Genomic DNA, 144,179 nt, shown 5'->3' with positions numbered 1-144,179 from the left:
GCAAAGGACATTTGATCAAGAACAGAATGATGAGCTACTTAACGCTTCTTCTCGATATGATTGAAGAAAAACGAGAGGAATCACAGTTACAGCTCGCCCATTATCAACAAAAGATCACTCGCTATTTCAATTCTAAAGTTAAGGGGTGAAGACTTGGATTAGGCAACCTAGTGCTCCAAAGGGTCTTTTTGGAAAATAAAGACCCAAGGGATGGTGTATTGGGACCGAATTGGGAAGGACCATATCAGATCATAGAAGTCTTGCATGAGGGAACTTTTAAGATAGCTCGACTGAATGGGAAAGTAGTCCCACGGACCTGGAATGCCCTTCACTTGAAAAAGTATTATCAATAGTACTACTGTCAATGTAAGGCTTATTTATAAAAGCCATTTCAATTAAACAATAGATGGATTATTAAAAAACCATTTCTTAGTTTTATTATTGCGAGTTCGTGTTCTCATATGTGTAAAAGCAACCAGGAAAGTTTATACATTCTGGTTACTTAGGGGGCACATAACCGAGGTCGGCAAGATTTTTAGTGAAAAATTCTTTTAAAACTAATAGACTAAGCCTACTCGGATAAGGTCCAAAACTTATAAGCTTGGAAAAATTTATTATTCAATGGATTTTTTAAAGCTCAAGTTTCAATAAACCTAGCACGAACTAAGTTTAAATCATCTAAAACCCTAGATATAACTAGGTCCGAAACTTAGAAGCTTGGAAAAATTGATTATTCAACGACTTTTTAAAGCTCGAGTTTTCAATAAACCTAGCATGAATTAATTTTAAATCATCTAAAACCCTGGATATAACCAGGTCCAAAACTTAGAAGTTTGGAAAAATTTATTATTCAACGGCTTTTTAAAGCTCGAACTTTCAATAAACCAAGTACGAACTAAGTTTAAATCATTAAAAACCCTGGATATAACCAAGTTCGAGGCTTGATTCTTAACATGTACGACGCAAATAAGCGGACAAAAACTTGGACATAACCAAGTTTGGTAAAATCTATCTAGATCCAAAAGTCGATTCCTAAAATTTCGAATGTACAAGAGTCTAAGGATTCATATAACATGAGAAAAAAAATAAAGGAAAGACAAATAGACCACAAGTTAGATATATATTGAAATAAAACAAACAAATATATTATCACATCAAGGAGAAATAACCTTGAGCTAAGCCCGAAGGCAATTGTTTAATACCAAAAGATTGTTAGACAAGTACAAATAAAATCATAAATGAGATCATTGGGCTCCGTCAGCTCGCCCCACCGAAGTAACTTCCTCACCATCTCCCTCCGCCGCTCCAGAAGCCTCACTAGTCTCCGAGGGTTCTTGTAAAAACTGAACCTTGAATTTAGCAAGGTATGGATCCCACAACCTGGGCTCCAAGAAGGAGAAGTTCCCGTCTTGGTTGAAAGCCCAGCAATGGTAAAGCATCTCCTCCATGGTTGATGATGACACTATCACTTCCTCCTTGGCTTTAACTTCGGCCTCGAGTAGTTTTGCTTTGAGCTCACCATTCTCGGCCTGAAGTTGTTTAGCACGGTGGTTCACCTCTACAGCCTGAGCTTGGGAGGCAGATAATGCGGTCTTTACAACCTGCTCGCTTTCTTGGGAAGAGATAAAAATGGCCTTAGCAGCATGCTCATTTTCCTGAGCAACATTCAGGGCGGCCTTGGCAGTGGCTAGCTCGGCTCGGATCTCTTCGTTTCTGGCCTTAGCATGAGCTATGCTTCGGTATTGGGCCAGGACGGACTGCAGAATAACAAAACAAGTTCAAATAAAAAAAAAATGAGGAAGAACACAGTAAACAAAAAATAATCAGGTGTGGGAGAAGGACTCACTGTGAGGTTCATCCCCATGGCAGATTCGAGGACATCCTCCAAGCTGTGCTCCTCTATGGCTCTCAGATCCCTCGCACTGGCTTTATATGTGTGGCCCACCATATGAGTCGTTGTTTCATACACTATACCCCGAAATTCCTCGGGGATCTTTTCCAGGTCCTGTGGCTCAACTGGTATTCAAACGATGGGGGCCTCAGCTTTAATTACTTAGGGAGGTTGAGGCATGTGTCAAGGGGGAGGAGGAGGAACTTGCCCAATGATGACAGTAGTCACCGGAGCTGGCTCCCGAGCAGAGCTCATGTCTTTACCCTTAGAGGGGGATTTTGTAGTATCCCCCGTCTTAGGGATGGCCTTCTTCGTCACCCTGGGCCTCTTCATGATGGGGCCCATTCCAGACTTTTTATCCTGAAAGGTAGTCTTTAGGTCAAGGGCTCCTATCGATTCCATCTCTTCACTTGAAAAGAACAAAGGGAGTTAATTCACAACAGTAGTGTTTCAAAGATATATAAAGAAAAAAGGGAAGATAGAGATCCTACCCTCCAGGCTAGGGGAGGAATCTATTATCACCATATTGAGTGTATGAACCGGGCTAAGCATGACCTCTGGCTAGGGGAGGGGGAATATAAGGATACAATCTCTAAGATCCTAGGGGGTTCAGGTCCCTCCTCGGGGCTGGATTCGTCTGCATACTGCCTAAACCCAGGAGAAAATGCTCCCTGGATTAGAGAAGGCCAAGTCCTAAGGTTGGTTCCATACTCTTCAAAGATAAAAGATCTAAAGTTCAGCGTGTTGTCAACTACAATGGTACCTTTGAGATAGCTGTGGTCGTAGCGTACCACCAAGCAATCCACTCATTGGAGGAGAGTTACATTTAGGTCCGGATCAATGGGGTGGCGACTAACTAGCTGATTGGGGTCAAAACGTATTAACCTAAAGCTAGCAGCAACCCGATCTAACTCCCTAAAAAGGTATGGGTTACGTTGGCCGGAGGGGCCGACTGCTGCTCCAGAAGCAGCTCAATCAGGATCAGGTCTTTGATCAGCTTCAGGAGCCCGTCTTTTCCGCACGAGAGGCACCTCGGCCTCTTCCTCATTGGTGTCCTCAGCGGTTGGCAAAGCCTCTTAAGAGGAGGGAAACTCGAGGATCACCAGAAGAGGAGCTCGAGTCCTCAGAGCCAGTGTTTGACCCTCGCTGATCAGTTTACAGGCCAACATCGTGATATCATTCATGACTTTGCGATAATCCTTTTCCTCGGGGGGAAGGCAGGACAATTTCTCATACTGACCCCCGAGAGTCACAGATTTTTCTGTCCTGGCAAATATGGCTACATGAGAAACAAACTCAATCAAGACATGTGAAAAAAAAAATGTATTTTTTTTAAGTAAAAGGAATACAAATTCAAGAGCTGAATTTACAAAGGTAGAAGACTTACGAGGTCGGTTGAAGTATCGATGTTCACAATTCTTGAAGTCATTCGACGTAAATAATAAATCTTTATAGTCGTTTGGATGGCTAGGAAGCTCAATGGCGGAGGTGGAGTTTGGAAAACGCGTGAGGTAATAAAACCCATCACCTCGTCCTCTCTGGTCAGGGCTTGCTTTGAGACAGAAAAAGTACAAAATATCCACTGGAGAGGGGACCTCCCACTCATGCCTCAAGAACAGATATTTCAGCCCAGCCAAAAGTTTGTATGAATTTGGGGGGAGCTGGAAGGGAGCCAGTTTCACATAGTTTAAGAAGTCCACGAAATACTAGTCCAGGGGAAGGAAGGCACCAGCCTTTAGATGCTCATTGCTCCAGGCCGCAAAGTCATCTTGGAAAGGAGCACAGCTCATTTCCCCTTCAAGCGCAGGTCGGGCGAGGAGACCACCAGCTCCCATCTCAATGTTGTGACTCAACATAATTTTATTCACTTTCCCTTGAGTCGTGATTTTTTATATTATGTGCTCGGCCTCGAAGAATGCGTTGGGGCAGGAACTTCTTTCTCCACTACTGGATTGAAATGCGGAATAGGAGAGTCAGGGGCAACCTGCTTCCCTTTATCTTTTGCATTGAGTGGATGATCTCGCAGATTTATTCTTAGGGGGTGCCATCAGATCGCCTAACGACAAAGCGACCTAGTTAGTAGGCGACCTAGGATGGTCTATAACTATGTCGTAAAGGTACGAGGGATGAAATGGATTATTTTTGTTACACGAGCTAAAGTTAGCCTTAGTCTCATCGCGTGATGCCGCGTGATATCCTAGGCCACGCGCCTCAGTTTCTTAACAATCCTCAGATACTTCGGGATCCGCGTGTCAGAAATGTCTGACCCACTACTTTCCTTTGGAAAATAGTTTAGTGTGAAACCACTCAAGGAAGCGTAACCCCTAAGCTACCTGGTATTAAACCTAAAAACCCTTCAGTTTCTTTACCCCGAATGGGTATTCTTTAAACTAATTTGCAATTAGGGATACCCCAAATTAACCTAGAAATTTGCCAAATTTTATGAATGTCTTATTTCTAAAACATGTTTGGGTTCACCCATTGAACCTAAATTGAAACCTATTTCCTATGAACATTTAGAAATAGCCTAACAGTAACAAACAATGAATGTTGCGGATGAACATTGTTGAGAACAGAAATCTCATTGGATAATGAAGAACAAAAAAAAGGGGGGGAACTTTTCAAACCAAGGGATGAGATACTTACAGGAATATGTTCAGTGATTAGAGGATGTAGATTCGACAATGGGAAGCTCCTGGAAAGCTTCTGAATGTCTGGGCATGATGAACGTTTTTTGGGGTTCTGGGGAAGAAGAAGGGAAGCTTGAGAGTTTAGAAACGGGAAATTTTCAAATGCAAAGGTGGTGAGGTTTGAAGTCTGATCACCCTATTTATACGTAAACTACATAAATTAATATGGGCTATCCAAATGGGTTAACTCGAGATCCAGGAGCCAAGATTAAATAGACCAAATGGCGACAAAAAGTTGACAAGACCATTATTTCAGTCCTCGAAACCCGAACAGACGCCAATTGTAGTAGACCACGTGTCCAGTACTCGAGTAGTAGGCAGGCATGGTTTTATGTGATAGAAGTCTAAAAGCCCCTACTATGTATGTCAGAAAATGATGACATCAAACACGAGCAGGAGCTTGGGGGGCAAATGTTGTATCCTAATTTTAGCACGAGTTCATTCACTCAACTCGAGTATAGCTGACAGGTAAATACGTGGAAAAATAACCAAGTAGAATATCTGCTTATTATCCATGTGGACAGATCGAGATTCATAATGGTCAAACCTAGTGTTATGCATCCTGACTTTACCACGAACTAAGAATAAGATAGATGTCAAAGCGCTAGCTCGGGGTTAGATAGCTGTCAAAGCACAAGCTTGTGAGAGATATACAGCTCGTGGTGATTCAGATATAACACATACTAAAAGATCCCCAGAGACTCGGGATTTGTTTACACGCTTATTCACGACCAGGTTGTCATATTTATTATTCGAGATAGCAGGAACATATTTATTTTGTTATCAAATCATATCCCAACATAAATGGGATATGATTTGTATTAAATATAGACATTATGTAATTACATGATTGACTCACGCAGCAAAATCTTGTCCATGGAATTCCCCTATAAATACTGGGAATGTTGGACAGAAAAAAACTGGATTATTCTGTAATACCCAAGCTCAATCAAAATAGAGAGAGAAACAATAATAATATTGACTCGTGGACTAGGTGGAGATTTAACCTGTAACGACCCAAATTTACTAATGAGGCTTAAGGGCCTAGATTAGTGTGTCGGGAGGGAATAATTGGAATATATGTGATTTAATGATTTAAAGCATGTTATATGACTATTTGAATATTTGAGATGCATGACTATGTGTATTAGTATGCATGTAGGCCCTGATTAGGTTAGAAGGGCATAATCGTAATTTTGGCCCGTTGCGGGCATAACTGTATATATATGTGTGATAATTGTTGATACCACATTATTATGTGGATATATCTGTGATCTGTGATTCGAGACGATCCTAGTGAGCAGATTAGCGAAAAAGTCACGGCGGGGATTTATACCCGGCTCAGGGCGAGCGTGGGGGTATAAATGGGAATTTAGAGAATATATTGAGGTTAATTTTGATAATGAGGAATATAATTGGTGATTAATTAGGTATCGCGAGGTAAGCGGAAAATATTAGAGACACTCGAGGAATTAGCGGGAATTGGGGTGAAATGACCAAAACGCCCTAGATGCACTTAAAGGTTTAAAATTAAAAGGGAGGGCATTATGGTCATTTGGCTTGCAAGGGATAGGTATGCTGAGGCTTTATACTTAGTGGCAATTTTAGAAAAAGGTAGAAGGCTGAGGAAAGAAAGAAAAGAAAGAAAAAGAAAAGGAAGGAAAACAGAGTAGTTTTCTTAGGGTCAGTTTGTTGTTCTCTCACCATTTCTCTTCATTCTTCTTGGAGAAAAACTCAGAAGGGAGCTAGGTTAAGTTGAGTAACAAGAATACTAAGCTAAGCTTGAAGGGTTGGCAAGGGGTTAGCAGGAACACACCAATACTTGAGGTAAGCCTTTTGAGTTTTCAGTTTCTGGTTTGGCTAGTTTGAATTATGGTATCTAAGCTAAGTTGATGGGAATTTCAGGGGAACTCAAGCCAAGGAATTGAGGAAGAACAAGCTAAGGAGGTCTAGAGGCTAACTTGAAATCGAATTTCCATCAAAGGTATAAATTATGAGCTTTAAACTTTGATGTTTTGACTGGTTTCTGCTGAGTTTCTGAGTTTAGGGTCAATTATGGTGAATTTTGAGATTAGGGATGCATGTGCTTGGGTTTTGAGTATTTGGGATGCTTGGGATGAGTGGAGTGTGTTAATAAGCTTGTTTTTGAGTTTGGTGAAGATTTGGAGAAGTTTTGGTTAAGTTTGGCTCGAGGAAATCGCAGGAAGGGAAAATGAGGTGTTGCATGTCTGTGGCTAGCGCTACAGCGCTAGCCTTTGGGCGTTGTAGCGCTAGGCCATGCTTTTTGGGGGATTTTGGTTCTTCTTGTAGCACTGTAGCGCCCTCCTTAGAGCGTTGTAGCGCTGCCCTGTTTCTAGAAAGGGGTTTTAGGGTTATTTTCAAGGGTTTTTGACCAAGGGTTCGGGGTTTGATTCCACCACCTTTTTTGGTAGAACTAGGACTTCCCGGGGGCTCGGGATTGGTCCCGAGGCTAGGTTTTGGATTTGAGGTTTGGTGATGACTTTGATCTATGGTTGTGATTAGGTGAGCGCTAAGGCTCGAGAGGGATCGTGCTCAAGGAATCAAGTGAACAAAGCTAGCGAATCTAAAGGTAAGAAAACTGCACCCGGTTATATGTTTGTGATGGGACTAAGTGCTCCTGATATCTGTATAATGTCAATGATGGTATTATGCCATGGGACATGTGATAGCGGCCTAAGGGTGCCGTACACAATATTTGCGCACAGGGCGCGGCTTGGCCACTGGTAGCCGAGGACAACTTAATATTCACTGAGCTCGGTTTAAGCGGGCTGGAGTCAGTGGGATAACGGAGGGTGTGGCCTGAGGGCGCTAACCCTAGTTATCATTTGTGAATTGGTTTATGATATGAGTTGATGTGTTTAGTATGCTGAATACTTGATTATTCTTAATGTTTATATGGTTGAGAATATGTTATACAATATGAGATATTGGATTGTCTTTTGATTGCTTATGCTCTGTTGTTATGTTTTCTTGCTGGGCCTTGGCTCACGGGTGCTACGTGGTGCTGGTAAAGGCAAAGGCAAGTTGGACCAATCCTGAGAAGGAGAGCTGCGGGGTTGAATGTACATAGCCAGCTGTTCGATCGCCATGGCCGAGGAGTGGATCAGGACTGAGATTGCCTAATTGTCTATTTTGCCTTAATATGGCTAATACTGTATTTAGTTCTTGAATCTCTTGTAAACAGTTTTAATCTTAACATTTTTGGGATCCCGTGTAAACAGGAAATGTTTCTTTATAAGAAATGTGACTTTTGAGACCAAAACATTTTAACCCTAGCTCCTTTATAGTTTCAGTAACACGTTCTTAATTAAATGACTTGATTAGCAAGTCTAGCCCTTTCATAAACACACAGTGTAACGGTCTTGGCTATCCAGGGTGTTACAACTTGGTATCAGAGCGTCCTAGGTTTATGGGTTCCTGAAGACTGGCTGGACATGTACATTCGCCGCGAGAGACAAGCTCGACTCAGGGTTTCGTAATTGTGTATGCATGATTATGTGTTTAAATGGTTTGAATGAGATATGACTGTTGATATCTGTTTGATGAATAGGGAGCATGAGGAACTAATAGGGCCTGGCCCTTGATTATTGCATGATGTTGTTGAGGCGTGCTTATTAGCATTGTTATGCATGTAAGTGAATATATGGATGAACATTTGGATAAATTGTTATATTTTGATTGCTTGTGAATGATTGGAGTTCCAGTGATGGATCATGAAAGGATTATTACCCTGTCATTATAGCCTGATTGGCGAGTTGTTGATTGCAGATTGACTTGGATAGGTATGCGTCCAAGAAAATCTACGCAACTAGCCAGCAGGTCTGGGGCTAGAGATGATGATCAGGGCCAGACCCCTTCATCAGTCCCTAAGAACTGGTAGCAGTTAATGGCAAACATGCAGGCTCGGCTACAGAGCCAAGATGAACAGATCTGAATTCTGCGGCAGCAGGCTCCATCTGGGAGTGTTGCCCCTATTGCGCCACCTGTAGTGGTACCTGTAGTGCAGCCAGTTGAGGTTGGGAACAAATGGGAACCATTGTATGAGCGGTTCAAGAAGCAACAGCCCCCGATCTTTGAGGGAGGACCTGATCCACTGAAGGCTGAACAATGGATGACTATGATTACAACCATTCTTGATTTCATGAGGGTAGAAGGACATGACAGAGTGGCCTGTGCCACTTATATGCTGAGGGAGGATGCCCGAATCTGGTGGGAGGTGGCATCACAGACCAGAGATGTTACTGCATTGACTTGGGAAGGGTTTAAGGACTTGTTCAGTCAGAAGTATTATAATGTTTCCATCAGGGCAGCGAAAGTAAATGAGTTCGTGGGGCTGGGTCAGGGCAGTATGACAGTTACAGAATATGCCTTGAAGTTTGACAGACTTGTGAAATTTGCACCAGATCTTGTGACTACTGATGCAGCTAGGCAGGACAGATTCATTAGACGGATGAATGCTATGATAGCCCGAGATGTGAGAATTACCACAGTTCCTGGAGGGACAACTTATGCCCAGGCTGTGGAGAAGGCTCTGGCCGCTGAGGAAGCGGAGAACAAGATATGGAGAGAGAGTGCAGTAAGGAGGGAGGACCGCAGGGCGGTGCCTCCATATTTTGGTTCAGGTAGGGGCGGAGGCCCCAGTGATTTGAAGAGGAAGACCCCTGAGGTTTCGATCGCTCCTGGTCCTGATAGGAGAGGTCGGGGTACCCAGGGTGGCCGTCAAGGAGGCGGTGATTCATGGAGGACCTATCCGGAGTGCACAAGGTGCAAGAGACGCCATCCGGGTGAGTGTCGGGCCAAGGCTTATTATGTGTGCGGGGTGGTGGGACACCTCAAGAAAGATTACCCGACAGTGAAGAAGGGAGATGCAAGAAAGGTGGACAGCTGGACTCCAGCTCGAGTGTTCACCCTGATGCAGGCGAAGGTCGAGGCTAGTCCCTCGGTAGTGACAGGTCAGATTTCTAGTGCTGGCACTCCTTTTACTGTATTGATTGACTCTAGTGCTACACACTCATTTGTTTCTAGTAAGGTGATTGATAGACCGTGTAGACCTAGTGAGTATAGTACTTCAGGGTTTGGGACTATATTGCCTACAGGAGAACTGGTAGTATCAAGGAGGTGGATTAGAGCACTGCCAGTGATAGTTGATGGTAAGGAGTTGTCAGTAGATTTGATTGAGTTGAGTATGGAGGATTTCGATATAATCCTAGGTATGGATTGGTTGGTTCGATATGGAGCTACCATTGACTGCAGGAAGAAGATGGTAACTTTTGAGCCAGAGGGTGAGGATCCCTTTGTTTTTGTCGGAGCGGTGCATGGACCCCGCGTGCCCAAGATATTGGTATTGAGAGCCAGAGACTTACTACAGGGTGGATGTATAAGCTTTCTGGCTAGTGTGGTGGATACCACCAGAGTTTCACCAGTAGGACCGGCGGAGACCAGATTGGTTTGCGAGTTCCTGGATATGTTTCCTGATGAATTGTCTGGGTTGCCGCCACGTAGAGAGATTCAATTTGTCATTGAGTTGGCACCAAGGACAGAGCCTATGTTGAGGGCACCATATAGGATGGCACCAGCGAAACTGAAAGAATTGAAGATACAGCTGCAAGAGCTTTTGGATTTGGGGTTCATCAGGCTTAGTTACTAGCCATGGGGTGCTCCAGTTTTGTTTGTGAAGAAGAAGGACGGGACTTTGAGGATGTGCATAGATTACCGGGAATTGAACAAGTTGACTATTAAGAATAAGTATCCCCTACCAAGGATTGTTGACTTGTTCGACCAGCTGCAAGGTAAGTCGGTGTTCTCAAAGATTGATCTTCGATCTGGTTATCACTAGCTGAGGATCAAGGATGAGGACATACCTAAGACGGCCTTCCGAACGCGGTATGGGCACTATGAGTTTCCGGTCATGTCATTTGGTTTGACCAATGCCCTAGTAGCCTCTATGGACCTAATGAATAGGGTGTTCAAGGACTTTCTGGATCAGTTTGTTATTGTCTTTATCGACGACATCTTGGTGTATTCCAGTTCAGAGACAGAGCACGAGCTTCATCTTCGACGGGTTCTTCAGAGGTTGAGGGAGCATCAGTTGTACGCCAAGTTTAAGAAATGTGAATTTTGGTTACCAGAAGTGACATTCCTTGGACATATCGTGGGTGCAGATGGGATTAAGGTGAATCCATCTAAGGTGGAGGCAGCCAGGGATTGGCCGAGGCCAAAGAACGCCTCGGAGGTGCGGAGTTTTCTTGGTTTGGCAGGTTACTACAGACGGTTTGTAGAGGGTTTCTCGAAGATAGTAGCACTGATGACAGAATTGACACGGAAGAATCTGAAGTTTATCTGGTCAGACAAGTGTGAAGACAGTTTTCAAGAGTTGAAGCGACGGCTTATTACAGCGCCAGTGTTGAGTCTTCCTTCGGGGGAAGGGAAGTTTGTTGTGTACTACGATGCATCGAGGTTAGGCCTAGGTTGTGTGTTGATGCAGAATGAAAAGGTTATAGCTTATGCATCATGATAGCTAAAGGAGTATTAGCAGCATCCTGCCCATGATTTGGAGCTAGCAACGGTGGTATTCGCACTGAAGATTTGGCGACATTATTTGTATGGGGAGACGTACAAGGTATACACTGACCATAAGAGTCTGAAGTATTTCTTTACACAGAAGGATCTTAACATGAGGCAGAGGCATTGGCTTGAGTTGGTAAAGGACTATGATTGTGATATTCTTTACCATCCGGGGAAAGCCAATATGGTGGCAGATGCATTGAGCCGGAGAGGTCCAGGTCAGTTATATAGTTCTATTCAGATCTCAAGGGAGTTAGTTGATGAGATGGTCAGAGCAGGGATAGAGTTGGTGGTAGGCCAGTTGGCCAATATTACTCTACAGTCGACCCTGCTAGAGCGGATCAGAGAAGGACAGTTGGCAGATGCTCAGTTACAGAGGGTTAGAGAGGATGTCTTAGTGGGAGTAGCTAAGGACTATTCTATATCTGAGGTTGGTTTGCTTTGGTATCAGGGATGGATATGTTTTCCAGCTGATGAAGGGATCAGACGAGAGATACTGGATGAGTCTCATACTACGCCGTACTCACTTCATCCGAGTACCACGAAGATGTACCAAGATTAACGGACGTTGTATTGGTGGCCCGGGATGAAGAAGGATGTGGTGGAGTACGTTGCCAGATGCTTAACCTGTCAGCAGGTGAAAGCTGAGCATCAGGGACCAGCAGGGTTGCTTCAGCCTTTGGGTATTCCTGAGTGGAAATGGGAGGACATTACTATGGATTTTATGGGAGGTTTACCCAGGACAGTGGGGCTTCATGACTCGCTGTGGGTGATAGTGGATAGATACACTAAGTCATCCCATTTTCTTCCAGTGAGATCGACATATACTGTGGATCAGTATGCGGAGTTGTATGTGAGGGAGATCGTACGTCTCCATGGGGTTCCTAAGTCTATAGTGTCAGACCAGGATCCTATCTTCACTTCCAAGTTTTGGGGTGGTCTACAGAAGGCTTTGGGGACTCAGTTGAAGTTCAGTATAGCCTTTCATCCTCAGACTGATTGACAGTCTGAGAGGACGATTCAGGTGTTGAAGGATATGCTCAGAGCATGTGTGATTGATTTTGAGGGTTCATGGAGTAAGTATCTTCCGTTGATTGAATTTTCGTATAACAACAGTAACCAGGCAACAATTGGAGTGGCTCCCTATGAGATGTTGTATGGGAGAAAGTGTAGGACACTCATCCATTGGGACGAGATGGGTGAGAGGAGATATTTGGGGCCGGACATGGTTCAGAGAACAAATGAAGCTATAGAGAAGATTCGGGCTAGAATGCTCGCTTCTCAGAGCAGACAGAGAAGCTACGCTGATCCTAAGCGTAGGGACGTGGAGTTCCAGGTTGGGGACCACGTGTTTCTTCGAGTTTCACCATTGTGAGGGGTGAGGAGGTTTGGAAAGAAGGGCAAGCTAAGCCCTAGATTCATTGGACCATTTGAAATCCTGGAAAGGATAGGTCAGGTGGCTTACAGATTAGCTTTACCACCATCGTTGTCTGGAGTTCATGACGTATTCCATGTTTCTATGCTCCGGAAGTACGTCTCAGATGTGATTCATGTGTTGAGATATGAAGACTTGGAGTTACAGACAAATTTGGCTTATGAAGAGCAACCGGTTCAGATCTTGGATCGGAAAGATAAAGTATTGCGGAATAAGACGATTCCTCTTGTTAAAGTGCTGTGGAGGAATTGTAAGGTCGAGGAGGCGACCTGGGAGCTTGAGACAGCAATGCGGGATCAGTATCCCGAGTTATTCAGGTATATTTTGAGGACGAAATTCTCATTAGGAGGGGATAGTTGTAACAACCCAAATTTACTAATGAGGCTTAAGGGCCTAGATTAGTGTGCCGGGAGGGCATAATTGGAATATATGTGATTTAATGATTTAAAGCATGTTATATGACTATTTGAATATTTGAGATGCATGACTATGTGTATTAGTATGCATGTAGGCTCTGATTAGGTTAGAAGGGCATAATCGTAATTTTGGCCCGTTGCGGGCATAACTGTATATATATGTGATAATTGTTGAGACCACATTATTATGTGGATATATCTGTGATCTGTGATTCGAGACGATCCTAGTGAGCAGATTAGCGAAAAAGTCACGGCGGGGATTTATACCCGGCTCGGGACGAGCTTGGGGGTATAAATGGGAATTTAGAGAATATATTGAGGTTAATTTCGATAATGAGGAATATAATTGGTGATTAATTAGGTATCGAGAGGTAAGCGGAAAATATTAGAGACACTCGAGGAATTAGCGGGAATTGGGGTGAAATGACCAAAACACCCTAGATGCACTTAAAGGTTTAAAATTAAAAGGGAGGGCATTATGGTCATTTGGCTTGCAAGGGATAGGTATGCTGAGGCTTTATACTTAGTGGGAATTGTAGAAAAAGGTAGAAGGCTGAGGAAAGAAAGAAAAGAAGGAAAAGAAAGAAAAAGAAAAGGAAGGAAAACAGAGTAGTTTAGGGTCGGTTTGTGGTTCTCTCACCATTTCTCTTCATTCTTCTTGGAGTAAAACTCAGAAGGGAGCTAGGTTAAGCTGAGTAACAAGAATACTAAGCTAAGCTTGAAGGGTTGGCAAGGGGTTAGCAGGAACACACCAATACTTGAGGTAAGCCTTTGGAGTTTTCAGTTTCTGGTTTGGCTAGTTTGAATTATGGTATCTAAGCTAAGTTGATGGGAATTTTAGGGGAACTCAAGCCAAGGAATTGAGGAAGAACGAGCTAAGGAGGTCTAGAGGCTAACTTGAAATCGAATTTGTTGGTTTTTATTGATCAAATCAGATATTATACGCAGCGGAACAACAATCAAATTGTTAGATTTAATCCCATAAGATTTCTAGATTTACTTCTTCACATGCATATATATATATATTAAATCAAGGACATGAACAGAAAAATTACCTCAGGTCCTTCCTTGCTGCTATCTTTGCGTATGGCTAAATTCTTGAGATCTTACACCAAGATCTTCCAAAATGTTCTCAGGCACACAAAGAACGAGTGTGGGCTCGCTATACAAATAATAGGCAATAAACTATTTATCAGATGTTCTCAACACATGAGATCTGATAAAGTTTTGGACCTAGGTTTTGTGAAGAACAATGACTTTTGTTTATGTCACTGTTCTCTTTCTCTAAGAGAGATTCCTAGATATTTTTATATCCCTGAAAAATTACGTTCTGTGAAAAATTGATATCCTATATTTAATATATCCTATATATTAAAATATTTGTTATTTTAAATAAATTCAAAATAACTGATCAGTTATCAGATTATTGTTTAAATAATAATATTTTAATCATATTAAAATATCTCATTATTTATTTAATATTTCAATAACTAAAATTGTGGAATCAAGAGACTGAGTACACTCTCTTATGCGTGTAGCACAGTGCCTGTGCACTGTGCCACACGTGTACCACATGCCTGTGATGGCATGTGATTTTTCCCAAATTTTATTATTATTTAAATACCAAAAATCCCAAAAATAAATTAATTCAAAATTAATTATATTTTTGTTAAATCAAATAATTAATTAATTACACATAATTAAGCAATAATTATGTTTGATACATAGAAAAATATTTTACTTATCACATAAGTCATTTTTGCCCATTTTTTGTATTTACCTTTGTCAGTGTTTGTTTGAGCCATTTCGGGGACCATGGACCTATAACATTAAGCTCCAATAAATTGAAACTAAATAATTAAACTCTTTAATTATAATTGTTAATTTATTAATTCTGATATTACTCCACTATAAATTCAGAATTGCACTCTTTATGTTATAGATATACTTTTACATAAATCTTTTTCTTAAGTCGTCCATTGATATAACCATCTTAAGTTCAACCCTCTAATTAATTAGTTCATAAATTAGAATGGAAGAATTACCATTTAACCTTTCTAATTTACTTCTTATTCCTTAAGTACCATTAATTCACTAGTGAATAATTAATCTATAATCTAACTATAGATTTGAGCTCAAAATCATTCAGTTCCAGAATTAACCCTTAAGGGAACTAATATACGATCCGTTAGGAAAGATTAGATTCCGTTTTGTTGATACATGTTCCCAGCCATCCATGATATTAAATCTCCAAAACAAAAGTCATTAGCCTCATTCTTTGAAGAGACCTTAACGAATGAATCAAAAGATTTAATAAACATGACCAGGAGTTCATGAACACTCAGGATTTAGGTTGATCTATAAATGATCATCAGTTATGATATGAATTACAAGTCTTTATTGTTAAATGGTTTTTGTATAAAGACTTCAATTCGTATCGGTCCATGTCATATATAATCATATTATATAAAGCACCTTTACCGAGATGTCTTTCCACATCAATAATCTGAATCTAGATTATTTGTATCATTATGATACTCAGTAAACCGTACTTACAACTCCAATTAAAGAATTCCTTAACTTTAATTTGTTGTTGTTGACTATTTTTATTCATTCATGTGATCTTAATTCTCTCGTACTAATACAAGATCACATCCTCAATAATGAATATGGAATTTTTCTGATATTTACAAAATTATTCAAACAATAATTTAACAATCTAAATATAACAATAATAATAAACCATTGTATTTATTTATTCACAGAAAAACAAATGTCTTTACATGCATTTAGGACACACTCCTAACAATCTCCCACTTGTACTTAAAGCAAGTGAGGCATTTCTCTCAATCCCATATTACATACATGACCCTCGAATTGCTTTGCTGGAAGCGTCTTCGTGAACGGGTCCGCCAGGTTGTGTTCTGATGCGATTTTCAGAATGGTCACATCTCCTCTATGTACGATTTCTCTGACTAAGTGGTATTTGCGCTCTATATGCTTTCCCCTCTTGTGGCTTCTTGGTTCTTTAGAATTGGCCACTGCTCCACTGTTGTCATAGTAAAGAACAAGTGGTTTCTCCACTTCTGGAACTATTTCCAAATCTGTGTATAACTTTTTCAGCCAAACTGCTTCCTTACCTGCTTCACAAGCTGCTATGTATTCAGCTTCCATGGTTGAATCAGCTATACTGGATTGCTTAATGCTTCTCCAGACAACTGCTCCACCACCAAGAGTATACTGACCCAGAAGTAGACTTTCTACTATCCTTGTCAGATTGAAAATCTGAGTCAGTGTATCCAGTAGGTTCGAGGTCACTACCCGAATATACTAGCATATAGTCTCTCATTCTCCTGAGATACTTGAGAATATGTTTCACTGCAATCCAGTGTTCCAAACCTGGATTTGATTGATAACGACTGACAATCCCTACTGCATAACATATGTCAGGTCTAGTACATAACATTGCATGCATTAGGCTCCCTACAGCTGATGCATAAAGATACTTTCTCATATCCTCTTGCTCTTGTGGTGTCTTTGGACACTGATCTTTGCAAAGAGTAATTCCATGTCTGGTCGGCAATTGACCCTTTTTGGAATTCTCCATAGAGAATCTTTCAAGCACTTTATCAATATAATTTGCTTGTGAAAGTGCTAGGAGCTTGTTCTTTCTATCTCTTAGAATTTTAATGCCTAGAACATAGCTCGCTTCTCCCAAATCTTTCATTTGGAATTTGTCAGCCAACCATTTCTTTACATTTGATAATGTCTCTACATCATTCCCAATGAGTAGGATATCATCAACATAAAGAACTAAGAAAACCACAATTTTTCCTTTGATGTATTTATAAACACATGCTTCGTCAACATTTTGTTCGAAACCATATGTTTTAATAGTTTCATCAAATGTTAATGTAAGGCTCTGGACAGCGAAGACCGTTACACTGTGTGTTTATAAAGTGCCAGACCTGCTAATCAAGTCATTTTATTGAAAACGTGTCATCGAAACAATAAAGGAATTAGGGTTAAAAATGTTTTGGTCTCAAAAGCCACATTTTCATTAAGACGTGTTTCTTGTTTACACGGGGTCCCCAAAATTATCAAGTTTAAAGACTGTATACAAAAAAGTCATAAAGTTTAGATACAATAACAAGCCATATTAAGGCAAAACAAATAGTTAGGCAATCCCTGTCCTGATCCACTCCCCGACCATGGTGATCGAGCAGCTGGCTATGTACATTCCACCCCGAAGCTCTCCATCTTAGGCTTGGTCCAATCTGCCTTTGCCTTTACCTGCACCACGTAGCACCCGTGAGCCAATGCCCAGCAAGAAAACACAACAACAGAGCATAAGCAATCAACAGACAAATCAATATCTCACATTGCATCACAAGTTCTCAATCATATAATCATTCAGTATAATCAAGTATTCAACATACTAAACATATCAACTCATATCATATATCACTGCACGAATGATAACTAGGGCTAGCGCTCTAAGGCTGCTCCCTCTGTTATCCCACTGACTCCGGCCTGCTTAAACCGAGCTCAATGAATATTAAGCTGTCCTCGGCTACCAGTGGCCAAGTCGCGCCCTGTGCGCAAATATTATGTACGGCACTCTTAGGCCGCTTTTACATGTCCCATGGCATAATACCATCATTGACACGATACAAATATCGGGAGCACTTAGTCCCATCACAAACATATAACCGGGTGCAGTTTTCTTACCTTTCAATTCTCTAGCTTTGATCCCTCGACTCCTTGAGCACGATCCCCCTCGAGCCCTAGCGCTCACCTAAACACAACCATAGGCCAAAGTCATCATCAATCCTCAAGTCCAAAACCTAGCCTCAGGGCCAATCTCGAACCCCCGGGAAGTCCTAGTTCCACCCAACAAGGTGGTGGAATCAAACCCCAAACCCTTGGTCAAAAACCCTTGCAAACAACCCTAAAATCCCCTTCAGAAGACAGGGTAGCGCTACAGCACTCATGGGAGGGCGCTACAGCGCTACAAACAGAAGCAAAATCCCCTCAGCAAGCTTTGCCTAGCGCTACAGCGCCCAAAGGCTAGCACTGTAGCGCTAGTCACAGACAGATACCACCCAGTTCTCCTTCCTGCGATTTCCTCGAATCAACCACCACCAAAACTTCTCCAAACCTTCACCAAACTCAAAAACAACCTTAGGAACACACTCTACTCATCCCAAGCATCCTAAATACCCAAAACTCAGGCACATGCAATCCTAATCCCAAAATTCACCATAGCTGGTCCTATACTCAGAACTCAACATAAACCAGTCAAAACACCAAAGTCTAGAGCTCAGAACTTCATACCTTTTAATGGAATTCGATTTCAAGATAACCTCTAGAGCTCCTTAGCTTGCTCTTCCTCAGCCTTTGGCCTGAATTCCCTAAAGTTTCCATCAAACTCAACTTATGCACCAAAGTTCAAACACCAAAACCAGAAACTGAAGAAATTATAGAACCTTACCTCAAGTGTTAGGGTGTTCCTGCTAAACCTCTGCCAATTCTCCAGTCCTAGATTAGGATTCTTGATGCTTAGCCTAACCCAGCTCTCCTCTGAGCTTTGCTCCAAGAAAATCCCAGAAAAGTGGCGAGAGAACCACAAACCGACCCAAGAGAGTGCAACTCTGTTTTTCCCTTCCTTTTCTCTTTTCTTTCTTTTTCCTTCTTTTCTCTCTTTCAAACTTCTATAACTTTCTACAATTCCCACTAACTTAAAGTCTCAGCATATCTATCCCTTACAAGCCAAATGACCTCAATGCCCTCCCTTTTATTTCTAACCCTTTAATCCACTTAAGGGCATTCTAGTCATCTTACCCAATACCCGCTAACTCCTCGAGTGTCTCTAATATTTCCCGCTTAACTCCCGATACCTAATTAATCACCAATAATATTCCTCAATGTCAAGATAGACTCCAGTATATTCACTAAATTCCCATTTATACCCCTGAGCTCACCCCAAGCCGGGTATAAATCCCCGCCATGACTTTTTCGCTACTTTGCTCACTAAGATCGTCTCGAGTCACAACACAGATACATCCACATAATAATGTGGTCTCAACAATTATCACATATATCAAAGCAGTTATGCCCATAATGGCCAAAATTACGATTATGCCCTTCTAACCTAATTAGGGCCTACATGCATACTAATACACATAGTCATGCATCTCAAATATTCAAATAGTCATATAACATGCTTTAAATCATAATCATGCATCTTAATCATTAAAGTCACACATAATTCCCATTATGCCCTCCAGGCACTCTAATCAAGGCCCTTAAGCCTTATTAGAAAATTTGGGTCGTTACAGTTAAGTTCCAAGATCTTGATGCTTGTTTCAATCCATATATGGATTTCAACAATTTGCATACCTTTTGATCTTGATCCTTCTTTATGAACCCTTCTGGTTGTTCCATATAAATGGTTTCATTAAGGTGGCCATTCAAAAAAGTTGTCTTGACGTCCATTTGCCATATCTCATAATTATAGATGGCAGCTATAGATAAGAGTATGCGAATGGACTTAAGCATGGCCACAGGAGAAAATGTTTCTTCATAGTCCACACCCTCTCTCTGTGTGTAGCCTTTGGCCACAAGCCTTGCTTTATAGGTCTCTACCTTTCCATCTGCACCCCTTTTCTTTTTGTAGATCCATTTGCATCCAATGGCATTAACATTGTCAGGGAGATCTACAAGTTCCCAGACTGAATTGGAATATATTGATTCCATTTCTTGATTCATGGCATCTTGCCACTTATCAACATCAGGGTCTTCCATTGCTTCTTTAAAAGTCAATGGATCATCCTTTTCAGTATCTGATACAAGAACGTGTGCCTCATGTTCGTAGCGAATAGGTTGTCTCACAATCCTCCCACTACGACGTTGCATTGGTTTTTCCTTTTCAGGAAATGTGGTTTCTTTGGTTGTTTTGTCATTATTTGCTGCTGGTGACTTTGCGACTTTATTTGAGACCATCTCCTCCGGTACAACCTTACTACGAGGTTTGTGGTTATTAACATAGTCATATTCAAGAAAAGTTGCATTTGTCAATAAAAATGTTTTATTTTCTTTTGGACTATAGAAAACTCCACCTCTAGTCTCTTTGGAATATCCCACAAACATACACACTTCAGAGCACGTTTCCAACTTCCCGGTCTTCCTTTTGAGCACGTATGCACGACACCCCCAAATTCTAAAATGGTGTAAACTAAGTTTACAACCATTCTATAATTCTATGGATGTCTTTTGGATAGACTTAGGTGGAACATCATTCAATGTGTATAGAACACATTGAATCGGATAGCCCCTGAATGACAGTGGTAATGATGAGAAACTCATCATTCATCTAACCATATCTAATAACGTTCTATTCCGTCTTTCTGAAACATCATTTTACTGCGTTGTTTCAGGTGTAGTGAGTTGGAATTGAATGCCATGCTCACGTTGATGGTTCTTGAATTCATAGTCCAAGTACTCTCTTCCTCGATCAGATCGAAGTACTTTTTAGTGATTTACCTAATTGCTTTTTAGCCTCTGCTTGAAATTCTTTAAACTTTCCAAAAGTTTCAGATTTTCTTTGCATTAAGTATAGGTAACCATATCTTGAATAATCGTCAATAAAAGTGACGAAATATTCACAACTTCCTCCTGCTTGTACATCAAGTGGATTTCAACATCCATATGTACTAGATGAAGTGGTTATGTGGCTCTTGAACCTTTATCAGAGAAAGGTCTCTTAGTCATTTTGTTTTCTAGACAGGATTTACAAACAGGGAGAGATCCAATAGATAGTTCTCTTAAAGGACTATCATTTACAAGCCTATTTATTCTGTCTAGACCAATATGGTCCAATCTCAAGTGCCACAGATATGTCTCACTATTGGAATCAGTTAAATAGATCTAGGATTAGTTGTGTTAAATAATTCAAAATTATAAAAAAAATTGTCATTCATTATAAGTATGTAAACTTTGTTTATCCCAAAGCATTTGCATAACAAGTAAATAGATAATTTCTTTAAATAATAACTACTTTATTAATAAAAGAAGTAAATGTTATGCAAAAATAGGAATAAGTTTCCAAACATTAATAATCAAGATTACTAACAATAAACTAAATTTCTAGACTGTAGTTTTCTTTGTTCAAAGAAATCTAAAATTTCTAAAACAAACTAAAGAAATTTAAATTGTTCAACTAACAATAAAATTACTAAATAAAAACTACTACTCTCCAACTTCTCCAGCTCCTTACTTGCTACCAAAATCCTCATCAGTCTCTTCCTCCTTTTCAGGGTTCTGATTCTGCAAAAGGAAAGACAAAAGAAAAAAAAATCAGTGGCATGTATTTTTTAATCTACTATCCAAAAATTTGAATCTTATATTCATAGTGTTTGAATCTACTATTCAAAGTTGAAAAATATATGTAAATCTCATTTACCTTTTTCGTTTGATATAAACGATGACACTCAACATAGACTTCCTCTGTCATTGCTCGCCACATCTCATGTGCTGAGTCATAGTGTGTATATTTTTCCTTTGTTTCGTCAGGCATGGTTGAAAGCATGCAATAACGTGCCAACCGATCGGATTTCATCCAATTTGCATATTTTTCTTCTGCTTCATAGCTAGTAGCCAAAGGTGGTTCTGTTGGAGGTTTTTCATAGATAGTTGACATCATCTTCTTATAAGAAAAAATAGTCAACATGCCTCGAAACCAGTGATGCTTATTTTCAGGTTCAAAAAACCAAGGATTTGAGAAAGGCATCGATGTGTGAATCACTAATAGACATTTTTGCTCGGAATAAATAAATAATATTATTATTATATTTAGAAAAATAAATATTAAAGTTTTCGGAAATTAAACGTGATGCATGAGCACAATTAAAACACATAAAATAAAGAATAATTTCCACGATAAAATTTTCTAACAATTAAAGTGCCGCCTTAGGGTCGGTCAAATTAATTTTAGAGAATTTATAAGACATTCTTATCTTTATTGTTTAATACTTAAAATAACTCTTTATTTTCTCTTTTAAACATTAAAGTACTGCTTAGTTTGGTCAAGTTATGATTATCCACTGCAAAAGCTTAATCATAACTTTGTGAGTGTAACCCATTATTTCGGAGTTCATGACTTAACTTAGGACATGCCGCCTTAGGGTCGGTCAAGCCTAAAATACATCATTAGTTCCTATCTATGTAAGAAATACAACTTTGCTATTGATATGTCCAGACACCTTCCTTAGGGGGACGAAAACAAAGTCGTCGCGAGGCGCTATTCATATCTCACGGTGTTATATTAATAATGGAGACCATGGGTTATGTTTGAGATATCAACCCTCTCCCACTCACTATTTTGAAATAAGTGTTTTTAACCTAATTAATTCCAAATTAATTATAACATCTTTAAACTTTATGAACATAATTAAAATTGGAAAGAAAGCGAGTTTCTAGGTCCATGTCCAATTTTAAATTACCAATCATGTTCATCTAATCTTTACTAAAAAACACTTTTTAAAATAAAGTTGGTCTAAAGAAATTAAGTCATAAAGACTTAAAATTTGGTGTGATATTTTACCAAGTTTTCAAAATAAAACCAAGTAATTTACATGCAACTGATTTCTCAAAACAATTCATACAAACATATAGGACAATCCTAATAATCATGTTTCTACTAATGAGATGCATGATTATGACTGTGTGGGTTTTCATGTATGGCATACAATGCATGAACATGTTATCAATCACATTAATCACATGAAAATAATTATTTAAATAAATAAATAAACAATAAATGTTGAACCGGGTGCTTTTGGGTATTTCTAATTTTACAACCATTTTATAAAATTAAAATAAAATAAAACTACATTGATCTCCATCGGGCTTCTTTACTTTACTGTCGGTAGGAAATATGACATTGTTGGTCCAGAATAATAATAAGAAAACAATTTTCAAATTATTTTGATTAATTAAAACAAACTTTTAAATAATCATTATTTTTATTTTTCTTTTTAATTAAAACAACTTTTAATTAAAACTAAAATGAATTTAAATTAAAATCTGTTATTTTGAAAAAATAAATTTTAAATAAGATATTAAAAAAATTGTTAAGATAACAAAAATATCTTATTATTTAAATAACAAATTTCAAAAATAGGATAATTGAACATTTTCAAATTAAAAAAAAATAACAGATTAATTTCAGAACAAATAAAAAAATAAAAATAAAAATTCTGGACCAGTCAGGCGGGGACACGTGGCGTCAAAACGGGGCCACGCGGGGCTGGACTGTACTGATCCGTACGGACCCGTCCGTACGGTGTCCGTACAACATCCCGGCATCGACTCGGAGGTCGGCCTCGGAGGATTTGTGGCTGAATTCTGAATCCCGAGCTCCGTTCTGACTTTGGTGTGATCAGAATTACAATTTTATGGTGTCAAAAACCAAATAAAATTACATAAATCCTATGCCCTTTAATGGCTTACACAATGATCTAATCATAAACAAATCCTAACCCAAAAACACCATACAATTAACGATTCAACATTCTCACGCATTCAATTACATTAAGCCATCCATTCATTCATCAAAATAAATAAATGCATAAAATTAATCCCACACAGATTCAATACATATATATATGAAGATGGCTCGGTACCATTTGTTGGTTTTTATTAGGGGTGAGCACGGTGTGGTTTGGGCGGTTTGAACACTTTTTAATACACCACGCCACAAGTGCGGTTTAGTAACTAGAACACACCATGCGGTGTGATTTGGTTGCACCAAACCGACCAAACCAAACCATTTTTTGCGGTGTGGTTTGGGCGGTTTTCCACGGTTTGTGTAAAAAAATATGTCATAACAAAATTTAAAATTTTTTAAAAATACTAAATCCTTAGTTCATAACAAATCCTTAATAAGTTCTAAACAATATCACAAGTTATCAATTAAGTTCAGTGAAACACAAAAAAAAATATACAAGTCTCTCATATTGGGTAACTATAAAAAATGGTATATATGTAAAGTTTATTTATTTTTAATATATTTGTAAGTATGCGGTGCGGTGCGGTGCAAACCAAAATTTCACACCGCCAAACCGCACACCGCACCGCACCACGCGGTTTAGCTAAAATACAAACCATACCGAACCATTACACTTTTGACACCGCGGTTTGCGGTGTAGTATGGTGCGGTGCGGTCGGTCACCGCGGTTTGTCGGTTTAGATGCTCACCCCTAGTTTTTATTGATCAAATCAGAGATTATACGTAGCGGAACAACAATCAAATTGTTAGATTTAATCCCATAAGATTTCTAGATCTACTTCTTCACATGCATATATATATATTGAATCAAGGACATGAACAGAAAAATTACCTCAGGTCCTTCCTTGCTGCTATCTTTGCGTATGGCTAAATTCTTGAGATCTCACACCAAGATCTTCCAAAATGTTCTTAGGCACACAAAGAACGAGTGTGGGCTTGCTATACAAATAATAGGCAATAAACTATTTATCAGATGTTCTCAACACATGAGATCTTATAAAGTTTTGGACCTAGGTTTTGTGAAGAACAATGACTTTTGTTTATGTCACTGTTCTCTTTCTCTGAGAGAGATTCCTAGATATTTTTCTATCCCTGAAAAATTACGTTCTGTGAAAAATTGATATCCTATATTTAATATATCCTATATATTAAAATATTTGTTATTTTAAATAAATTCAAAATAACTGATCAGTTATCAGATTATTGTTTAAATAATAATATTTTAATCATATTAAAATATCTCATTATTTATTTAATATTTCAATAACTAAAATTGTGGAATCAAGAGACTGAGTACACTCTCTTATGCGTGTAGCACAGTGCATGTGCACTGTACCACACGTGTACCACATGCCTATGATGGCATGTGATTTTTCCCAAATTTTATTATTATTTAAATACCAAAAATCCCAAAAATAAATTAATTCAAAATTAATTATATTTTTGTTAAATAAAATAATTAATTAATTCTTAATTAATTAATTACACATAATTAAGCAATAATTATGTTTGATACATAGAAAAATATTTTACTTATCACATAAGTCATTTTTGCCCATTTTTTGTATTTACCTTTGTCAGTGTTTGTTTGAGCCATTTCGGGGACCATGGACCTATAACATTAAGCTCCAATAAATTGAAACTAAATAATTAAACTCTTTAATTATAATTGTTAATTTATTAATTCTGATATTACTCCACTATAAATTCAGAAGTGCACTCTTTATGTTATAGATATACTTTTACATAAATCTTTTTCTTAAGTCGTCCATTGATATAACCATCTTACAATAGTTCAACCCTCTAATTAATTAGTTCATAAATTAGAATGGAAGAATTACCATTTAACCTTTCTAATTTACTTCTTATTCCTTAAGTACCATTAATTCACTAGTGAATAATTAATCTATAATCTAACTATAGATTTGAGCTCAAAATCATTCAGTTCCAGAATTAACCCTTAAGGGAACTAATATACGATCCGTTAGGAAAGATTAGATTCCGTTTTGTTGATACATGTTCCCAGCCATCCATGATATTAAATCTCCAAAACAAAAGTCATTAGCCTCATTCTTTGAAGAGACCTTAACGAATGAATCAAAAGATTTAATAAACATGACCAGGAGTTCATGAACACTCAGGATTTAGGTTGATCTTTAAATGATCATCAGTATGATATGAATTACAAGTATTTATTGTTAAATGGTTTTTGGATAAAGACTTTAACTCATATCGGTCCATGTCATATATAATCATATTATATAAAGCACATTTACCGAGATGTCTTTCCACATCAATAATCTGAATCTAGATTATTTGTATCATTATGATACTCAGTAAACCGTACTTACAACTCCAATTAAAGAATTCCTTAACTTTAATTTGTTGTTGTTGACTATTTTTATTCATTCATGTGATCTTAATTCTCTCGTACTAATATAAGATCACATCCTCAATAATGAATATGGAATTTTTCTGATATTTACAAAATTATTCAAACAATAATTTAACAATCTAAATATAACAATAATAATAAACCATTGTATTTATTTATTCACAGAAAAACAAATGTCTTTACATGCATTTAGGACACACTCCTAATAGAATTTCCATCAAAGGTATAAATTCTTAGCTTTAAACTTTGATGTTTTGACTGGTTTCTGTTGAGTTTCTGATTTAGGGTCAGTTATGGTGAATTTTGAGATTAGGGATGCATGTGCTTGGGTTTTGAGTATTTGGGATGCTTGGGGTGAGTGGAGTGTGTTAATAAGCTTGTTTTTTAGTTTGGTGAAGATTTGGAGAACTTTTGGTTAAGTTTGGCTCGAGGAAATCGCAGGAAGGGAAAATGAGGTGTTGCCTGTCTGTGACTAGCGCTACAGCGCTAGCCTTTGGGCCCTATAGCGCTAGGCCATGCTTTCTGGGGGATTTTGGTTCTGCTTGTAGCGTTGTAGCGCCCTCCTTAGAGCACTGTAGCGCTGCCCTGTTTTCAGAAAGGGGTTTTAGGGTTATTTTCAAGGGTTTTTGACCAAGGGTTCGGGGTTCGATTCCACCACCTTGTTTGGTAGAACTAGGACTTCTCGGGGGCTCGGGATTGGTCCCGAGGCTAGGTTTTGGATTTGAGGTTTGGTGATGACTTTGATCTATGGTTGCGATTAGGTGAGCGCTAAGGCTCGAGAGGGATCGTGCTCAAAGAATCAAGTGAACAAAGCTAGTGAATCTAAAGGTAAGAAAATTGCACCCGGTTATATGTTTGTGATGGGACTAAGTGCTCCTGATATCTGTATAATGTCAATGATGGTATTATGCCATGGGACATGTGATAGCGGCCTAAGGGTGCCGTACACAATATTTGCGCACAGGGCGCGGCTTGGCCACTGGTAGCCGAGGACAGCTTAATATTCACTGAGCTCGGTTTAAGCAGGCCGGAGTCAGTGGGATAACGGAGGGTGCGGCCTGAGGGCGCTAACCCTAGTTATCATTTGTGAATTAATGTATGATATAAGTTGATGTGTTTAGTATGCTGAATACTTGATTATTCTGAATGTTTATATGGTTGAGAATATGTTATGCACTATGAGATATTGGATTGTCTTTTGATTGCTTATGCTCTGTTGTTATGTTTTCTTGCTGGGCCTTGGCTCACGGGTGCTACGTGGTGCAGGTAAAGGCAAAGGCAAGTTGGACCAATCCTGAGAAGGAGAGCTGCGGGGTTGAATGTACATAGCCAGCTGTTCAGTCACCATGGCCGAGGAGTGGATCAGGACTGAGATTGCCTAATTGTCTGTTTTGCCTTAATATGGCTAATACTGTATTTAGTTCTTGAATCTTTTGTAAACGGTTTTAATCTTAACATTTTTTGGATCCCGTGTAAACAAGAAATGTTTCTTTATAAGAAATGTGACTTTTGAGACCAAAACATTTTAACCCTAGCTCCTTTATAGTTTCAGTAACACGTTCTTAATTAAATGACTTGATTAGCAAGTCTAGCCCTTTTATAAACATACAGTGTAACAGTCTTGGCTATCCAGGGCGTTACATAACCACTGAACCACGTAAAAGATCTAGGTTATTGAGTGGGTTTTTATTATTTCTTCATTACAGTTTATCATTAAGCATTATTCTGCCCTTATTATTTCTTAATACACTATTGGCGAAAAACCGCATCAACAAACTCAAATTTCCCTTATATATTATGTATTATAATAATAATATTTTATAAATTTTGAATTTATATTAATATAATTATTAAATATATATTATATTTTATTATAATAATATTTAATAACATTTGAATTTATATTAATACACAAAGGGCTTTGTTATAATAAAGATTAGCCCACGCGGATTCTACGGGGCCCAGTGCAGAAAGTCACACACCAACTTTATGGGGAACATATTTGACTGTCAGGGTGTGGCACACTTTGCCCGAGTGAAGCGGTGTTGTGGGAAATGGCGATTGTCGAGTGTACGAACTCGACACCACTAATCGGGGATCACTAAAAGTTGTCAGATGATCCTTTCGAGCCCCACACCTACAGTGATTAACACCTGGCATTACTCCTAGGTCCCGATGACCAAAGTTCTAAACTTGGAGAATGGCCAAGTTAGAAGGATCTCTCAGGGTACGACATCACTTGGAGACATCCTCTCCCTAAAGAAAGACCTTAGGTCGTGACCTCACTGGTGTCTATTCATGCTTCGAAGACCAACTTGAAATGTGATCTCAAGGGAAGACACCCTCGCTTAAGGGAAGACCTCGGGAGATGACCTCACCTAGAGACATCCTTGACTCGGCCGATTTGGACTATGCCGCGGTCCTCGCCTCCCGAGGACTCCCTTGGCCTGTTGCTAATTACTCCCAATTGCCACGTGTAGGATGGTCAAAACACGAACAACATTTGCCCCTCAAGTCTTCACTCATCCTCGGATAGTGGAGACTTAGATCGAGGAGTAATCCAAAAAGGTCTTCGGGAGGTGATGTTTGGGCTTCCTCTGACTTCTCTGAAAAGTTCGTGCCACATGTTGACTCCCTATTATTGATCCCATCAATCCCTGCAATTAATGAGAAGTCCAATCCACTACTCAGAACGTCCACTCCGTACTCTAGGTGTCTTTTCGCTCCATTCTCAAGACGTCATTTCCCAAGGCCAATGATCACGATCCGTGCCTTTCTAGAATCTAACTGTTGGATCGTTCTCGAGTGCTTATGTCATAGGTAATCCAACGATCGGGGTGTAGCTACTTCCTCTCCAAGTCTTGAGTATAAAACTCAATAACTGTTGGGGTTTTATGCCCTAATTAAAACCCAAATTCTTTGTAATCTCATTTTATTATCAATAAAATAATAGAAATCATTTTTTGACTTGATCAATCACTTTGCTCACATGTTTTATTTTCATGAATATTTGTTTAATATAAACTTCTATTAAATCCCGAGCATATAGCTAATCTTATTTATAGTGACGTAATCATAGTGGAATATAAATATGATTATATGTTCGAAATAAGTTAGTCCTAAGATTAGTCAGTGCACCGGATTTACACTGACTTGCCAATCTACGATATGATCTACTTACACATTGTAGTGTTATGTTCTTTCCAGAACATTAGCAAAGTAGATAAGATCGGATGTATTTGTTACATCGAACAGGACCGATATTGACAGTTGATAAGATAAGTAAACATACCGTTATTATCTTTTCTAGTCATATCATATAGTTGACCATAGGTCAATTCAATCTCAATTCTGAGTGGTTAGTATTCTAACTGATTGTATTATTTGAGTTCTTTGACTTGTTCGTTACCAGCTTACCCTACGGACTAGCCCATACTTACATCTTGGGAACTCAGTAGTATAATTGAGTGGGAGTGTTAATCATAGATATGAACATCTATAGCTTCTGATAAAGAAGTGAAACGATGGTTTCCTTTTAGTTTGGTTCAAGGTGTTAAATGATAGAGATCTCATTTCAGTAATTAAATTAGTTTACTGAAATATCATTTACAAGGAACTAAGTGTTTTAAGGATAAAATACAATGAGGGGTAAAACTGTATTTTAGTCCTATCTCATTGTAGACCGTCTATAGAGGATTGAGTGACAATTATGGTTGTAACAATGGATAATTAATAGCGTATCTATATTTGTTATAGAGCGTTCTATGAATTCAAGAGTGCAATTCCAAGTCTATAGTGGAGTCACGAGGAATTAATAAGTTAGTAAATTTATTTGTTAAATTTATGATAACTTATTGGAGCTTGATTTCATAGGCCCGTGGTCCCCATTGTACCTTGGATAAAATCATCTAGATAGTCTCAATTAATTGATTTAATCATCAATTAGAATTATCAAAGTTGACCAGGTCAATTTTGGATAGTTTCACAGAATTGTGTAATTTTGAGAAGAAAAGAGAAATTATGGCAGATTTATTGTAACGACCCGAATTTGCTAATCGGGCTTAGGGCCTTGATTAGTGTGCCTGGAGGGAAATAAGTGATTTATTATGCTTTAATGTGTTAATGGGTGAATTAATGTGAACATATGATAGTGATGCATGTTTAGTGAGTTAAATGCGCGTGTGGGCCCCGTTTTGATATTAGGGGCATGAATGTGATATATGTTATATATATATATATGTGTGTGTGTGTGAAATGTCTGTGCAGCACGATCCGAGACAGTCCTGGGGAGCGGTTAGCCAGGGAGTCGCAACAGGGTTGAAATCCCGACTCGGGGTGAGTCGAGGGGTAATTTGGGTACTAGGTGTTATGGGATTATCGGGACATGAAAATAAATATTTGGAGATATATTTGAGGATAGAATGTCTAGGCAGGAATATTGGGGAAATTTACCATTTTGCCCTCCGGGATGTTTTGATACCCCGAGCCTTGAGGTAACCCTTTAGACTTAAGTCAAATAAAACAAAAAGGGGAAATATTTAGAAGCTATAGAAACCAACCTACTCTATTTTCTTTCAGCTAAGGATAGTTTTATCTCTTCCTTCCTCATTCCCTCTCTAAGATAAACACAAGGAAAACTAAGGGAATCAACTTAAAGGTCTAAGGGAATTCAGCTGTGATATTATAGGAGCTTGAAGCTTAAGGCTTGAGGATCAACTGCAGGGATTGAATTCAGCAAGGTAAGCTTTAATTATTGGGATTATGTTGAGAATTGTTACTGGTTTGCTAGAATATGCATGCTAGTTAAGTTTGACATGTTCTTGAGTATCTTAGTTGGGTTTTGGAGCAGATTTTGATGGGGTTTTAGTGTTGATATTGAGCTGGTATGTATGTGTTAAATATATGGGTTTGATAGGTGAGTTTTGGGTGAATTAGCTTGAGGAAAGGTGTGGAAAAATGGTGGAAAATCTGGGTTCGGAGGTGAGAGCCGTGGCGCTTGGTGGGCGCGCCGCGGCCCGTGTGGGGGTCAGTGTGGTGCTAGCCTCTGTTTTGAGGCTAGCTGCGGCTCTTGAGGGTGGGGCTGCGGCCCTTAGTGCCAGTTTGCATTTTTAAGGGTGTTTAGGCTTGGGAATTCAATGGTTAAGGCTCGGGATGGATTTTATCACCCGGATTGATAGAATTCAAGGTTCCGGAGATTAGGGTTGTGGCTCGAAGTTGTTCATTGGATTAGAACTTGATGACTGGATATTGGTAATGTGTTGTGACTAGGGATTTCGGCGAGGCTCCAGTTAGAGGACTGTGCTCGGGACATCGGTGCTCGGAGAGCTCGGGATTCAGGTAAGAAAACCCCTGTTCCCATAAGAGCTTATGTGTAGGGCTAAGCCCAATGTGTTTAGGCTTAGGAATTCAATGGTTAAGGCTCGGTATGGATTTTATCACCCGGATTGATAGAATTCAAGGTTCCGGAGATTAGGGTTGTGGCTCAAAGTTGTTCATTGGATTAGAACTTGATGACTGGATATTGGTAATGTGTTGTGACTAGGGATTTCAGCGAGGCTCCAGTTAGAGGACTGTGCTCGAGACATCGATGCTCGGAGAGCTCGGGACTCAAGTAAGAAAACCCTTGTTCCCATAAGAGCTTATGTGCAGGGCTGAGCCCAATGTGTTTAAGTGAATTGATATGCAGGGCCGAGCCCAATATGTTAGAACTGCTGAGCGTAGCTCTTTATCTGTTTATGCTAGAATTCTGTACTTGTTGTTATATCATGTATGAGAGTATGCGAGTCATCGGCAAGAGCCGGGAACGGTGTAGACCGAGGATGGCGAGGTACTGGGAACGGCGTCAGGCACGATGAGTGCAAGGTCGAGAACGGCAAGGGGCCGGGAGTAGCGTTGAGCACGTGGGGTGCGAGTTGCCAGGGCGAGTCCCTAGAAGGATACCTGGGATATCCTCACGGCGTGGTCCGCGAATCCAGGGCTTGGTAAACGCCTGGGACGGCTAGGCCGTATGTGTTTAGCCAATTGGTGGCCTATTTATATGCCTGATATATGTGTTGCATATGTTATCTGTTTGTGGGTTTTCTTGCTGGGCTTCGGCTCACAGATGCTCTGTGGTGCAGGTAAGGGTAAAGAGAAGATCAACCAACCGTGAGTATAGCAGGCGTGGGGCGGCGTGTACATGTTGTTGGGGTTTTATGCCCTAATTAAAACCCAAATTCTTTGTAATCTCATTTTATTATCAATAAAAGAATAGAAATCATTTTTTGACTTGGTCAATCACTTTCCTCACATGTTTTATTTTCATGATTATTTGTTTAATATAAACTTCTATTAAATCCCGAGCATATAGCTAATCTTATTTATAGTGACGTAATCACAGTGGAATATAAATATGATTATATGTTCAAAAATAAGTTAGTCCTAAGATTAGTCAGTGCACCAGATTTACACTGACTTGCCAATCTACGATATGATCTACTTACACATTACAGTGTTATGTTCTTTCTAGAACATTAGCAAAGTAGATAAGATCAGATGTATTTGTTACATCGGACAGGACCGATATTGACAGTTGATAAGATAAGTAAGCATACCGTTATTATCTATTCTAGTCATATCATATAGTTGACCATATGTCAATTCAATCTCAATTCTGAGTGGTTAGTATTCTAACTGATTGTATTATTTGAGTTCTTTGACTTGTTCGTTACTAGCTTACCCTACGGACTAGCCCATACTTACATCTTGGGAACTCGGTAGTATAATTGAGTGGGAGTGTTAATCATAGATATGAACATCTATAGCTTCTGATGAAGAAGTGAAACGATGGTTTCCTTTTAGTTTGGTTCAAGGTGTTAAATGATAGAGATCTCATTTCAGTAATTAAATTAGTTTACTGAAATATCATTTACAAGGAACTAAGTGTTTTAAGGATAAAATACAATGAGGGGTAAAACGGTATTTTAAGTCCTATCTCATTGTAGACCGTCTATAGAGGATTGAGTGACAATTATGGTTGTAACAATGGATAATTAATAGCGTATCTATATTTGTTATAGAGCGTTCTATGAATTCAAGAGTGCAATTCCAAGTCTATAGTGGAGTCACGAGGAATTAATAAGTTAGTAAATTTATTTGTTAGATTTATGATAACTTATTGGAGCTTGATTTCATAGGCTCATGGTCCCCATTGTACCTTGGATAAAATCATCTAGATAGTCTCAATTAATTGATTTAATCATCAATTAGAATTATCAAAGTTGACCAGGTCAATTTTGGATAGTTTCACAGAGTTGTGTAATTTTGAGAAGAAAAGAGAAATTATGGCAGATTTATTAATTAAGATAAATTGGTATCTAAATTAATAAATAAGTTTAAATCAAGGTTCAAATTATAAATAATTAATTTGATAAAGGATTTAAATAATTATTTAATTAATTAAATCAATAGAAAATAATACAGGCCTTGATTTTAAGTCCAATGGGCTTATAATCAAATGAGAAATTTCACAGGCCTATAGCCCATGATAATTTCGACCTAGGGCTTCAAAATGGCTATTATTTTATTGATTTTTTAATTAAATTAAATGGCCTAATTGAGTCTATAAAAGGAGTGCTTATAGAGAAGTAAAAAAAAAAGGGTTTTTGATAAGTCAGATTTTCTGATAGTTTTATATTCTCTCTAAACACAAGTCCTTTTCTAAGCCACTTTGTTATTTTCTCTTCTTCTCTCTATATCTATCTCATGTGTTGAGAATTGCCCACACTAGTCTAGGTGGTTCTAAGGATACATTGGAAGATCGTGAAGAAAATAGAAGATCGGTTCAGTTTCTTGATAATACTCTGCGACAGAAAGGATACAAGAGTTAGAGAAACTGAAGGAAGGACTCTTAATTCCGTTGCGTATATTGTAAGTATTATATTATTTGTTTCTCTTTGAATTCAATTTTAGAAATATGTTTTAGGCTATCTTGTATTAATTTGTTTAATATTAGATATACATGAAAATAAATAAAGATCTTGTATAAGTTTTTCCAACAACTGGCCTCAGAGCCTTTGGTAATCTTTATTTTCATGCATGAACATGTTTAAAATTGGATTATTTGATATGTTTGAATAATTGGATGGTTTTCATGTTTTTATGAGCATATTGATTTTATGTGATTTTTAGCAATTTTTAGATTATTTTGTTGTGTTTTCTATGCTATTAATTTTTTATATATGCTTTATTTTGTGTAAAACATGTTAAAAATTAATTAGAAAATGGTTTTGGTTGAAAAAATTACACAAAAAAAATTTCGAATTTTTTTGTTCTGGCTGCCATGCGCGCGCGCACACGCGCGCGCACACCATGCGCACCAGCGCACGCACGCGCGCGCCCCGCCCACGCACCGCGCGCGCCAACCGCGCGCACCACCCGCGTGCACGCCCCTGCAGCCGCGCACACCAGCGCGCACGCATGCGCGCGCGCCACCAGCAGCCACAGCACTCGGGTGAACAGTACCCGATACGGGTACTGTTCATCCATTTTTTTTTTTTAAATTTTTTTTTTTTTTAAAAATAAATAAAATTAAAATTGTAGAAATTTATTATGTATAATCAAAACCTAAAATATCTTTTTTGTTTTATCATTTAAATTTTTTAAAATAAGATATTTTGGTTAGTAGAGATTTAAATAATTAGATATTTTCTACAAAGATTCAAATTCAAATTTAAAATTAGACTAACAACTTAATTTTAAATCTTTTAATATATTAAAATATTCGAATTATGATATCAAATATTTAAGATATTTTCATTTAAATTCTTGATATTTTTATTAAATCTTTATTTGAAAATATAAATATCTTTTTATTCTATAGTTTTTAATATTTAAATTATTTGAAATTTGAATATTGTTAGTTAGATATTTTTATGGATATTTGAATTTGTTTAACTATTTGAGATATTTTAGGCTTGTTATAACTATTTGTATTTTATTATTTTTAAATGGTTAAAATATTAGCTAATAGTTATAACAACACAAGATATTTTGGAAAATAGTTAAGATATTGATTTTAAAATTTAAAATTGGTTAAATTTTGAAAAATATCATTTTTTTTTCAGCCAATTAATAAAATATTTTTTAATAAATGGGATTTAAATTAACTTTAGTTAATTGTTGATAAATCCTATTTAAATTAAATTAATATTTTTTTAAAAAAATTAACCTAAAACCAAGTTGATTGTTGATAAATGAAATTTAAATTAACTATTGTTAATTGTTGATAAATTTCATTTAAATTGACTTATTTTTGTAAAAATTTAATTAATTTGAATTTTTTTGATAAATTCTAGATAATTAATTGTAGTATTTTTGCAAATGAAATAAATTGTGGTATTTTTGCATAAATTCATAGAATTGCTCATATAGTAACATGATTAGGCCCATCCAATTATAACATGTCTGTTTGCACTATATGTGGTATTTTTGCAATTGGGCTTAGATGCATATAGTGGCCCATATGTTTGTTAGATATATGGTATTTTGCCAAATAAAATATTCATAAAAATGATAGGTTTTATTTGGGCCCATTAGAAAATGTAAAGTTTAAATTCCTCTCTTGTGGGTGATTCCACTTGTGAAGGCCCATTTGCTTTGCATGACTATAGTGGGCCTAATCAATTAATAACAATTAATAAAACGAAGGTTTAAATTCCTGTCTTTTGGACCTTGTATGGAAGATAGGGGGCCTTTGTAATGGGAACGACATACTGGACCCAGCCCTCCTCCATACAAGCCCAATTGTTAAGGCTCATTTACCTGAGTTGAACTTAATTGTATAGGTTCATTATATTAGTTAAACCTAAATATTGATTAGCAACAAATTAATTCTAAATTAATTGAATTTGTTTCAATGTGACACTTTAGAACTAATAAGAAATTATAGGACTTTGGTTTTAAAAATTTTAATCTGTTTAATTTTTTTTGGAAAACCATAGTCATTAATTTTCTAAAAATAAATAATAAAAATACTAATTTTAATTTTATAATGAGCTTATTTTAAGAATTTTATTCGATCTCCACCGTTGGTTTAACATAGTCAATAGCTTAATGGGGCCTCGAGGCGCTTTGATTCGTCCCCCTACGGAAGGTGTTCATTAGTTATTTTGACAAGGTTAGATTTCGAAAGATAGATAATTATAGGTCAAATTCTACTAGACTCACCCCTACGGTAACTACTAGGACTAAATCTATGATTATTGAAACCGTGGGTCAAGCTTATAAAATAAGAGATTTTTTTTTCTTATTTTGATCGAATAGTAGGTTGTTAATAATGGTGTCCATTATTAAATGAGTTTACAACTCTATTTAACTAGTGGTATTTTTGACTCTTGCCAACCGGGACAAGGATATCATAGATTAATTAAAAACTTAAAGAAATAGAGATATGATTGTTTTTGGTATTTTTTCTCATATCTTACATATTTTTGGTATATGTTGTGCTATTTCTTGAAATTTGTGTGAATAGAAGTTTTATTGAGCAAATGTGATTGATTTTTATTTTATTGATAATTTGTAGTTTTAAGTTAAGTAGTGTCTGTGTCTACTCCCATCCTTTCTCAACTTTTGATGGAGAAACTCACTGGAGAAAACTTCCTTAATTGGAAGCAGAATATCAACATAGAGTTGATTGGTGACAACTCCGAGTTCGTCATGATTGAGGAATCCCCAGAACGAGCACCGTGTCTGCACGTTAATGATGGCACCGTCAATACTCGCGATGGTACCATAAATGCTTGGATAGCAACGTCTCTGCACGTTCATGATGGCACCGTAAATTCTCGAATGGCACCGTGTCTGCACGTTCGTGCTCAACTCAACTATGGTCTGACGCAGCTCATGAACGACCTTCAGATTATTGAACCTGTCATGGGTGGACCTAGTAAAGGAGGTGAAAATAAGACTACTGATGTTGCTGCACATCTAGCTAAGGCTGAAGCTAACCAAGCTTCGTCTTCGAAAGCTGGAAACAAGAGGAAAGGTGGGCAAATAAACATCCCCAGTCCTGCAAAAGCTGCAAAGGCGAGTGCACAACCAAGTGCACAGACGCCTAAGGGGAAAAATAAGAAAAACAAGAAAGGTAAAGGTAAATGTTTTCACTGCAAAGAAAAGGGGCATTGGAAACAAGATTGCCCCAAGTTTCTAGCAGATAAAAACAAAGGTAATGATTATAGTTCATTTATCTTAGAAACATGTGTTTTAGAGAATGATAACTCCGTTTGGATTATTGATTCTGGATCTACTAACCATGTTTGTAACTCTTTACAGCTTCTTGAATCGTGGGAGGAAGTGAACGAAGGCGGCTTAAAGCTTAGAGTTGGGAACGGAGCGTTCATTGCGATCCAAGCTAGAGGAAGAGCTCGTCTGAAGTTCGGAAATAAATTTTTAATTTTAAAAGATGTATTTTTTATTCCGGATTTTAGTAGAAATTTAATTTCAGTTTCCATGTTGCAATTAGAACGATTTGTTATGATTTTCATAAGTTTTAATATATCTATTTCTTTCAATGGATCACAATTGTGTATTGCATGTTTGGAAAACGGGCTTTATATTCTGTGACCTAACGAACCCCTCGCTCTTAACAATGATTTATTCAAAGTAGCTAAACCTAGGACCAATAAACCTCAAAAGACCGATAACAATAATATGACGTATTTATGGCACTTGAGACTAGGTCACATTGGCTATGATAGGATTCAAAGACTTACAAAGGACGGACCTTTGAGGGACCTCACCTTAGGTGAATTACCTGTCTGTGAATCTTGTCTAGAAGGCAAACTGACCAAGCGTCCATTCTCTGCAAAAGGTGATAGGGCCAAAGAACCACTTGGTCTTGTGCATTCAGATGTTTGTGGACCTTTGAATATACAAGCCAGGGGTGGTTTTGAGTATTTCGTCACTTTCATTGATGATTACTCTAGATACTCATGTCTTTACCTAATGCATAGGAAATCAGAAACATTTTCAAAGTTTCAGGAATTCCTAGCAATGGCTCAGAACCAATTAGGTAAAAGGTTAAAAATCTTGCGATCTGATAGGGGTGGAGAATATTTGGATATGCAGTTCCAAGATCATTTAACTGACCTTGGGATTTTATCACAACTTACTGCCCCAGGTACTCCGCAACAAAATGGTGTTGCGGAACGCCGAAACAGAACTTTATTGGAAATGGTTAGATGCATGCTTAGTTACTCAACTCTACCAACTTCGTTCTGGGGACATGCAATTGAAACCGCAAATGACATTCTCAATGTCGTGCCGTCAAAATCAATCCCCAAAACACCTTTAGAACGCTGGAATGGTCGTGAACCTAGTTTACGCCATTATAGAATCTGGGGGTGTCCCGCTCACGTCCTGAGGAAAAAGGAGGGAAAGCTAGAACTGCGAACTGAAGTTTGCATGTTTGTTGGCTATCCTAAAGGTACTCGGGGTGGACTTTTCTACAGTCATTCAGAAAAGAAAGTGTTTACTTCTACAAATGCTATTTTTCTGGAAAATGACTATGTCCAGAACTTTAAACCTCGCAGCAAAGTAGTTTTAGAGGAGATGGTTAAAGAATTGACTCCAACTAATGTTCCATCGTCATCAACGCAAGTTGATGATGAAATTCCCACTCTTCATGTACAACCGACACAAGTCGATTTAAATGAAGAAAGTACCACTATTCCTGAGCAAAAAGTCACGAAGCCTCGTCGTAGTGGGAGGGTTTCTAGAAACCCAGTTCGCTATGGTTTGGATGGTGAAACCAATATGGTTGTTGGTGACACTAGTGATGATGATCCATTGTCTTTCAAACAGGCAATGGCTAGCCCTGAAAAGGAACTATGACTCGAAGCCATGAAACAGGAAATGGAGTCCATGTAATCAAATTCCGTCTGGGATCTTGTGGAAGCACCTAGTGACTTTAGGGCCATTGGGTGCAAGTGGATCTACAAGAAGAAACGAGGTGTTGATGGAAATATCGAGACTTATAAAGCTCGATTCGTGGCAAAGGGTTATACCCAAAGAGAAGGCGTGGACTATGAGGAAACTTTTAGTCCGGTAGCCATGCTCAAATCCATTCGCATCCTCCTATCCATAGCAGCCGCTCTCGACTATGAGATTTGGCAAATGGATGTCAAGACAGCTTTTCTTAATGGAAAGCTTGACGAGGTCATTTATATGGATCAGCCAGAAGGATTTAAAGTATCCAGACAAGAAGGAAAAGTTTGTAAGTTAAATAGGTCCATCTATGGACTTAGCAAGCTTCTCGTTCCTGGAATCTTAGGTTTGATGAAATAATCAAAACCTATGGCTTTGAACAAAATATTGATGAGCCCTGTGTTTTCCAACTGAAGGCAAATAAAATAGTGGTATTCATGGTTCTTTATGTAGATGATATCTTACTCATTGTAAACAATGTTAAGAAATTATCAGATGTGAAGAATTGGCTGAGCACTCAATTCTAGATGAAGGATTTGGGTGAAGCAAGTTATGTTCTAGGTATCCAGATCATCAGGGATAGAAAGAACAAACTTTTAGCTCTATCTCACGCAGCTTACATTGATAAAGTGCTTGAACGTTCCTCAATGACAAATTCTGAGAAAGGGCGTCTACCGTCCCGCCATGGAATTCATCTTTCAAAGAAGCAGTCTCCCCAGACTTCTGAAGAGGAAGATGCAATGAGAAAAGTTCCTTACGCATCTGCAGTTGGAAGTCTGATGTATGCCATGTTGTGTACTAGACCAGATATCTGCTATGCAGTGGGAGTAGTGAGCAGGTATCAGTCAAACCCAGGACCGGAACATTGGATAGCGGTTAAGCATATCCTGAAGTATTTGAGACGGACTAGGGATTATATGTTAGTCTACAAGGGTGGTGTTCTGAACCCTGTAGGCTACACCGATTCAGATTTTCAGACTGATGTCGATGACAGAAAGTCTACTTCTGGAATGGTGTTTACTCTTGGGGGTGGAGCTGTGATTTGGAGAAGCGTAAAGCAGTCTGCAATCTCAGATTCCACCATGGAGGCTGAGTACATAGCCGCGTCAGAAGCAGCTAAGGAAATAGTCTGGCTAAAGAAGTTCTATTCGGATCTTGGTGTTATTCCAGAAATGGATAAACCGCTTGTGTTGTTTTGTGACAATACAGGAGCGATAGCCAACTCGAAAGAATCTCGTAGTCACAAGAGGAGTAAGCATATAGAAAGGAAGCATCACATTATTCGAGAATATGTGGCCAGGGGAGATGTGAAGGTTATGAAGATTGCAACTGAAGACAATCTTGCGGATCCGTTTACAAAGACACTACCAGAAGCTACATTTGATAAGCATATCAAGGAGATGGGATTAGTAGAATTAAGGCATTAGTTTCAATTAGTGCAAGTGGGAGTTTGTTGGGGTTTTATGCCCTAATTAAAACCCAAATTCTTTGTAATCTCATTTTATTATCAATAAAAGAATAGAAATCATTTTTTGACTTGGTCAATCACTTTGCTCACATGTTTTATTTTCATGATTATTTGTTTAATATAAACTTCTATTAAATCCCGAGCATATAGCTAATCTTATTTATAGTGACGTAATCGCAGTGGAATATAAATATGATTATATGTTCAAAAATAAGTTAGTCCTAAGATTAGTCAGTGCACCGGATTTACACTGACTTGCCAATCTACGATATGATCTACTTACACATTGTAGTGTTATGTTCTTTCTAGAACATTAGCAAAGTAGATAAGATCGGATGTATTTGTTACATCGGACAGGACCGATATTGACAGTTGATAAGATAAGTAAACATACCGTTATTATCTTTTCTAGTCATATCATATAGTTGACCATAGGTCAATTCAATCTCAATTCTGAGTGGTTAGTATTCTAACTGATTGTATTATTTGAGTTCTTTGACTTGTTCGTTACCAGCTTACCCTACAGACTAGCCCATACTTACATCTTGGGAACTCGGTAGTATAATTGAGTGGGAGTGTTAATCATAGATATGAACATCTATAGCTTCTGATGAAGAAGTGAAACGATGGTTTCCTTTTAGTTTGGTTCAAGGTGTTAAATGATAGAGATCTCATTTCAGTAATTAAATTAGTTTACTGAAATATCATTTACAAGGAACTAAGTGTTTTAAGGATAAAATACAATGAGGGGTAAAACGGTATTTTAAGTCCTATCTCATTGTAGACCGTCTATAGAGGATTGAGTGACAATTATGGTTGTAACAATGGATAATTAATAGCGTATCTATATTTGTTATAGAGCGTTCTATGAATTCAAGAGTGCAATTCCAAGTCTATAGTGGAGTCACGAGGAATTAATAAGTTAGTAAATTTATTTGTTAGATTTATGATAACTTATTGGAGCTTGATTTCATAGGCCCATGGTCCCCATTGTACCTTGGATAAAATCATCTAGATAGTCTCAATTAATTGATTTAATCATCAATTAGAATTATCAAAGTTGACCAGGTCAATTTTGGATAGTTTCACAGAGTTGTGTAATTTTGAGAAGAAAAGAGAAATTATGGCAGATTTATTAATTAAGATAAATTGGTATCTAAATTAATAAATAAGTTTAAATCAAGGTTCAAATTATAAATAATTAATTTGATAAAGGATTTAAATAATTATTTAATTAATTAAATCAATAGAAAATAATACAGGCCTTGATTTTAAGTCCAATGGGCTTATAATCAAATGGGAAATTTCACGGGCCTATAGCCCATGATAATTTCGACCTAGGGCTTCAAAATGGCTGTTATTTTATTGATTTTTTAATTAAATTAAATGGCCTAATTGAGTCTATAAAAGGAGTGCTTATAGAGAAGTAAAAAAAAAAGGGTTTTTGATAAGTCAGATTTTCTGATAGTTTTATATTCTCTCTAAACACAAGTCATTTTCTAAGCCACTTTGTTATTTTCTCTTCTTCTCTCTATATCTATCTCATGTGTTGAGAATTGCCCACACTAGTCTAGGTGGTTCTAAGGATACATTGGAAGATCGTGAAGAAAATAGAAGATCGGTTCAGTTTTTTGATAATACTCTACGACAGAAAGGATACAAGAGTTAGAGAAACTGAAGGAATGACTCTTAATTCCGCTGCGTATATTGTAAGTATTATATTATTTGTTTCTCTTTGAATTCAATTTTAGAAACATGTTTTAGGCTATCTTGTATTAATTTGTTTAATATTAGATATACATGAAAATAAATAAAGATCCTATATAAGTTTTTCCAACACATGTTTGGCCAGCCTGGCTGCCACGGCCAGAGGATTTTGGGAGATGCTTGTAAATAAACTCTGATTTTTTCGTCTAGTCGACTTGGTTTAATTAATATGTTGTAAACATTTCTAAACTGTATTTTGGGATCCCGAGTGTAAACCTATTATGATTTTCTATGGAAATTATTATTTCTAAAGTTTTTTCCTCTGTTTATGGCTTAATTACACTGTTTGATCTAAAACCTCGATTAGCGAGTTGAGAGCACGTTTTTAAACTCACTTAGTAACGGCTCTAAGGAAGTAGGGCGTTACATTTATTAATTAAGATAAATTGGTATCTAAATTAATAAATAAATTTAAATCAAGGTTCAAATTATAAATAATTAATTTGATAAAGGATTTAAATAACTATTTAATCAATTAAATTAATATAAAATAATACAGACCTTGATTTTAAGTCCAATGGGCTTATAATCAAATGGGAAATTTCACGGGCCTATAGCCCATGATAATTTCGACCTAGGGCTTCAAAATGGCTATTATTTTATTGATTTTTTAATTAAATTAAATGGCCTAATTGTGTCTATAAAAGGAGTGCTTAGAGAGAAGTCAAAACCTAAGTTTGATAAGTCACCAGTCAGATTTTCTTATAGTTTTAGATTCTCTCTAAACACAAGTCCTTTTCTAAGCCTCTTTGTTATTTTCTATTCTTCTCTCTATATCTATCTCATGTGTTGAGAATTGCCCACACTAGTCTAGATGGTTCTAAGGATACATTGGAAGATTGTGAAGAAAATAGAAGATCGGTTCAGTTTCTTGATAATACTCTGCGACAGAGAGGATACAAGAGTTAGAGAAACTAAAGGAAGGACTCTTAATTCCGCTGCATATACTGTAAGTATTCTATTATTTGTTTCTCTTTGAATTCAATTTTAGAAACATGTTTTAGGCTATCTCGTATTAATTTGTTTAATATTAGATATACATGAAAATAAATAAAGATCCTTTATAAGCTAATCCAACAACTGGCCTCAGAGCCTGTGGTAATCTTTATTTTCATGCATGAACATGTTTAAAATTGGATTATTTGATATGTTTGAATAATTGGATGGTTTTCATGTTTTTATGAAGCATATTGATTTTATGTGAATTTTAGCAATTTTTAGGTTATTTTGTTGTGTTTTCTATGCTATTAATTTTTATATATGCTTTATTTTGTGTAAAGCATGTTAAAAATTAATTAGAAAATGGTTTTGGTTTGAAAAATTGCTCAAAAAAAAATTTTGGAAAAATTTGGCATGGCTCCCATGCGCGCGCGCACACCAGCCACCAACGTGAACAGTGCCCGTGAACAGTATCACGGGTACTATTCATCTTTTTTTTATTCAAAAATATTTTTTTTTAAAATTAAAATTTGAATAAATTATTTATAATCAAAACCAAAAATATCTTTTTTGTTTTATCATTTAATTTTTTTTTTTTAAAATAAGATATTTTTGTTAGTTGAGATTTAAATAATTAGATATTTTCTACAAACATTCAAATTCAAATTTAAAAATAGACTAACAACTTAATTTTAAATCTTTTAATATATTAAAATATTATAATTATGATATCAGATATTTAAGATATTTTCATTTAAATTCTTGATATTTTTATTAAATCTTTATTTGAAAATATAAATATCTTTTTATTCTATAGTTTTTAATATTTAAATTATTTGAAATTTGAATATTGTTAGTTAGATATTTTTATGGATATTTGAATTTGTTTAACTATTTTGAGATATTTTAGGGTTGTTATAACTATTTATATTTTATTTTTTTTAATGGTTAAAATATTAGCTAATAGTTATAACAACACAAGATATTTTGGAAAATAGTTAAGATATTGATTTTAAAATTTAAAATTGGTTAAATTTTGAAAAATATCATTTTTTTCAGCCAATTAATAAAATATATTTTTTTTAATGGGATTTAAATTAACTTTGGTTAATTGTTGATAAATCCTATTTAAATTAAATTAATATTTTTTTTTCAAATTAACCTAAAACCAAGTTGATTGTTGATAAATGCAATTTAAATTAGTTATTGTTAATTGTTGATAAATTTCATTTAAATTGACTTATTTTTTGTAAAAATTTAATTAATTTGAATTTTTTTTGATAAATTCTAGATAATTAATTGTAGTATTTTTGCAAATGAAATAAATTGTGGTATTTTTGCATAAATTCATAGAATTGCTCATATAGTACTATGATTAGGCCCATCCAATTATAAGATGTATGTTTGCACTATATGTGGTATTTTTGCAATTGGGCTTAGATGCATATAGTGGCCCATATGTTTGTTAGATATATGGTATTTTGCCAAATACAATATTCATAAAATGATAGGTTTTATTTGGGCCTTTTAGAAAATGTAAAGTTTAAATTCCTCTCTTGTGGGTGATTCCACTTGTGAAGGCCCATTTGCTTTACATGACTATGGTGGGCCTAATCAATTAATAACAATTAATAAAACGAAGGTTTAAATTCCTGTCTTTTGGACCTTGTATGGAAGATAGAGGGCCTTTGTAGTGGGAACGACATACTGGACCCATCCCTCCTCCAATACAAGATCAATTGTTAACCAATTGTTAAGGCCCATTTACCTGAGTTGGACTTTATTGTATAGGTTCATTATATTAGTTAAACCTAAATATTGATTAGCAATAAATTAATTCTAAATTAATTGAATTTGTTTCAATGTGACACTTTAAAATTAATAAGAAATAAGAAATTATAGGACTTTGGTTTTAAAAATTTTAATCTGTTTAATTTTTTTTTGGAAAACCATAGTTATTAATTTTCTAAAAATAAATAATAAAAATACTATTTTTAATTTTATAATGAGCTTATTTTAAGAATTTTATTCGATCTCCACCGTTGGTTTAACATAGTCAATAGCTTAATGGGGCCTCGAGGCGCTTTGATTCGTCCCCCTACGGAAGGTGTTCATTAGTTATTTTGACAAGGTTAGATCTCGAAAGATAGATAATAGGTCAAATTCTACTAGACTCACCCCTACGGTGACTACTAGAACTAAATCTATGATTATCAAAATCGTGGGTCTAGCTCATAAAATAAGAGATTTTGTTTTCTTATTTTGATCGAATAGTAGGTTGTTAATAGTGGTGTCTATTATTAAATGAGTTTACAACTCTATTTAACTAGTGATATTTTTTTACTCTCGCCAACCGGGACAAGGATATCATAGATTAGTTAAAAACCTAAAGAAATAGAGATATGATTGTTTTTGGTATTTTTTTCTCATATCTTACATATTTTTGGTATATGTTGTGCTATTTCTTGAAATTTGTGTGAATAGAAGTTTTATTGAGCAAATGTGATTGATTTCTATTTTATTGATAATTTGTAGTTTTAAGCTAAGTAGTGTTTGTGTCTACTCCCACCCCTTCTCAACTTTCTATGGAGAAACTCACTAGAAAAAACTTCCTTACTTGGAAGCAAAATATCAACATAGAGTTGATTGGTGACAACTCCGAGTTCGTCATGATTGAGGAATCCCCAGAATGAGCATCGTCTCCGCACATTCTTGATAACACCATAAATGCTTGGATAACACCGTCTCCACCCGTGCGTGATGGCACCGTGAATTCTCGGATGGCATCGTGTCTGCACGTTCGTGCTCAACTCAACTATGGTCTGACGCAGCTCATGAACGAGCTTCAGATTATTGAACCTGTCATGGGTGGACCTAGTAAATGAGGTGAAAATAAGACTGCTAATGTTGCTGCTCATCTAGCTAAGGCTGAAGCTAACCCAGCTTCATCTTCGAAAGCTAGAAACAAGAGGAAAGGTGGACAAAACAACAATCCCAAGCCTATAAAAGGCTGCAAAGACGAGTGCACAACCACGTGCACAGACGCCTAAGGGGAAGAACATGAAAAACAAGAAAGGTAAAGATAAATGTTTTCACTGCAAAGAGAAGGGGCATTGGAAACGAGATTGCCTTCTAGTAGCGAAAAACAAAGGTAATGATTATAGTTCATTTATCTTAGAAACATGTATTTTAGAGAATGATAAATCCGTTTGGATTATTGATTCTGGATCTACCAACAATGTTTGTAACTCTTTACAGCTTCTTGAATCGTGGGAGGAAGTGAACGAAGGCGGCTTAAAGCTTAGAGTTGGGAACGAAGCATTCGTTGCGGTCCAAGCTAGAGGAATAGCTCGTCTGAAGTTCGGAAATAAATACTTAATTTTAAAAGATGTATTTTTTATTCCGGATTTTAGTAGAAATTTAATTTCAGTTTCCATGTTGCAATTAGAACAATTTTTTATGACTTTCACAAGTTTTAATATATCTATTTCTTTCAATGGATCACAATTGTGTATTGCATGTTTGGAAAACGGGCTTTATATTCTGTGACCTAACGGATCCCTCGCTCTTAACAATGATTTATTCAAAGTAGCTAAACCTAGGGCCAATAAACGTCAAAAGACCGATAACAATAATATGACGTATTTATGGCACTTGAGACTAGGTCACATTGGCTATGATGGGATTCAAAGACTTACAAAGGACAGACCTTTGAGGGAACTCACCTTAGGTGAATTACCTATCTGTGAATCTTGTCTAGAAGGCAAACTGACCAAGCGTCCGTTCTCTGCAAAGGGTGATAGAGCCAAAGAACCACTTGGTCTTGTGCATTCAGATGTTTGTGGACCTTTGAATATACAAGCCAGGGGTGGTTTAGAGTATTTTTTCACTTTCATTGACGATTACTCTAGATACTCATGTCTTTACCTAATGCATAGGAAATCAGAAACATTTTCAAAGTTTCGGGAATTCCTAGCAATGGCTCAGAACCAATTAGGTAAAATGTTAAAGATCTTGCGATCTGATAGGGGTGGAGAATATTTGGATATGCAGTTCCAAGATCATTTAACTGAACTTGGGATTTTATAACAACTTACTGCCCCAGGTACTCTGCAACAAAATGGTGTAGCGGAACGCCGAAACAGAACTTTATTGGAAATAGTTAGATGCATGCTTAGTTACTCAACTCTACCAACTTCGTTCTGGGGACATGCAATTGAAACCGCGAATGACATTCTCAATGTCGTGCCATCAAAATCAATCCCCAAAACACCTTTAGAACGCTGGAATGGTCGTGAACCTAGTTTACGCCATTATAGAATCTGGGGGTGTCCCGCTCACGTCCAGAGGAAAAAGGAGGGAAAGCTAGAACCATGAACTGAAGTTTGCATGTTTGTTGGCTATCCTAAAGGTACTTGGGGTGGAATTTTCTATAGTCATTCAGAATAGAAAGTGTTTACTTTTACAAATGCTACTTTTCTGGAAAATGACTATGTCCAGAACTTTAAACCTCGCAGCAAAGTAGTTTTAGAGGAGATGGTTAAAGAATTGACTCCAACCAATGTTCCATCGTCATCAACGCAAGTTGATGATGAAATTCCCACTCTTCATGTAAAACCGACGCAAGTCGATTTAAATGAAGAAAGTATCACTGTTCCTGAGCAAACAGTCACGAAGCCTCGTCATAGTGGGAGGGTTTCTAGGAACCCAGTTCGCTATGGTTTGGATGGTGAAACCAATATGGTTGTTGGTGACACTAGTGATGATGATCCGTTGTCTTTCAAACAAGCAATAGCTAGCCCTGAAAAGGAACTATGGCTCGAAGCCATGAAACAGGAAATGGAGTCCATGTACTCAAATTCCGTCTGGGATCTTGTAGAAGCACCTAGTGACTTTAGGGCCATTGGGTGCAAGTGGATCAACAAGAAGAAACGAGGTGTTGATGGAAATATCGAGACTTATAAAGATCGATTAGTGGCAAAGGGTTATACCCAAAGAGAAGGCGTGGACTATGAGGAAACTTTTAGTCCGATAGCCATGCTCAAATCCATTCACATCCTCTTATCCATAGCAGCCGCTCTCGACTATGAGATCTGGCAAATGGACGTCAAGACAGCTTTTCTTAATGGAAAGCTTGACGAAGTCATTTATATGGATCATCCAAAAGGATTTAAAGTATCTGGACAAGAAGGAAAAGTTTGCAAGTTGAATAGATCCATCTATGGACTTAAGCAAGCTTCTCATTCCTGGAATCTTAGGTTCCATCTATGGCTTTGAACAAAATATTGATGAGCCCTGTTTTTACCAACTGAAGGCAAATCAAATAGTGGTATTCCTGGTTCTTTATGTAGATGATATCTTACTCATTGGAAACAATGTTAAGAAATTATCAGATGTGAAGAATTGGTTGAGCACTCAATTCCAGATGAAGGATTTGGGTGAAGCAAGTTATGTTCTAGGTATCCAGATCATCAGGGATAGAAAGAATAAACTTTTAGCTCTATCTCAAGCAACTTACATGATAAAGTGCTTACATGTTGTGTACTAGACCAGATATCTGCTATTCAGTGGGAGTAGTGAGCAGGTATCAGTCAAACTCAGGACCGGAACATTGGATAGCAGTTAAGCATATCCTGAAGTATTTGAGACGGACTAAGGATTATATGTTAATCTACAAGGGTGGTGTTCTGAACCCTATAGGCTACACCGATTCAGATTTTCAGACTGATGTCGATGACAGGAAGTCTACTTCTGGAATGGTGTTTACTCTTGGGGGTGGAGCTGTGATTTGGAGAAGCGTAAAGCAGTTTGCAATCTTAGATTCCACCATGGAGGCTGAGTACATAGCCGCGTCAGAAGCAGCTAAGGAAATAGTCTGGCTAAAGAAGTTCTATTCGGATCTTGGTGTTATTCCAGAGATGGATAAACCGCTTGTGTTGTTTTGTGACAATACAGGAGCGATAGCCAACTCGAAAGAACCTCGAAGCCACAAGAGGAGTAAGCATATAGAAAGGAAGTATCACATTATTCGAGAATATGTGGCCAGGGCAGATGTGAAGGTTATGAAGATTGCAACTGAAGACAATCTTGCGGATTCGTTTACAAAGACACTACCAGAAGCTACATTTGATAAGCATATCAAGGAGATGGGATTAATAGAATTAAGGCATTAGTTTCAATTAGTGCAAGTGGGAGTTTGTTGGGGTTTTATGCCCTAATTAAAACCCAAATTCTTTGTAATCTCATTTTATTATCAATAAAGAATAGAAATCATTTTTTGACTTGGTCAATCACTTTCCTCACATGTTTTATTTTCATGATTATTTGTTTAATATAAACTTCTATTAAATCCCGAGCATATAGCTAATCTTATTTATAGTGACGTAATCACAGTGGAATATAAATATGATTATATGTTCAAAATAAGTTAGTCCTAAGATTAGTCAGTGCACCAGTTTTACACTGACTTGCCAATCTACGATATGATCTACTTACACATTGTAGTGTTATGTTCTTTCCAGAACATTAGCAAAGTAGATAAGATCGGATGTATTTGTTACATCGGACAGGATCGATATTGACAGTTGATAAGATAAGTAAACATACCGTTATTATCTATTATAGTCATATCATATAGTTGACCATAGGTCAATTCAATCTCAATTCTGAGTGGTTAGTATTCTAACTAATTGTATTACTTGAGTTCTTTGACTTGTTCGTTACCAGCTTACCCTACGGACTAGCTCATACTTACATCTTGGGTACTCGGTAGTATAATTGAGTGGGAGTGTTAATCATAGATATGAACATCTATAGCTTCTGATGAAGAAGTGAAATGATGGTTTCCTTTTAGTTTGGTTCAAGGTGTTAAATGATAGAGATCTCATTTCAGTAATTAAATTAGTTTACTGAAATATCATTTACAAGGAACTAAGTGTTTTAAGGATAAAATACAATGAGGGGTAAAACAGTATTTTAAGTCCTATCTCATTGTAGACCGTCTATAGAGGATTGAGTGACAATTATGGTTGTAACAATGGATAATTAATAGCGTATCTATATTTGTTATAGAGCGTTCTATGAATTCAAGAGTGCAATTCCGAGTCTATAGTGGAGTCACGAGGAATTAATAAGTTAGTAAATTTATTTGTTAGATTTATGATAACTTATTGGAGCTTGATTTCATAGGCCCATGGTCCCCATTGTACCTTGGATAAAATCATCTAGATAGTCTCAATTAATTGATTTAATTATCAATTAGAATTATCAAAGTTGACCAGGTCAATTTTGGATAATTTCACAGAGTTGTGTAATTTTAAGAAGAAAAGAGAAATTATGGCAAATTTATTAATTAAGATAAATTGGTATCTAAATTAATAAATAAATTTAAATCAAGGTTCAAATTATAAATAATTAATTTGATAAATGATTTAAATAATTATTTAATTAATTAAATCAATAGAAAATAATACAGGCCTTGATTTTTTGTCCAATGGACTTATAATCAAATGGGAAATTTCATGGGCCTATAGCCCATGATAATTTTGACCCAGAGCTTCAAAATGGCTATTATTTTATTGATTTTTTAATTAAATTAAATGGCCTAATTGAGTCTATAAAAGGAGTGCTTAGAGAGAAGTCAAAACATAAGTTCGATAAGTCACAAGTCAAATTTTCTGATAGTTTTAGATTCTCTCTAAACACAAGTCATTTTCTAAGCCTCTTTGTTATTTTCTATTCTTCTCTCTATATCTATCTCATGTGTTGAGAATTGCCCACACTAGTCTAGATGGTTCTAAGGATACATCAGTTCAATTTCTTGATAATACTCTGCAACAGAGAGGATACAACAGTTAGAGAAACTGAAGGAAGGACTCTTAATTCTGATGCGTATACTGTAAGTATTCTATTCTTTGTTTCTCTTTGAATTCAATTTTAGAAACATGTTTTAGGCTATCTCGTATTAATTTGTTTAATATTAGATATACATGAAAATAAATAAAGATCCTGTATAAGCTAATCCAACAATAACTGCCTCTCCGCAAACATACTTTCCATTCGAAATTTGAAAACCCTCACACTCTCTCTTCTTCCTTAACTTCCCAGTCCTTCAACCGTTCCAGAATTCCTTCTGCAAGTCTAAATGTTTGGCGAGAGTCGTCGTACTTCTGGGCAAACGACAAGCAATTCTTCAAAATCAAGACTCGTTTCAGCACTTACTGTCGCTATATCTCGAGTAAGCATTTACTGGTTTCGTGTTTTTGCTGGGTTTATTTTTGGGAGTTTTAAATGCATGCTTAGGAGTGGGCTTCTTATGATACCTTGGGGGGGGGGGGGGAGTTTTGACTCCTTACCAGTCTTTTCAGGCGCACTTTGGTGTTAGGAGTGGCCAAAATGACCTATTTAATTTTTGCTTTTCTGGACACTCGATCAGAATCTGGAAAATTCCCAAATCCCGGTAGTGTTCATAAGTTCCGGTGGTGTTATTCGGTGCTGAATTTTCAGCCTCAAGGACATCCCAAGCCTTTAGAGATTCTTTCTTCTCCTTCCCAAGTAGTAGTCTTAGGGATTCTCGCGTGACCCATCTTTCTCTGGGACAAGGTGCTAATTGCTTGGTTTGTTGTTTCAGATGTTCGAGGAGCTTCACCAACTACATCAACAAGGATTTTACGCTTTTTGTCGCCGAGATCCTCCAAATGGCTCGAGAAGTGGGGCAACACCCCGAGAAGGGGAAACAAGTGGCTGGTAGCAGCCAAGCCCTCGTAGTACGAGAGAGCTCTGGCCCGATGATGACGAGACCTCTTAGAGCTGGCCTCTCGGAGGAAGAGGCCAATGTAGTCTCAACGCTGTCAGACACCCCTATCCTGCCATAGGGTTTGAGGCAGAGGACATTTAGAGCAAACTACGACACCGAGGCACCTTGGAGAAAATCCTCTGATGAGGACACCAAGACTAAAGATCCAAGTCAACAAAGAAGAACTTAACAACCTAGTCCAAAGAGTCCTAAAACAGGAGGAGACCGTGGTCAACACTGAAGGAGAACAAAGACTTGTCCTACTCATCAAAGTAGACTTAGTTTAGGAGCTTGATGAGTCTTATTGTATTTTGTCATCTTGTATTTTTATTTTAATCACGTTTTTTTTATTTAGTCTTTGTGTATCTTGTGAAAAGTCAAACACTTGACTTGTGTGAGTCCAACAGTCTTTTTTTTGTGATTGTTAGGGTTTTCATTAGGAAGACAAAGGGGCTTGTCTTTGATGTAATTTTCAGCTATATTAGGCCTTGTAAACGTTTTGGCATGGCAGATTTTGATGAAATGAAAATTGAGAGGTTTTCTTCTTGAGTTCTTGAAGAGACTATTCGAACTTATCAAGGGTATTCCTTGTGGCGTTCAATCTGACTTATCAAACGGATTCCCATCACCGTTTGTGGCGTCTTCCTCATACCAAGGTTCGTGCTTGGCTAAGCACTGGGTCGCGGTTCATCATTCCAAATTCGTGTGTTCTTGGTGGCTATCATATTTGGTGTCGGGTTTCACCACAATCGTTGGTGTGGTTCGTGTCAGTTGGTATCAGAGCTTAGGACCATCCGGTTTGGCCTATCCTTTTTCATTTGTGTTTTCTATTCAATTCGTTTTTCAATATTAGGGTTTCTGAAATTAAAAAAAAAAAATTCATCATCTAGTCGTGTTTTGAGTTCTTTGTCCTTGTTTTTTTTTCTTGTGAAATCTGAAACTACTATAGTTAATTTCCTTATTTCAATTGTTTCCTTGTTCAATCATTTCCTTATTTCCAAAGTTTCCATTATTTCTTTGTGAAATCCCTTGAAATCTGAAACTAGTCTACACATAGTTTCAATTCCTTTGTTTTTCTTTTCGATTCTTTGTTCAATTGGTGCGTTTGAATTAGGGTTGTTGAAAATCCATCTATTTTTTTTTTCTGAAATCGTGAATTAGGGTTCTTAACGTGAATTAGGGCTTTGAGTTTTCTCTTGTTCTAATTGTGGAATTTGAATTTGCATTGGTTTTCTCTTGTTCTTATTGTGAAATCCGAAAATTGGTATTGAGTTCTCTTGTTCTTGTTGTGAAATCCGAATTGGGATTGAGTTATCTTGTTCTTATTGTGAAATCTGAAATTGGGATTGAGTTATCTTGTTCTTATTGTGAAATTCGAAATTGGGATTGAGTTCTCTTGTTCTTATTGTGAAATCCGAAATTGGGATTGAGTTCTCTTGCTCTTGTTGTGAAATATCTGAATTTTGCATGAGTTACTCTTGTTCTATTGTGCAATCTGAGTTGTATTGTTTTCAAATCATTGTAGTTCCACCAATTCTGATTCTTCTTGTGTCTTGTACCTGCATTTAAAAAAAAAAGGAAGAAAGAAAAGGAAAATTCAAGGGATCCGAACCCAAAAAAAAAAAAAAGAGTCTGGAAGCCTCTCTTAAAATTTTTTGTTCTATTCTTGTTCCCTAAGGTCTAGAGGCCTTTTGGCCAAAACCCCACACAAGTGTTCCAAAAATCATCATTTTTTTCGTCATTTTTTTCACCAGTTTTCGTCGGTGTTCGTTTGGTTTGTTTGGTTGGATTTTCTGCTTGAATACTCCATATTACCGTTGGATTAGTTTTGAAAGAACTTAAAGAAGAATACGAGTGGAAAAAGGCAGAGGTGTGAGCCTATTTGAGGGTAAAAGCCATTGAAATTGAGTGAAACACGAGGGGATTTGAGTGAAAATATTGTTCGAGTGAAACACGTGAGGGAGTGTGGTGAGGTCTTTTCTCCATATTATTCTAACCTTATTTTGCAGATTTCCATCATGACACAAAATCCAGAGAAAAATGCAAGCAATGATATTCCGCCACCTGAGGTTCCGAATCTACAAATGCAAGCATTAATTGGGGAGATGCGAAGGATGATGAGGGCGGAGTGTGAGCAGATACATGAGAGGTTGGATAGGGTAGAAGAGGGAACGCAATGGAGGGCACGGAGGAACAGGGTGCAACAACGGGATGTTGAGGGTGAAAGAGAGTATGATGGGGGCGATTTAGAGGAAGAATATGATGGGATGTCAGAGGGTAACCATAGGAGGTATGGCCGAGATAGAGAAGCTAGGAACTGGGTAGACAATAATTTGGGAAATATCAAGATGAGAATCCCCGCATTTCAAGGCAAGAGTGATCCCGAGGCATACCTTGAGTGGGAAAAGAAGATGGAGTTGGTTTTTGATTGTCACAACTACTCCGAAGTGAAGAAGGTAAAACTTGCTGCAATTGAATTTACTGATTATGCTGTTGTTTGGTGGGATCAGTTGTGCATCAACGGGAGGCGAAATGGAGATCGTCCTATTGAGACTTGGGATGAGACAAATCCCACAAAATTCAAGTGCAACACCTTGGCGGTCGATCTATCCAAAGAAGGAAGAAAACCCTTTCATGCCCAAGCCTAAAACCGAGCCAAAACCAGCCACCACAACCACAACCTCTCAAGGTAAAACAGCCCCTACTTCATCCCATTCTAGTGAGATAAAGTGTTTCAAATGTCAGGGGCGAGGACACATAGCTAGCCAATGTCCAAACAAGAGAGTTATGGTGATTCGAGAAAATGGCGAGGTAGATTCAAAAGATGAAGATGATCTTGCTGACATGCTACCATTGGAAGATGCTTCTATAGATGTTGAAGAGTATGGGCCAGAATCTGGTGAGATGCTTGCACTAGTCACATGACGAGCCTTAAATTTGCAAGCAAAAGAAGAGGAAGAAGAGGTGCAGCGGAAGAACATCTTTCACACTCGTTGTCATGTGAAAGCCAAGGTATGTAGTGTGATTATTGATGGAGGTAGTTGTACTAACGTTGCTAGTTCTTCCATGGTTGAGAAGCTGGGGCTCCCAACGCTTAAACATCCTCTTCCATACAAGTTGCAGTGGTTGAATGATAGTGGTGAAGTGAGGGTTACAAAACAAGTTCTGGTATCATTTCGAATTGGCAAATATGAGGATGAGGTATTGTGCGATGTGGTTCCAATGCAAGCTGGACACCTCCTTCTAGGAAGGCCTTGGCTATTTGATCGGCGAGTCCAGCATGATGGCTTCACCAACAAGTATTCATTCACGTTCAGTCAATGAACAATCACTCTAGCTCCATTGACGCCAAAGCAAGTATATGAAGACCAAGTGAGGTTGCAAAAATTGAGTGATAAAAAAAAATTGCGTGAGCAAAAGAAGGAGAGTGAAAAGATGAATGAGAGTGAGAAAAAAGAGAGACAAAGAGAGAAAAGGGTCGAATCAAGTGAGAGAGAAAAGAAAGAGAAGAGTTCGATCAATGAGGGAAAATTAGAGAGAAAACAAAATAATTTTTATGCAAAAAAAAGTGAGGTTAAGCGAGCACTGCGTACAAAACAACCAATGATTTTACTCATGTACAAGGAGGCTCTTTTAAACACTAACCAACTTGATGCTAACAAGGGTCGTCACAAGCAGGTTTTTGACCCCGGTGATTGGGTATGGGTACACATGAGGAAAGAGTGATTCCCAGCACAAAGACGTTCCAAATTGCTACCTCGAGGAGATGGTCCGTTTCAAGTGCTAGAAAGGATCAATGACAATGCCTACAGACTCGATTTACTAGGTGAGTATACTGTTAGTGCTACTTTTAATGTTTCTGATTTGAGTCCTTTTGATGCAGGTGATGATTTGAGGACAAATCCTTCTCAAGAGGGGGGGAATGATGAGGACACCAAGACTAAAGATCCAAGTCAATAAAGAAGAACTTAACAACCTAGTCCACAGAGTCCTAAAACAGGAGGAGACCGTGGTCAACACTGAAGGAGAACAAAGACTTATCCTACTCATCAAAGTAGACTTAGTTTAGGAGCTTGATGAGTCTTATTGTATTTTGTCATCTTGTTTTTTTTTATTTTAATCACGTTTTTTTATTTAGTCTTTGTTTATCTTGTGAAAAGTCAAACACTTGACTTGTGTGAGTCCAAGAGTCTTTTTTTTTGTGATTGTTAGGGTTTTCATTAGGAAGACAAAGGGGCTTGTCTTTGATGTAATTTTCAGCTATATTAGGCCTTGTAAACGTTTTGGCATGGCAGATTTTGATGAAATGAAAATTGAGAGGTTTTCTTCTTGAGTTCTTGAAGAGACTATTCGAACTTATCAAGGGTATTCCTTGTGGCGTTCAATCTGACTTATCAAATGGATTCCCATCACCGTTTGTGGCGTCTTCCTCATACCAAGGTTCGTTCTTGGCTAAGCATTGGGTCGCGGTTCATCATTCCAAATTCGTGTGTTCTTGGTGGCTGCCTTATTTTGTGTCGGGTTTCACCACAATCGTTGGTGTGGTTCGTATCATCCTCGAAAACTATGGGGTGGATGATAGCGAGATGATAGTGCTCCTGTCCCAGGAGGACGAGAGCATTCACGGGCTCGGGCTCGGGCCCTGGAGCGCATCTCATCTCCAAGCTGGTGCAACCCTGCCACTACATCAGTACTATGTTGACTTCCTCAAATTTGTCGGCATAGCTCCATTCCAATTGTCCCCGAACATATATTGGGTACTAGCTGGGCTTTACATTTTGTACAAGAGGCAAAACTGGCCCACCCCGTCCCCCGCCAAAATATTGTACGTCTACAGCTTTCGGCAATGCTCAAAGAATGGGGAAAAATCTGGATACTACACCCTGATGAAGCATACGGTTCTAGGGAGAGGCTACAAAGCTCCGAGCGGCAACGAGAATCACACTCGGGCCTACAAGGACCAATTCTTCTGGGTGAATGGGTTCCTGACATGGACCAATCCTACCTTACTCCTAGACTTTGCTACAGTTGGTAAGCACCTTTGTCCCCGTGCAATTTCGTGTGATAGTATTAAGCTCGTAACTTATCCTTGATATTAAAAACATCTTAATTAGGTCCATATTGACACACCCCTTTCATTGACTCCTTTGACGAAAGGCTTTGGGCGATGAACACCATTCATGACGAGGAGTTAGAACTCCCCTTCCTCATCACCGATGCCCATCTCCGATAGTATGGGCTGCTGCAGGCGAGACAAAGCATAAGTGCGGTGGTCCTAACCAAATTTTGGGACTCGAAGAAATCTCGGCATGTGGCGAAGCTCCACATGAAGTTTATGGTGGCCAAGGCGCAACTTCAATATACGCAGGGCGTTTGCGAGGAGCATGCGGAGAACATCCTTGCCATCAAGGCAGCCGCAGAGGCAAAGGAAGATGAAGAGTTCGAGGCGGGGATTGAGTCATCTTCCATGCTTCAAGGTAAATCACCAATCATTCTTCATTATGCTAGGCATGTAGGGGAAGGAACTAGTCTCGACCATTCGTCCTTGTCTCCCTCTCTTCTTGAATGCGACCAAGTCTCAGGGCGTCGTTGGTCCAAGGAGGAGTATCAAGACTACCAGGACCTCATCGACGTGTTCCTCCGCAATATGAGGAGGAAAAGGCACCCCCAAGGCTTTGTGCCTTATGGCAAGATGACAACCATGCATGCCACTTGGTTTTGTCAGTACGAGACCAATCTAACGCAGGAGATGGGTCGACTCATACGCGAATTCACCCATTATGTTCTCCATTCCGAAGAGCCTGGTCACGGTGGGGATCCCTAGGAGTTTTATACTTGTCTCACATTTTTATATGTTTTGGTTTTTTCTCTCTTCCTAGGGACTAACCAGTTTGTTTCCTTTGTATAGAAAGTATGTGCCTCTTCGACCTGGTCCAGTCGAAGTGTCAGAGGGTGTCGGGACCTTCTGAGATAGATGCCCCGACCGCACCAACCACGGTGCCCACACCCACATCCACTGCAGCATCAGACCCAGTTGCCCAAGCATCCTCTGTGGCTACTCCACCGGTCCCTGCCCCGAACACGACGACTGTCGACGAGGCCATTGACCTCGAGGCCTCCTCCCCACAAGATGAAGGATTCTCAGGGAAGGGTAAGGAAATCTCTTCCAATGCGCCAAACTTCCCCCAAGTCAAGGTGCCTCAGTTGGCTGTTTTCCTAGAACACTACGACGGGGAGGACTCAAAGGTGCACAGGGAGGTCATCAAGTACTACAACGCCTGCATCAAGGAGGGCAACGAGGACTCCCAACTCCTAGCTGAATTTATGCGTGAGGACTGGCCAAAGGATCCCGTTATCCCTCCTCGCAGCGAGGAGCTAGAGCCTCTCCTCGTGGGGAGAATAGGAGATAGGGTCATTTCACTTGGCGCGGAGCTCATGCAAGGACTAGCGGCGTCCGTATGCGAGATGCCTGCCAGCAGCTTCGACCGCTGTGGTAGTGACAACGAAGTTGCACTAGTAGCTACCAACCGCTTCCTTGAGGGTAAGTCTCCTAATTTCTGCCTAAGCTCAGTGTTTATTGTTAGAGAATATATATTATTGCTCAATGGAATTATGGAAAAACCAAATACAACTCTATGCAAAATACAATGGACAAGATAATATTGATTAAATAAGTATTACAACTCAATTGCTCAAAATACAAGTAAATCAAAAGATGTAGAAGAAGAGGATTACAAACTCAATACTATAACAATACAAGTAAATAAGAAGAACAAGATCAAAAGAATGAAAATAAAACAAACTCTCACACAACCAAAGTGTAGAGTAGTGGGGATCGCCAACTTGAACAAGGTTCAAGACCTTTGTCTAAAAGCTTATTTCCCCCTATTCTCTAAGCACTAAGGGATCTCTCTAGGAAATAGCTCTATGGAATTATCAAGCCTTTTGGTGTATTTTTCAGCCAAGTGCTTTGTGGATGAAAAATGGTGTGTCATACAAGTGAGCATTAGGCTCCTATTTATAGAGTTTGAGATACCCCTTTGAATTTCAAATTCCACCAACCCCCATGGCTGTTACCAATGTTTAATTAGATGTTTATGGAATTAAAATGGAGATTTGGGAGTTATTTGGGATGTTAGAACCGTTCAATTTGGAAAAAAACTAAAAATTCACATAGGCTGTCAGCCTCACTAGCCACGGCCACTAGCTTCTGTCCCCCAGGCCGCGGCCACTGAAAGTCAGTGGCCGCGGCCACAGGCCATTTTCAGCACAAAAAAGTCATTTTTCCAAAACGTTCCAAAACGTCCCAAATCCTTTCCCACATGATTTTGTAACCTCCAAACACCTATTGGGAGTTAAAAACATGTCTCCAACAGTCATATATCATCATGACTTTATGAAATCCAATCTCAAATGTGTAACATATAATATACACATTATTGGGTAATATTTGGGAGTTACAAATTTGTAACTGATTTTGTAACTCCAAAATATGTCACATTTGGGCACACACATGTGTCTAATTTTTTGTGACTCTCAATAATATGTTACAAGGTGTGACAAATCACATTTTGTCACATTATTTAATCTAATATTATATTATATGAAATAATATAATATTTATTTCTCTATCTTTTTGGCTGATTTGACAGACTGCGTCCCTTAATCAACGACTTAGGGACTCCGTGCTAACGCGGTCCCTTGAGCTGAACAAGGCTCGGGAGGGACTATCCTGGGCTCAGGAAGAACTGGCTCAGCTCCAGGAGACCACAGTCCCCTTGGTGGAACACTCGCGACTCCAAAAAGAAGTGGAGGACACGAGGGCCCGTGTCTGTGAGGTGGAGGACCTACTAGAACTTCCTCTAAGCTGTTGGAAGATGCTTCAGGCCACACTTGGACCGTGCAGGAGGAGCTGGCCAAAGCCCGCGAAGAGCTCCAGTTGAGCCGAGCAAAGTCCCTAGCCTGTGCCAATGAGCTAGAGAAAGCCAAGAGAGTCGTCGAAGACCATCGCTGCCGAGTCAAAGAACTTGTGATGGACCTCGATGTGATGGCTAAAGAAACACTCTTTGCTGTGTGGCAGAACAACAGAGACATTGATCTCTCATTCACCGAGGATCCAACATGAAGACAAATCTTGAGGCACGTCTCGAGGCTAAAACTGTCCCAACAGCCCAGGAGAAGGAGGCCTCGGCGGCGGGCTGCGTTCCCGAATGCGATCTTGTGATCGAGGTGGTGGCGGAGGTTCCCCCAGGCCTAGGGCCTCAATAATTTTGTCCTGTATAATTTTTTAACTAAGTAGGCCTGCATGCCATAGTTTATTGGGGTATAGAAAAACAACGCTCGAGCCCCCGAGCATTGTTGTAACTATTTTTCGTTTAAAGCCATGAAGCTTGCACTACTTACTTGCCACGATTGCATCATTATTGCCAAATTTAGCCTTTAACAAATATGCAACATGGACTTAGCTAATTCAATTTGTATCAACTTCTTTTAGTACTTAGGCAATTTCCATGCGTTTATCGTTGCCCTGTAGGCGGCGTTGTGAGAAATGTCGATTGTCGAGTGTATGAACTTGACACCACTAATCGAGGATCACCAAAAGTTGTCAGATGATTCTTTTGAGGCCCAAACCTACAGTGATTGACACCTGACATTACTCCTAGGTCCCGAGGACTGGAGTTCTGAACCTGGAGAATGGCCAAGTTAGAAGGACCCCTCGGGGTGTGACATCACTTAGACACATCATCTCCCCAAAGGAAGACCTCGAATCGTGACCTCATCGATGGCTATACATGCTTCAGAGACCAACTTGAAACGTGATCTCAAGGGAAGACACCCTCGCCTGAGGGAAGACCTCGAGGGATGACCTCACCTAGAGACATCCTTGACTTGGGAAATTCGGACTACGCCGAATCCTCTCCTCTCGAGGACTCCCCTGGCCAGTCGCTAATTACTCCCAATTGCCACTTGTCGGATGGTCAAAACACGGAGAACAAATCTTACCTATTATATAAGTGGCTATCTAACAGAGTTTAGTATTTAACGGATTTTGGTATGTTTTAACATATTTTAACACTACTTAACAGATTTTAGCACTTAACAGTTGGTTATTAAACCTCATCAAACCATAAGACACAACCATTACCATAAGACTCATCAAACCATAAGACACAACCATTACCATAAGACACAACCAATGGCATTTACAGCCATAATTAAAATTTATCTCATCAAACCTCCTATTTTAATGATATACAGACATAATTGGTTCTCAAGGTCACTGATAATCGAGAGGTACTAAATCATCTTTCTTGGAATATTGTATAGATCGATTGAATCTTTTAATGGAACCCATTTGAATTTGTGATTGTTTGTTTTGAAATTAGTGAAGTCGAGCAATGTAAATTTAGATTTTTACTCCAATGTCCTACTTTTTAAGGAATTTTTTCAATTTGATAATATATAGACTTTACTGTTTCTTTTGTGCTTTTTGTGGTTTATGAATTTTTTTTATATGATTGTTTGGGCATCATCCTGCAATTTATTTTTACTTATATATGTGTTTGGTAATAGGTATTTATTAAGAAATTTTCGGCCCCAAGAAATACAGTTCTGGAATTAAGTCTCTTGCAAAGTTTCAATTTGATCGAAGCCTTGCCACAGATATCCCCTCGGCTTTGTAGCAAACCTCTCAACCTTTCTTGGTGAAGAAGTCAGAGCATGAAGAAAGCTTCCTGCGTGTGAAAGGGGATTACATTAAAAAGGTTTGTGAGATTTCTTTTCATATAGTAATAGCATAGTAAAATTAGATGAGTACATATGCAAGTTTCAAATTAGTAATCCTGCAAAAACTTAAAAAAAAATACATTAGTTTAAACAAACCGAGAGAAGAAATGTAAGAGTTAACAAGATAAATGTTCCAATAACCAGACCCATTTAAAATCAACTATAAAAAATATGTACCAAGTTTCTAATTTACTGACTCCATAAAACATAAAACTTCAAGGGTCAATGTGTCAGTTTAGCTTTTAGACATTTTTTCATGCATATTTAAAATAGTAAGGTGCATATTTGACTCCTGGGATATATCATATATAATTGGATCGTAACACCGAAATCTCATACCAAAAAGAAAAAGTATTTAACCAAATAATTCTGCCACATGTGCAGAATGTGGCACCCATATATCCACTCTCCATAACACAGCGGTCAACAAACTGATAACTCAGTCTTAAGTCCCAATTATTATACAAGGAAGAGTATTTGCAAGCCTAGATAGTTAATGAGTTCAAACTTGCAACAAGTCCATATAGTAGTACAAACATATCAATTGTTATCTAGAGAATAATGCTCAAAAAACAGCGACAATACCTCATCATTGGTGACATGCTCACTGAGAACAGCATCAAAACAAAAATCATGCTTCTCCACATAAGCAGTCAAGTCGACCTATAATATCATGGCAGAAGTTTATATAGTACAACAGTAAATCAAACAAGATGTAGGATGTAGATAAAGCCAGAAACACTTCAACATTAAATCAAAAAACCATACCTTAACCTTGGGTTCATAGACGGTCAAATAAGCATTATCATACACATTTACAATACAGAATTAAACTGGTACAAATTTAAGATGGCACTAAGTATTAAAAACTTGGTCAGCAGGAAAGTAAGTCTGCTAATGATGCTAGAAAATAACTAGCACAGCAAAATAGCTGAATGACAAGGAAGAAAAATGGTGAAGTAAGAAAATAAATCATACATAAGAATGCACGATGCATAAATCCAGTTCCACGGGTGTCACTGCTAAAAACACTCCTATAACCAACTAGGCCCCTGAAGCAAACAACAAAATAGAATTTCTTCTCATTAAGAAGTTACAGAAAAAAATATCAAAATAAAAACTGCATATCATGAATTTAAAATATTCAGTGAAATAAACGACAATAAGGATTCCAAAGAATGCTCTCAACAATGTTATATTACAATACAGCACTTCATCTTTGGCTTGAAAGTAAGTACCAAAGTTCTTTTTGGGGTGTAAATATGTAATGTTCACTTTCAAAAATATACATACACACATATGTCGACTGAGATATTTATAACCATGAGTGTATGATTAAGATGAAGCTTTGCTGGTTTAGTTAAAGTCAATGAAAGTTGAGTGTGAAAGCTTATTAGTTATTAAAAAGTTTAGGATTGTCATCAAATTAGCTCTAGCAGAAATGTCGATTAGCTTCTTCATAAGAAAGTTCCCTAGCTGTACTGTAACGAAAACTGACATATTTACAGAAGATTTCAACAACTACAATATACCTTACCAATAGACAACAAACAGGTTGTGTTATTTGGTATTGAAACAATGCCCACATTACTCGAAAAAAAATTAAAAAAAGAAAAAACGATATAAAACTTTACAAAATGAGTGTTTCGGAAAGTCCATCAAATAAGTTTATGTTAAACAAAAATAGAGACAGATAAGAGAACAAATAACAAAAGATACATACACATTTTACTTTGTGCAAAAAAATCACATGCCATTCATAGATCATAACTGTGACCCTAACTGAAGCAGAAACTCAATTAGCTAAAGAAAACTGATGGGATTACAGGATATCGATATCTAAATTTTTTTTTAGGGAAATCACCATATAAGAATTGTGGATTAGTCGTATAAGAGGTTGTGACACATGTTGGTGAAGAAAAAGGCTGGGTTTGAGAGAAAATGGGAGAACTTGAGGATTTAGGATTACAAAAAACTTTATTATTATTATTATTATTATTAGGTAAAATCAGCAAGAAAATTAAAGAATCTTAATAGTTCAAAATAAAAAAATTCTAAAAGCTGGAAATAATGGCCCGTGACCTATGTACAAATTTGTCATAAACAATTAGAAGTAAAGGTAGCTATACCAAACCCAGTCTCAAAATGCTGTAATTCACATGCACAAACGAAAAAAAACTCAAAATTCTACCCAAAAGAGAAATTACAGAGATGGGTGGGGGGCCTCACCATAGGAGTGGTGGAGAAGGTGTAGAAGGGACTCGGTCCTTGCGAGTAGGAATTCGAAGGAGAAGAAGCGGCTGATTAGAGATGAGTCAGTTTTGTGAAGGATAAGATCTCTCCATGCGGCTGTGGAGAGATAAGGAATTAGGTTGAGGGAAACGATTTTGGTGAAGGAGAAGAAGCGGCTGATTAGAGATGAGTCGGTTTGGTGAAGAGATAAGGAATTAGGTTTCCTTCTCTTGGGCTCTTGGGCTGTGAACTATATTTAAAAAAATAAAATTGAAAGTAAATTGGCCTCTTGTTAGCTAATTTAAAGTTAGCTAATTAAAGAGATAGAAAAATAATAAGAAAGATAGGTAGAATATTTTTAGGAATTTAAGAAAAATTTAGAAAAAATTTACATAACATAAATTAAAAATCGTCATTGACTTTTTGGTCTGAGTAGTATATTAGGAGTAAGAATTTCAAATCAGTTAAAAAACTTTTCAATGCTGGTAAAGAATATGATGTGGCTAAACATTCATATAGTATTAGAGGGGACCACTCTTTATTTTTACCAAACAACCAATTTAAATTAAATAATTGTTAGTTGTGCTTTTTAAAGTTTGTTACTTATAACTATTTTAAAAAAAAAATTATAAATTACTAATATCATTATTATCGAACACAATCTAACTTTTATGTTTTGGCTATTAACCAGAGTCTCGTGACTATTTAAAAAAGAGATTTTAAAGATAGATAGAACTTTGAGACTGTGAGACATACATGGCAATTAAGGATTAGTTTCCATATTGGAGTAATATGGAGATTGTGGATTTGATTCTTATTACTTTCATAGTTGAAGAAGGTAATAAACAGATAGGGCAGACATGTCCTGTGTGTTTGGAGGAATTTGAAGTGGGAACGACCTATGCACATATGCCACAATGCTTACATTTGTTTCATGTCGACTGTATTGTTAATTGGATTCGTCGAAATCCTTCTTGCCCAATTTGTCGAGCTCAATTATTTCATTTAAATTGGTTTTAACCAGTTATAGGTTTAATATATTATATGTTATTGAAGCAATTACTGTTTGAAAATGTGTCTCAAAATAATTCTTCATATAGACAATAACTTTCTACTTAAATAATATTGTACATTTTAATAGTCATGTTATTTATTATCCAATTAATTTTTTGAATATTATATCTTTGTTTATGTATTCGTTTTATAAATATTAATTTGTATCCACCTTTCTTATACCAGTTTAAGTGAAACCAAAATAAAAGGTTAGGTTATTACTTTCATAGACTTTATTTTACTATATAGTGAGTGGAATTTCCCAACAACTATTGCATATCATGTTATCATTTCATTATTTTTGTAAATAAATTTAAGTTATATCTGTTATTTATTCATTTTTACTTCCTTATGTACAGATTTCCACATCAAATAAAGCAAATATCACCTCTGTTAACATAATGAGAATTGGTAAAGGTTAGTTTATATAATAATTTAATAATAACAATCTATACCAACAACTACATTGATAATAAATTTTACAATATATTATTAATTATGTATTTGTTTTTCTACAAACCTACATTAACAACTAAAAAAAATTATAATATATCTTTATTTATGTATTCGTTTTATAAAGATTAAGTTTTATCAACCCTTTTTTATACCAGTTTAATTCCTACCAAATCGAGAGTGAAACCAAAGTAATAGTAATAATAATAATAATAACATAACCAGAAAATTTTAAAATTTGCCTTTATTTTATGTAGACACCGATGAACAAACTCAAAAAAGAAAGCTATATAGAGATTTATCAGAAGAAAAGAAGGAGTCAATTTGCAAAAGACGAAGAGCAAAATATGCGCAACAAAAAGCATCAAGAAACACTGTAATTCATATAAATGAATCCACATCAATTAGCCATGTTGATTCTCAAAGATTAGCAGCTGCTTCAAAACAAAAAGCTTCAAGAAACAATCTGATTAGTAATGAAAGAAGAAAACTTTATAAAGATTTATGTCAAGAAAAGAAGGACGAGCTCTGCAAAAGATGGAGAGAAATATATGCCAAAAAAAAAGCTTCAAGAAATAATCTAATTCATATAAATAAATCGACATCAATTGACGATGATGATTCTCAACGATTTGTGGGTAGTAGTGTTAATATCTTACAGACCAACACATCTATCAACAATGATTCTGAATCTTCAAATCAACTATCAACAATGCTTAGAGGTAACAAATCAATACAGAAATTGTTTAAAATTTATACCATTAACTCAATATGAGGTCTTTTGTTTGTAACTACCTTTTAACTTTCCAATGAATTAGGTGGGATGCAACAAAATGCTATTGTACAATCTAGAAAACTATTGAAGGTCGTACCATCAAAACCTTATTTGTTAAAATTAATGCCTAGATGTACACATTGCAAAGCAAAGCGATTCCCACATGAGACAACTGGCTTTTGTTGCGGTAATGGAAAGATTTCTTTAACCACAAATGATGTACCTAAACAACTTCTTGATTTGTTTACCGGGAACACAAATCAATCCATACATTTTAGGACATACATTCGCACTTACAACAACAAGTTCGCATTTACCTCATTCGGAGTAAATTTTGATAAAGATCTCTGTCGAAGGAATAAAGGGATTTATACTTTCAGAACTCAGGGACATATATATTGTACGCCCTGGTTTTCCCACGGGCTGATTAGAAGGTCGTGCCTCGGATTAATCAAGTTTAGTCTGAGGCGCCCACAGACCGAGGATATTAGCTCGCCCAAATTGCCCAGAATCAGAAGGCCGAAGGTCAGATCAGGGGGAGAAGCTCGTATTACGAGCTTCTCATGGCACGAGCTTCCCGCGAAGCTCTGACCCTCTATGAAGTTAACACACGCAAGATAAACGTGCATATATCTGACATCACGTGTCCGATATCCCCCTGACTTCTCGGACACGCAGCAAGAACGTGCGTATCAGACACCCACAGCTGGATTGGGCCGTGCGGCCCATTCTCTCCTTCCATGCTGATTAGACCACACTTATGTGTCAGGTTTAGGAATTAATCATGAATGTCACAGAGTTGATATGACAAATGGTAAGGTCATGGGATGACCTCCCTACCAACTTCCAGGTGCCTTCTCCTATAAATATGGAGACCCTGGGAGTTGATAGGGGTTGGGAAAAATAGTCTTTGAAGAACTATATACTTTGTAAACAAAATACCCAGAAGATATCAATAATATTGACTAGTGGAATAGAAGGATTTTAACCTTCGAACCACTTAAAAAAAGTGTCTCGAGTCACCTAGTTCATTCTCTAAGATTTCATATTTGTGACGGTTCTACTTTCAGTATTAATCCCTTTCTCTTTTTCTCTTAATTACCTGTTTGTGAAGAACTGCGTCAACAGTTTGGTGCTTTCATTGAGAGCAAGTTCGATCAGTACTACCACCAACATCCAACTATGGTGACTACCCGATCCAGACATGGCAACGAAACAGAACAGCATGATGGGCAAGAGGCCCACCATGTTGCCATCCCTGATGAGCAAATTCCCGAAGTCCAGCAGAGACCAGGAAAGCAGCCGGCAGGCCAAGACGACACTGGTAGTTCAGCGCCCCAGCCGCCTAATCCGAACCCATGTTATTATACTGCGGTGGAGATGGAGAATGCTTAGCTGAGGAGCCAGTTAGCAGCCGCTGGTTAGCAAATCCGGGATATTCTGGACCGACTACCCCCTATCGCAACCAATGTTAACATTGGAGAGAGGCAAGGTGAGGCTCCTAAGTCTCGCCGAGGTAATCGATCCAGGCGTAGCCGTTCGGATAGGCTCCCTGCAGCCAACTCCACCCCTTCATCACACCATCAAGAGGCAAACTTCAGGGAAGTGCCTAGAACCGGACAGCAGCAATACAGCCGTTCGGTTAGGACGTCAACTCCTAGCTCTCAGCCTTCCTCGAGGACGCCCAGGAGAGATCGAGGAAATTCCCGAAGAAGAGCCGGGGAGGGCCAACGACGATAGCCCGTCCCCGAAGACCGTCATGCGTCTCATCCAGCTCGCCCAGAATGAGATCAGCAAGCTGGCAGGGCCGAGAGGCCCCCACCAAATTTGATTCGTCCAGATGGAACTAGGATCGCCTCCCCAATCAGGCATCCTCCTTCTCCCATCAAACATCCGTCTCCTCAGCCCGTCCGGGACATCCCGGCCTACGGGGGTAGTAGGGGAGACCCGCCGTCAGCTGGGCCTTCCTAGCGCAGCAGGGTGCCAGGGGAAGGATCAGATCGTAGCCGCCAAAGACGCACCCCGAGCCTGTCCAGCAAGAGTCACTGGACCGGTAGTCGACGGAGTGATCTCTCGGGAGGAGACCTGCGTCAGCGACTAAGTTCGGCACAGAGTCACCAGACTACCTAGGGAGGCGACCTTCGAGACCGCCTCAATTCTCACAGAGAGGATCGAGTTAGGGATGGTAGCCAGGCCCGCTCAGTGGGGGCCCGATCCGAAGTACGTAACGGGGGGAATGTCCCAAATAACCTGTCTCAAGATAGGAGAGGCAACAACCTACCTAATATGTACAACGGGTCCGGAGCTGTTGAACAGCACCGGAATAACCCAGGATCTTAGGACAAAACCCTAGAGCGCCTAACTCAAATGGAGGAACTGATGAAGAAGCTCCTATCGGAAAAAGAAAAAGACGAATATGATTCCGGGGACGAGATGAAACTCTTCGCCCCCAATATAGCGACAACGGCATACCCTTCTGGTTTTCGTATGCCCCACTTGTCAAAGTTCAACGGGGACGGAGACCCGTCTGACCATTTAGGGATGTTCAACACCCTAATGATGGCCCATAACATCGGCCCGGAGCTGCGTTGCTTGATCTTTCCTTCCACACTGACTGGGCCTGCCAGGCAGTGGTTCAAGCAGAGTAAAAGGCAATCAATCAGCTCCTGGAAGACCTTTTCGGCTGACTTTAAGAGGGCATTCCATGCCTCTCAGGCCGCCCGAGTCCAGGCCGATTCCCTAGCTAACGTGAGGCAGCAGCCCGGTGAGACGCTGAAAGCCTACTTGAGCAGATTTGCAAATGTCGCTGCTCGAGCAAGGGACGCTGGCGATAGCTCCAAGCTCATGGCCATGAGGACCGGAATCCTGGTCGGCGGAGACCTGTGGAAAGATATTCAAAGGAGGGGAGTCAACTCGGTTAGCGAATTCCTTAACAGAGCCCAAGAGTGGATAAACTTAGAAGAAGCTGAAGCTTCAGCCGCAGGGACCAGCCAGGTCCCCGAGAAGCCCGCTGGGACGGGGACGGAGATCATGGTGGCGACTCCCGAAGTCGTGCAGAATAACCAGCCCGGTGGTGGCAAAAGAAAAGGGCATGGTGAAAATAGCCAACACGGCCAGAAGAAGAATAAGTCTATGGATAAATTCAAGCCCGTGTTCACAACTTATACCGAGCTCACCCAGTCCAGGGAAAATATTTTCCTGGCCAACGCTACTCGGGTCCCCTGGAAGAGGCCGGAGCCATTGAAACACCACAAGGGAAAGAGAGACGCTTCCAAATTCTGCCATTTTCATAACGACGTTGGGCACAACACCGACGACTGCAGGCATCTCAAAGATGAAATCGAGACTCTCATCCGAGCAGGCCCATTGGCGCAGTACTCGCAGAACAGGGTCCCGGCAAGTCGACCCGTTCCGGAGGTCCCAGCCATTCAGCCCGGGCCTCGGGTAGATCAGGACGTCCTTCCCCCCGTGGTCGAGGGAGAGATATCCACCATCTCTGGAGGGCCACACATGGCTGGCACGAGTAGAGGCGCCCAGAAGAGGTATGTGAATGAATTAAAAGCTCACAACGGAGCGGAGTTCGCCTCGGAGCAGCGTCAGTCGAAACATCAACGATTAGAGAAACAACTAATAACTTTCACGGAAGAAGATGTAGGCCATGTTCAATTCCCTCATAACGATCCTTTGGTTGTAGCAGTCTGATACGAACCACACCAACGATTGTGGTGAAACCCGACACCAAATATGGCAGCCACCAAGAACACATGAAATGGAATGAAGAACCGCGACCCAATGCTTAGCCAAGCACGAACCTTGGTATGAGGAAGACGCCACAAACGGGGATGGGAATCCGTTTGATAAGTCGGGTTGAACGCCACAAGGAATACCCTTGATAAGTTCGAATAGTCTCTTCAAGAACTCAAGAAGAAAACCTCTCAATTTTCATTTCATCAAAATCTGCCTTTTTTTCCAAATGTTTTCAAGGCCTTATATAGCCGAAAATTACATCAAGACAAGCCCCTTTGTCTTCCTAAAAACCGAAAAATTAAAGACAAGCCTTTTGTCTTCCTAATGAAAACCGAAAAGACAACCCCTTTGTCTTCCTAATGAAAACTGAAAATTAAAGACAAACCCCTTTGTCTTCCTAATGAAAACTGAAAATTAAAGACAAGCCTTTTGTCTTCCTAATGAAAACTAAAAATTAAAGACAAAAGGACTCTTGGACTCACACAAGTCAAGTGTTTAACTTTTCACAAAATAAACAAAGACTAAATAAAAAAATACAAGATGACCAAATACAATAAGACTCATCAAGCTCCTAAACTGAGTCTTTTGGCTCGCGCCCTCGTCACCAGAACAACTGGAACTAGACTTGGATCTTTAGTCTTGGTGTCCTCATCACAGTCCAGCTCGCTAACCGGAAAGTAAGGAGAGTGTTGGTGGACAATGGGAGCTCGGTGAATCTCCTATTCTGATCCACCTTAGAAAAGATGGGCTTGACCGTCGCCGAGCTAAAGGCGACCTCGGTGATGCTGTATGGCTTTTCGGGAGAGGGATCAGTAGCGATAGGGACGATCGAGCTGGTGATCACCCTAGGAGAAGAGTCTCGAATAGTGTCCAGACTACTCGAGTTCGTGGTCATTGACTGCTCCGCTGCCTACAATGCCATCTTGGGCCGACCTACACTCATAGCTTTCGAGGCTATCACTTCCGTCCGGCACCTCGCCATGAAGTTCCCTACTTCAACAGGGGTCTGTACTATCAAGGGCGATCAGCTCGCTGCCAGGGAATGCTACAGCATTTCCATGAAGGGAAAATCTAAACCCGGGCAGCTGACAATGGCCATTCAGGGCCAAGAGGAATCCCAGGGACCCAAGGCGGCCCCTGAGATTGAAAAACCTCAGGTTCCCGGAGAAGAAAAGCTCGCCATAAGTGAGGACATTGACCCCCGCATAGGCAAGGACGGGTCCGAGCTCCAGGCTATTAAGGAGCTCGAGGAGGTTTATATTGATAAGCAAAACCCATCACGAACGGTTAAGCTCGGAAAGAACCTCTGTGACAAAAGAAAGGAGGAGCTGACTGCGTTTCTGCAGAGAAACCTAGACGTATTCGCATGGTCGCACGAAGACATGATAGGGATCAGTCCGAGCGTCATCATGCACACGCTCCACCTAGATAAAAGCGTCCCTGCCAAGTCTCAAAAGTAGAGGCGTTTAGGGACGACCCGAGCCGAAGCCCTTGAAGAAGAAGTGGCCCGGCTCAAAAAGAGTGGCTTTATCCGCGAAGCAAAATTTCCCATTTGGGTTGCCAATCCCGTGTTAGTTCCGAAGCCAAACGGGAAGTGGCGGACCTGTATCGACTTCTCCGACCTGAATAAAGCCTGCCCCAAGGATTGCTTTCCATTTCCGAGGATCGATCAGCTGGTGGATGCCACGGCGGGGCACGAGCTAATGTCCTTCATGGACGCGTACTCAGGCTACAATCAGATCACGATGAATCCGGCAGACCAGGAGCATACCAGCTTCATGACCCCGACTAACGTCTATTGCTATAAGGTCATGCCGTTTGGCCTGAAGAATGCCGGAGCGACCTACCAAAGACTAGTAAACAGAATGTTCGCGGACCAGATCGGAAAAAACATGGAAGTGTACGTCGATGACATGCTTGTCAAGTCAAAGACTGCCGACAACCACGTTGCCGACCTGGAAGAATGTTTTAACATACTGCGAGAATATGGCATGAGGCTCAATCCTCAGAAATGCACTTTCGGCGTCGCATCGGGGAAATTCCTGGGTTTCATAGTAAATACCCGAGGAATCGAGGCAAACCCCGACAAGATCAGGTCACTGCTCGAGCTTCCTTCCCCCAGGTCGCGAAAAGATGTCCAAGGCCTCACAGGAGGGTGGCAGCGCTCAACCGGTTCATTTCCAAGTCAACCGACAAGTGTCTGCCCTTCTACAACCTGCTCCGGGGAAACAAGAAATTTGAGTGGACAGTAGAATGCGAAAGCGCATTCCTCGACCTGAAAGCGCATTTGGCTGAACCACCTGTGCTATCCAAACCCAAGGCAGGAGAAGCGCATTTAGTCTTGGTGTCCTCATCATTCCCCCCTTCTTGAGAAGGATTTGTCCTCAAATCTTCACCTGCATCAAAAGGACTCAAATCAGAAACATTAAAAGTAGCACTACCAGTATACTCACCTGGTAAATCGAGTCTGTAGGCATTGTCATTGATCCTTTCTAGCACTTGAAACGGACCATCTCCTCGAGGTAGCAATTTGGAACGTCTTTGTGCTGGGAATCGCTCTTTCCTCATGTGTACACATACCCAATCATCGGGGTCAAAAACCTGCTTGTGACGACCCTTGTTAGCATCAAGTTGGTTAGTGTTTAAAAGAGCCTCCTTAACCTCACTTTTTTTTGTATAAAAATTATTTTGTTTTCTCTCTAATTTTCCCTCATTGATCGAACTCTTCTCTTTCGTTTCTCTCGCACTTGATTCGACCCTTTTCTCTCTTTGTCTCTTTTTTTTCTCACTCTCATTCATCTTTTCACTCTCCTTCTTTTGCTCACTCAATTTTTTTTTATCACTCAATTTTTGCAACCTCACTTGGTCTTCATATACTTGCTTTGGCGTCAATGGAGCTAGAGTGATTGTTCGTTGACGAAACGTGAATGAGTACTTGTTGGTGAAGCCATCATGCTGGACTCGCCGATCAAATATCCAAGGCCTTCCCAGAAGGAGGTGTCCAGCTTGCATGGGAACCATATCGCACAATACCTCATCCTCATACTTGCCAATTCGAAATGATACCAGCACCTGTTTTGTAACCCTCACTTCACCACTATCATTCAACCACTGCAACTTGTATGGACAAGGATGTTTAAGCGTTGGGAGCCCGAGCTTTTCAACCATGGAATAACTAGCAACGTTAGTGCAACTACCACCATCAATAATAACACTGCATACCTTGTCTTTCACATGACAACAAGTGTGAAAGATGTTCTCTCGCTGCACCTCTTCTTCCTCTTCTTTTGCTTGCAAATTCATGGCTCGTCGTGTGACTAGTGCAAGCATCTCACTAGATTCTGGCCCATACTCTTCATCATCGATAGAAGCATCTTCCAATGGTGGCATGTCAGCAAGATCATCTTCATCTTCAGAATCGAGCTCGCCACTTTCTCGAATCACCATAACTCTCTTGTTTGGACATTGGCTAGCTATGTGTCCTCGCCCCTGACATTTGAAACACTTTATCTCACTAGAACGGGACGAAGTAGGGGCTGTTTTACCTTGAGGGGTCGTGGCTGGTTTTGCTGTAAAGGATGAAGTAGGTTGGTCTTCTTCCTTCTTTGGATAGTTTGACCGCCAAGTTGTTGCACTTGAATTGTGTGGGCTCGGTCTTGGCTTTGAACTTGTACTACCCCTCTTGAGCTGCCTCTCAACTTTGATTGCCATATGCACCAAATCTTGCAATTCCACATAATGGTGTAGCTCAATTGGATTAGCAATCTCTCGGTTCAACCCATTCAAAAACCTTGCCATTGTTGCCTCCCGATCCTTTTCCACATTGGCTCTAATCATAGCCATCTCCATCTCCATGTAATACTCATCAACACTCTTGGAACCTTGACGAAGACCTTGCAACTTAAGGTAGAGATCTCGATAATAATGAGGTGGTACAAACCGTCGCCTCATCACCCTCTTCATGGCCTCCCATGTGTCAATAGGACGATCTCCACTCCGCCTCCTGTTGATGCACAACTGATCCCACCAAACAATAGCATAATCAGTAAACTCAATGGCAGCAAGTTTTACCTTCTTCATGTCGGAGTAGTTGTGACAATCAAAAACTAGCTCCATCTTCTTCTCCCACTCAAGGTATGCTTCAGGATCACTCTTCCCCTGAAATGATGGAATTCTCATTTTGATATTTCCCAAATAATTATCTACCTGGTTCCTAGCTTCTCTATCCCCGCCATACCTCCTATGGTTACCCGCTGACATCCTATCAAACTCATCATCAGAAATTAACCCTTCCAAATCCCCTTCATTCTCATCCTCCCTTTGGTACACCCTATTCCTCCGTGGCCTCCATTGTGTTCCTTCTTCTACCCTATCCAACCTCTCATGTATTTGCTCACACTCCACCCTCATCATCCTTCGCATCTCCCCAATTAGTGCTTGCATTTGTAGATTCGGAACTTCAAGTGGTGGAATATCATTGCTTGCATTTTTCTCTGGATTTTGTGCCATGATGGAAATCTGCAAAATAAGGTTAGAATAATATGGAGAAAAGACCTCACCACACTCCCTCACGTGTTTCGCTCGAACAATATTTTCACTCAAATCCCCTCGTGTTTCACTCAATTTCAATGGCTTTTGCCCTCAAATAGGCTCACACCTCTGCCTTTTTTCCACTCGTATTCTTCTTTAAGTTCTTTCAAAACTAATCCAACGGTAATATGGAGTATTCAAGCAGCAAATCCAACCAAACAAACCAAACGAACACCGACGAAAACTGGTGAAAATGACGAAAAAATGATGATTTTTGGAACACTTGTGTGGGGTTTTGGCCAAAAGGCCTCTAGACCATAAGGAACAAGAGTAGAACAAAATTTTTTTAAGAGGGGTTTCTAGACTCTTTTTTTTTTTACTCTTTTTTTTTTTTTTAGAGTTCGGATCCCCTTGAAATTTCCTTTTCTCTCTTCCTTTTTGTTTTTTTTATCTCTCAAATTTGATAACCCAGATACTCAATTTTTGAAAAGAAAAATTTTGAACTCCAAAGAACCAATCCGAAAACCAAGCAAACTGTGGTACTATAACAGATTCAAGAACACTCCCAATAACATAAAACCATTATTCCCAAAATTCAATCTGTGATTCAACCAATAAGATCAAAACCAAAATAATTTGTGGCACTATAACAGTCTCGGATTCCACAACAAATAAAGGAACCAATTGAAACCAGGGACACAATTGAAACAAGGGAATTATCAATACCAATTTCGGATTTCACAACAAGAACATGAGAAACCCAAGGCAAAATTCGGATTTCAAAACAAAACAACAAGAGAAACTCAATGAAAATTCAGATTCCACAATTAGAACAAGAGAAAAACTCAAAGCCCTAATTCACGTTAAGAACCCTAATTCACGATTTCAGAAACAAAAAGAAAACAAATTAGGGGAAATTTCAGAAACCCTAATTCAATTGCACGATTTGAACAATGAAACGAAAAAAGAAAAACAAGGAAACAAATGAAATAAGGAAATCAAGAAGCTCTAGAATAGTTTCAGATTTCACAAGGAAACAAGGACAAAGAAATCAAAACACGAGTAGATGATGAATTTTTTTTTTTCTAATATAGAGACACGAATTGAAAGAAAAACACAAAGTAAAGGATAGGCCAAACCGGATGATCCTAAGCTCTGATACCAACTGATACGAACCACACCAACGATTGTGGTGAAACCCGACACCAAATATGGCAGCCACCAAGAACACATGAAATGGAATGAAGAACCGCGACCCAATGCTTAGCCAAGCATGAACCTTGGTATGAGGAAGACGCCACAAACGGGGATGGGAATCCGTTTGATAAGTCGGGTTGAACGCCACAAGGAATACCCTTGATAAGTTCGAATAGTCTCTTCAAGAACTCAAGAAGAAAACCTCTCAATTTTCATTTCATCAAAATCTGCCTTTTTTTCCAAATGTTTTCAAGGCCTTATATAGCCGAAAATTACATCAAGACAAGCCCCTTTGTCTTCCTAAAAACCGAAAAATTAAAGACAAGCCTTTTGTCTTCCTAATGAAAACCGAAAAGACAACCCCTTTGTCTTCCTAATGAAAACTGAAAATTAAAGACAAACCCCTTTGTCTTCCTAATGAAAACTGAAAATTAAAGACAAGCCTTTTGTCTTCCTAATGAAAACTAAAAATTAAAGACAAAAGGACTCTTGGACTCACACAAGTCAAGTGTTTAACTTTTCACAAAATAAACAAAGACTAAATAAAAAAATACAAGATGACCAAATACAATAAGACTCATCAAGCTCCTAAACTGAGTCTTTTGGCTCGCGCCCTCGTCACCAGAACAACTGGAACTAGACTTGGATCTTTAGTCTTGGTGTCCTCATCACAGTCCAGCTCGCTAACCGGAAAGTAAGGAGAGTGTTGGTGGACAATGGGAGCTCGGTGAATCTCCTATTCTGATCCACCTTAGAAAAGATGGGCTTGACCGTCGCCGAGCTAAAGGCGACCTCGGTGATGCTGTATGGCTTTTCGGGAGAGGGATCAGCAGCGATAGGGACGATCGAGCTGGTGATCACCCTAGGAGAAGAGTCTCGAATAGTGTCCAGACTACTCGAGTTCGTGGTCATTGACTGCTCCGCTGCCTACAATGCCATCTTGGGCCGACCTACACTCATAGCTTTCGAGGTTATCACTTCCGTCCGGCACCTCGCCATGAAGTTCCCTACTTCAACAGGGGTCTGTACTATCAAGGGCGATCAGCTCGCTGCCAGGGAATGCTACAGCATTTCCATGAAGGGAAAATCTAAACCCGGGCAGCTGACAATGGCCATTCAGGGCCAAGAGGAATCCCAGGGACCCAAGGCGGCCCCTGAGATTGAAAAACCTCAGGTTCCCGGAGAAGAAAAGCTCGCCATAAGTGAGGACATTGACCCCCGCATAGGCAAGGACGGGTCCGAGCTCCAGGCTATTAAGGAGCTCGAGGAGGTTTATATTGATAAGCAAAACCCATCACGAACGGTTAAGCTCGGAAAGAACCTCTGTGACAAAAGAAAGGAGGAGCTGACTGCGTTTCTGCAGAGAAACCTAGACGTATTCGCATGGTCGCACGAAGACATGATAGGGATCAGTCCGAGCGTCATCATGCACACGCTCCACCTAGATAAAAGCGTCCCTGCCAAGTCTCAAAAGTAGAGGCGTTTAGGGACGACCCGAGCCGAAGCCCTTGAAGAAGAAGTGGCCCGGCTAAAAAAGAGTGGCTTTATCCGCGAAGCAAAATTTCCCATTTGGGTTGCCAATCCCGTGTTAGTTCCGAAGCCAAACGGGAAGTGGCGGACCTGTATCGACTTCTCCGACCTGAATAAAGCCTGCCCCAAGGATTGCTTTCCATTGCCGAGGATCGATCAGCTGGTGGATGCCACGGCGGGGCACGAGCTAATGTCCTTCATGGACGCGTACTCAGGCTACAATCAGATCACGATGAATCCGGCAGACCAGGAGCATACCAGCTTCATGACCCTGACTAACGTCTATTGCTATAAGGTCATGCCGTTTGGCCTGAAGAATGCCGGAGCGACCTACCAAAGACTAGTAAACAGAATGTTCGCGGACCAGATCGGAAAAAACATGGAAGTGTACGTCGATGACATGCTTGTCAAGTCAAAGACTGCCGACAACCACGTTGCCGACCTGGAAGAATGTTTTAACATACTGCGAGAATATGGCATGAGGCTCAATCCTCAGAAATGCACTTTCGGCGTCGCATCGGGGAAATTCCTGGGTTTCATAGTAAATACCTGAGGAATCGAGGCAAACCCCGACAAGATCAGGTCACTGCTCGAGCTTCCTTCCCCCAGGTCGCGAAAAGATGTCCAAGGCCTCACAGGAAGGGTGGCAGCGCTCAACCGGTTCATTTCCAAGTCAACCGACAAGTGTCTGCCCTTCTACAACCTGCTCCGGGGAAACAAGAAATTTGAGTGGACAATAGAATGCGAAAGCGCATTCCTCGACCTGAAAGCGCATTTGGCTGAACCACCTGTGCTATCTAAACCCAAGGCAGGAGAACCTCTTTTCCTCTACATGGCCGTCACTGAGGACGCAGCTAGTGCCGTGCTAGTACGAGAAGAGGACCAGGGTCAGAAACCAGTCTACTACATCAGCAAGAGACTCCTCGGAGCTGAATCAAGATACCCAGTGATGGAAAAACTAGCGTTCTGCCTAATCACGGCCTCACGAAAGCTCAGGCCGTATTTCCAGTCCCACTCTGTACACGTCATGACCGATCAGCCTTTAAGGCAGGTTTTGCAAAAGCCTGAAGCATCGGGACGTTTGCTAAAGTGGGCGGTCGAACTCAGTCAGTTCGAGATTTTCTATACTCCCCGAACTACCATAACAAGTCAGGCCTTGGCCGACTTCGTGGCGGAATGCACGGGATTCCAGGAGAATCCATCGGAAGACCAACCTCAGGTCGCCTCCCCGCATTCGTCGTGGAAGATCTTCGTTGATGGTTCATCTAACGAGAGCGGCTCCGGGGCCGGAATCATTCTAATATCCCCCGAGGGACATAGATTCCACTCGGCGCTAAGGTTTGGGTTCAAGGCGTCTAACAACGAGGCAGAGTATGAGGCTTTGTTGGCTGGACTTAGGATAGCTAATGAGCTAAAGGCGAGCTCTGTCCAGTGCTTCAGCGATTCCCAGCTCGTGGTGAATCAGGTTCTGGGCGAATACCAGGCGCGGGGACCCAAGATGGCCGCCTATTTGGCAAAGGTAAAGTCCGAGCTGTCTGCGTTTGAGAGAGGGTCGATCGAACAGATACCTCGGGAGCAGAACGCCAACGCAGATGCTCTCGCCAAACTCGCCACCTCGGGGGAGACGGAAACCCTGGGGTTGGTGCCTGTAGAATTCTTGGAGAGACCAAGTATAGAAGGAGATCGGGCAGAGATTGAAATGATTGACATTAGGCCGACATGGATGACTCCCATTCTTGAGTATCTCGTCGAGGGCAAGTTACCCGAAGGGCGTAACGACGCACGGCGAGTCCTTTATCAAGCTCCTAGATATACGATAGTCGAGGGAGTGTTATACCGACGTGGGCATTCCCTACCTCTCCTCCGGTGCATTCTTCCAAGTGAAGCGAAGGCCATCCTGCAGGAAGTTCATGAAGGATTCTGCGGGGACCACACTGGGGGGCAAAGTCTGGCCGTAAAGGTTCTCAGGCAAGGTTATTATTGGCCGACTTTGTCCAAAGACTCGATCTCATATGTGAAAAGGTGTGACAAATGTCAGCGATTCGCTGTGGTTGCCCGAGCTCCTCTGGTCGAGCTAAAAATGATTTCGTCTCCTTGGCCATTCGCCGTCTGGGGAATCGATTTAGTAGGCGCCTTGCCCACCGGAAAGGGCGGGGTCCGTTACGCCGTGGTAGCCATTGACTACTTCACCAAGTGGGCCGAAGCAGAGCCGTTGGCGACAATAAGATCGAAAAAAGTGCTAGACTTCGTGGTTAATAGGCACCACCGCCTTTCCTTTCTCTTTCTGGGAGGCCGAGCTTCCCACGTTCTTCTGGGGCAGATTCCTCTTCGGGGCCATCTGGTCGCCTATCGAATAAAAGAAACACTTTAGAAAAGGCGACCCAAGCAGGAGGACAAAGCAGTTATTCGTTACACGAGCTAAGGTAAGCCCAGCCCGGGGAGAGTGGAACCACGCGGTACAATGAACACGCGCCTATGCCCTTAACAGATCCCCGATTACTCGGAATTCGTGTGTCAGGGGGTTCAGAGTAAAAACTTGCCTTGGGGGGAAAGTTTCAGCAGGCAGAACGTTGCAAAACCGCTTTTGAGGCGTATTCCCTAAGCTACCCGGTTTTGCACCCAAAATTCCTAAAGATCCTACCCAGAAATGGTTCCTGAAGGAGCATTTTGAAACCCATGCCCCAAGGCGATTTCCTACAATAAGAGTGCCCTAGTCTAAAAAGGGCTGTCACCCTCCATATCCATGCAACCTAGAAACCCCATGCATGCGACTACAGTAAAAAATTTCTTACCTATGCTACAGTAGCATATTTTCAAAACGGACAGGGTCAGAAAACTTACAGTGTATTGCTGGGTGATGAGCGAGAGTGTTGCGTTGGTGGGGGCTTCGTCGGTGCAGTGGCTTCCAAAGCTTTGGAGAAACTTGTGCGCCTAAGCTTCCTGAACAAGGAGAGTGAGGGCAGCAGAGATGAGGGTTTCGTTCTTCGGAAGGTCAGAGAAAGAAGAAGGAAATTTGAGAATTTTTTGAATGAAAGGGTGGCTCGTGCGTAGGGTGGCCACCCCCTTTTATACCAGGAAAGGATCACGTGTAGAAGACCCTTGGGTGACCCTAGTGAGGGATCCGAGGCCTTCCACTCGAAACATGAAGCGACGGTTCGGCAATAGGCTAGGCCATTAAATGCGGTTCTCGTAAAACGTACCGTCGCCACCCACGACGTTCCACGTGTCAGACGCCTGTGAAACGAATGGAATGTGAAGGGTTGTGGGGAAAGTCTGAAAGCCCCTACTGTGGTCTCCTATGTATGACATCACGTACCACGAGCAGGAGCTTGGGGGGCAGATGTACGCCCTGGTTTTCCCACGGGCTGATTAGAAGGTCGTGCCTCGAATTAATCAAGTTTAGTCCGAGGCGCCCACAGACCGAGGATATTAGCTCGCCCAAATTGCCCAGAATCAGAAGGCCGAAGGTCAGATCAGGGGGAGAAGCTTGTATTACGAGCTTCTCATGGCACGAGCTGCCCGCGAAGCTCTGACCCTCTACGAAGTCAACACACGCAAGATAAACGTGCATATATCTGACATCACGTGTCCGATATCCCCCTGACTTCTCGGACACGCAGCAAGAACGTGCGTATCAGACACCCACAGCTGGATTGGGCCGTGCGGCCCATTCTCTCCTTCCATGCTGATTAGACCACACTTATGTGTCAGGTTTAGGAATTAATCATGAATGTCACAGAGTTGATATGACAAATGGTAAGGTCACGGGATGACCTCCCTACCAACTTCCAGGTGCCTTCTCCTATAAATATGGAGACCCTGGGAGTTGATAGGGGTTGGGAAAAATAGTCTTTGAAGAACTATATACTTTGTAAACAAAATACCCAGAAGATATCAATAATATTGACTAGTGGAATAGAAGGATTTTAACCTTCGAACCACTTAAAAAAAGTGTCTCGAGTCACCTAGTTCATTCTCTAAGATTTCATATCTGTGACGGTTCTACTTTCAGTACTAATCAATTTCTCTTCTTCTCTTAATTACCTGTTGGCGAAGAACCGCGTCAACATATATCATTACATCAATGATTTGCTACCCTCGAATGGTCGTCCTTCTTATTTGCAGTTGTACTTCTATGATACAGATAATGAACTACAAAATCGAATTTTAGATTCAGATAGAATGGTTCCATCAATTGTCGCTCAACTAATCGATATTCTTCAAATTAATCCATATTCAATTTTTTTCCGTTCGTTGGGTGATTTAGAAGATTTGGAAAACCAAACAATTCTTATAAGGACAGATCCAGGACTCGATCAACGTGTTTTCAATGCACCGACATCGTCACAAGTTGCAGCAATATTGGTTGAAAATAATGAAGGAGAACAACTAAAACCTCGTGACATTTTTGTCCATAACCATTTAGGTGGAAACCATAAAGTTCAATACTATTTTGGTTGTTATGATCCACTACAATATCCGCTATTATTCCCTTTCGGAGATATTGGATGGCATCAAGGAATTAAAAGGGTTAATCGAGGAGACAAATCTATATATAACAAAACAAATCATTCAATACTACCTCAACAATCGATAAATGCTGACGAATTGATAGCAAGGGAAGAACGAGGTTAGATTAAAACTTTAATGTTTACAAAACGCTAATAATATTAATGTTATAAAAATTACTTAAGTATGCACATCCAACTTATAATCACTTAACTTACATTAAAAATTTTCAGGATTGAACAATGTAGACAAGGGTCCGATAGTTTCATGCCGTGAATACTATTGCTACAAATTACAAATTCGAGAAAATGACAACTCAATCTTATTAATTTCTGGAAGACTGTTACAACAATTTGTGGTTGATATGTATGTAAAGATTGAGACGTCAAGATTGGATTATTTTAGAAGCAACCAAAATCATTTTCCCACAGAGATATATCAAGGTATTGTTGATACCATTACTCTTGGAGAAATGAATGCATCTAATGTTGGGAAGCGAATGATCTTGCCCTCTTCATTTATTGGTGGTCCAAGAGACATGCGAAAAAGATATATGGAAGCAATGACTTTAGTACAACGTTATGGAAAACCAGATATTTTCTTAACAATGACTTGCAATCCAAATTGGCCGGAAATTTCAAACGAACTACTCCAACATGAAGAACCTCAAAATAGACCTGATTTGGTTGCCTGAGTTTTCCATTCGAAATTAGAACAACTGAAAGGCGAATTGTTTAAGAAGAAGATATTTGGTCAAGTATGTCATAGAGCACCAAAAAAGAGGTCTTCCACATGCACACTTTTTAATTATCTTGCAAAGGGATTGGAAATTATATACACCGGAATCTTTCGATGAAATTGTTTCAGCAGAAATACCATATCAAAATACAAACATACATTTACATAATGCGGTAGTGAAGCATATGATGCATGGACCCTGTGGAGTCTTAAACCCATCCAATGTTTGCATGAAAAGAAATGGTTGTTGCAAAAGTAATTATCCTAAGAAATAAACAGCATGATGCACACATCAATAAATGATATTGATCCAACTACAAAAAATTGGACAATTAAGATGATAGTTTATGAAAAGTCAGTTATACGAACAAGCCCACAAAAACAATTAAAATATCAAAATCTGACGCTTATTGATAAAGAGGTAAACTAATTATTTTCTTTACTAATTTTAAATAATATATTTATCATTTTAATTATTCATTTACAAATAAAAAAAACAGATTATACCTTAATAATCTCAATGTATTCTTATTTTTGACACAGGGAAATAAAGTACAAGCTACAATTTTTGAGTCTGATATCCACACTTGGGAGGATTCTTTAAATGTTTACCAATCATATTACATCACCAATGCACGTGTTATACAAGCAAATCCACGTTACAAAATTGGAGACCATCCATATCAATGGACGATTAACTCAAAGACCAAAATAGAAGAATTATCAGAAAATGACGACCATGTACAACAACCAAAATATGACATAGTCAATTTCAAAGATTTGGAGCCTTACAAAATGACACCTAAAAACATAGGTAATTTAATTTAAGTTTTGTTATAACAATTAAACTAATTTTTATTGCAGATTCGTTATCAAATCCCTAATATTTGAAATCCAAAAATACAGATCTATTAGCAGTTGTAATAAAAATGAGCCCAGCTAAAGATGTAACGACAATGCATGGAATAAAAACAATCCAAGAAATTTATCTCATTGATAAGAGGTAAGAAGACAACCTAAAATAATTCAATTTTTTAAATACATAAGAAATATATATTTTTATTTAAATATTAACTATTTCAAATTTTCTTAAACTTTAGTTTCAATCCAATTTGTTTAACCATGTGGGGTCAATTTGTCAAATATGATGCCCAAAAGATATCTGAAATTGTCGATGAAAAACCAATCATATTAGCAACAAACATATTTGTCAAATCATACAGAGGTAAGTATTATAAGTCACAATCTTATAAATTATAAAATATATATATATATACTTTTTCATTAACATTATTTCATTTTGAAAAAGGTTTAACTTTGTCAACAACTTCATCAAGTAACTTTACTATAAATCTTGCACTTCCACAAGCAACAACAATGCGAAAATGGTAATTCTTAAATACATATCAATTAGCTTTTAATTAATTAAACCTAATTACATAATAAGATTTTCTAACATTTATCTTTATTTTATTATTATTCAGGGCAGATAAAAATAAATTAAAAATAAGAAGTATCATTGCAAGATCTTGTACATATCCATCTGTCTCCTTATCATCTGTTGGGATTCGTGAAATTGTTAAGGTTGGAAATATTGCAGATTTGATGAAAAGTTTACAACCAATGGAGGTAAAGTGATTTTTATTATTTTCCAGTAAATTATATTTATACCAACATTTTTACTGACTATTCCAAATAAATTGATGTAGATAGCAAAATTCTGGATTCAAGGAAAAATAATTCTAACAAACTTAGCACAAATATTCTACTACATGTCATGTCCTGCATGTAACTCGGGAACTACAAAAACATACAATGAAAACTGTGTGTAAATGTGGAAGTAGATCAATTGCAACACCACGGTGTGTATTAAATAATTTAAACGTTCTAAAAAATGTATCTTCTTAAAATAAACTAATGCTCAAATGAAAATCATATAAATTTCAGTGCCAGGGCATATGCAGAAATCAATGAGAACACTGGAAGTATATCTGTAATTATGTTCGGCCATGTAGCAGAAGAGATGTTGGGTTGCTCTGCAGTACAATTAATGGAACATTCTAAAGAGGTTTGTTGTGTTTTAAAAAAAATTGTATATACTAAACAAATTTCAGTAATATCATTTTTCAACACTAACTTAAATCTATAAAAATAATTTCTCAAGAGAAGAAAGAATATATTAAAAGACTAAGCAAAAAATTGTCAACAAAGAGCTGGACAATACAAATTTATGCTGATCCAAAAAAGTTAAAGCAACAGCAATATAAGAATTTTAATGTCTACTCTATTCAAGAATTGCAACTAGAGGAAGTAGTTGAATCTTCGTCTTAGTTTATAAATTACTTAACTAAATCTTTTAAATATTAACACAACGTTTTTCTTTTAATACCATGTAATATATTTTCATTATTTCACATATTTAATATTTATTATGGAAATTATATAATTTTTAAATATTTCTGTTTTAAATTGTTTTAAATTCAAACATATATAGTGCAAAACATAACGTGCATTGCACGTACATTCTAACTAGTATCATTATTAAATATCTAGTTTTGTATTAAATATTAATGGTATTTGCGGCATAAATACCCAATGTTTTACACTTGTTACAATTAAATACCTAATCTTTATTTTTACGGCAAAAATATTCAATGTTTAATATATGTTAAAGATAAATACCTAATCTTTTGTCTATGAGGCAAAAATACCTAAAGTTGCTAAACCATTACTTTTGTCAGTACCTCCTATGTTGGAACGGTTAAGCATATTGACTAAGCAGACATTTGTCACTCTGTAATCGGTCCATTTCATATTTATTTATTTTTAAAATATTTTAAATTAGAAAAAAGAATTGAAAAGACAGTTTAAATTAATACAAATTTTAAAAAATACATATTTTGATAACAAAAATACCTAAATTATAGAGTGATACATATCTGGTGAGTCAACACTTAACAACTCCAATAAATGAGGTATTGAAAAAAGTAATGTTTTAAAAAATTTATGCATTTTTACCGCAAAGAAAAAAGATTAGGTATTTATTTTTAACATATATTGAACATTGAATATTTTTACCTTAAAAATAAAAGATTATATATTTAATTGTAACAAGCGTAAAACATTGTGTATTTATGCCGCGAATAATGATATTTTATAAAATTTGAATTTATATTAATATAATTAATAAATATTTTTTTAATTGATTTTAAAAATATATTCAATTAAATATTTAAAATATTTTAACAAAAATAATGCTAAAAAAATGGATAATTACACATTTGTATATATAAAGACAAAGATATTAAGATAATCTCTACAAATATATATTTTTGCAGCAATGATCTCTACAAATATTATTTGTTAGATTAATAGTGAAAATAAAAAAAAATTAAAAATTAAAAAACTTGGTGACACGCGGCTTGGTCGTTGGTATTTAAGAACCGTCCAAAAATATCATTAAAATAATAATAATAATAATAATAATATGAAATAAAAGAAAATGACAAACTTCCAACTGATAAGTACCTACCACCCTTCTCCCACCATTTTTTCTCCCTCTCTAGTCTCTAGAGAGAGAAAAAAAAGGAGATTTTCAAATTCACGCCTTTATCACTCTAACCAGTTGAATGAGAGTGTAAAACAAAAATTAATTCAATTTCTCTATTTTTTTTTATTTGGAAGGAAATTCAATTTCTCTATTTGAAAAAAGTGATATTATTTATTATTATTTTGTGCGTTGCCGAAATCTACCATACCAAACAAAAGCTTTGGCCTTGAACCAATTTCTGTCACGTTTCGTCAACTGCCCGTCTTCTTCCTCTTTGTATCTAACTCCCTTCCCTTAAACCAGAAATTTATCTAATTTTCTCCAACCCTGTAGACTTCAAAAATTTCCCCCAAATTTTAGGATTTCTTTCTCTGCTAAGAAACCCTAATCTTGTTGCTTTCTTCTATTTCAAGGAAACTTCAGGTCTGTTTGCCTTTATTCTTTTGGTTATTCCATTCTGTTTGGTTGCCAAGAAAGTGAATGCAAAATATTTCATTATCGTTTTGTCTTGTTCAATTGTTTCCTGACGTTTGGTTTTGAATTATGTGATCACTTTTCTTGTTTGGAACCTTATAATCTTGATTGTGATTTTCTGTTTAGTTTGGTCGGTTGTGATTGTCGTTAAAAAAATTTGGGTTTAATTTACTTTTATTTTTTCTTTATTGTGTGTGTGTGTGTGTTCGTGATCGTGTTTGTCTCTAAATTTGTGTTTTTCCTCATGATTATGTGAAATTGGAAAGAATATTTGTGTTGTAGTGTTATGGAGAGGTTCCTGCAATGCTTATTGTGTTGTATTGTTAAATTTAGTCGTTCTAATTGTTAATAACAGTTTATCCTCAAATTCAATCTTCCCTTCATTGTTTATGATTTTCCTCTTCATTTTCTCTTGCTACTGAATTTTACCTCTTTTAGTAAGTAAATTATGCCTTTGTACAACAGTCTAAAGTCTGTACTTTATCCTTATTGTGTTGTTCCATAGCATTTGTAAAATGACCGCATAGAACATTTTATGGGTATGACATTGCTATTAATTCAATAAGAAAGAACAAACGGTTTATGAGCCTTTTTGATAGGATGAACCTGCAATTCAAGTGACAAATAACCCAGAAACAGAATAGAAAATGCAATAACAGAGTGGAAAAAATGGATGAGCCTTGATTGTATTGATAGCTAGGAAATTCGAGAGCCTAGTTCTCTCCCAAACAGGTTACAATTTTCTACTTACTTCCTACCTCTCCCCATCCCTGCTGGATTAGAATATACCCCTAACAGTTTCTTACTGTGCACCCTCTCCTAGACAGTCCTTTCTCTTATAACTAACTGTCTAAAGTCTCATTCCCCTACATCAGCAACACGTGTACCCTTTATACCCTTCCTACTGTAGACATAAGTCAATGGAGGCCTAACAATACCGTCCCCTCGAAGTTGCACCTTGTCCTCAAGGTGAAAATCTGGAAACTGCTCCTGTATGACGCCAAAATCTTCCCACGTAGCTTCGAATTCTGGCAGATTTTTCCACTTGATCAACGCTTGTGGGGCTGTCTTGTACGTTCCTGGCCGTATCTCCAACACCTCTTCGGGTTCTAACATCCATTCCATATCAGCTTTCAAACCTGGGGGAAGTGGGGTGGCTGTTTGAGTTGGTCCCAACGCTGCTCGCAGTAATGATACATGAAAAACAGGATGTATCGCTGCTTCAGGAGGCAGTTTCAGCTTATAAGCTGCCTGGCCGATTTTCTCCAGCACCTGAAATGGCCCAAAAAATCTGGGAGCCAGCTTCTCATTCATTCTTTTGGCTACTGTTCGCTGACGGTATGGCCGCATCTTCACATATACAAAGTCCCCCACGCTGAACTGAACATCCCTTCGCTTCTTATCGGCTTGAAATTTCATTTTCTGCTGAGCCCGCTGCAAGTTCTCCTTTAACAACACCAGAATATCATCCCGCTCTTTCAGATTCTGCTCCACTGCGGAAACGGGCGTGCGGTACTGCTCAAGTGGAATGATTGGAGGAGGATCACGGTGGTAAACAGCTTTGAATGGTGTCATACCGATCAAGATATGAAAGGTGGTGTTATACCAATATTCCGCCCAAGGAATCCATTTAGACCACTTGCTGGGTTTGGAACTCACAAAGCAGCGAAGATATGTCTCCAAACACCTATTAACGACCTCCGTTTGGCTGTCCGATTGTGGGTGATAGGCTGTGCTGCGATTCAATGAAGTCCCTTGTAACTTGAAGAGCTCCTTCCAAAATAGGCTGAGAAAAATCTTGTCCCGATCCGACACAATAGATCTAGGAATACCATGTAATTTAACTATCTCCCTGACAAAAATGGTAGCAACTGTAGCTGCTGTAAATGGATGCCTCAATGGTATAAAATGCCCATACTTACTCAATCTGTCCACTACAACAAAAATGGAGTCAAATCCATTCGAAATGGGTAGTCCCTCAATGAAATCCATTGAGATATCCTCCCAAATCTGGTCTGGAACCGGCAATGGCTGGAGTAAACCTGCTGGAGATTGCGCGATATATTTTTGCTGCTGACAAACACTACATTCTGTTACGAACTTATGAATATCTCTGCGCATTCCTGGCCAGTATAGATGCTCTGCGACTCGCTGAAATGTGCGAAAAATGCCTGAATGACCGCCCAAATTGCTGCTGTGGTACTCTTGTAGAATGATTGGAATGAATGGCGATGTTGCTGGAATTACCAAACGCCCTTTAAACTTGAGACAGCCCTGTGATAAAGTGTACCCGCCCCCATCTTTGCCCTCGTCCAGCTCCTTTAATACTTTGGACAGCGTCGGATCCGAAGAAATATGAGCTTGTAAATCTGGAATAGATATAATATTAGGGGCTGAAATGGCCAGCAACACCAGTTCTTCATGCATTCGCGAAAGCGCATCAGCTGCCTTGTTATCACGCCCCGGTCTATATACTATCTCAAAGTCATAACCCAATATTTTCGTCAGCCATTTTTGATGCTCAGTCGCCATGAATCTCTGCTCCAACAGGTATTTCAAACTCCTTTGATCTGTCTTCACAATAAACTTCCTGCCTAGTAAATATGGTCTCCACTTTTGAATGGCTAACACAATAGCCATTAACTCCCGCTCATAGCCAGATTTTGTGCGCCCCCTTGCCGAAAGTATTTGGCTGAAAAAAGCTACTGGTCTGTTCTTTTGCATTAAAACAGCCCCCAAACCCGTCCCGGAAGCATCGGCTTCAACTATAAAAGGGGCAGAAAAATCAGGAAGAGCTAATACTGGCACTGTACACATTCTCTCTTTTAGCTGTTCAAACGCTTCTTGAGCCTCTGCATTCCAGCCAAACGCATCCTTTTTGAGCTGATCCGTAAGTGGTCTAGCTATACTTCCATATCCTTGCACGAATTTCCTGTAATATCCTGTTAGGCCAAGAAACCCACGCAAGCTTTTGATGTTCTTAGGGGTCGGCCAGCTGGCCATTGCTTCCAACTTTGCTGGATCTGCTGCCACTCCCTGTTCAGAAATAATGTGCCCCAAATACTCCACTTGTGACTGTCCGAACAAACACTTTTTTGCATTAACATAAAGTTGCTGCCCCTGTAATTTTTGTAAAACCAGCTCCAAATGCTTTACGTGCTCCTCCAAAGACCGGCTGTAAATCAAAATATCGTCAAAAAATACAAGTACAAATTTACGCAAAAATTCTCTAAACACCTCATTCATCAATCCTTGGAAAGTGGCTGGGGCGTTTGTCAGTCCAAATGGCATTACAAGGAATTCGTAGTGGCCCTCGTGAGTGCGGAAAGCTGTTTTTTGTACATCTTGAGCAGCCATACGAATTTGATGGTAACCGGACCTCAAATCCAACTTAGTGAATATTCGGGCTCCATGTAACTCATCCAATAATTCATCTATCACTGGTATTGGAAATTTGTCAGCCACCGTTTCTCTGTTGAGTGCCCTGTAATCGACACAAAACCTCCAACTCCCATCTTTCTTTCGAACTAGTAAAACCGGGCTGGAAAATGGACTTGCACTTGGGCGTATTATTCCAGCATTCAGCATCTCTGTCACGAGCTTTTCAATCTCATCTTTTTGTACCTGTGCGTAGCGGTATGGCCTTACCGAAACTGCCCCTACTCCCTCCTTCAGCGTAATGGTGTGCTCCTTGGGTTGCGATGGTGGCAGGCCTTGTGGCACAGAAAAAACAGGCTGATATTTTTGCAAAATCTGGGCAACTTCAGTCGGGATCTTCGCTGAATTTGTCTCTGACATCGCTGCCAGCGAGTATAAGTGCACCCAAAAACCACCACCCTCCTGTTCGACGGTATGAATCATAGCCTTCAGCGATTGGTGATTTACAGAGGCTTGGGTCTCCTTGTAGAGTAATCCAAGACCCCGCTACTTCAAACTTCATGACGAGCGTCTTCCAATTAACATGCATATTACCCAAAGTCTCTAACCACTTAATGCCGAGTATTACATCCGCACCGCCCAATTCAAGTGGTAAGAAATCTGTTACTACCCGCAATGGCCCAAGGTCCAACTCAACTTGAGCACAAATGCCCTCTGCCCTTACTTTGCCACCGGTGCCCAGTAATATTCCGTAACATGATGTGGGTGTGATGGGTATCGCTGCTGCCGAAACGATTTCCGTCGAAAGAAAGTTGTGCGTCGCCCCACTATCGATTAATACTGTCACCGTTCGCTGTCCAATACGCCCCGCTAGTTTCATGGTGTGCGCCGATGAGATCCCCACCAACGAATTGAGAGATAGTGTTGCAAGAGTTTCATCCGATCCCCCTGCCTCCTCTGATTCTGGCGAAGATGGTGGTGTTTCCCCCATGACTGTTTCGTCTTCGTCATCAACTGTGAGCAAAATCTGGAGTGATTTTTGGTCACACTCATGGCCCCTGTGGAATTTCTTGTCACATTTGAAACATACCCCTCGGGCCTTCTTCTCCTGGTATTCTGCTTCAGATAGGCGGCGCACAGGCGGCAGCTTCCCCGACTTAGCCACGCTGGGTACGGTGGTCGGCGACAGGGGCGGTTGGAAGGGTGTCGATGGGGGGTGGAAACTCGATCCCGAACGACTCACATGGGACATCGGCATGGGTCGGCCAGAACTGATTGGGCCCCAACTGGAAGTGGGCCTAGAAGGGTGCGATCTAGGGCTCGGACCCGAAGCCCAGAATTGGTGGCCTTCTTCCACCCTTTGTGCAGTCTCCATGATGTTAGCCAATCCTAAAGGCTGTAGAATATGCAGAGCACCTCTAATGTCATCTCTCAACCCTTTCACAAAGCTTCCTTCCAAAATATGTTCAGGTACGTCTGGAACTCTGGATGCTAATGCTTCCCACTTCAGCCTATATTCTCTGACAGTAGAAGTTTGAACCAGTGACATAAATTCTTCGGAAACGGAACCGATAGGGGCGGAGCGAAATCGCATTAACAGTCTTTCCTTAAGGGTCGCCCATGACGTAATCGGCCGCCTTTGGTGTTCCCATTGAAACCACGTCAACGCATCACCTTCCAAACCCACTATGGCCGCCTCAAGCATAACCGGTTCCGACATACGACTTAGCAGAAAATAGCGTTCCACTTTATAAATCCACCCTTCCGGATTCTCTCCAGCAAAAAGTGGTAACTCCATTCGGGGAGGCCTATAGTCTTGACTGTGTTCCAGACCTGTATATGCAGAATCGGCCTGGCCGACTGCTTGTGGTGGCTGTTCAGATTGCCTCGAGTGCGATGGACTTGGATGAGGCATCGGAGAATGAGTAGTCGGTAGCTGGTGCGATTCGCCCTCAACTGCGCGCCTTTGACGATCAATGGTGGTCGCTGTCCCCTCCACTGTCGCCTTCCCTGCTACTTGCATCAGCTGAGCTAAGTGAGTAACTAGATAGTCCATCTTCTTCTCAATCGCAGGTAGCCTTTGAATTTCTGTTTTCAGCAAGTCGATTTCCCTGGGTAATTGCTGAAAATCAGATCTAACCTCTGTGAGCCCTTTCTGAAATTCTGATTGCACTGCTTCCAGCTTGTCCTCCCACATCTCATTTGGATTGTCAGCCTTCTTAGGTCCCATCTGGATCTAATCTCTGATACCAATTTGATAGGATGAACCTGCAATTCAAGTGACAAATAACCCAGAAACAGAATAGAAAATGCAATAACAGAGTGGAAAAAATGGATGAGCCTTGATTGTATTGATAGCTAGGAAATTCGAGAGCCTAGTTCTCTCCCAAACAGGTTACAATTTTCTACTTACTTCCTACCTCTCCCCATCCCTGCTGGATTAGAATATACCCCTAACAGTTTCTTACTGTGCACCCTCTCCTAGACAGTCCTTTCTCTTATAACTAACTGTCTAAAGTCTCATTCCCCTACATCAGCAACACGTGTACCCTTTATACCCTTCCTACTGTAGACATAAGTCAATGGAGGCCTAACACTTTTCTACTTGGTGAAAACATTTTGAAAAATAAGATTAAAAATTTAGAATCTTCTAGGAGGTTCAGTACGATGAATTGTATGTCAATGTTCAAATGCTAAGAAGTTAAACTATGACTATTTCTTTTTTCTTGCTGAATGTTGGTCTTATAGTGTAATGTGATGGGGGAAGAAGACTAATTTCATTTGAATTTATGTCTAAGTAAGACCAATTAGATTTGGCCAAACCCGATCCTTGTGCAAATATGAAAATTAAGGCATTTAGTTGAGCTGACAGAGCTATAGTAATGATGGGTAAATTGAACCAGAAACACAAAGTGCATATCAACACCTCTCGGGGCATTTCACTCAAACATGCAACCAATATGTGATTACTATGATCCATGAATATGAGGGTGGTATATTTTTCACGTGAAAGTAAGTAATCAACAAAATGTAGTTTTTTTTTAATTAATAACATTTCCGTGTCATGGGGGAACTTGCATGATTGTTGTTGTTTATAAAAAATAAATTAATGGATTTTTTTTGTACTGTTTGTATTGTGTGCTCGAATTATCTATCACGTGTTTCCCCTTTTGTTTGCCTTCTGTCCTCAAGTGCTACTAACGTTTTGACTAAATTTTCCTTGTACACTGATAGACCTCCAATACGGTTCACTTATGTGAGGCGTAGAAGAGATAACTGAATAGGCTGAATAGTTAGTGCTGATTTGGTGGCTGTAGTGTGGGTTTGTAACTGACAGTTTGTTAGGTTGGTAGAATGTGTAATAGAGTATAAAAGGCTTGTATTGAGATGATAGAAGGGTCTTTTTGGAACCTAAGGAGATGGTTATCTCGAATTAGCTATTGTACACTGTCTTTGTGCTTGTTCTATACTTAGTCTTTGATTTGGGGACTTAGGTGTAAGTAATAAAGAAGAGGAATTTTCATAGATTGGCTGAGTTCTATCATACACTGTAAAGTTGGCTCTGCATTTCCTTACTTCGTTTCAGCATTGTATTCTTTTAGTACTTGAAATTTTAGCCCATCTTTGAACCAATGTAAAATAAATGTTATTTCCGTTTCGATTTAATAAAAAAATTTCCTTTAAACATCTCCACCAATATTACTGTCGTTTTTATTATTCAACTACACTTGTGCAACAAAGTTTTAGATGAGATATCTATCCTAGATTACTGGTGACATATTACACCTAAAGGTTTATTCTGAAGGAAATTAATTTGGTATTGTTCTTGTTTCTTTGAAGAACCAGATGCAGTGATATAGCTTTAAGATAACATTGTTCGTTATGAGGTGTACATTCTAAATTATTAACAATCTCAATTAAATTCAGGATCCTTTCATTTGTTTGCTGTAGATTAAATTCTGGTAAAATTTCCATTACACATTACTTAATTATTTTGTTTATTTGTTTGGTTCAGTCAATTGATCTTGATTCTAGCATGTCAAGTTTGGAGGAGCCCCTGGGTTTTGACAAATTGCCGAGTATGAGTACTATTGATTGGATGCAGAGATTCTCATCTGGTGCTTGCAGGCCAAGAGAGGATAACATGGGCATGGGCAACTCCTGGATTGAAGGAAGAACTTGTAGCACATCCAATAGTTGCAGGTGAATGAGATTTATTATTTGTTTTCTTGTTTGTAGATAGAATATGTTGTGGCTCTTCATTGTACATGCACAGCCATTTTGCTATATGTTCCTTTGCAATATGTTCTTTTACAATTGAATTGTGTTTATGTATCCCGTGATCTTTGTTTGTTTTAATATGTGCATTCTATATTAATTTATGTCTATTGAATGTACTAACTAAAGATCTTGTAATGTGTCTCGTATTTTTATTGCACGGTTCGTTGTAGCTTTTTTTTTTTGCACAAATGAGTATTAATTTCATTCATTTATTGCTGGTACATGTTTTAGCTTTTTTGTTTGCTTTATCTAGATTGCTGCTTCTCTGTTTGGAATTCCTTCTTTCTTACTGTGTGATAGAAACTTTTGGAATGAATGATGTAGAAAAATGTGAATTAGTTAGAGATTATCTTCTTATATTTTTCTTAGAAACTTTCTAGGAATAGATTGTACAGCTATTTCCTTCCCTGTATAGTGCTGATTTTCCCTAGCTATTAGTCAACTATGTATTCTATAAATACCTATGTATATTCTCAATTTTAATATCAATAAAGAATATATTTTTTCCTCCAAACTTATATGATATCAGAGCTTAGGTTTAGGGTTTACTGAAATCAGACCACCATGTCCAAAAACTCAGCCGACTAAACTCCACCTTCATCCCCTACCACAGCCGCACCTCCTGCTATCCGAAACACCCAAAATATTGCTGATTTCAACACCAATGCTTCCATCCAAATCACTACTGTTAGGTTAAACGACAAGAACTACTTAGAATGGGCCCAGTCTGTGAAATTAGCTATTGATGGTAGGGGAAAATTAGGTTATTTGACAGGGGAGGAGACTCAACCAAAGGAATCTGACACTACATTCTGGAGATGGAGATTAGAAAATTCTCTAATTACACTTGGCTTCTTAACTCTATGGAGGAATCCATTAGGAAGTCGTATCTTTTTATGTCTGCCAAAGAAATATGGGAAGCGGTGTGTGAGGCGTATTCTGATGTGGAAAACCATTCCCAAGCCTTTGAGTTGAAGATACGATTGTGGAACTCCAAACAAGACGACTCGGATGTCACAACGTTCTACAACATGCTGGCACTGTGGCAGGAACTTGACCTCTGTTACAATGATGAGTGGGAAAATCCCAAAGATTTGGCTCGATTTAAGAAACGTGAGGAAACTGGCAGAATTTATATGTTCTTAGTAGGCATTAATATAGAGTTTGAGGATGTCAAAAGTCGGATCATAGGGTGGCGTCCACTTCCATCAATTCATGAAGTATTTTCCGAGGTGCGTCAGGAAGGATGCAAACGAGTGATGGGAGGAGCTATCTCTCAATTTTCAGAACATGAGGGATCGACTCTAGGTCACAAAAGGCCATGATTCCGAATATGACAAAAGGAAGAACTGGTGTGATCACTGCAAACGCCACTGGCACACGAAGGAGACATGCTGGAAAATCCATGGTAAACTACCAAATTGGCAGCCGGGCTGGAAAAGGAGGCAGGAAAGCAATAAGGCACTGAACACCAGTTCTGAACATCCCAGTCAATCTCCATTCACCACGGAGCAAATAGAGCATCTCTTAAAACTCTTTAATTCTCCACAACTTTTAGCTTCTCCTTCATGTTCCTATGCAAATCATGGTAGTTTGTCGTTCTTTTCTTCTAATACTTTGGAACCTTGGGTAATAGACTCTGGGGCTACAAATCACATGACAAGTTCTTCTCGTTTCTTTCATTCCTATAATCCATGTTCAGGAAATAAAAAAATCATAGTGGCTGATGGTTCTTTTTCAACTATTGCAGGGACGGGTGACATAAGAATTCCTTCATCCTTAATACTAAAGGATGTGTTACATGTCCCCAAGTTGTCTTGTAATTTACTGTCAGTCAGTAAATTAACTTGTGATCAAAACTGTCATGCTGATTTTTATCCTTTTCACTGTGAATTTCAGGATCTGGCCTTGGGGAAGACGATTGGCAATGCTAGACTAAGTGGTGGACTTTATTACTTTGATGATGGATCTCTTCAAAATTCAGCTTCTCAATGTTTTGGTGTTATTTCTGGTTCTAATAAGACATTATGTTATGGCATTTTCGTCTAGGACATCCTAGTTTTCATTATTTAAAACGCTTGTTTCCTAGTTTATTTTTCAATAAAGATCCATCCTTATTTCAATGTGAGATTTGTGCTTTAGCAAAAATGCATCGTTCTACTTATTCTCCTCATTCTTATATGCCATCAAAAGCGTTTTTACTCTTTCATAGTGGTATTTGGGGGCATTCAAAATTTTTAACTCCTACGGCAAAGAGGTGGTTTGTCACTTTTATTGATGTCATACACGAATGTGTTGAGTTTATCTTATGAAACAAAAATCTGACGTTGAAGGAATTTTTAAGATGTTTTATAACATGATACAAACTCAATTTGACACAAAAATTAAAGGGTTACGTAGCGACAATGGTAGGGAATATCTTACACAAATTCTTGGACATTTTTTTGCTACTCATGGTATTTTTCAACAAAGCTCTTGTGTAGGTACCTCTCAACAAAATGGTATTGCTGAAAGGAAAAATCTCCATATTTTAAAGGTAGCTAGAGCATTGTTGTTTACACATAAAGTGCCCAAAATTTTCTGGGGTGATGCCATCCTAACAGCCACCTATCTCATCAATAGGTTGCCTTCCAAAACACTGAATTTTGAAAAACCTGTGACTGTTCTTCAAAAAATTTCCATAGTCTAGACTTCTACACTCTTTACCTATTAAAATTTTCTGATGTACTGTTTTCATTCATAACAAAGATTTAAATCAAAGAAAATTTGACCCAAGAGGGAAGAAGTGTGTTTTTTAGGGTACTCTCCCACACAAAAAGGGATACAAGTGCTATGATCCCTTGACTAAAAAAATATTGTGACATTTGATACTCAGTTTTTTGAACAATAGTCATATTTTAAGTCTCACCTTCAGGGGGAGCACAAAGAGGAAGATTCTGCTAGAGGGGAGGAAAAAATCTGGATTTTCACATTCAAAATTCTGGTGATTTATTTTATTTTTCTAAAGAATCAGTTCTTTCTTTTTCAAACTTTGTGGGAAACATAAATCCAAACTCTAATTCTACTACCTTTTTTTAACATCAAAATCTTTCTCAAGGTAATAATGAAAATCAGGTTGGAGAAAATGAATTAATAAAAAATACCGATGTGCTTGAAATTGAAAAGGGGATGAATTCTCATGAAAATGTTTCAACAAAAGTTTTAAATAATGAAAACATGGCTCCAACATATATTAGTCCTGATAGAACCGAAAATAACACTATAAATAAGTTTGGCAGATTTTTTTACACGAAGGGAACCAAAGTCTTGAGTATTGTCTGAAACACTTCCGCAAAGCCATGAAGAGACCCAAGTCCAGATCCAGAAAACTCAGGTTCTGACTCCATTCTTGAAAATCCTACTATGTATGATCTAGATATTCCTATTGCCCTTCAAAAAGGAACAAGGGAATGCACTAGGCATCCTTTGTATCCAATGTCCAATTTTGTTTCCTATAAAAATCTGTCTCCTTGTTTTCGTGCTTTCATTACTCAACTCACTAATGTGGAAATTCCAAAGAGTATTAGAGATGTTTTACAGGTTCCAGAATGGAAAGAAGCTGTCCTAGAGGAGATGCGATCTCTGGAAAGGAATCAGACGTCGGAAGTGATGGAGTTATCAAAGGAAAAGAAAACGGTGGTTTGCTAATGGGTCTTCACAGTAAAATTCAAGTCTGATGGAACTCTGGAAAGGTACAAGGCGAGACTAGTTGCCAAGGGGTTCACTCAGACATATGTTATTGACTATTCAGAGACATTTGCCCGAGTAGCAAAACTTAATACTATCGAGTATTGCTCTCCATTGCTGTAAACTTGGAGTGGCAATTGCAGCAATTGGATGTTAAGAATGCGTTCTTGAATGGCAACCTCGAAGAAGCGGTATACATGGATGCCCCTCCTGGTTTCGAGGAAAAGTTTGGATCTAAAGTCTGCAAATTACAGTAGTCTCTCTATGGGTTGAAGTAGTCACCACGTGCTTGGTTCGAAGGGTTCACAAAATCAGTAAAGAAGCAAGGTTACACTCAGGACAAACTGACCACACTTTGTTTTTTAGAAGGAACGGTGAAGGAAAAATTGCTATTCTCATTGTGTACGTTGACGACATAGTCCTAACTGGAGATGATGTAAAAGAAATGAACAGGTTAAAGAAGTGTTTAGCAGATGAGTTTGAAATTAAAGACCTTGGGAGTCTTAAATGTTTTTTGGGAATGGAAATTGCCCGGTCAAAGGAAGGAATGGCAGTTAGCCAGAGGAAGTACATTATCGACCTACTCAAAGATACTGGGATGAGTGGGTGCAGACCTGTTGACACACCAGTTGATCCCAATGTGAAACTAGGTAATGGTGAGGAAGGAGGAGTTGATATAATCCGGTATCAAAAGTTGGATAGGAGACTGATTTACTTATCTCATACTAGGTCTGACATTGCTTTTGCTATAGGATTGGTGAGCCAATTTATGCATTCTCCCCAGAAGGTTCACAGTTTACAGGATTCTTCGGTACCTCAAAGGATCACCTGGTACAGGCCTTATATTCCGGAAGAGTAGTTGTCGAGCTATTGAAGCATATATTGACGCAGATTGGGCTGGGTTTGTAACAGATAGGAGGTCAACTTCTGGTTATTGTTCTTATGTGTGGGGAAATTTAGTTACATGGTGAAGCAAGAAACAAAGTGTTGTTGCTCGGAGTAGTGCTGAGGGCTGAATTCAGAGCAATAGCAAACGGACTATGTGAGGTGATTTGGCTGCAGCGAATTATGGAGGAACTAAAACTACCTATTGAGCTTCTGATGAAACTTTATTGTGATAACAAGGCTGCCATCATTATTGCTAATAATCTCGTCCAACATAATAGAACAAGGCATGTGGAGATTGATCGTCATTTCATCAAGGAAAAGCTTGAGACAGGATCTATTTGCTTGCCCTTTGTGCCAACGTCTTTACAGACTGCTGACATTTTTACGAAAGGATTGTTCAAACCAAGTTTGGAATCTTGTATTAGCAAGTTGGGATTGATTGATATCTTCAATCCAACTTGAGGGGAATGTAGAAAAATGTGAATCAATTAGAATTAATTAGAGATTATCTTATATTTTTTTTACAAACTTTCTATGAATAGATTGTACAGCTATTTCCTTCCCTGTATAGTGCCGATTTTCCCTAGCTATTAGTCAACTATGTATTTTATAAATAACCTATGTATATTCTCAGTTTTAATATCAATAAAGAATATATTTTTTCCTCCAAACTTATAAATGAGAACCCATAATTTGATTACCTTCATTGTACCTGCATGCACATTTCATTTTTGATTTACTTTGTGATATTGAAAGCAAAAAGTTAGGAAGAGGCTGATGAATTACTATGAAACAGTTTTGTTGCTTGCGTTGATTTTTATTTATTTGTTTTATATTTCTGGGGTCTGCGTTACAGTAAAAAAGATGCAAGGGAGATGCACCACAGTATTTTTGGTCTGATTCTTGTAGTTAACCATAACACATCTTTATTAGGAAATATTATTACATTCCCCCCTGGATTTGCTTCATGATTTGTTTAGATGATAAAAGTTTTTGCTAGAACTTTCTATTTGCTTTCTAAGGAAACAGCAAAACTTGTTTCTCTGATTTGCCCTACATTTTATTGTCATAGGTTCCCACATCATGTTTATAACTATAATAAATTATTTAACCTGTAATATCTGTTATTTTTGCAGTGAAGAATATGAAGGGTCTGCTAGAGAGGCATTTCCATGGGTAAGACACACGAGAGACTTCTCGCAGGGTGACACTGTAAGTTGGAGGACTTCGAGCTTAGGCATGAATCCCACGATTTTTGGAAATGGTTGTGATTCATGGTATGCTCCAGATCATCAATATAATACCAAGTACAATGATAAAGCAAAGCAGGGTCTTTCAAACAAGGTAATTAGATATTATGGTTTCACATCAAGAACTGCTGTAAGAGTGTCTTCCATCTATATATATAGTTTATGCATTTCATCTGCTCAGTAGCTTTTTTACTGAAAATATGTCTAGTTTAGGACTTGCATATTGATTAGTAATTTGCTGTAACGTCCAATACATGCATCTTGATATTTATTCATATGTACTTTAGTTATGACTTAGGCACTTATATGGTGTACTTGCAGTTTTGTAATGTACTGTGTTTTGTAAACCTTTCACATGCAATTTCACCAAAACAAAATTTCTAGTTCATGACTAAGTATGAATTTTTGCGTCACTGTGATCTCATCTTTTTTGTTTTTAATCTTTTTTTTTTTTTAAAAAAAGTTTTTGAAAGGTATCCCGAAGTTTGTGAAGATAGTTGAAGTTGGTCCAAGGGATGGACTACAAAATGAGAAGAATATCGTACCTACAACTGTTAAGATTGAATTGATTCACAGGCTAGTATCTTCTGGCTTGCCTGTTGTTGAGGCTACAAGTTTTGTATCACCAAAATGGGTACCTCAGGTAACTTGTTTATAATAGCTGCCTTGCTAAGCTTGTGCCAATTGCCATTTTCTCTTTAGTCATGACTAATAATCCTGTGGGTAGCCTTATATTTGATTATGGAATTATTTTATGTGTTATATTCTTGAATTAATTATGATGTTGGTGAGAATAACACTATGGACTTATTGATTGCATCAATCTTTCAATCAAATTCTTTAATGACCAAAGCGAAAAGGGTTTTTAGCATAACAGCCCCTTGAATCATATGTGGTTTAGCAAATTAGTCCTAGAACTATAAAATGTAGCAATTAAGTCCTTGAACTCATTAAACAGCAGCAACCAATTCCCTAATATGTATTTTTTGACTAATTTTTTATGGAAAAGATTGCATGGCATTGCCAAAATTGGAAAAATAGAGATCTTGAATTCATCATTTTGTTTATGCCACCATAGTTTGATATGCAAAAGTTTTTATTTTTTATTATTTGCTTTTTAGATAGAGAAATATAGAGAAAAGAGAGATTATGATGGGGAATGTATTTTATATTTTTTTTCCTTTCTATATTTGACATTTTGGTAATGCCAATAAATTTTCTCCATAAAATATTAGTAATAAAAATCACATATAAAGACTTAATTGTTATTGTTTAATAAATTCAGGGACTTACTACATTTTATAGTTCAAGGATCAATTTGCTAAACCATGTATACTTCGTGGCTAACATGCTAAAATCCTAAATGAAAATTACAAGAAAGAGGAGGATAAGTGTAGAATATCAACCTAGGCTTGTGTATATCGTATATATCTGATTCTTAGGGATTATTTTCCTATTTTGTGATATTGTAAATGTGACGGGTGTAGATCTAGACCTTAATTTTTAGGAGATATTCTAAGGGATTTTGTATCTGGCTTTTCTATATATTTCTGTATATTTTTTACGATTGAAATGAGAAATATGATTCATAGCAAACTATGAAAATTACATGGTATCAGAGCTCCAGAGAGAGTACGATCCATTCCCTAATTTTTTTTTTCATTCTCTCCTGCTCTGGTTGCCTTCTTCGTCGCCGACCACTCCAGTTCATCTCTGGCGTCTTCTCTGCCTATCCTCCATCATTATTGAGCCTCTTACGTTCAATCCCTATTCCCTATTGCCAAAAATTGTCCATTCCCAAAATTAATCATCTCTTCCATTTCGAAAAAAAAAAACTTAAAATCCTTCATTCCTTGTCTTCCATTACCATTTAATCCCAACATGGCAGACTTTGAGTAGACCTCCAGGGAGTCATCCATGACTACTCCCTCTCCTGCTGCACCCATAACCTCTCGGCTAACTCCATCCCTGTTGAAAGCAACTTTGTCCCCATCATCTCTCACAAATTGAATGGCCTGAACTATCTTCAGTGGTCACAATCAATGATGATGTTCATATGCGGAAGAAGCAAAGATGAATACCTTATAGGAGATATCCCAAAGCCAGAAGCAACTAGTGCTGAGTACAAAACTTGGAGAGCCGAAAATAATATTGTAATGTCATGGTTAATTAGTTCTATGATAACTGAAATAGGAGAAATTTTTTTGCTCTATACCATAGCCAAAGATATATGGGACGCAACACTTGAAACTTTCTCTAGCAGTGAGAACACAACTAAGCTTTTTCATGTGGAAGTACACTCCAGGACCTTTGTCAAGGTGAGAACTCAGTTATAGTTTATTACACAACTCTTACTCGTTATTGGCAGCAACTGGACCTATTTGAGACACAGGAATGGTAGTGCACTGAAGATTGGGCATATTTAAAAAAGATTGTGGAGAAAAAACGTGTCTTTAAATTTTTGAAGGGGCTGGACAAATCTCTAGATGAAGCAAGGGGCAGAACTCTTGGAACCAAGCCTCTTTCGAGTTTGCGAGAGGCCTTCTCAGAAGTTCGAAGAGAGGAGAGTCGAAAACGAGACATGTTGGGACAACCTCAAGCTGGCTTCACCCCTGAAATTCCAGTTTTTGCAGCTGCCAAAGATAATATGCTAGACTAAGTGCTGCTACACTCAGGTGCCTTTGCTGCTCGAAGCAATTTTCAAAATGACAATCGAGGCAGAAAAGGTCGCCCATGGGGTGTGATCATTGTTGAAGACCTGACCACTTCAAGGAAACCTGTTGGAAGTTGCATGGAAAACCCGCTGATTGAAAGCCAAATCGAGATTGCGAAGCAAAAGGGTATGTTGCTGTATCTGAAACACTTCCAACTGCCCCTTTTAGGAAGGAACAATTAGAACTTCTCCAGCAACTCATACAGAAGGCCAATGTTCCCACACGCAGCTCATACAGTTCGGCACTTCATGCAGCCAAATCCTCCTCCTCCTCTTGGATTGTTGACTCCAGCGGAACTGATCATATGACAAGTGACAAATCACTTTTTACCACTTACTCTTCTTATAGCAGCCCTCAAACCGAATGCATTGCGAATGGTACACTGGTCAAAGTGGTTGGCACTGGAACTGTTTGTCTCTAAAATAATCTCACTCTCCAATCCGTCTTATTTGTGCTTGAATTTGACTGCAATCTTATATCTATTAGTAAGTTGAATTGTGATTTGAACTGTGCAACTAAATTTCTCTCTAAATCATGTGTTTTTCAGGACTTGAGCTCGGGGAGGATGATTGGCAATGCTGATTTTCGTGCTGACCTTTATGTTCTAGATGTCAACAAACCTTCAAACCATATTGTCAATCATCAATCTCAATTGAGTCATAGTCTCACGTCTGCTAGTCAATTTAATTAGGAAAGTGAGATCATGATGTGGCACTTTCGTCTAGGTCATCTAATTTTTTTTTGTATTTGAAACATTTGTTTCCATCCTTATTCATCAATAAAAAATCCCAATTTATTTCATTGTGAAGTTTGTCAATTCGCAAAGTATACTAGGAACACTTACCACGATCATACAAACCTAGTCACCCTCTCTCCTTAATTCATGGTGATATTTGGGGACCATTCCAAATTCCTAGTGTGACTGGTGCTAGATGGTTTTTACTGTTAGTAGTTTATTATATACGACTGTATTGGAGATTTCTCATGAAAGAAAAATTGGAAACCAAACACATATTCCAACAATTTCATGTCATGATCAAAACCCAATTTCGAGCAGAAATTCAAATCCTCAAAACTAATAATTCCAAAGACGACTTTAATTCAAGTCTTGGTCTGTATCTCAAATCTCACGGTGTTGTTCAACATGTGTTGACACACCACAACAAAACGGTGTTGTAGAATGAAAAAACCGGCAACCAATCTTCCTAAGAAATTTTGGGCTGAGGCTATTCTAACTGCAACATACCTCATCAATCGTATGCCTTCTCATGTTCTCAAATTTCGCTCACCCTTACAGATATTTCAAAGTCTATACCCTACCTCACATCTCGTGTCCCAGATCCCTTTCAAACTCTTTGGATGCACTGCCTTTCTTCATATTCATTCTCAATTTCCTGGTAAATTTGATGCCCGTGCACTAAAATGCATATTTCTTGGGTATTCCGCCAATCAGAAAGGCTTCAGATGTTTCTCTCCCATTACTCGGAAATTTTATAACACAATAAATGTTACTTTCTTTGAACAAATCCCCTTCTACTCCAATTCTGCAATTCAGGGGGAGAGCACAAATGAATCACAAAATTGGGATTGGTCTTCACTTCTTGAACAACCCTCGCAACTTTCCTCTACTCTATCTTCTCCATCTAACACGCCAATCCTGATTCCAATTTCCAGTTTGGAACAAGATTTCCTCCAACGCACATCCCCTTCCTCACCAGAAAAATCCATCCTTGACCAATCTCCCATACCCTATCCCGAACATCTTCATCTTCCTAATGATGCTGTAAAAGTTTATGGTAAAAGAAACAATTCTAATTTGCCTGCACCAAATCAGCAAAGTCAAGAGCCTCTCCTAAGCCAAGTCAAGCTTGAAGAACTACAAGAAGAATTAGATTCTGGTCCTCAGTTAAATTCAGAGTATGACCCAGGGTTGGACCTTCCTATTGCACATAGAAAAGGTGTTCGATCATGAACCCCATCCCATTCGCAATCACAGCTCTTACGAAAATTTATCACTAACATTTCGGGCTTTTGTGACATCCCTAGACAGAATCACAATTCCCAATTCGGTGTATGAGGCTCTACAGGTTCTAGAATGGTGCAAGGCTACATTTGAAGAGTATGACACTTGAAAAGAATGGTACCTGGGTATTGACAGAACTTCTTCCTGGGAAGAAAACATTTGGCTGTAAATGGATATATTCTCAGTCAAACAGAAAACAGATGGGAGTATAGAAAGATACAAAGCTTGGCTACTAGCGAAAGGGTTCACTCAGTCATATGAGATTGATTATCAGGAAACTTTTGCTCTAGTGAAAAAACTTAATACAGTTCGTGTCTTGTCAACCATTGCAACTTATAATGATTGGCCATTGTTCCAACTTGATGTCAAGAATGCTTTCTTGAATGGAGATCTAATTGAGGAAGTCCATGGATGTACCTTTTGGCTTTGAGACAAAGGAGACACAGGGAAAAGTCTGCAAGCTGAGCAAGGCACTATATGGACCGTCTCCTAGAGCATGGTTTGACAAATTCACCAAGGTTCTTATATAGGATGGATACTTCCAAGCACAGGCAGATCATACCCTATTTGTGAAACATTTCCCAAATGGGAGAATCACAGTCTTAATAGTCTAGGTTGATGGCATAATTCTCACAAGAAATAATGAAGAAGAAATGATAAGACTCAAGAGTCAATTGTCCAAGAAGTTTGAGATCAAAGACTTGGGGTTTCTAAAATATTTCCTTGGAATGGAAGTTGCATGAAGCAAACATGGAATATCAGTTTCTCAAAGCAAATATGTTCTAGATCTCTTGCGTGAAACTGGCATGATTGGGTGCAAACCTGTTGAAACTCCTATGGATCCTAGTACTAAAATAATGGCACGAACAGTTGAATTGCCAACCAATAAGGGACAGTACTAGCGCATGGTGGGTAAGTTGATATATCTAACTCATACACACCCAAATATAAGTTTTGTTGTTAGCATTGTGAGTCAGTTTCTAAGCAACCCATCAGTGGATCACTTGGAAGCAGTTTATCGCATCCTAAGATACTTGAAGAAGGATCCTGGGAAAGGACTTATGTTCAAGAAAACGATCAATCAAACCTTGGATCACCTTATGATTGAAAATCCACTTCAGGATATTACTCATTTGTTTGGGGGAATCTAGTGACATGGTGTAGCAAGAAACAAGTAGTGGTAGTTCGTAGCAGCGCTAAGGTAGAGTTCCGTGCTTTAGCCTTAGGCATTTGTGAAGGAATTTGGTTACAACGGCTGATGAACGAATTAAGGATTGAAACATCAGATTCCATCAAGATCATGTGTGACAATCAGTTTGCAATTGCAATTGCCCAAAATCCAGTCTACCATGATCGGACTAAGCATGTGGAGATTGATAGACACTTCATAAATGAGAAAATTGAAAGCAAGACTATCACACTCAACTATGTTCTTTCTGGACAACAAGCAGCAGACATTCAAACTAAAGCACTGTTTCGCCCCAATCTCACCAAGCTAAGTACTATACTTGGATTGAAAAACGTATATCGCCTAGCTTGAGGGGGAGTGTAGAACATATATCGCCTAGCTTGAGGGGAGTGTAGAATATCAACCTAGGCTTGTGTAACTATATCGTATATATCTGATTCTTAGGGATTATTTTCCTATTTTTGTGATATTGTATTATCTAGACCCTAATTTTTAGGAGACACTCTAGGGGATTTTGTATCTGGCTTTTCTATATATTTTTAGGAGATATTCTCGTAGGCAGAGACAAAAATCGCAAGCAAAACAAAATGAAATTACAAAAAGTGAAAGTGAAACTAGGCATTGCTAAACAGTGTTCTATCCAGTCAAGATTAATGAAAGAAAGTAGAAAATTCAAAATTTCCGTCACCACCAAAGCCTAAAGGAAGCTAAAAGCTCAATATAATATCACAAAGAACGTTGTGTCACCACACAGTTTCATGTAACAGACGCCATCTTAGATTGGCAAAACCAATACATCTCGATCATTAACCCATTACCCATTTAAGTAACACCCAAACAAAACTTTGTTATATCCAAACTTCATTTAAATCTCTGGCATACAATAATGCAGAAATGACCGATTCAAAGGATTTACTGAAATATCTTGTCTGTTGTATTTATGTTGATTCATTGGGCATTTTGTTCTCTCCTCCATAATAGCTGCATTTGTTTTATGGTTCATCATTTATTTTTTTGTGGATCAATACTGTCTGGAATTATTGTTGGTGTTACAAATTTACTGGTATAACATATTTACATGTTCCTCTGGTCTTGAGGGCTTAATAACATCACTTTCCTTCTTCCTGACACATTCCTTTTCTCTTTAGCTAGCAGATGCAAAAGATGTAATACAAGCTGTTTGCAATTTGGAGGGTGCTAGATTGCCTGTATTGACACCTAACTTAAAAGTGGGTATACTATTATGGAAAGTGGCAAGTTTTTAAACTGATATTTGGTGTAACTGGAATTTCTGACTTGCATCTATCTCTTCTAGGGCTTTAAAGCTGCCATGGAAGCTGGTGCAAAGGAAATTGCAGTTTTTGCATCAGCATCTGAGTCATTTTCAAAGTCAAACATTAATTGCAGTATTGAAGAAAGTCTTGATCGTTATCGTGTTGTTACTCGTGCTGCAAAAGAGCTCTCAGTTCCTGTTCGAGGGTATGCTCTATCTGTCTGTTATCAACCACACAAAAAAATGGGAAGAAATTCTTCCTGAATTGTTTTTTTTACACATTGATTAATTAAACGATAATATACTTGCCCTATTTATCAAGCCAATAAGGCTAATTAAGACAATAATAAAATAGTTGATATTCTAGCCAAGATATCTGGCCTAGACATCAGATCTATAAGACAATGAAAAACCAATTATGACCAGCCGAAGTCAATTTTCTTTAACTGATACAGTTTTTCCATTCCTCAGATTTTATAGTAGGACAAGTGTTGGCACCGAGAATTCTCTTTAAGATAGCTACTTTTATTAGACCAAAATCTATGAACAACTTCATCGTTTTGAAAGCACTAACAGACATGAGTACACCAAAAACCAGTATTTGTAATCACAATAAATAAAGTAACATAGATGGTATAGTATGAGATACTATTAATCGATTTGCAGTTTAAGATCCCGCTCTACTTGAAATATCTAGCTAGTATACCATGATTTAGTGGTTCGGTTGAATATTTTTTGTATTATTGGTTTTTTTTTTTTTTTAAAAAATATAACTTTCCATTGATATTTCCAACATTAAAATTTTACTTAAATAGGTATGTGTCATGTGTTCTCGGATGTCCTGTTGAAGGAGATATTTCACCATCTAGAGTCGCATATGTAGCAAAAGAACTTCATGACATGGGCTGCTTTGAAATTTCTCTTGGTGACACAATTGGAGTTGGAACACCCGGTAACCTTTTTTTATGCTTACAGAGACGTTGTTTAATTTATTTTCCATGTAATTATAGATGTAAGTGCTCAAATAGTTGATGTGTACTTGAATTAATTAGAAAATAAACTTGAGTTTTGACTTGTGCAATGCATCTTAGAATTTTTGGTAAGTAACAGAATGTTTATTGTTGAAGCACACACACAACATATGAACTTATATATTCTCCACAAACGCGGTTGTCTTCTATTATGCTAATTTTGTCTAATTTTTTCTTTTCTGACTTTAATACAGGTTCTGTTGTTCCAATGCTTGAGGCTGTAATGGCTGTTGTTCCTATTGAGAAGTTGGCTGTTCACTTTCATGACACTTATGGGCAAGCTCTGCCAAACATTTTATTGTCCCTTCAAGTAAGCCTTCTCAAAGTCCAAACTTTTTTAAAGTCAATGCTTCCTAAATTTTATATACATAATTGCTTTCCTAAAAGCCCAAGATTTTCCTAAACTAAGTATGAACTTTAGCCAATATATCATTGCTGTTTTTCCCTTTTTCCTTGGGAGTAAACCACCTTTTATTTACCTATTTCTTTAATTTACTTTGCCTTGATATAATAAGTTGGTAGTGCTATCTAATAACAAAGTGCGATTAACAAGAATAAGACTATCTGATAAATATACTTTTACAGTTGTGAAGCAATTAATTTATTTGATAGAACCGTCTTTTATTTATTAACACAGATGGGGATCAGCACGGTGGATTCCTCCATAGCGGGTTTGGGTGGTTGTCCTTATGCTAAAGGAGCTTCAGGGAATGTTGCCACCGAGGACGTTGTTTACATGCTCAATGGACTTGGAGTGAAGACGAATGTGGATCTTCCAAAGCTCATGAAGGCTGGGGATTTCATCAGCAAGCAGCTGAGTCGCCCATCTGGTTCAAAGACTGCCATTGCCTTTAGTCAAGTCACGGCTGATGCCTCTAAGATATAAGAAATTACAGGTAGATAAGATTATTATATTTCGTTTTATAGCGAGGAAAAAGAAAAAGGACTATTTTACACTTGGACCATGGCCTCATATTAAGAATAAATGAAGTCCACATATATTGCTCCAGTAATTATTTCATGAGGGAACGAACCTCCCCTGTAAATGTATGTGTACTTGATCGGTTCAATGTTATGCAAATGCTGCTTATTTGCGTTTAATTAGTTAGTTTCCATGTTTAGTTATGGTCAAATTGACACACACAAGTATGATATATATAGAATGATTTTTACTTATAATTTTTGGTCTTTTTATTTTTTTCCTTTCGGTGGAGAATACTTGATAAATTACAATCATTTCACATCTTCGCAGTAGCCAGTGTTTTCATATCAAGGGTACTTGATATATGTCATCATCGTACACATGTGACAAGGTGGCTTTGTGCAACTCTTTTAGAGAAGCTGGCTTTCTACACAGGCACCTAAAAACGTTTCAACTTGTGAATTACGATCGAAACTTGTTCACCACTGTCTCAAAGAAAAAGATAGTAGCAAGCAATTGCCACTTCGATAGATAGGCTCATTATCATTTTATATATTAATGACAACACCAATAAGAGATTACACACGTGCTTCCCACGTGCTTATTTAGTAATCTATTGTAAGTTTTCTAAAGCTTGAAAATAACTTGTGGACATGATGATGGGAAGAAAATCAGTCTGCTAGTATGAAACAGTTTGCAAAAAGTAGTTGAGATCCCAATGATGATAGAGCACCAAGACTTTGACCACTGCGAAAAGGGTCAGGGTCAGTAAAGTGAAGAAAGCCCAAAAACATAAAGGAAAGGGAAAGCCCTAAAATCTTTTTTTGCTTACCCACAAATTCATTTAGTCTATGCCTTAATGATAGCTAAATATGTACTCATATCAACACTGTCTCATCTTTTTGGTTGTAGCCAGTCAAAAGAGCTCTTCACCACTCCGCTAAAAAATATCAGTAGTGAGAGCTCACCCTTGAGAGCTTACTCTGGTGGGTATCACTCATTATGGTCAAGGTGGTGGCTTTAATTGCCATTGTTAGGCCATGCATTAGGGTAGACTGACCTAATTTGATATTGGGTGATGCCCAAAAGAGCACCAAGTATGGCCTACAAAGAGTGAGAGTGAAGGGCAGCTAAGAGCGTCCTGTATATTTATATGGGTGGACATTTTGAGACAACTTTTGGTAAAAAAATTTGCATGGGTTTTTTTTGGGTAGGTAACTTGGTGATGAGTAGCTCTGAGTAGTGTGCTGAAGAAGGTAGACGATATCATAATCTTGCAATCTGAAAGGGCATGTGTTTCACTGAATTCTCCTGTGGCTTCTTTTTGAAAAGCATATGTATATTCTTGGGCACCAAGCATGGCTTTTTAGCAGATCCGCGTGGATTATATATCAACTTATAGGGTTTCAACTCCTTTATAAACCCTATATAATACAAGAATACAACATTATATGTGGATAAGCTACTTTGACCCTTTCAAGACCATCTTGAGCTAAATTAAATAAGGATTCTATGATGATTGTGCTTTAAAGTCACCGACATGATTGTTAAATCTAAGATAGCTCTTCATGAAGTTATAAGATAATATAATAACGTGTTAATACTCTCCACATAATCGTGTAAAATACGCTTAGTCTCACAATTTATTAAGTAACAAACCTGGTGACAGTCTTATCATTATTTGTTTCAAATACAACATGAAAATTTACAGTTACGTTTCTATCGAATTTGAAATAAATGCACCATATTTGATGGTTAAATCTAGGATAAGATTCTATTACCTAACGAACAACATCGTCGTATATTTGTTAAAAATTGGGTCGTTTCACATATTAATAACAACAAACCACAATGCACAATTTTTTTATTTTTTATTTTTGAAATTTGGGGACTTTTCTGGATTAACTTACAACGCTATGCTTGATATATAATAAACCCTCCCCTCCTTGTGCACTGAAATCATTGCAGCCTTGAAGTTTTAGGATAATCAAGAATTAAGGTTACTTATATTAAAGTGTCAAAGTATTTTATTCATTATTATTTTCAAAATCACCATATCTTTGGATGTGTCTGTTAGTTGGCACTTGGCAGAAACAGAAATAATGCATGCAAGTCAGAAACAGGTGCTAAATATTTAGCATATAAAAATCAGCTCAAAGCACATATAATAGTATATTGTAGATAGTGTTTGTAGGTTTTATATAATAATTTATTTACTCAAAACCCAGTAAAATGCATAAATGTTTGGTCATTGTGATGAAATCTTACATAAACAGCCATGTAAGTTTGTTGTTTTGGATTACAGCTTTTCTTATCATTACATCTAACTTGCAAGGACTACTCTGAATGTTTAAGGTTAAATTTGATTTGGCTGGTGACTTGCACAACTGGCAGAAATCATCCTCAATTTCCCATGGTTTTCAAGCTATAAGAATCTGTGAAGTTAATTATTATAAAAAAAATCATGATGAAACATTTGAATTGACATTGGAGAAGAAAGCAAAGAATAATCTTCTTGAAAGACAATTTCAATGAAAAACAAATCTGCCAATTTTTTCAGGTCAGTTGGGCCTTTATTTTTTATTTTTATTTTTCACTTTAGGTGCTAATTAAAATCAATTAGCCATTACTTTAATTCATGTACTGGTTTAGATTTTCTTAGTGATTATATATATATAGCCAACAAATGAAGACACCATCATTTTCCCCTAAGAATAAAGAGAACACTCCACCATAAAGTATGACTGTTTTTCACTTGATTTGCCCACCTGTCAATTCCTACCTCTTTGACCAACATCAAAGAAGAAAAATTCTTATGAAAGTTTAAAATATTTTATATTTTACTTGGTATTAAGGGTAATTGTCTTGTGTGTAACTATTTTTCTCCTTGCTTATCAAAAAACAAAGAAAACAATTTTTTTTTACATTCATTCTCTATGTTATTCCAGTAATAAACAAAATCAGGGTCTTTCACAAGGGAATTTGATTAGAGTTTGAGAATATATTTTTGTACTAATTTCCACCACTTCATATCATCCCATATAATATACCAATTTATTGGCTGAGATGTTTTTATTTCATATACATATACATATGCATTATGCTTTGTTATGCTGTCATAAGTACAAAACACACTTTTTTTTTTATTTTTTATAGAAACATACTTATTTGCCAACATACCCGGTTTATTTATTCAGAGCAAAACAAAAGGAGAAAACCAACCTCCCTCTAGATCGCCTTACCCAATATGACATCAGACAAAACTTTCTCTCTCTCTCTAAGTGTAATACTCATACATGATATATAATCACAAAGCATAATCACCCTAAACTTACAAAAGACACAAGCCATACTCAACTTTGTGGTCCATTTTCCAAGTGAAAAACAAATGAGCTCTGATCCGATGCACCAGACCCGATGCATTTTGACTCCTACTCCTCGTTGACTCTCCCCATTTTCAGAGCTCAGACACCCAGGTGAAAACTAACCCAAACACCCACTAAACAACTAACAGGTCCTTTTTATCTCTCTCTCTGTTCAACTTTCTTATGGAAGCCTTTTCTTCTACTACATCAACAGATCCAAACAGAAACAGTACCTTCTTTGGTTCTTCTTTGCTTACTTCTTAGGCTCTGATAAGCTACTCAGAAGGTTCCCCTCCCATGCATCATCTCTTAGTGATCATGATCATCATGAAACAGATCATGGGTACATTGAGAAAAGAGTTATTAATGGGTTGTTTCTCTCTCCTACTCTTGGTGATGATAATGATTTTAGTGTTTGAGAATTCATCAACTTCTGCTGATGGGTATGCCAAATTTGAAAGCTTCAAAGAAGGGTCTGCCTCAGAATATGATACTAGTCCTCTTCAATCCAATACACCAGGGTTAACTGTTGGAGGAAACAAACATGGAGATAACACTGATTCTACTCTTGTTGATGAAAAGAGAAGAATTCACACTGGTCCTAATCCTTTGCATAATAGATAAGTTTTTTTTACTTTCTATAATATATAAATAACAACGATGATTTCTCTTCATTCATTTTCAAGTTATGAGTTCTTTTATCTTGTTTAATATTTTTGTTTCATTTATTTAGTTTTTTTTTTGTTTTGTTAGAATTACTCGTATATAAGATGGCTGAATATTCATAACTTTATCATTGTGTGTAAATGTCTATATGAATGTTTTAAGACAATAATGCAATTGCCCATGTAAGCAAGTTTTGGTCTTTGAGGATATTGGTGAGATATTGTTGAGTTTTTTTTTACAAAAATAAAAATAAATAAATATTGAAGTTTTGTATATATCTATGTATAGAAAGAGAAACCGAAGAAAAATGTTACCATATAGATTGGCACATGTATGGAGTTGTTGAAGTATGACTCTTTGAGCAGGGTTTGTTATGGTTGGTAATGGTTAATTAACATGACTTTTAGAATTAAGGTGCAAATTGACAGTACAGCTGTCTTTTTCTCCTTTAATGATGATTCAATTTTAATTATTACTTTGCCTAATGATCTTACAGGAATAAATCTACTCCACATAATCATTTATGCAGAGTTTGGTCCATGTTGATGACATAACATTTTGAATGTTTTGTTATTATTTTAATTTTTAGCTGCTTATGACTCCACATATTCATTTAATATTGCACACAAGTCAAGATGAATAAGCACCCTTGAAAAAAATTAAGAAAATATCTTTTAAAAAAAATAAAGAAAATAATATTTTGTTAATTACACAAAAAAAATTGTAAGAAATTTTTTACTTACGTTTGTTTATCATATATAAAAGAGTACGTGGTTAGAATACTAATAGGCAGGAGCTAAAAGTATATGCTTTGAATATTATCCTAGATCTTTAAAAATTTCTATATCTATATAAATATATATATATATATATTGCTTCATTTGAGACTGGGATCATTTAGTAAAAAGTAATTAAATAAACTTGAGCTTCATTTGCAACATAATCTTTATTTGGTTGAATAGTTTCTGAAAGTATTTTTTGTTCACAATATTAAAAAAAATGTTAAATAAACACCATTGTATAAACTATAATATCAAATTATGATTAGTTATTTTTTCGTCCTTAAACTATTGTGAATTTATCATTTTGGTCTCTTATTTATAAAGGTTCTCATTGTAGTCCTCAGACTTTAAAAATTGTTATCTATTAGACTTATTTAACATATTCTGTATTTTGTTTTAATAAAAGGAACGATAACAAACAATTTTTCTTTAAGTTTAAAGACATACTAAGTTTAAACAGAATCATATATCTATCAAGTTACAAAGTAATGAGGTGGACCATTAGTATTAAAGACCAAACAACTATCATCATTATTATTATTATTAGCAGTAGGAAAAATACCAAATTTGACCCCTGTGTTTTTCTCAAATAGACGACCGACTCTTGTGTTTTGTTAAATGATAATTCGGACTCCGTGTCTTACAAAATAGATCAAAATAGTACCTTATACCCAATTTTGGTCAACAAAATATCAAATATAATATTTCATCTCAGCTCCTCGACCACTTCCTCTGCATCTCTGAACCCATTGCATTACTAATGACCCAAGAATTGATCTTATAATTGAAAATATTTTGACCAAAATCAGGTCTAAGGTACTATTTTGATTCATTTTGTAAAATACATAGTCTGAATTGTCATTTAACAAAATACAGGGATCGATCGCGTATTCGGGAAAAATAAGGGGCCAAAATGGTATTATTATTATTATTATTATTATTATTATTATTATTGATGGTGAGAACTCGTCAACCAAATTAAGTCAGAAAAACAGAAATGTAGAGATTATCAAAAGAAAAACTTTGAAGATCAAATTGAAAACTTAAAGAACACTTGTAGAAGAAAAATGATGAACTGAAATTGTATTTCTTATGATGTAGTGCTACAGTGATTTTTCTAACCCCCTTCTAAGTGGAAGTGGAGTTTCTTTAATAGTGGGCTCTAATGGCCCCTGATACAATGTGGTCCAGGGGACCAGGCAGTACGCAAGTACACTGTCAGGAGAGTGGTTTCAGAGGTAGTGGTGTTGGTACCAGTACATGGCCAGGTACCATGAGGATGTCTCCACTACTCGACCATACGAATGTCAGAGGAGTGGTGCAGGTGGTAGTGGTGTCGACTCTGACATCTAGCCACAGACGCGCACGCCATGCCCCCCTCTCCTGGCGTTCCCACTACTTGTCTGGCAGGGATACCATATTCGTACTCTGACTCCTTTAGGTTTGCAGGCACATTCCAAAAGATACGTATGAGAGTTAAAATTTGCTGGCTGGGCTAAGGGGGCTAGGTGTGAGAGGTCCCGCGGGGTGCCCAGGCACGTAGTCAAAGCGAGGCCATCTCACGCAAGATCCCTAAGGGCATCACTGGCATGCACGGGTGCTCCTGGTGGTGTGGCATGGCATGTGCGAGGCGAGGCCTCGCGTGGCCCCTCGGGTGCGCCTGGTGGTGTGGCATGGCATGCACGAGGCGAGGCCTCTCGTGGCCCCTCGGGTGCGCACAGACGACGCGAGGCGGGGCCTCGTGTGCGAGGCTTCAGGTGCGCACATGGAGGAGGCGAGGCGAGACGGGGCCTCGCGTGACCCCTCGGGTGAAATTAGTTGTTAGGTACAACCAAAGTGTTAGTTTCTAATATGGCTATTATTTGAGAAAATTGTGTGATAGGGTTGGAACTTATCCAATACCCTAGTGACCGGTAGTGGTAAGTACCTTAGGTCAACCTGTTATTGGGGTTTAGTATACTTGTGTTGTAAGGCTATTCTTACTAAGCTTTGTTGCTTACCTACTTTTTTATGTTGTAGGTAAGAGCAAGATGGAACGGTGAGCGTTGGAGTTTGCTTGCAGATATGTACATGTGGCTCGACCTGGGGATGGTTTTGATGGATCATCATTTTGAAAAAAATAAAGTTTAAAACTCAATATGACTTTTGGGATAACTACTATATTATAACTCTTTGGATAATTACTTGTATTTCATTTTGCTAAACTAAAAGTGTGCGCAAACGATCTTTTAAAAGTTTTTCTTATATTGATTTTCGATAAGATGAACTAAAGTAAAAGTTTTTAATTTTATGCATAATTTTGGTCTTGTATATTTCGAGTTATTGCATTTTCTATCAGTAAAAGCGTAAACATTGCATCAAATGTTACAAGTGTGAATCAATCTAACGAGGTTTAGAAGTTATCGGGTCCCAGACCACACTAGCAGACTGTATGCACAACTTACCACACCTCAATCTGGACCCAACCGGTACCACTTACCACATCTCCATCTGGACCCAGCTGGTATTACTACTTACCGTTACTCCTCTCCATAGTCGGCATACATACAATAGGCCTTAGGCTACAATACCAGTCACAGATTCGTCGGAACTTGGTTCAGGAATCAAGTTCGCTAGGATAACTATCTCATAGACTTTCTACAACATTGTGTATACTTGTACATGTGTCTTAACTCTAGCAAATAATATGCAAGTTATTTCATGTTGTAGTCATATAAGTCAAAGGTTCACTTACTTGGATTCCTTAGCATTTTGTGAGATTTTTCTTATTTTTCCCAAGTACGGTCTCGCTATGCTTAGCCAATATTGTAGTTAAGCATATAGTATACTCATATTAATTATGAAAATTATATGTGTTATATATATTGGGAATTTAATTCTTCCTTGAAAATTAATAAGGATTTAAAAATCCTTACTTGGTTTAGACTGACAAACGGACCTAAACTAACGCCTGTAATCTCCGGTAGATATTATTTGCGTTGTAAATTTTTTATTTGTTTATGGCATAATTAGAATAATACTTGTTGTATGGTATTTTTCTAATTATGGTGATGCATGACATATTTCTTTTAATTTTATTTTATTTTCGCGAGAAATAATGTGTGTGCCGAAAATGACTAATAAGGAAAGATGAATGTAGTCTTGATCATGGACAAGTGAATAATGAATAGTTTCCATTTTTTGAATGGATAAGCATTTTTGATATTATGAGAGTTATCATATTTGGAAAATATGATCATTATGAGTGATTATCATCTCAATGTTGGTTGACCATGGATTTGGGAGAGTAATTACTAGAGAATTTCAAAATTTATGGTGATTAGACTTGATTGATGAACATGGTATAGAATGAAGACTAGGTGCCATTTTAAAAAATTATGGAAATCAATCCAAGAGGAGATAATGGGAGAGTATCATGGTGATTCAGGTAATCAATGGTCTTGATTAGAATTGATTGAGAGAAGATCATGGACATTGATGTTGATTGCGAAATTAGGATCAAATTAGCATATATGAGAGAAAATATTGGAAAGAAAGGAAAAATGATACTTTCCTTTTACTCTTTATAAGGATTTTGACCATGAGCTTATAAATAGGAGAGGATTGAGTTTTAGTTTCATTTTTCTCATTTGGAAGACAAGAGAAAGGAGTTCGAGCATAAAAGAGAAGAGAAGAAGAGAAGATAAGAGAAAAAGAAAAGGAGGGGGAGAGGAAAAAGCTACAGTTTAAAGGTTTGGATACACCAAAAAAGAGGAGAAGCACTCAAGGGTTTGAGAATCACAAAGCAAGGAAAGCTTTTTGTGATTTTATGGATCTTTGTTGATGGTTTGGACACTCTAGTGTGTAACCCAAGGGCGTTGATTTCTTGAAGGGTTTTGAGACACAATAAAGGGGAAGAGGAAGCCTATAGGTTTGACCACCACTCATCAAGGGTAAAGATTCTTGATCTTTGTTGTTGATGATGTTAGAAGCATGTTAGGGTTTTGATCTATGCTTTTGATGATAGATCTAAGGTTGGTAATGCTAGATCTTGAGTGTAGGGTATGGAACTAAGTTTGGATTTTGGAAAATAAATTTGACTATTGTTTATTCATGTAGGGAATAACAATGATTAATTTTGTAGCGTCTCAAAATTTTTCTTAGCTAGATAGTAGTAGCTTGTAGTATTTTAGTTTTAGTGGATATTGGTTCAAGCTGGGATTTATTTGGAAACTCATAGAAATAGTTATAGATTTTATAAGTTTAATCTATAGTTTAGAAATATTAATTATAACATAAGGTTTGATTAATATAGCTGGTCCTAGAAATATTATTTATTATAACCTAAGGTTTAGAGAGTGTTGACCTGTGAAATTGGCCAATGGTCGTATGTGCAATATACTACACCTTTTGAATGAAATAAATGGCAGAGTACGATTATCTTAAATAAACACATAGGAATTTTATAGTGGTTCAGCTCTGTTCATTTTGATGAACAGTAATAACCTAATCCACTTCGTCTTTAGTATTGAATTACTCGAAAATTACAAGCACAAACTGATGAGTTCACTCGTCACTCAGATTTTTCTCCCCAAATTCCAGAAAAAGAGAGAAGATCCCCTTTATGAAGCCCTGGGTTCATTATTTATAGTACCCAGGGGCTGTTACATGACCAGTCATATTGGGATCGTGGTTTGGCACACGATTATCAGGTAATGGAGATACGTGTCCACCTCCCCATGATTATGAGATCGTGGGTCTTCTCATTGTTTCTTTAGATCGTGGTAGACAATGCACGATTGAAACTTCTGGAAAAATGTTAAGTCTCTGTCGGTATATGAGACTTAGGTGCTTGGCCCGACGACTAAAGCTTGGGTGCTGGACCTGTTGATCCTCTAGGTGCTAGGCCTGTTAATCTTCGAGGTGCTAGGCCTATTAATCTCAGTTTGAATGAGAGTGATTATTTCTCAGTGAAGTGTACTTGGGGGTTTAAGCTGACCACCCCATGAAAGATAGGGTGGGCCGACCACCCAGGTGGTTCTTGGGCCTGCTTAGGCCAACCAACCTAGGGGTTGAGGTCAGGCCGACCACCCTTAGGGGTCCTTGGGCATATTAGGGTCGACTACCCTAGGGGTTGGGGTCAGGTCGACCACCCCTAGGGGTCCTTGTGCATGCTGGGGCCGACCATCCCGTGGTAGGGGGTCAGGCCGACCACTTCTAGACCCTTAGGCCTGCCGACCACCCCTAGGGGTAGGGGTCAGGCCGACCACCCCTAGGGGGTTTAGGCTTGGTCGACTTTCCTAGGTCCTAGACTTATTTGTTCTGCCTGTTGGTCTTTTCTCAATACTTTGTTGTTTTTCCCTGATTGGTGATGTCACGTGTCTCATTCTCATTCACCACGTCATACTTGTACTTTTGAGGGATAACATTTCCCCCCAAGTTTATTGCAATGTTTTCAACATTACGATAAACTTGATCCTGGCTCGAGAAACATACCGTAGCAGTACTCAAATAGTCAAGTCCCTCGGGACATTACATAGTAATTTTTTAACTATCGATACTTTGCTTGGTACGAATTTTTCAGGGACAATTAGTAATTCCTAAAAATAATTAGATTTTTCAAGGAAAATTAATTTCCTAAAAATCTAATATATTTTTCTAGGAACTTTGAAATCCTAAAAATATAACATATTTTTCAAGGAGTTTTAAAGTCCTAAAAATATAATATATGTTTTCAAGGATATTAATTCCTAAAAATAAAAAAATAAATATTTTTCAAGGAATTTAAATTTTAACCATATTAGATATTTTTAAGGAAATTTGAATTCCTAAAAATATCTTGTCTGCCTGAGAGGTTATAAGTAGATCTTCTTCCTCATTCCTGCTCCATCCGCCACTTTCAAACAAATCCAAGTCTGATTTCTCCAATTCCTCATCAAACTCAAATCTTTGGTAAGTACTTTCTTCTAATTCTCACATCATTTAATTTAAATATGCTTAGATTCATATGAAACACTTTGTATTTTTGAGGAATTTTTGTCTGAATCTTCTTGCTCTGTTGTTTCCTGATAAAAAATAAGTGACCTTCTTGAATCAAGATTTCTCTGTAAAAGTCCTTAGTCTGGGAAATTTCCAGGGATGCAAGACCTAGGCCGAACACTCAATAGCCCTGGCGATTTCTGGGACTCCAAACCTGCGATTTCTAGGGATAGGCCCAGGTTTGGGCCGAGCACCTCCTTGGCATGGGCCGAGTACTCCCTTAGATTCATAGGCCAAGCACTCCCTTTCCTTCCCTTAGGCGATTTCCAAGGATAGAATTAGGGATAGGCCGACCACCTTAGGGGTCCATGGGCCAAGTACCCCTTTCCTTAGGTGATTTTCAAGGATTCAGGGTGGTCGGCCCAAGCATAACCCGACCACCTAGGATCCTAAAAATATTCTGGAGACTTGAACGGTCCTCAGGCACTTTTCTGAAGCTTACTTCCTTAGGGTAGTCGGTCTATGCTTAGGCTCACTGGGTCGACCCTCATATACCCCCTATATAGAATTTTGCTCCTGATTTCTTCATTTTTACTTTTTAGTTCATGAACGTGCCCCCAGCCGTTGGCTCCATTATGCTCATTTACTAACTTTAATCTTTATTTTTCTTCTGTTGCAGATGTCCAGCTCCTCTTCATCAGACAAGTCAGTAAGTGAGCATACTCCCCAGGAGTTTTTGGAAAGGTTGAAAAGGATTCTCCCTCGTTTCGCTCTATACTTATTCAGTGAGGAGGATTGTGACGACCCAAAATCACTAATATGGCTTAAGGGCCTTGATTAGTGTGCTGGGAGGGCATAATTGGTTTATGTGTGAATTTATTGATTTAACACATGATTATATGTTAAGAATTCCTGTGTGATTATATGAATGTTGAATTGTGATTAAATGTTATAAATGTGAGAACCACATTATTATGTGGGTAAATCTGCAGCGTGCGACCTGAGGCGATCCTAGGAAGCTAGATAGCGGGAAAAGTCACAACGGGGCTTAATAGTTGATTTTGGATAAGTCAGGGGTATTTTAGGTATCAGGTAGTTATTTAGACTATCGGGTTACAAAAATAAATATATGGAGATATATTTGAGGTTAGGAAGTCTAGGCGGGAATATTGAGGAATTTTACCGTTTTGCCCTCGGGGACGTTTTCGGCACCCCGAGCCTCAGGATTGACTTAATGGGATAAGAATAGATTAAAATTAAAGGAAAATAGTAGAACAAATATTAGACCGACCTATCTTCTCAGCTCTTCTCTCTCTCTCTTTCAAGGAAAAACACAAGGAGGAACCACTGAAATTTAGTGAATAAAGCTGGGAATTTCTGAGAATTGAGGTGGTGATTTAGAGGCTTAACTGAAGGATTGTCCAAGGAACATTTAATCAAGGCTAAGGTAAGAATTAAACTGTATTTTGAGGTTAGAAACTTTGAGTTTTTGACTGAGTAATGAGATGATTGTGATATTGATGTTAAGGTTGAATTGGAGCTGGAAAACTTGGGAATTAACAGGGATTCTGCTTAGAAAAGGAGTTCAGCTGAAGAGGTAAGTTATAATTCATGTTTTAGAGGCTTAAATTTGAGTTTGGCATGGCTTGGTTTTGAGTTCTTGGGTTGGAAAGTTTCAGTAATTGAAATGGGTTTTTGATGGGTTTCTAGCCTAGGATTCAGCTGGGTTGTGTTGTTGGAATCTTGTGGGAAGTTTTTGGATAATTGAGTTGTTGATTTGGGGTGGTTTTGAGTGAGTTTGCATGAGGTTTGGGAGTTAAAAATGGTGGTTTTTTTTGGGTTCGAAGGGGTCGGGTCGCAGCATAGTTCTTGGTGAGCCGCGGCCCTTCGAAGCTGATGGATGCTGAGGAAGGAGGGCGGACCGCAGCATGGTCTAAGTAGGGCCGCGACCCTTACCTATTTTTGGGCATTGGGTGGTCTCTGATTGGGGCCATGCTGTGGTATGGATGGCTAATGCCGCGGCCCTTAAGGGATTTTGGGATTTTGAGATTCTAGGCTTGGGAATTTAACCTAGGGTGCTCGGGATTGAATCTTTTACCATGTTTGGTGAAATTCAATGTTCCGGAGATTAGAATTTTGTCTAGAAGCTCATTTAAGTTTGTTGATGGTATCCTTCACCTTTGTAGTGGCTAGGTGATATAAGCTAAGGCTCGGGAACGGATCGTGCTTGGGGAGCGTTGCTCTTAGTTAGTAACCGCAAAGATTAAAGGTAAGAAAACTGCACCTGGTTGAATATATGTGATGGGACTAAGGGTTCCCTATTGTGTATGCTTGAATAGATGGTATTATGCCATGAAAGCTAATTAGTGAACCAACGGCCTAAGGGTGCCAAGGGTTACACTAGCGCACAGGGCGCGGCTTGGCCACTGGTAGCCAAGGATAGCTTAATATGCACTGAGCTCGGTTTAAGCGGGCCGGAGTCAGTGGGGTAAACAGGGGGTGCAGCCTAAGTTGTCAGCCCTGACTATTATGTGATATGAGTGTTATAAGTGATTGATTGCATCCGTGATTCTGAATATATGCTAAATGATTAGAGAGGATTAGTTGGAGAGGATTATTTTGTGTTGCATATTATGTTTTCTTGTTGGGCCTTGGCTCAAGGGTGCTACGTGGTGCAGGTAAAGGCAAGGGAAAACTTGACCAGCCTTGATTTGGAGAGCTCAGTGAGCAGAATGTACATGGCCAGTTGCTCAGCCGCCACGGTTGAGGTTTAGGCAGAGACACGAGACCCAGAAATTGCCCATTTTGCCTTAGTATGGCTGACAGTTGTTTGTATTATTTTGAGAGTCTGTAATCCAACTTTATAACTCTGTTTCTTTTGGGATCCCGTGTATATAACTGCTTACTTATATAAAATGAAACTTTTGAGACCAAAACCTTTTTAACCCTAGCTCATACATGTTTAGTGACACGTTTTTAAATTAATGACTTGGTTAGCAAGTCTTGCACCTTTATAAGTACACAGTGTAGCGGTCTTGGCTATCCAGGGCGTTACAAGGATTTCTTAAAGAGGTACTGTCCAATGGTGAGAGTGAAGCAGACAATTCGGTAGCCCTTTGAAAATGATCCTCAGATTGCCAGGCATATAACTCAGGGCTCCTCGTCGGGCTCTTCTCAGATTACTTCTCAGCACAGTATGCCTTGTGGCTCCCAAAGCACCCAAGGCATACCTCAGTGGAGTCATTCTTCTCAGCAGGATAGGTCAGGTTAGCGAGAACCATTGCAACGCCCTTCAACCGAGATACTAGTCAGGTTCCCCATCAATCTTCTTCTCGGCAAGAATATACCGAGGGCTCACGCCGCCATACTGCTCATCCTCAGGAGCGTCCCATTCATAGATTCTGTCCTAAGGTAGTTCACCCTCCTTCCAAGAGCAAGACAGTCTTGCCAGCTGAGCAACAAAAGAAGAGACGACAAAAGGAGTTCCATTTATCAGATTCTAGGGCCATCTTCAGCAGTGAGATCATATGGAAACTGGTTGAGAAGCCTCGCCCTGCTGATTATGAGGTTGTTTGGTTCAAGGGGGTGGCCTCTGACATGACTGAAGAGAAGGTAAAGAACTTGAGGAAGACCTTTGACCTCTCTGATGTATCCATCACTATCCCTGGTCCAGATGACAGAGCTGAGGACCCCCCTTTGGGTATGTGTGCTTGGACATGTTCTGCCATTAGGTATGGGGCCCTACTTCCTCTTCATCCATACTTCCAAAGTGTAGCAGACTATTTTGGTATTAGTCCTTCTCAACTGGCTCCTAATGTGATCTTGGCCTTATCTGAATTGTACATTATCTATCGTCGCAGAAAATGGGCTACTCCAGTGCCTCACGAGATCCACTATCTATTTGACCTGAAGACAAACCCTTCTCAGCGTAACTCGAGGTATCTCATTGTCTATTTCCATGAGGGTAATAACACCTTATTGGAAGAGATCTCTGGAAATAGCAAGGCATTTAGATATGCCGACAACTATTTCTTTACTAAGGACGCAGAGGCCAACTACTCCAAGTTTAAGCACGTTGGACCCTTTTATACACCACTCTCGACCCATGATATGATAGTTAGGGCCAAGGCACTAATTGCCATGACCCCAGAGGAGAAGAATGTCAAAACCCTTGTTACTTCGGAGAACCTTAGGAAGGTGGGGCTGTTTCCTCCTACCATATCAGATGTTCCGAATGACGATGGTTCCGAGCCCGTGGTAGCCATAGACTCCCTGAGACCCATTCATGTCGAGGAGGTACCCTCTTCGCCGGTGCTAGCCATACATGAGGGTAATGAGGTGGGTGTATCTGCTGCGTACTTATCGCTTGCTTCAGACGACTTTGATGAGGCTACGTTCAAACTTGAATCACATTAATAAGGTTCAACACTTTATCACCTTTATTTTATGATTCATCTGTACTTAATATCCTTCTAACATTTGATCTTCTTTTGCAAGCTCAGACATGTTTGGTTTTTTCGACACCAGCAGAGGTCGACTCCCACCAAGGCTAGTCCTTCTATTCTAGTGGAAAAAAGGGCCAGGGTTGAGGCTGAGTCGGTCATGGAGGTTCCTCTTGAGGTGTCTCCTCCAACTCCTTTGGCGTCTAGTTCAATTATTTTGGCGTCTAGCCCTGTTGAAGAGGTAGAGCCATCTTTGTCTACACCAGTTCCTCCCATTTTCACTGATGCGGGTGCTTCTTGTTCTGTGCCTGCTTCTTTATCTGAGCCACATTAGTCTGCTATACGGAACTTAAGCGCCCTCACGGACCGAGCATCGCATCTAGATAAAAAAAACAACAGCCTTTAATGGGATCAAGAATGAGGATCTGAACACTATTCTCATGAAGTCACTCTTAGACATTCAGAGTGTGAGTCCTTTACAGTTCCCTTCTCGTCTATTTAGCTTGTGTTCTGACGTTTATCTAACACTTGTATGTGTTTTGTAGGCATTGATGCTGGTCTCTCATGTCTGTGATAGGCTATAGAGTGTACTTCTACACTTTCCATCCTTCGTTCTGAGCTTGAAACTGTCCGCCTAGAGGTATTGGACCTTAGGCGCATTCTTGGCACTAGGGATGCTGACATTGCCTTAAAGGATGAAGAGATCAACACCCTCCGCAGTACCGTGGGGCTCAAACAAAAGGAAGTGATCGAGTTGACTCTCAGGATAACCAAGATGGAGGGGGAACTTGCCGATTAGCTCCAACAGTCTGAAGCTGAGAAAGAGAAGCTGATTGCTGACATGGACCAATTGCGGAGGATTCTATTGTCGAGAAGGAGCAAGAGGTCAAAGCTACTCGGGACAAGGCTTGAGAGGAGTATTCAGAGACAACCTTCTCTTGCTTCTACTTGATCTGGAAGTCCAACAAAGATCTGAACTTGGATTTCCTTCCCAAGAAGACGCGAGCGAAGGAGCTTAGGAAGTGTTTGGCTCGTGAGGCTGTAGTCTTTCAGATGATACTCCTCTCCCTAGTTAGTCTTCTTGGTCCTTTATTCTATTTTTCCTCTCATGCCTTTGGTGGGGCACCTTGTACTTGACAGTTTTTACATATGACATTTTATGCTTTTATGCTGCTTTTTTGTTATGAGTACTCAGTGTATTGATTGGAATTTTTTATTTCCAATGCTTACTAAGTATATTAACTCACAACCCTGATTGGTTCAGGTATTAGTATACTCTAAACACATGTATTTTACGTGCCATACTAACCTTACTCCTTTACGTTTTTCATGCTAACAACCATGGTAATGTGAGTAGTATGATACTTCACCAAGTACCATGAAAAAAACGGTCAGGTTGTGATGAGGACACCAAGACTAAAGATCCAAGTCAACAAAGAAGAACTTAACAGCCTAGTCCACAGAGTCCTAAAACAAGAGGAGACCATGGTCAACACTGAAGGAGAACAAAGACTTGTCCTACTCATCAAAGCAGACTTAGTTTAGGAGCTTGATGAGTCTTATTGTATTTTGTCATCTTGTTTTTTTTATTTTAATCATGTTTTTTTTTATTTAGTCTTTGTTTATCTTGTGAAAAGTCAAACACTTGACTTGTGTGAGTCCAAGAGTCTTTTTTTTGTGATTGTTAGGGTTTTCATTAGGAAGACAAAGGGGCTTTTTCTTTCATGTAATTTCGGCCATAAGAGGGCTTGAAAACGTTTGGAAAAATCAGATTATGATGAAATGAAATTTGTGAGTTTTTTCTTCTTGAGTTCTTGAAGAAACTATTAGAACTTATCAAGGGGTTCCTTGTGGCGTTCAACCTGACTTATCAAATGGATTCCCATCCCCGTTTGTGGCGTCTTCCTCATACCAAGGTTCGTGCATGGCTAAGCATTGGGTCGCGGTTCTTCATTCCAATTTCGTGTGTTCTTGGTGGCTGCCATATTTGGTGTTGGGTTTCACCACAATCATTGGTGTGGTTCGTATCAGTTGGTATCTGAGCTTAGGATCATCCGGTTTGGCCTATCCTTTTTCATTTGTGTTTTCTATTCAATTCGTTTTTCAATATTAGGGTTTCTGAAATAAAAAAAAAAAATTCATCATCTAGTCGTGTTTTGAGTTCTTTGTCCTTGTTTTTTTCTTGTGAAATCCGAAACTACTATAGTTAATTTCCTTATTTCAATTGTTTCCTTGGTCAATCATTTCCTTATTTCCAAAGTTTCCATTATTTCTTTGTGAAATCCCTTGAAATCCGAAACTAGTCTACACAAAGTTTCAATTCCTTTGTTATCCCTTGTTTCAATTGATTTTTTTTTTTGTGAAATCCGAAAGTACTCTAGAGCCACAAATTGGTATTGTTAATTCCCTTGTTTCAATTGTGTCCCTGGTTTCCCCTATTTTGTTTTCTTTTTGTTTCTGAAATCGTGAATTAGGGTTCTTGTTGTGAAAACCGAATTTTCATTGAGTTCCTCTTGTTTTGTTGTGAAATCCGAATGTGCTTTGGGTTTCTCTTGTTCTTATTGTGCAATCTGAATTGGCATTGAGTTTTCTCTTATTCTTATTGTGAAATCTGAAATTGGGATTGGGTTTCTCTTATTCTTATTGTGAAATCTGAAATTGGGTTTGAGTTTCTCTTGTTCTTATTGTGAAATCTGAATTGGGCAGTGAGTTTCTCTTTTTTTATTGTAAAAAAAAATCCGTGTGGCAGTGAGTTGCCCTTGTTCTTTTGTGAAATCCGAGTTGTTTTGTTTTTCGAATCGTTGTAGTTCCACCAATTCTGATTCTTCTTGTGTCTTGTACCTGCATTTGAGAAAAAAAGAAAGAAAGAAAGAAAGAAGAAGAAAAACAAAGAGGATCCGAACTAAAAAAAAAAAAAAGAGTCTGGAAACCTCTCTTAAAAAATTTTGTTCTCTTCTTGTTCCCTATGGTCTAGGGGCCTTTTTGCCAAAACCCCAGTCAAGTGTTCCAAAAATCATCATTTTTCGCCAATTTTTCATCGGTGTTCGTTTGGTTGGATTTGTTGCTTGAATTCCCCATATTACCGTTTGATTAGTTTTGAAAGAGCTTAAAGAAGAATACAAGTGGAAAAAGGCAGATGTGTGAGCTTATTTGAGAGTAAAAGCCATCAAAGTTGAGTGAACACACGAGTGGACTTGAGTGACAATTTTTGAGTGAAAACACGTGAAGGAGTGTGATGAGGTCTTTTTCTATAACTGTTCTAACCTTATTTTTTTTTGCAGATTTTCAATCATGTCACAAAATACAGAAAGAAATGCAGGCAATGACACTCCACCACCTACAGTTCCAAATCTACAAATTGAAGCTTTAATGGGGGAGATGAGGGGGATGTTGAGGGAGGAGTGTGAACAAATACATGAGAGGTTGGATAGGGTAGAAGAGGGAACACAATGGAGGCCACGGAGGAATAGGGTGTACCAAAGGGAGGGTGAGAATGAAGGGGATTTGGAAGGGGTAGTTTCTGATGAAGAGTTTGATAGGATGTCGGCGGGTAACCATAGGAGGTATGGTCGGGATAGAGAAGCTAGGAACCAGGTAGATAATTATTTAGGAAATATCAAGATGAGAATTCCAGCATTTCAGGGGAAGAGTGATCCTGAAGCATACCTTGAGTGGGAGAAAAAGATGGAGTTGGTTTTCGATTGTCACAACTACTTTGACATGAAGAAGGTAAAACTAGCTGCCATTGAATTTACTGATTATGCTATTGTTTGGTGGGATCAGTTGTGCATCAACAAGAGGCGAAATGGAGATCGTGCCATTGACACTTGGGAGGCTATGAAGAGGGTGATGAGGCGACGGTTTGTACCATCTCATTATTATCGAGATCTATACCTTAAGTTGCAAGGTCTTCGTCAAGGTTACAAGAGTGTTGATGAGTATTACAAGGAGATGGAGATGGCTATGATTAGAGCCAATGTGGAAGAGGATCGGGAGGCAACAATGGCAAGGTTTTTGAATGGGTTGAATCGAGAGATTGCTAATCCAATTGAGCTACACCATTATGTGGAATTGGAAGATTTGGTGCATATGGCAATCAAAGTTGAGAGGCAGCTCAAGAGGGGTAGTACAAGTTCAAATCCGAGACAAGTCCCACAAAATTCAAGTGCAACACCTTGGAGGTCGAACTATCCAAAGAAAGAAGACCAACCTACTTCATCCTTTACACCAAAACCAGCCACGACCCCTCAAGGTAAAACAGCCCCTACTTCGTCCCGTTCTAGTGAGATTAAGTGTTTCAAATGTCAAGGGAGAGGACACATAGCTAGCCAATGCCCAAACAAGCGAGTTATGGTAATTCAGGATAATGGGGAGATAGATTCCGAAGAGGAAGATGATCTTGATGACATGCCACCATTGGAGGACGCTTCTATGGGTGGTGAGGAGTTTGGGGCAGAATCTGGTGAGATGCTTGCACTAGTCACACGACGAGCCTTAAATTGGCAAGCAAAAGAAGAGGAAGAAGAGGTGCAGCGGGAGAACATCTTTCACACTCGTTGTCATGTGAAAGACAAGGTATGTAGTGTGATTATTGATGGAGGTAGTTGTACTAACGTTGCTAGTTCTTCCATGGTTGAGAAGCTGGGGCTCCCAACTCTTAAACATCCTCGTTCATACAGGTTGCAGTGGTTGAATGATAGTGGTGAAGTGAGGGTTACAAAACAAGTTCTGGTATCATTTCGAATTGGCAAATATGAGGATGAGGTATTGTACGATGTGGGTCCAATGCAAGCTGGAAACCTCCTTCTAGGAAGGCCTTGGCTATTTGATCGGCGAGTCCAGCATGATGGCTTCACCAACAAGTACTCATTCACGTTCCGTCAACGAACAATCACTCTAGCTCCATTGACGCCAAAGCAAGTATATGAAGACCAAGTGAGGTTGCAAAAATTGAGTGATAAAAAATAATTGAGTGAGCAAAAGAAGGAGAGTGAGAAAAAAGAGAGACAAAGAGAGAAAAGGGTCGAATCAAGTGAGAGAGAAAAGAAAGAGAAGAGTTCGATCAATGAGGGAAAATTAGAGAGAAAACAAAATAATTTTTATGCAAAAAAAAGTGAGGTTAAGCGAGCTTTGTGTACAAAACAGCCAATGATTTTACTCATGTACAAGGAGGCTCTTTTAAACACTAACCAAATTGATGCTAACAAGGGTCGTTACAAGCAAGTTTTTGACCCCGGCGATTGGGTATGGGTACACATGAGGAAAGAGCGATTCCCAGCACAAAGACGTTCCAAATTGCTACCTCGAGGAGATGGTCCGTTTCAAGTGCTAGAAAGGATCAATGACAATGCCTACAAACTCGATTTACCAGGTGAGTATACTGTTAGTGCTACTTTTAATGTTTCTGATTTGAGTCCTTTTGATGCAGGTGATGATTTGAGGACAAATCCTTCTCAAGAGGGGGGGAATGATGAGGACACCAAGACTAAAGATCCAAGTCAACAAAGAAGAACTTAACAGCCTAGTCCACAGAGTCCTAAAACAAGAGGAGACCGTGGTCAACACTGAAGGAGAACAAAGACTTGTCCTACTCATCAAAGTAGACTTAGTTTAGGAGCTTGATGAGTCTTATTGTATTTTGTCATCTTGTTTTTTTTTTATTTTAATCACGTTTTTTTTATTTAGTCTTTGTTTATCTTGTGAAAAGTCAAACACTTGAGTTGTGTGAGTCCAAGAGTCTTTTTTTTGTGATTGTTAGGGTTTTCATTAGGAAGACAAAGGGGCTTTTTCTTTCATGTAATTTCGGCCATAAGAGGGCTTGAAAACGTTTGGAAAAATCAGATTATGATGAAATGAAATTTGTGAGTTTTTTCTTCTTGAGTTCTTGAAGAAACTATTAGAACTTATCAAGGGGTTCCTTGTGGCGTTAAACCTGACTTATCAAACAGATTCCCATCCCCGTTTGTGGCGTCTTCCTCATACCAAGGTTCGTGCTTGGCTAAGCATTGGGTCGCGGTTCTTCATTCCAATTTCGTGTGTTCTTGGTGGCTGCCATATTTGGTGTTGGGTTTCACCACAATCGTTGGTGTGGTTCGTATCAGGTTGACCACCCCATGGGTGATAGGCCAACCACCTTATAGGGTTGATGGACTAGCCGACCACCCCATAAGGGACATGGTTAGGAATCTCCCTACCAATGCCTTTTTTGTTTTTGTTTATTGCACTTTCGGAACATATGTTGAACAAATGTCTTAGAAAAACTTGAGCTTGCTTAGTACTTAAGGTCACGCCCTCATTGCTCGTGTATACCCTGATCGGTATGTACTTTATGCCCCCCAAGTGATCATGGATTTAAAAGCCTTGGTCACTTGCTACTTGACCATGCCTTGCTTCGAGCATTAGACACATATTATTATCCTTTTCACCCAATGATGCAAGCAGCAAATGCTTGTCCCTCATTGGTAGTCGGGTGATGGTTTCATACTTAGTAGTAATGATACCTATACACAGATGCAGATTGTGTAGCAAGTGTTGATCATGATCTACGTAATGTCTCATGTACTCGTTATAATGATTGTAGACAGAAATGTCTAAGTTGGACCAACTGGGTCTAGATGGGCTAATTGAGCCTGTAACGAGTCTTAGATCAAATTATCGATCGGTCCCTCAAGGACCAGATTCGATTATGATTTGATAATAGCGACTAGTCCTTGGACCAGTCTCTTGTTTTTTGATTGTATGGGCCGATTGGTTCCTCAAGAACGGGGATCGAACGTGATCAAATAAGTTGACGACAAGGTCCTCAGACCAGTCTCTCATTTGGATCTTATGGGTCGATAGGCTCCTCAAGAACCAAGATCGAACATGATCCATTAATTTGGCAACAAGGTCCTAGGACTTGTCTCTTTTTTTGATTGTGTGGGTCGATAGGTTCCTCAAGAACCAGGATCGAACATGATCAAATAGTTGGCGACAAGGTCCTCAGGCCAGTCTCTTGTTTGGAACGTATGGATCGATAGGCTCCTCTAGAACGAAGATCGAACATGATCCATAAATTTGGTGACAAGGTCCTAGGACCTATCTCTTTTGTTGATCATGTGGGTCGATAGGTTCCCCAAGAACCAGGATCGAACATGATCAAATAGTTGGCGATAAGGTCCTCAGACCGGTCTCTTTTTTGGATCGTATGGGTCGATAGGCTCCTCAAGAACCAAGATCGAACATGATCCATAAATTTGGCGACAAGTTCGTAGGACCAGTCTCTCTTTTGGATCGTATGGGTCGCTAGGTCCCTCAGAGACAAGAATCGAACATGATCTGATGGGGTTGACAGGTCCACAGGACAAGTCCTTTGTTGAACGAAATTTAAAGAACTAAGAGAAACTTTAGACATTAAAGTCATTCACTAAAGAACAATGGATGTTACATAGATAATTCGTAAATAATACATTTGCAAATTAAAACTTGTATTGCTACTGAGCAACTTCATTGATAGTACCGACAGAGGTGTTTGGCATTCCAGTAGTTTCTGATTAATTCACCATTCAGTCGAGCTATCTTGTACGTCCCTGGTGGTATCACCTCCTCCACAAGGTTTTGCCCTTCCCAGTTAGGGCCTACTACCCCTGTCGTAGTGTCCTTAGTGTTTAGGAATACCCTCCTAGGTACTATGTCCCCAACCTGGAATTTTTGATCTTTCAGTCTGGAGTTGAAGTATCTGGCCCCTTTTTGTTGATGTGCTACTACTACCCTAGACTTGCCTTTTCTCGTCTTTCTTTGATTAAATCGAGCAACTATTCTATTAGTTGATGGTTCCTCCCCTGATCATATATTAGGAGTGTGTCCTAAAAGCATGTAAAGACATTTGTTTTTTCAGTGAATAAATAAATACAATGGTTTATTATTATTGTCATATTTAGATTGTTAAATTATTGTTTGAATAATTTTGTAAATATCAGAAAAATTCCATATTCATTTTTGAGGATGTGATCTTGTATTAGTACGAGAGAATTAAGATCACATGAATGAATAAAAATAGTCAACAACAGCAAATTAAAATTATGGAATTCCTTAATTGGAGTTGTAAGTACGGTTTACTGAGTATCATAATGATACAAATAATCTAGATTCAGATTATTGATGTGGAAAGACATCTCGGTAAATGTGCTTTATATAATATGATTATATATGACATGGACCGATATGAATTAAAGTCTTTATCCAAAAACCATTTAATAATAAATACTTGTAATTCATATCATAACTGATGATCATTTATAGAACAACCTAAATCCTGAGTGTTCATGAACTCGTGTTCATGTTTATTAAATCTTTTGATTTATTCGTTAAGGTCTCTTCAAAGAATGAGGCTAATGACTTTTGTTTTGGAGATTTAATATCATGGATGGATGGGAACATGTATCAACAATACAGAATCTAATCTTTCCTAACTGATCGTATATTAGTTCCCTTAAGGGTTAATTCTGGAACTGAATGATTTTGAGCTCAAATCTATAATTAGATTATAGATTAATTATTCACTAGTGAATTAATGGTACTTAAGGAATAAGAAGTAAATTAGAAAGGTTAAATGGTAATTCTTCCATTCTAATTTATGAACTAATTAATTAGAGGGTTGAACTATTGTAAGATGATTATATCAATGGACGACTTAAGAAAAGATTTCTGTAAAAGTATATCTATAACATAAAGAGTGCAATTCTGAATTTATAGTGGAGTAATATTAGAATTAATAAATTAACTATTATAATTAAAGAGTTTAATTATTTAGTTTCAATTTATTGGAGCTTAATGTTATAGGTCCATGGTCCCCGAAATGGCTCAAACAAACACTGACAAAGGTAAACACAAAAATGGGCAAAAAGGACTTATGTGATAAGTAAAATATTTTTGTATGTATCAAACATAATTATTGCTTAATTATGTGTAATTAATTAATTATTTGATTTAACAAAAATATAATTAATTTTGAATTAATTTATTTTTGGGATTTTTGGTATTTAAATAATAATAAAAATTGGGAAAAATCACATGCCATCACAGACATGTGGTACACGTTTGGCACAGTGCACATGCACTGTGCTACACGCATAAGAGAGTGTACTCAGTCTCTTGATTCTACAATTTTAGTTATTTAAATATTAAATAAATAATGAGATATTTTAATATGATTAAAATATTATTATTTAAACAAAAATCTGATAACTGATCAGTTATTTTGAATTTGTTTAAAATAACAAATATTTTAATATATAGGATATATTAAATATAGGATATCCGTTTTTCACGGAACGTAATTTTTCAGGGATAGAAAAATATCTAGGAATCTCTCTCAGAGAAAGAGAATAGTGACATAAACAAAAGTCATTGTTCTTCACAAAACCTAGGTCCAAAACTTTATCAGATCTCATGTGTTGAGAACATTTGATAAATAGTTTATTGCCTATTATTTGTATAGCGAGCCCACACTCGTTCTTTGTGTGCCTGAGAACATTTTGGAAGATCTTGGTGTGAGATCTCGAGGATTTAGCCATACGAAAAGATAGCAGCAAGGAAGGACCTGAGGTAATTTTTCTATTCATGTCCTTGATTCAATATATATATGCATGTGAAGAAGTAGATCTAGAAATCTTATGAGATTAATCTAACAATTTGATTGTTGTTCCGCTGCGTATAATCTCTGGTTTGATCAATAAAAACCAACAAATGGTACCAGAGCCATCTTCACATATATATATTGAATCTGTGTGGGTTTAATTTTATGCATTTATTTATTTTGATGAATGATGGATGGCTTAATGTGATTGAATGCGTGGGAATGTTGAATCGTTAATTGTATGGTGTTTTTGGGTTAGGATTTGTTTATGATTAGATCATTGTGTAAGCCATTAAAGGGCATAGGATTTATGTAATTTTATTTGGTTTTTGACACCATAAAATTGTAATTCCGATCACACAAAAGTCAGAACGGAGCCCGGGATTCAGAATTCAGCCACCGATCCTCCGAGGCCGACCTCCGAGCTGATGCTGGGACGTTGTACGGACACCGTACGGACGGGTCTGTACGGATCCGTACAGTCTAGCCCCGGCGGCCCCGTTTGACGCCACGTGTCCCCGCCTGACTAGTCCAGAATTTTTTTTATTTTTTCTGAAATTAATCTGTTATTTTTTTTAAAATTTTAAAATGTTCAAATATCCTATTTTTGAAATTTGATATTTAAATAATAAGATATTTTTGTTATCTTAACAAATTTTTTTAACATCTTATTTAAAATTTATTTTTTCAAAATAATAGATTTTAATTTAAATTCATTTCAGTTTTAATTAAAAGTTGTTTTAATTAAAAAGAAAAATAAAAATAATGATTATTTAAAAGTTTTTTTTTAATTAATCAAAATAATTTTAAAATTATTTTCTTATTATTATTCTGGACCAACAATGTCACATTTCCTACCGACAGTTAAGTAAAGAAGCCCGATGGAGATCAAGGCAGTTTTATTTTATTTTAATTTTATAAAGTGGTTGTAAAATTAGAAATACGCAAAAGCACCCGGGTCAACATTTATTATTTATTTAAATAATTTTTTTTCATGTGATTAATGTGATTGATAACATGTTCATGCATTGTATGCCATACATGAAAACCCACACAGTCATAATCATGCATCTCATTAGTAGAAATATGATTATTAGGATTGTCCTATATGTTTATATGAATTGTTTTGAGAAATCAGTTGCATGTAAATTACTTAGTTTTATTTTGAAAACTTGGTAAAATATCACACCAAACTTTAAGTCTTTATGACTTAATTTCTTTAAACCAACTTTATTTTAAAAAGTGTTTTTTAGTAAAGATTAGATGAACATGATTGGTAATTTGAAATTGGACATGGACCTAGAAACTCGCTTTCTTTCCAATTTTAATTATGTTCATAAAGTTTAAAGATGTTATAATTAATTTGGAATTAATTAGGTTAAAAACACTTATTTCAAAATAGTGAGTGAGAGAGGGTTGATATCTCAAACATAACCCATGGTCTCCATTATTAATATAACACCGTGAGATATGAATAGCGCCTTGCGACGGCTTTGTTTTTGTTCCCCTAAGGAAGGTGTCTAGACATATCAATAGCAATGTTGTATTTCTTACATAGACAGGAACTAATGATGTATTTTAGGCTTGACCGACCCTAAGGCGGCATGTCCTAAGTTAAGTCATGAACTCCGAAATAATGGGTTACACTCACAAAGTTATGATTAAGCTTTTGCAGTGGATAATCATAACTTGACCAATCTAAGCGGTACTTTAATGTTTAAAAGAGAAAATAAAGAGTTATTTTAAGTATTAAACAATAAAGATAAGAATGTCTTATAAATTCTCTAAAATTAATTTGACCGACCCTAAGGCGGCACTTTAATTGTTAGAAAATTTTATCGTGGAAATTATTCTTTATTTTATGTGTTTTAATTGTGCTCATGCATCACGTTTAATTTCCGAAAATTTTGATATTTATTTTTCTAAATATAATAATAATATTATTTATTTATTCCCAGCAAAAATGTCTATTGGTGATTCACACACTGATGCTTTTCTCAAATCCTTGGTTTTTGAACCTGAAAATATGCAGCACTGGTTTCGAGGCATGTTGACTATTTTTCTTATAAGAAGATGATGTCAACTGTCTGTGAAAAATATGCAAATATGCAAAAGAACCACCTCTGGCTACTAGCTATGAAGCAGAAGAAAAATATGCAAATTGGATGAAATCCGATCGGTTGGCACGTTATTGCATGCTTTGAACCATGCCTGACGAAACAAAGGAAAAATATATACACTATGACTCAGCACATGAGATGTGGCGAGCAATGACAGAGGAAGTCTACGCTGAGTGTCATTGTTTATATCAAACGAAAAAGGTAAATAAGATTTACATATATTTTTCAACTATGAATAGTAGATTCAAACACTATGAATATAAGATTAAAATTTTTTGGATAGTAGATTAAAAAATATATGCCACTAATCTATTTTTCTTTTGTCTTTCCTTTTGCAGAATCAGAACCCTGAAAAGGAGGAAGAGACTGATGAGGATTTTGGTAGCAAGTAAGGAGCTGGAGAAGTTGGAGAGCAGTAGTTTTTATTTAGTAATTTTATTGTTAGTTGAACAATTTAAATTTCTTTATTTTGTTTTAGAAATTTTAGATTTATTTGAACAAAGAAAACTGCAGTCTAGAAATTTAGTTTATTGTTAGTAATCTTGATTATTAATGTTTGGAAACTTATTTCTATTTTTGCATAACATTTATTTCTTTTATTAATAAAGTAGTTATTATTTAAAGAAATTATCTATTTACTTGTTATGCAAATGCTTTGGGATAAACAAAGTTTACATACTTATAATGAATGACAATTTTTTTTTATAATTCTGAATTATTTAACACAACTAATCCTAGATCTATTTAACTGATTCCAATAGTGAGACATATCTGTGGCACTTGAGATTGGACCATATTGATCTAGACAGAATAAATAGGCTTGTAAAGGATAGTCCTTTAAGAGAACTATCTATTGGATCTCTCCTTGTTTGTAAATCCTGTCTAGAAAACAAAATGACCAAGAGACCTTTCTCTGATAAAGGTTCAAGAGCCACATAACCACTTCAGCTAGTACATATGGATGTTGCAATCCACTTGATGTACAAGCAAGAGGAGGTTGTGAATATTTCATCACTTTTATTGACGATTATTCAAGATATGGTTACCTATACTTAATGCAAAGAAAATCTAAAACTTTTGGAAAGTTCAAAGAATTTCAAGCAGAGGCTAAAAAGCAAGTAGGTAAATCACTAAAAAGCACTTCGATCTGATCGAGGAAGAGAGTACTTGGACTGTGAATTCAAGAACCATCAACGTGAGCATGGCATTCAATTCCAACTCACTACATTTGAAACAACACAGTAAAATGATGTTTCAGAAAGTCGGAATAGAACGTTACTAGATATGGCTAGATGAATGATGAGTTTCTCATCATTACCACTGTCATTAAGGGGCTATACGATTCAATGTGTTCTATACACATTGAATGATGTTCCACCTAAGTCTATCCAAAAGACATCCATAGAATTATGGAATGGTTGTAAACTTAGTTTACACCATTTTAGAATTTGGGGGTGTCGTGCATACGTGCTCAAAAGGAAAACCGGGAAGTTGGAAACGTGCTCTGAAGTGTGTATGTTTGTGGGATATTCCAAAGAGACTAGAGGTGGAATTTTCTATAGTCCAAAAGAAAATAAAACATTTTTATTGACAAATGCAACTTTTCTTGAATATGACTATGTTAATAATCACAAACCTCGCAGTAAGGTTGTACTGGAGGAGATGGTCTCAAATGACGTTGCAAAGTCACCAGCAACAACTAATGACAAAACAACCAAAGAAACCACATTTCCTGAAAAGGAAAAACTAGTGCAACGTCGTAGTGGGAGGATTGTGAGACAACCTATTTGCTACGAACATGAGGCACACGTTCTTGTATCAGATACTGAAAAGGATGATCCATTGACTTTTAAAGAAGCAATGGAAGACCCTGATGTTGATAAATGGCAAGAAGCCATGAATCAAGAAATGGAATCAATGTATTCCAATTCAGTCTGGGAACTTGTAGATCTGCCTGACAATGTTAATGCCATTGGATGCAAATGGATCTACAAGAAGAAAAGGGGTGCAGATGGAAAGGTAGAAACCTATAAAGCAAGGCTTGTGGCCAAAGGCTACACACAAAGAGAGGGTGTGGACTATGAAGAAACATTTTCTCCTGTGGCCATGCTTAAGTCCATTCGCATACTCTTATCCATAGCTGCCATCTATAATTATGAGATATGGCAAATGGACGTCTAGGCAGCTTTTCTGAATGGCCACCTTGATGAAACCATTTATATGGAACAACCAGAAGGGTTTATAAAGAAGGATCAAGATCAAAAGGTATGAAAATTGTTGAAATCCATATATAGATTGAAACACGCATCAATATCTTGGAACTTAACATTTGATGAAACTATTAAAACATATGGTTTCGAACAAAATGTTGACGAAGCATGTGTTTATAAATACATCAAAGGAAAAATTGTGGTTTTCTTAGTTCTTTACGTTGATGATATCCTACTCATTGGGAATGATGTAGAGACATTATCAAATGTAAAGAAATGGTTGGCTGACAAATTTCAAATGAAAGATTTGGGAGAAGCGAGCTATGTTCTAGGCATTAAAATTCTAAGAGATAGAAAGAACAAGCTCCTAGCACTTTCACAAGCAAATTATATTGATAAAGTGCTTGAAAGATTCTCTTTGGCGAATTCCAAAAAGGGTCAATTGCCGACCAGACATGGAATTAATCTTTGCAAAGATCAGTGTCCAAAGACACCACAAGAGCAAGAGGATATGTGAAAGTATCCCTATGCATCAGCTGTAGGGAGCCTAATGCATGTAATGTTATGTACTAGACCTGACATATGTTATGCAGTAGGGATTGTCAGTCGTTATCAATCAAATCCAGGTTTGGAACACTGGATTGCGGTGAAGCATATTCTCACGTATCTCAGGAGAACGAGAGACTATATGCTAGTATATTTGGGTAGTGACCTCGAACCTACTGGATACACTGACTCAGATTTTCAATCTGACAAGGATAGTAGAAAGTCTACTTCTGGGTCAGTATTCACTCTTGGTGGTGGAGCAGTTGTTTGGAGAAGCATTAAGCAATCCAGTATAGCTGATTCAACCATGGAAGCTGAATACATAGCAACTTGTGAAGCAGCTAAGGAAGCAGTTTGGTTGAAAAAGTTCTACACAGATTTGGAAGTAGTTCCAGAAGTGGAGAAACCACTTGTTCTTTACTGTGACAACAGTGGAGCAGTGGCCAATTCTAAAGAACCAAGAAGCCACAAGAGGGGAAAGCATATAGAGCGCAAATACCACTTAGTCAGAGAAATCGTACATAGAGGAGATGTGACCATTCTGAAAATCGCATCAGAACACAACCTGGCGGACCCATTCACAAAGACGCTTCCAGCAAAGCAATTCGAGGATCATGTACGTAATATGGGATTGAGAGAAATGCCTCACTTGCTTTAAGTACAAGTGGCAGATTGTTAGGAGTTTGTCCTAAAAGCATGTAAAGACATTTGTTTTTTCAGTGAATAAATAAATACAATGGTTTATTATTATTGTCATATTTAGATTGTTAAATTATTGTTTGAATAATTTTGTAAATATCAGAAAAATTCCATATTCATTTTTGAGGATGTGATCTTGTATTAGTACGAGAGAATTAAGATCACATGAATGAATAAAAATAGTCAACAACAGCAAATTAAAGTTATGGAATTCTTCAATTGGAGTTGTAAGTACGGTTTACTGAGTATCATAATGATACAAATAATCTAGATTCAGATTATTGATGTGGAAAGACATCTCGGTAAAGGTGCTTTATATAATATGATTATATATGACATGGACCGATATGAATTAAAGTCTTTATCCAAAAACCATTTAATAATAAATACTTGTAATTCATATCATAACTGATGATCATTTATAGATCAACCTAAATCCTGAGTGTTCATGAACTCGTGTTCATGTTTATTAAATCTTTTGATTCATTCGTTAAGGTATCTTCAAAGAATGAGGCTAATGACTTTTGTTTTGGAGATTTAATATCATGGATGGCTGGGAACATGTATCAACAATACAGAATCTAATCTTTCCTAACGGATCGTATATTAGTTCCCTTAAGGGTTAATTCTGGAACTGAATGATTTTGAGCTCAAATCTATAATTAGATTATAGATTAATTATTCACTAGTGAATTAATGGTACTTAAGGAATAAGAAGTAAATTAGAAAGGTTAAATGGTAATTCTTCCATTCTAATTTATGAACTAATTAATTAGAGGGTTGAACTATTTGTCAGATGGTTATATCAATGGACGACTTAAGAAAAGATTTCTGTAAAAGTATATCTATAACATAAAGAGTGCAATTCTGAATTTATAGTGGAGTAATATCAGAATTAATAAATTAACTATTATAATTAAAGAGTTTAATTATTTAGTTTCAATTTATTGGAGCTTAATGTTATAGGTCCATGGTCCCCGAAATGGCTCAAACAAACACTGACAAAGGTAAACACAAAAATGGGCAAAAAGGACTTATGTGATAAGTAAAATATTTTTGTATGTATCAAACATAATTATTGCTTAATTATGTGTAATTAATTAATTATTTGATTTAACAAAAATATAATTAATTTTGAATTAATTTATTTTTGGGATTTTTGGTATTTAAATAATAATAAAAATTGGGAAAAATCACATGCCATCACAGACATGTGGTACACGTTTGGCACAGTGCACATGCACTGTGCTACACGCATAAGAGAGTGTACTCAGTCTCTTGATTCTACAATTTTAGTTATTTAAATATTAAATAAATAATGAGATATTTTAATATGATTAAAATATTATTATTTAAACAAAAATCTGATAACTGATCAGTTATTTTGAATTTGTTTAAAATAACAAATATTTTAATATATAGGATATATTAAATATAGGATATCAGTTTTTCACGGAACGTAATTTTTCAGGGATAGAAAAATATCTAGGAATCTCTCTCAGAGAAAGAGAATAGTGACATAAACAAAAGTCATTGTTCTTCACAAAACCTAGGTCCAAAACTTTATCAGATCTCATGTGTTGAGAACATCTGATAAATAGTTTATTGCCTATTATTTGTATAGCGAGCCCACACTCGTTCTTTGTGTGCCTGAGAACATTTTGGAAGATCTTGGTGTGAGATTTCGAGGATTTAACCATATGAAAAGATAGTAGCAAGGAAGGACTTGAGGTAATTTTTCTATTCATGTCCTTGGTTCAATATATATGTGCATGTGAAGAAGTAGATCTAGAAATCTTATGGGATTAATCTAACAATTTAATTGTTGTTCTGCTGCGTATAATCTCTGCTTTGATCAATAAAAACCAACATCATATGTCTCCTGTCTATGCGATGGGGGAGTGAGTTCAACTAAAACCATGGCTTCATACCCAAACGCCAAAGAGAATGGCGTATGCCCTGTCGCCATTCGCGCTGTCATTAAATGCGACCATATGACCTCCGAAAGTAATTCTGGCCAGGCTCCTCTGGCTTGTTCAAGGTGTTTCTTCAGAGTGTATTTGATAGTCTTGTTCACTGCTTCTACTTGGCCATTAGCTTGGGGGTGTGCTACCGAGGAAAAGCTCTTTGTGATTCGATGCCTCGTACAAAAGTCAGTTAACATATCACTGTTGAATTGAGTCTCATTGTCTGAGACTATCTTTTTTGGTAGGCCAAATCGACATATGATATTCTTCACCATAAAGTCTAAGACTTTCTTTGAGGTTATGGTGGCGAGCAGTTCTACTTCAGTCCATTTGGTGAAGTAGTCCACAGCTACAACAACAAATTACACTCCTCCCCTTCTTGTGGGTAGCTTTTCGGTTAGGTCGATCCCCCATACAACAAAGGGCCAAGGGCTCTGCATCTGTGTTAATTTGTTAGGTGCTACTCGGGGTATCTTGGAGAGCATCTGGCACTTGTGGCATCTTCTGACATACTCCATTGAGTCTTCATTCATCGTCGACCAAAAGTATCCTTGTCTTAGGATTTTCTTCGATAGGCTCTGCCCCCCAGCGTGATCTCCACAAAACCCCTCGTGTACCTCGACCATTAACAACTTTGACTGGTCGGGTGTAACGCACCTTAGCAGTGGTAGAGAGTGCCCTCATCGGTACAATACCCTTAGACTATCATATATTGTGCAACTTGTCTCACCAACTTCCTTGCTTTGTTCCTATCATTGGGCACTACTCCTTGGTTGAGATAGTTAATAATAGGGGTCATTCATGTATCTCCTAACTCAACAGGTAGTGCCTCCTACTCGGTTATGCTTCTTTTCGCCAAGTATTCGACGGGAACAACATTTAAGGTGTCTGCGTCTTTGGCAATGGAAACCTTGGCTAAGGCATCGATATTGGCGTTCTGCTTTCTTGGGACTTGTATAATTGAGTATTTCTTGAAATGTGCCAACAAGTCCTTCACCTTATTCAGGTATTACACCATCCTATGTCCCTTGGCTTGATATTCCCCCAGTACTTGGTACACCACTAGCTGAGAATCGCTGAATATCTCCAGGAACTATGCATGTACATCCCGAGACAAGCATAATCCAGCTAATAATGCTCATACTCAGCCTCATTATTTGAAGCGTTGAATCCAAATCTAAGAGCGCAATGGATTCGATGATTCTCCAGAGTGATTAGTATGATTCTTGAACCTGAGTTGTGTTCATTGGATGCTCCATCAACATATAGCTTCCATACATGAGTATCTCCTTCCTTCTTGGTATCTCCATTCTCCGATTGGTAGGAAAGGTCTTAAAGGTTGGTGCCTTCGACTATGAAGTCTGCCAATGCTTGTCCTTTTATCGCCGTCCTCGAATGATAAGTGATATCAAACTGTCCTAGTTCCACTGCCCACTCGAGTAATCATCCCGAGGCTTATGGTTTTTGAAGAACTTGCCTCAGCGGTTGATCGGTCAGGACTTAGATCGAGTGAGCTTGGAAATATGGACGCAGATTTTGAGAGGCGATTACTAAACAGTAGGCTAGTTTTTCAAGAGGGGGATACCTAGACTCTGCACCTACTGGCCTTTTACTGATATAGTATACAGGGTGTTGTACCCTGTTCTCTTCCTTTATCAAAGCAACATTGATTGCATGATCGGTGATTGCCAAATAGATGAATAGTACTTCACCATATATTTGCTTCACTAGGATGGGAGATTGGGCAAGGTGTTCCTTTAGGGCTTGGAAAGCCTCCCTCACACTCCTCGGTCCATTGGATCTTCTTGCTGCCCCTCAGTAAGTTAAAGAAAGGGACACACTTGTCAGTAGACTTTGATATGAACCAACTGAGGGCAGCTACTCTCCAGGTTAAGCTTTGCACTTCTTTGATTGTGGTAGATGACTTCATGTCGATCAATGCTTTGATATTCTTGGGGTTAGCCTCAATTCCACGTGAATTGACTATGTATCCAAGAAACTTACCAGAACCAACTCCAAACGAGCACTTTAGAGGGTTTAGCTTCATGCTATACTTTCTAAGTATTGCAAAGCATTCCTCCAAGTCTTGAACATGCCCTCCAGTTTCTTTGGACTTGACCAACATGTCATCAACGTATACCTCCATATTTTTGCCAATCATGTCTCGAAACATGCCATTCACTAAACGCTGGTAGGTGGCTTTTGCGTTCTTTAAGCCGAATGGTATCACCTCATAACAGTACAATCCCTTGTCTGCTTGGAAGCTGGTATGTTCCTCGTTGGGAAGGTGCATACTTATTTGATTATACCCAAAATACACATCCATGAATGAGAGTATTTCATGTCCTGCCATTCCATCGACTAGTTGGTCTATTCTGGGTAGTGGGAAGCAGTCTTTGGGGCAGGCCTTGTTCAAATATGTGAAGTCCATGCATGTTCTCCACTTTCTGTTTGGTTTTGGGACCAACACGGGGTTTGATACCAAATCAGGGTAGTAGGCCTCCCTTATAAAACCGTTTTCCTTGAGCAGCTCGACCTCTTCCTCCTGTCTCTGGGAAAATGGTTCTGAGAGTGTCCTTGGGGTCCTAATCCTCCCCTGGAACTCTTTTTTACTGTTGTCTCGCATTCTTGCTGCTTTGGCCTGAG

The 144,179-nt window shown here is 38.3% G+C and overlaps 1 protein-coding gene and 2 long non-coding RNA genes across 5 annotated transcripts; 2 read left to right on the top strand and 1 right to left on the bottom strand.

Annotated features, from left to right (window-relative positions):
- Nucleotides 1–61,442: 61,442 nt before the first annotated feature.
- On the bottom strand, nucleotides 61,443–63,525 carry LOC133789953 (uncharacterized). Its single transcript, XR_009873805.1, has 3 exons — nucleotides 62,468–63,525; nucleotides 62,285–62,362; nucleotides 61,443–61,647 (listed from the first exon to the last, which is right to left on the bottom strand). It is a non-coding gene; the product is annotated as an uncharacterized LOC133789953 (long non-coding RNA).
- Nucleotides 63,526–86,026: 22,501 nt separating this feature from the next.
- On the top strand, nucleotides 86,027–109,419 carry LOC133788715 (hydroxymethylglutaryl-CoA lyase, mitochondrial). 3 transcript variants are annotated; one of them, XM_062226297.1, is made up of 10 exons: nucleotides 86,027–86,436; nucleotides 93,706–93,752; nucleotides 93,881–94,068; nucleotides 99,897–100,104; nucleotides 100,474–100,653; nucleotides 107,085–107,165; nucleotides 107,252–107,415; nucleotides 108,025–108,161; nucleotides 108,435–108,550; nucleotides 108,878–109,419. In XM_062226297.1, exons 3-10 carry the CDS (start codon nucleotides 93,902–93,904, stop codon nucleotides 109,124–109,126), a joined length of 1,302 nt encoding a protein of 433 aa, XP_062082281.1. In that variant the 5' UTR covers nucleotides 86,027–86,436; nucleotides 93,706–93,752; nucleotides 93,881–93,901; the 3' UTR covers nucleotides 109,127–109,419. The 3 variants fall into 3 exon arrangements, with proteins under 3 accessions (XP_062082281.1, XP_062082280.1, XP_062082282.1); XM_062226296.1 differs by lacking the exon at nucleotides 93,706–93,752 and having other exon boundaries at nucleotides 86,028–86,436; XM_062226298.1 differs by lacking the exons at nucleotides 86,027–86,436; nucleotides 93,706–93,752 and adding an exon at nucleotides 92,769–92,877.
- A 2,916-nt stretch (nucleotides 109,420–112,335) lies between these two features.
- Nucleotides 112,336–113,201, top strand: LOC133788714 (uncharacterized). The gene is made up of 2 exons (XR_009873350.1): nucleotides 112,336–112,638; nucleotides 112,742–113,201. It is a non-coding gene; the product is annotated as an uncharacterized LOC133788714 (long non-coding RNA).
- Nucleotides 113,202–144,179: the final 30,978 nt, after the last annotated feature.

The sequence above is a fragment of the Humulus lupulus genome, chromosome 7 (assembly GCF_963169125.1).
Source record: "Humulus lupulus chromosome 7, drHumLupu1.1, whole genome shotgun sequence".
NCBI lineage: Eukaryota > Viridiplantae > Streptophyta > Magnoliopsida > Rosales > Cannabaceae > Humulus > Humulus lupulus.
This window is presented reverse-complemented; position numbering and strand designations above follow the sequence as displayed.

Coding starts and splice junctions, on each gene's coding strand:
- LOC133788715 (XM_062226297.1), top strand. CDS start 93,902: ATGTCAAGTTTGGAGGAGCCCCTGGGTTTTGACAAATTGCCGAGTATG. Junction 107,166..107,251: donor TATTGACACCTAACTTAAAA/GTGGGTATACTA, acceptor TATCTCTTCTAG/GGCTTTAAAGCTGCCATGGA. Junction 108,162..108,434: donor AATTGGAGTTGGAACACCCG/GTAACCTTTTTT, acceptor ACTTTAATACAG/GTTCTGTTGTTCCAATGCTT.